The following is a 111,661-nucleotide window of genomic DNA, read 5'->3' on the forward strand; positions in this document are numbered from 1 at the left end:
ACATCTTCTAGTGCTCACTCTTAACTATCTTTCTGCCAAAGGATTTGTCAAAATACTAAATCTAACTATGACTTTTTTGAAGCGCACGTCAGACACTATGTTATGTTTTTCAGAAAAAATCAGGATCTATTTTTCGTGCGTGAAGGATTTGATCCCCTTAATCTTATCCAATTTTGAAAAGTTTAGTAGTTTGGAAACTAGATTTAGAGTACTACAATATTTTTTCTTTGATTATCTTCATATCTTGAGTGGATGACTTTCAAATTTTTCCTCCAAGTTTAGGTTCAACTGATTTCAGAAAAGAAAAGAAAAGAAAAAAAAAAAATTGTCCACTTATACCCCCCTTTTTGACATGCCATCTTTGTGCACTTACCCCAAAGATTGAGGCAGATAAGGCACATGACAAATTAGCTGAGGCATAGGTTGGTGGACCAAGTGGTGACACTAGTCCACAGGAGACACCCATAAAGGATAGAAGTCATGCATGATAGGAGACCGAGAAAAAGGAAGAGGAAAAAAAGGAGGAACAGATCAAAGGGAAAGCTAAAGTAATAGAAACTCCAATCCTCATGGCAATTGACACTTCAAAAATACAAAGCCAAGGGAAATTTCCTCAATTTAACATCAGTTTTGACAAGCCTTTCAATTAAATGTCTTTGGCTGAAAGGATGATTGTTGCTACTACTCTCCAAGCTCAAGCTAGTCAAGAGTTAGCACAATTTGAGTCAAAAGAAAAGAAGCTTATTGTGAAATCTGTTAAAGTTTTAGAACATGTGGTACTAGAATTGCAACTTGATGCTAATGTAAGTTCATCTTGTAAGCTCCAAACATTGATTGATCACATATCTTCTCAATTTGATTCTTTGACCAAGGCATCAGCTAGGTAGGCTTTGGAAAAAATCAAAGATGCAAGAATACAAACATTTTTGCAAATGATTGATAGGGATAACACCTAGCTAGAAAAGGAATTGAAATTAATTAATGAGGCCTTACTAGAAGGTGGTAAGATTTATAAGTCTTGTCTAATTTTGATAATTTTTTCTACTGAAATAGACAAGCAGATAGATAATTGCAAAGGTCAGTTAGCTCAGATTTCCCAAGCTTATGAGTCTACGGTTAACTTGACTAGAAATATTGAAGGTCAAATTTTGACTCTTATGGGACAGATTGGTGATCTAGAGAGAGAGAGAGAGAGATCTAGAAGGACAAGATGCAGAGAAGGGCAGTTGAACTCCAGAACCTAAATGGTCCCCAGTTAGACACCTTGGTATGCCATAAGATGGAATGTCTTCAAAATATGTGTTAGGAGACTCCAACTAAGTTGTATGCAATAGAATTCTATGCTTATGTTTTGAACAATTTTGTTTCAATTTTAGAGAAATTGTGGGCAGGGTGGAACACCTATTTCGGGTTCCTTAAGGTTGCATATGCAGATGTACTTAAGTATGTATAGATCTAATCATTTGGTATGTGTATATGTGTACAAAATATTTTTCTTCACAACCTATCTTTGGCATTGTTGTCAAAGGGGGAGAGATAAGGTGAAAAATGTAGAGATTGGTTTCATATGGAGTGTATAGTTCAATGATGCAGATTTTTGGATGTTGATCTAAGGGGGAGACTTACAATTCTTTCATTCTTGATCCGATGTATGTCTTAGGTTTCAACACTTAGCCATTTTTCACAAGTGTTTCCATAAATGCTAAAGGGGGAGATTGTTGGCAATTGACACTCATCTAGTGACCTCTAATGCTTGATTCATGGTTTAGGATTGTTATTGATGGCAAATCTTCTTCCAGATTTGATTGGGTGGTCATAATTCCTCTTATCTGGAAGCAGGATTTAACCGGTAGCAAGTCAACCAGTAAATCAAGGCTATCTTAGTGATGCTTTGGTCCGAAAATATTTCTGGTGATTGCGGTGATTTTGGTGATTGATTTTGAGATCTCGGTGAATAGGAAGATCCTTAGGAAGCATGTGAATATACTCTTTTGATCTGGTGCTATGTTTTGTTAGAGATTGAAGCTGACATATGACTACATGCTACACTTCTTGAAGCCAACTTCCAGAGAAGGTTACTTTTGTTATGATCGGATATATAAGATTGATTTGGCGATTGGTTTTCGGTGTGATATAGTTGTGGTGATCCATTTTGGTGCGATTGACCACAGTTTCACATCTGCATTAAGGGAGAGAGAGAGAGAGAGAGGGGGGGGGGAATCCCACAACACACAAAACATACATTTATCATAGGAAAATATAAATATTATTTTATTGAAATAAATAAAAATTATATTATAGATATGAAAATATAAAATAGAGCATTGTTACTTATAAAAAATTTAAACTTTGAAAAGTCGCTTCTCTCTGCTTTTCCTTTAGGCTCTTAATCACGAACTTTTCTAATTCCTTAACTTTTGTCGCGGAGTTCTCAACTTTTAGAACTACCCAATCGGTTGACCAGCTTAGGGAAGTTCGTATAATGCCACCATCTTTAGGAGGTCACACTTGTGGATACTTTTGAAAGGAGGTTGATAATTGTGAAGTTACTCGATCTCCCGATGCTCTGACACTCCTCGTGTTGTGGTGGATGTCTAGCTCTAAAAAAATTTAAGAAAACTGTTGGTTCCAAGAAAGGACATTTGGTGAAATTAAGACTAGTGATTTCGGTACCTTGGATGGCAACACGAGTAATAGTATAGATAGGTTTCACTTGAGCATCGACAGAATTGAATGGGGCTGTCAGGATGATAAGAATAATTGCTTCTTGTCGTCCCTCCTCCCACCTCGTCGATTGCCACGTCATTCATCATTTTCAGGAAATAAATCAAGGCAAGGTTTGTGAAGTACCATCATTAATGGTCTTTAAGCAACCCAAATACGAAAAAAGGTGGCGGCATGCGTTACTTCATTTGACGATGTCATTCTTGCAGAAAACATTAAAGGTAGCCAAAAGGGAAAATTTTAGTTATAATTACATGCATCAGAATGGTCTTGCCTCATGATGATGAACTACCTTTCATAATCCAGATTTGAACTGGTTGGAGATAGAGTAGGAAGATATAGTTTGGCAGTTATAGTCTTTTGCATGGAAATCACAAATCAATTTCAGTGAATATAGGAAGACCATCACCCTCTTAGATAATATTTTAGAAAAATATGAGAATCATGAACAATGTCTGCGAGATGAGCTAATAGCAAGAAGAAACCCAAATAATTGACTTCAGCAAAATGGTACTCCCAGTTGGAAGAGGTCCCGTATTGCAACTTGATACCAAAATAGTACAGTGGCACATTCTTTTGAGCATGTTTGACTTTTTCTAAGCTACTATTTTTTATTGGGAAGAATTCGAAGATATCTTGCTTACGTTAGTCAAAGAAGAAGAAAAAGCAGATGAGATCGACAGGCGGATTGCAGAGCTGAACCCGGTACCTGACAATGGAGCCTGAAGGTCTTGTAGACTTACCTATTGTGAGATGGTATATATTTTGTGTTTATCTTTAGGATTTTGTTTTGCAATGGTCATGATCAAGACCATTAGCTTTAGTAACCATTTCTCGGGAACAGAAAAGATAGGAAGGTTATAGCTATAAATAGGTAGATTAATTAATAAATGAGGGGATCTTTTGGGCAAACTTTGTTTTTCTCATTAGATCATAAAGACTTCTATGCATATGGTTATCTTCTATTTTTAATATAAAACTATTGGTGGTTTTCATATATTCATAAGCTGTGAATTATGGTGTATGGATGCTTTTATGTTCTTTGAAATGGATGTCAGTTAGTGAGTTTATATTGAAATGGTAGATGATTTGATATTTCAGTTGCTATGGAATATTAGCTGTGAATGGTGTTTTGCAGTACAACTTTATTTTAAAATCTGAAAAACTCTAAAAATAGTAGTTAGTATTGTGAATGCCTTTATAAAGCTTTCTGGTTAAAAGCTCTTTCCTTATTTTCTTTCGGGTTAAAAGCATATGAATTGTTTGTCTATTCATTGAAAATCATTAGAAGGTATCTACCACCTTGTAAAATAAGCAGAGAATCAGTCAGTTCATATTTTGTTAGGCTAGTTCAACTGTGGTTACATTTGTCATCTCCGTGGGCATGAGAATATAGAGTTAGGTGACAAATCTGTTAACCAACAAGCATGAATTGTCATAGGCTACAACACATTATAGTTTCTTTTTGCTAGTTTTTGGAAACTTAATCTATTTTATATCTGTAAGTCTACCTTCAAATTGTATGATACCACTTGATGGAGTAATGAATCACACAAAACACAAATTTTTCAAAGGAAAATATGAATATTATTTCATTGAGATGAACAAAATAATTTTATAGAAATGACAAGATAAAACTAAGATGATTCCTCGTAGGTTGCAACACATTACAACTTATTTCTACTATTTTCCAAATTATTCTAGATCTTCTCTCTCAAATTTGCCTTCAAATTATACTTTCCCTCCTTTTTCATGACTTACTACCTTCCCCTCCTTTACTACTAAAAAAATGTTGATGAAAATTTCATAAATATCTCCTTGGCACCCTCAAGAAAAAATTCAAATTTTGTAACCTGTCCAAAAATAGTTCATCTTTTGAGAACCATAACTTTTGATCGAGGCACCGAGTTGAACCAATTTTTTTTTTTTTAATAAAGATATTAGAGTTTTCTATATTAAAAAATAAATTTATTCATTTTTGTTATTTTTGAAGCCTCAAAAGCTGATTTAATTTTATTTGAGAAATGTTTAAACTTAAATCTTTTATATCTTCCCACCTAGACTTGATCTTGACTTTAAACTCACACAAAATATACAATATTCAATTTTGAATATTTGGGTGAATTTTCAAGTCCCTAATTCTCATGGCAAACTTATTAAAAATAGAGGTCTTACTAAATTTAGCTCTTTTAGGAAATTTGAAAGTTCTAAACCACTTTTCTCAACTTTTTTTATAAAAATAATCGTGATGGGTGTTCACCAAACCTCAAATAATCAAAATAAAATATCTTACTTGGAAGAAATAAAAAATGAATTTGAAATGTAAAGCTTGGATAGATAATGTTGATCATAACTCTTTTCTTGACAAATTGTCAATATAAGGCAACTCATGAGTAATGGTTAAGTAGTAAATACCATTATACATGGATTTGAAATTTTATATGTATGCCTACAATACAAAAGAATAGATTCCATAAATGAACAAGCACCCATTTTTTATTTATTATTGTTATATATTTTATTTATGAATAACTGATGGAATATTACATTCCTGAAATAGATAACATTTTACAAGAGTCTACATTTGCACATTTCTACTACTCTCTACTTTTTATAAGGAACATCTTAATTTTTTTAATTTAGCTCAAAACAATTTAAAATTCCATGCATCAATTTTATTATATTTTATAAATGACTTGTTAATTTCCTTTCACTCCAAACATTTGATACCATGCTTAATTTTTGTAAACATAAATCTTGTCAATATTTGATTGGATATAGAACATGCATTGTATTAAATGCCATACTATTTTATAGTAATTCTGAATATTGACTATTAGGAGGCTACAAGAAGTTGTCATTTTTGTGTCGGCATCATGCTGTTTTCAATTTAGTTTTTCTATGCTGCATAATTATAAGTTTATTTTTTTCAATGCACTGGTCATTGAAACTTCCAGATATTAGTTGTCAACTGTTTGTGAACTTATATTACATGAATAGTAACTATGCCAAATTTTAAGTAAGAGAAAAATTACATATTTATCATGTTTCTGTATAATGTAATTGGGATGTAATTATACTATTCAATTATATTTAGCATAGCAATTGTTTTATATTCTTGTTTTGTTTTCTGTTTATATATAATTGAGATCATCACATTCTATGTAACATCAAATTTATTCAACCATTACAATCTTTTAACTTACTTGTTTGCTTTATATTTCTGTAAATCTAGTGCATGCTTTCATCACTCAGGATTAAAAAAAAACTATCACAAATCTAAAGAGGCAACAACTCTTTTATTATTCTTAGAAAAAAACAATAACTAACTAGTTTTTAAGCAAATACAGGGACTACAGCTGTATCACAGCTCTTGTTATCAGACTGCTGCACAACTAAAAATGCAGTGTTTATTTTGAAGCCGTGAATCGGCATCTTCTGCCGCACAAGGGACAAATGCATATTTTGAAGATTTACAGTCCAAGGCATATTTTGAAGACTTCAGTCAAACTAAGCAAGCATCTTCATCAATGCTTGGTTTAGATTTAAGTTCTTTTCTGGTTGAAATGCTTAGGTGTCTCCTGATTCAACTCGCGTGCGTTCCATGGAGAAAATACAACACAGGCATGTTGATGTCAAAGGACTCAAATTACATGTTGCTGAAATCGGCTCAGGTATTTCTTAACGTCCAATTTTTCCTTGTCGAAATGGGCTTTTAGGTTTTTATTACAACAATGTATGAACTTGCTTTAACAAGGGGAATCGATGAAATTTGGGTACAGGTCCAGATGTGCTGCTGTTGCATGGATTTCCTGAAATCTGGTATTCTTGGCGTTATCAGATGCTTGCGTTGGCAGATGCAGGGTTTCATGCAATAGCTCCTGATTTCAGAGGCTATGGACTCTCTGATCAGCCTTCTGAAATTGAGAAGGCCGGCTTTGTAGATCTTGTGGAAGACCTGATTGGTATTCTTGATGCCTTCAGTATTCAAAAAGTAAGTACCCATAATTATATTCCATGAATTTATTGGCAACTTGTATTTGGATTCCCTAATTCACAACCCTGATGCCTCTTTTCCCTGAATTTACAGGTATTTGTTGTGGGTAAGGACTTTGGAGCAATGGTTGCATATTATCTGGACCTTCTACACCCTCATCGATTGAGAGGAATGGTAATGATGGGTGTACCTTATACGAGACCAGGTCCACAATCCTTTGCGATGGACAAGTTTCCTCGAGGCTTTTATATCAGACAATGGCAGGTTTCTCATTCTTTTGCTCTTGCTGTAAACCTACTAGAAGACCTATACTGACTTATTTGCTAATGGAAATCTTTTCATTATTTTTTTATGGATGTAGGAGCCTGGAAGGGGTTTGGCAGATTTTGGGCGTTTTGATTTAAAAACTGTGGTAAGGAATATATACACACTTTTCTCAAGAAGTGAACTGCCAGTGGCAGAGGAGGGCAAAGAGATCATGGACCTTTACGACCCTGCAACTCCCTTGCCTGCTTGGTTTACTGAAGATGACCTCAAAATGTACTCAAGCCTGTATGAGAAATCAGGATTTGCTTTCCCTTTGCAAGTTCCTTACATGGCTATGAAAAGGTAAAGCTAGAAACCGCTTTTTAATCACCCAACAAGTGTTTTCTATTATAGAATTTTTATGGTCTGCACATTGGATATTGATTTACAGGAACTGGGGGAAATTGGGGGAAATAACAGATTATACTATTCAAGCTCCCACCCTTCTGATCATGGGTAATAAGGATATTGTTCTAAAACTTGAAGGTGTGGAGTCTTATATTAATCAGGGAATGCTCAAGGATGATGTGCCCAATCTGGAGATCAAATTCTTTCCTGAAGGAAGCCATTTTGTTCAGGAGCAGTTCCCTGAGGAGGTGAATAAGATTACCATTGATTTTCTTAAGAAGCAACTGCTATCATAAATTCTGTATTGTCTTATAAATTTTATCGTGGACTGATCATGGTGTTAGTTGGGAAGATGCTAGTTATAATTTAAATAATCAAATATCAGAGCTTGAGTATGCCTGATTTATGTTTACTCCATGGTAGAAGTAATAGGGCAAGGGGTTATGTTGTACTTATTGAATAATAACTCTATGTAAGGTGTCTTTAAACACCACTTCAACATCAAGGGGAGTAGAGTGTTCAAGAATTTTCTCTTTTGTCTCCTGATTTTCCATTGAAGAATTGCAGCCTTTAAAAAACATCAAGTGTTACAAATAAATTTTTTTTCTTATAGCCTTGGAAATGTTGCATCAGTGCAACATAAAGTATTGAGCATTTACTTTCTTTAAATGTTATACAACGAAATAAATGGCACCCAACTGCTTACTAACAGTTAGGACACTCCATATCGAAAACAATGTTTGTTTAACTACTGATCAGTCACTTAGCCATACTACTCCCTAACCGGAGATTCCAAGCTCCTTAGGTTATAATTATTCAGAACATTTCTCGATTGAATGTCATTGGTAATCTGGGATTCAACTCTCGAATAAAGCATTTTATTGTGGCAATTAACCCGCTGAAAACACACAACATTGCTATAAGAGTCCCATTACAGTCATCCAATAATTAAAAATAATAAATAATAATAATAATACAAAATACAAAAGTGAATTGCCGTTAAAACACACTGCTGACAATGAAAATAAATACAACAAGGCTCAATTATATATACATTTTAAAAACTTTCTATTATGCAAATCATCTTTATAGTAGCACTATAATGGATTCATTTTTATGTAATATTCATATAAAATTAAGAAATGTTTGTTTAATATAAGTAAAAGTTGAAAAAGGTTAACCAAGTTATTCAAGAATTAAGTACAATTAATACAATTGAATGAGCCATTTCAATTTATGTACCAATTCTACTACAGTACTTTAATATCAAAATATTGCTTCATTCCAACCCATTTCAAAAAAAATAATGCATTTGATGTTTTCATAAGCATGTGTAGAGGCAAGGATATAACCAATTATCTTCATTTTTCTTATTATTAACATAACTTGTATTTTGCTTTTATTTTTGAATGAAGGCATCAGATTTCCACAATCTGTAATGATTAGTGCATGTTATTTCTAGATTCAACAATGTAACAATTGTTTTGCATCAAAGTTTCCAATCACATTTTGTGATCCATCAACAAGATGATCACACTTTGTTTCTATGAATGTCAAACTTGCCCTCTCTACATCACCAATAATTGTTATGCCCCTTCTAACTAATAACTTTGCTATTTGTATATGATTAAAATCCGAAACACTCATTTGTGAGCATTCATAGGTACATGTGTGTAGACTTTCTTTATGGATATGCTATTAACAAATTTATGGATATACTATTAACAAATCCATTGCTACACTCTTAATGACTCTGCTATTGAGTGATTCTTTCCACTTACTCAAGGGTGCATACAATCATTTAATAATTTGAAAAGAATGTTCCTAAAATAATTCAACATCAATATGGGCCCTAGAGTAACTCTTTCCAATTAATCTAAATGTGCTCAAGCATCAAATGAACACATAAATGATTATATAATATGATATGAAGCTCTATTTTGTAAAATTATCACCCCCTTACATGATCACCCCTACATTTCTTAAATGAGATTTTTGATAATTTTCATCATTAGTTTCAATATGAGAATCAAAATAGATCTCATTCTCATTTGTTTGGGTCATGCTAAGGTTTATACAAAAACTAATTCAAAAGAAGAATAGAACCAAAGTAACTCATGGCATCCAAAAAGGATGGGAAAAATAAATTCCAAATGTACACTTTCATATTGAAAAATAAAAAATATACTAATATTGTATCTAATATAAAAAGGAGGCCTTAATGTGGTTGCCAAGGATGGGTAGGGTAAGTAAAAGAGGTTTCAAAATCAAGATGATGGTAAAATGTAAAAAATATAAAATCAATGAAGAAAAAGGTGTGTAAAGAGTTTTGAATATAAAATTAAAATTTTAATATCATAAAAGTATAGATCCAATAAACCCTAGTATGAATAACAAGCCCAAGAAGAAGACTAGGTTGTATATAATTGATTAAGTTCCTTAAATGCAAATAAAAACAAAACTTCCTTTCGGGCTATTACAAGCTAATTTAATGAAACATACACAAATAGGAAACTAACCTAGATATTAATGATTTGGGATAATAATGTGGGCTACTATCTTTAGATATTAAATATTAGGGTATGACAAATAAATAAGTAAACAAATTACATAGTTTAATGATTGAAGAATGTTTCACTGAAAAAGATTCTATAATAACATTTATTTTTTCTAAAGTGTGATCTTCCTATTAGTTGAATTTATTATATTTTGTGTGTGTGTGTGTGTGTGTGTGTGTGTGTGTGTGTGTGTGTGTGTGTGTGTGTGTGTGTGTGAGAGAGAGAGAGAGAGAGAGAGAGAGCTTGATAAATGGATAGAGGGGGAAAGGAAATAGAGAGAGGCGAGAGGATAAGTAGAGAGATATAGAGAGGAGAGAGAAGTTAGAGATATGTAGAAAGAGAGAGTGATATGAAGAGAGGGTGATATGTGGATAGGAAGAGGGAGAGATGTCTCTAGAGATAGATATAACTTGGGAAAGATAATGGGGAATGAGAAAGGGAGAGAGAAGGAGATAGAGAGAGAAGGGGGGAGATAGCTAAATAGATAGAGAAGGAGAGATAGAGAGTTACAAAGAAAGGGAGAGGAAGGGATATGTATGTAAGGAAATATACAGAGGGAAGAGAAAGGGAGATACATAGGTAAGTAGATAGAGGTGGAGAGAAAGACTTATATACGTAGGGAAACATAGAGGGGGGGAGAGAGAGTGGGGTAAATAGAGAGGAGAGAGGAGAAATAAAGAGATATCTAGATATAGATGTAGCTTTGGAAAGATAGATGGGGAAGAGAAAGTGGGAGAAATATGTAGAGAGTGGGGGAGAGATGTTAAGGGAAAAGAAGAGATAGGTAGAGAGGTAGAGGGGGAGAGGGGGAGAGAGGGATGGGGGGATAGAGAGATAGAGAGAGAGGGAGAAGGTGATAGAGGGGTGAATCTCGCAACACATAAAACATAGTTTTATCAAAAGAAAATATGAATATTATTTCATTGAAATAAACAAAAATTACATTATAAATATGAAAATATAAAATAGAGTATGAATCTTCATAAGCTACAACACATTAAATACTTTTTTTTTGCTAGTTTTTTAAGCCTTATGTATTTTATATCTTCAAGTCTACCTTCAAATTCTACGATACCACTTGATGGAGCTATGAATCACACAACACACAAAACTCAAATTTCTCAAACTAAAATATGAATATTATTTCATTGAAATGAACACAAATTGCGTTATAGAAATGATGTTTAAGATAAAACAAAGATGAATCCTCAAAGCCTACAACACATTACAACTTATTTCCACTATTTTGGGGATTCTTCTATCTCTCAAATTTACCTTCAAGTTATAGTTTCCCTCCTTTCTCATGACTTACTACTTTCCCCTCCTCTACTACTAAAAAATGGTAAAAAAAAATCATAAATATCGCCTCAACACCCTCAAGAAAAAATTTAAGTTTTGTAACTCCGACCCAAAAATAGTCCAACTTTTGAGAGCCATAACTTATGATCCAAGCACCCAATTGAACCTATACTTTTAAAACTAAAGATCTTAGAGTTCTCTATGTGATAAAAAATGAATATATCTTTGGGGACCCAAAACATCATCCGAAACCTTAGAACCTAATTTTAATTTTTTTTTAAGAAATGTTTAAAATTAGATCTTTAATGTCTTCCCACATAGACTTGATCTTGACTTTAAACCCACCCAAAATATACAATATTCAATTTTAAACCTTTAGGTGAATTTTCAAGTCCCTACATTCTCATATGCAAACTTACTAAAAAAAGATCTTGGGAAGCTTGAAAGTTCTAAACACCATGTCTTTGATCCCATCTATTGTTAACTTCATTTTATGTATGTGGCATTGATCTTAGCCATGTGGAACTAATACTATTGAGGTGCTTACCAACTTGATAAGTGAAGTATTGCTTTGAAGGTACATTAGTTGGAGGAAATCAATGATGATGAAAAATGAAGGCAACATTTATAGACATTCGTATAGTGTATATGATAGTGTAGATTTTATTTATTTCATGCCCTTGAATTTAAAATTTCAATGCTCTATCAATTATTTGATTCCCTTTTGTTCTTCTTCTCTATGTTTTTTATTAAAATAAGTGGAGAAAGGCCCCAACCCATTACAGATCTAACACAAACCATAAAAAATGAGAACTGGAACAAAATCAGTCACAAAAACAATAAAACAAGGCAACCAACAAAGTAATAGTAGAGCTAGAGCCAAAAATGTTACATCTTATTTTGAATCAAATCTTTGGGGCTACTTATCTAACATCCTAACCTAAGAAGTGTTAATTATGGGTAGCTTGGACAATTGTTCGTCCTGACCCAGAAATAGCAACATTAGGTATGGGTAGTTTGGACAGCTATTCGTCCTAACCCAGAAATTAGAAAATGGTTGTTTTTGTCAGATCCTATTGTTAGGATAAAAACAATTGTTATTTAATAGTGGATCTTTTTAGGTTACACCTCATAGCCAAAAATAGTTATTGGTTATTGAGTTGTCTTAATCTCAGTCGTTGGTTTGAATTAATCTCAGTCGTTGGTTTTCCAACATAGTAGTATAAAAAGGGGTCATGGGTCATTTGGAAAACATGAAGTTTGTGAATTATTTGTAGAGTTAGCAAATAGTCTTGCGGTGTTAGCAAGGGGCGCAATGATAGCGTTGGGGATAGCAGTGCAGGAATATCACCGGGAGAAATTGGGAGATTGTCAAAGTTTTGCCAGTGAGAGGCAAGGAATTTTGTATCTCTTAATTTGTTGAAGTTAATATATTTCTGATCTGCAGTACTGGTTTTCCCTTTGGGGTTTTTCCAGGGACAATTGTCCGGAAATATCGTGTCATTGTGTTACATATTTCTTTCCGCCTATTTTTTATTTGTGAAGTTGTAGTTGTGTTATTTTCCAATATTTGTTGATCAAATAATCTATTATAGATAGGAGGTTAATAATCAATAATTGTAATAGAATTTTCACATGGTATCAGAGCTAAGTTGAGGGTAGAAAAGGTTTACCCTAGGCAAGGAAAGAAATTGAAGGGTTATACAATCTAGATTGACTTCTTTAGAATTATTATTTCTTTTATCCCTTGAGATGACCTCAACAAGTTTAAGAGATTAGGACAGATTAGATGGAGCCTCAAATTTTGGTGTCTGGAAAGCCAGAATTTCTTTATTTCTAGAAGAGAATGGTATTAAGGAATATGTTACCACTGTTGTGACTATACCTACAGATGCAACACTTCTTGTAGCATATAAGAAGGATGATACCAAAGCGAGGAGGATAATCCTTGACGGTGTTAAGGATCACATAGTTCCTCATATCTCAGATTTGGATAAAGGGAAAGCAATGTCGGAAGCCATCCTAAATCTGTACTAGAATGCAACCACCAACCGGAAGCTGATTCTCAGAGAAAAGTTGAGGAATACTCGGATGAACAAGGGAGAATATGTTACATGTTGCCTCACCAGGCTTAAACTTGTCAATGATGAGTTAGCAGCTAATGGAGATAAACTAGATGATGACAAGCTAGTAAGAATAGCCCTAAATGGGTTTTCTAAGTAGTGGGATGTCTTTGTTCAAGTTATTAATGGACGAGACACCTTACCAAGTTGGGATCGACTTTGGAGTGATTTCACTCAGGAGGAGCTTAGACTAAGCCTTGTCAATGGAGCCAACAATAAGAGTCAAAAAAGTGAGATGGAACAAGAAAACGTTGCCCTAGCAGGTAAAGGGAAAGCAAAGAAGGGATCTAGTAAGGATCAAATCCACAAGGTGAGAAGAAGAAGAAGGATCTGTCTAAGATCAAATGCTTTGGATGTCACGAGTTAGGCCACTATGTCAGTGATTGCCCACAAAGGAAGAAAGATAAGAAGGGCAAGAACCAAGTGGCAGCTTCAGCAAGTGCAGAGGAGCTCTCTAGTAGATTGGAGGATGAGTTTGCACTCATAGCTTGTATGATTAGCTCAACCTCACAGAGTGTCTGGTATATAGACAGTGGGGCATCATTTCATATGACAGGAGTTAGAGAGTACTTCTCCAACTACAAGGAGGAGAACACCATAATCCAGATCTCTATGGGGAACTTGTCCAAACTCAACCCAGTTGGGAAAGGGACTATTCAGTTTCAGAGGGAGAATGGCAAGATGATTTCCATTCATGATTTATTACATGTTCCAAGCTTAGGTATGAATCTGATTTTCGTATCTGTCCTTCGGGATAAAGGTTACAATGTACTCTTTAGAGGGGCTCATGTGTTGATCAAGCATAAGGATTGGAAATCACCCATAGCAATTGGAGTTAAGAGTGGTCGACTTTATAGGTTGCAGTTTGATACTCCTAAGGCACTCCTGAGTAGTAGTAATCCTAGAGATCTTGGAGAGCTATGGCATAGGAGAATGGGCCATATACATGATGGAGCACTTAAATTGCTTCGTGAGACTGTGATAGGTGTTCTAAAGGTGAGCACAGAGCATGATGATATATGTAAGGGATGTGTGCTGGGGAAGTTTGTGAAAGCATCTTTTCCAAGAAGTGACACAAGATCTGAGGGTGTTCTTGATCTAGTACATTCAGATGTATGTGGACCTATGTTGACAAAGTCTCTCAGAGGGTATGAGTACTTTGTTACTTTTATTGATGATTTCTCCAGGAAGACCTGGATATACTTCTTGAAGACCAAGGATGAGGTTTTTAGTCGCTTCTAGGAGTTCAAAGCTCTTGTGGAGAATTCGACAGGAAAGAAGATAAAGGTTCTTTGGTCAAACAATGGAGGCGAGTACAAAGGAAATGAGTTCCAGGTGTTCTGCACCAAGGAAGGAATCAAGAGAGAGTGGACTGTTCCTTACAATCCGCAACAAAATGGAGTTCTCAGAGGAAGAATCGGTCTATAGCGGAGGCAGCAAGAGCTATGTTGCATGACCAGGATATGCCTCGTTATCTGTGGGCATAGGCATGCAGCACAGCAATATACATACAAAATAGAGTTCCACATAAGGTACTAGAGAAGATGACACCAGAGGAAGCATTCACTGGGAATAGAGTTCCACATAAGGTACTAGAGAAGATGACACCAAAGGAAGCATTCACTGGGAAGAAGCCAGATGTCAGTCACTTCAGGATCTTTGGGAGTTTGGCATATTGCCACATTCCTAAGGATACACGTACCAAGTTAGATTAGACTGCAGAAAAGGGGTACTTTGTGAGGTACAGTGAAACCTCAAAGGCATATCAGATATTTATTCCAGGGACCAGGAGGATTATAGTCAGGCGTGATGTCGAGTTCATGGAGGACAAGGCATTTAGAAGGTCCCAAGATTTGCCACCAGATGATCAGAGTGAGCAACCGATAGAAGCTCCAAGGATAGCTCAATCGAGTCAAGGGCAGCAAAGCTCAAGTACAGTTACCAGTACAAGCATAGGCTTAGGTAGTGAGAGTTCGCAGAGTATGGAGCAACTGGTGCAGCAGGAGATGCATAAAGAAGACATGGAGATTGATGTTTCATCCTCTACAGTTGGCAGTAGGAATCATGAGGTTCAGTCGACACAAAAGAATACTCAGGAGTCAGTGGGTACTCCTAGGAGGAGTAGTAGACAACGGAAAAAACCAGCCAGGTATGATGACTATGTAGCATTAGTTGGTTAGTTGGTAGATAGTGAACCTTCTAGCTATCAGGAGGCTGCACAACATCAGGTGTGGCAAGATGCAATGGTTGAGGAGTATGCATCAATAATGCAGAACGATGTGTGGGAAGTAGTTCCTAGACCAACAGATAGGGTTGTGGCAAGATCACGTTGGATCTATAAGATCAAGCACGATGCAGATGGTAGCATCAAGAAATAGAAGGCAAGGTTCGTGGCAAAGGGGTTCTCTCAGAAGGAGGGAATAGACTATGAGGAGACATTTGCTCTAGTGGCCAAGTATACTTCTATACGAGCTGTAATATCAATTTCAGCACAGATGGGATGGCAGATCCATCAAATGGATGTCAAGACAGCATTCCTAAATGGCGAGTTGAAAGAGGAGGTATACATAGAACAACCAGAGGGCTTTGTAGCACATAGTAAAGAGACCCACGTGTGTAGATTAAAGAAAGCTTTGTACGGACTCAAGCAGGCTCCTAGAGCGTGGTATGAACGCATTGATAGTTACTTGCAGGAAATGGGCTTTGTGAAGAGTGAGGCGAATGCTAACCTCTACTACTTGGTGGTTGTGGGTGAGATTCTCATTCTTGTCCTATATGTGGATGACTTGTTTCTAACTGGTTCACTAGGGCTCATAGAGGAGTGCAAGAGGGACCTTGTAGCGGAGTTCAAGATGAAAGATTTGGGACTTATGCACTACTTTCTAGGCATGGAGGTATGACAGACAAATGGAGATAGTTTCCTTGGGCAAGGGAAATATTGCATCGAAATCTTGAAGAGGTTCAAGATGGAAGATTGCAAAGCCATGTCTACACCTATGATCACAAATTGGAGGAAGGTAGACACATCCAGAGAGAAGGATGTAGATCCCACCTTATACAGACAGTTGATTGGTTCTCTCATGTATTTGGTCAATACCAGGCCAGATATAGCATTTGTAGTTAACTCTCTTAGTCAGTTCATGGTTGAGCCAAAGGGAGTGCATTGGACAGCGACAAAGCATGTGTTGCGTTATTTGCGAGGTACAATCGAGTACGAGATTAGATATGCTCGAGGTGAAGGAATCAGGTTGATGAGCTATATTGATGCAGATTGGGTAGGCAGTACAATAGACAAGAGAAACACTTCAGGGTGTTGTTTCAGTTTGGGATCAGGAGTTGTCTCTTGGTTCAGCAGGAAGCAGAAGTCTGTGGCTCTGAGTTCAGTAGAGTCAGAATACATAGTAGCTAGCATGGCGACATGTGAAGCTATATGGCTTCGGAAGTTGCTAGTAGCCTTGTTTGGTCAGAAGGTTGAGACTACGGTGATACACTACGACAATCAGAGTTGCATCAAGTTGACTGAGAATCCAGTGTTTCACGATAGATCGAAACATATAGACATCAGGTATCACTTCATTAGGGATTGTGTACAGAGGGGGATTGTTTAGCTACAGTACATACCTACAGAGGAGCAAGTAGCAGACATTCTAACAAAGGCATTGGGGAAGGTGAAATACATCTTCTTCAAAGATAAGTTGGGTGTCGTGCAGAACAGCTTCCTCGCTAAGAGGGAGTGTTAATTATGGGTAGCTTGGACAACTGTTTGTCCTGACCCAGAAATAGCAGCATTAGGTATGGGTAGTTTGGACAGCTATTCGTCCTGACCCAGAAATTAGAAAATGGTTGTTTTTGTAAGATCCTATTGTTAGGATAAAAATAATTGTTATTTAATAGTGGCTCTTTTTAGGTGACACCTCATAGCCAAAATTAGTTATTGGTTATTGAGTTGTCTTAATCTCAGCCGTTGGTTTGAATTAATCTCGGTCATTGGTTTTCCAACAGAGTAGTATAAAAAGGGGTCATGGGTCATTTGGAAAACATGAAGTTTGTGAATTATTTGCAGATTTAGCAAATAGTCTTGCGGTGTTAGCAAGGGGCGCAGTGATAGCATTGGGGATAGTAGTGCAGGAATATCAATGGGAGAAATTGGGAGATTGACAGAGTTCTGCCAGTGAGAGGCAAGGAATTTTGTATCTCTTAATTTGTTGAAGTTAATATATTTCTCATCTGCAGTATTGGTTTTCCCTTCGGGGTTTTTCTAGGGACAACTGTTCGGAAATATCGTGTCATTGTGTTACATATTTCTTTCCGCCTATTTTTATTTGTGAAGTTGTAGTTGTGTTATTTTCCAATATTTGTTGATCAAATAATCTATTATAGATAGGAGGTTAATAATCAGTAACTGCAATAGAATTTTCACAAGAAGGTGAAGACTTATTAGTGAGATTTCCTCTTACATTGAAGAACTATCCAGGTAGATCCATTATTACAATCAGAACAATGTTGACCCACAAAAAAAGGTGGGTTAGTAAAAATACAATTAGAAAGAGCAACCTCATTAGGGACAACAACAATACTAGCAAAAACAATAGAAGAATCCTTGGCACCACTATGAACCTCAAAAACTTTTTCGAAAGCAAAATCAGTCTAGTAAACATCAATAGGAGAAATAGTATAAGAAACCAAAAATCTAGCATCAATCATTTTATTATCAAAAGTAGAATTCCTCTTTATGTTTTAGTGCACAATGATTATCTTGTAATATAGCTCAACATTATACGTTCCGTGAAACATGATGAGGCTAGCTACAAATGGCTAGTAAAAGAGGGCAAGAAAATTTATTTTCAAATATGAATCTTTGAAATTTAGGGATCATTTACATGCTCCTTAAAATTAACCTAGATTAGTCCCAAATCATGGAAATGATCTGCAAGATAAGGTGATGATCTAGAGGCAAGGAATGAAAGTATGGAAATTGATGTCGATGGGAGTGAAGTAGGGATGAATGAGTAATGAATGTTTGAGGATTAATACAAACAAGAATGAAAATGAAGATGTATAAGCATTGGGTGACAAGACAAGCCTAACACAAAAATATCTCTTTTGTCGATATATTATTAAATTAAGACATTCCCATCAAGATGTATACTTGACTAAAAGAAAATGACACGTATATACTATTATAATAATCTCCATATCAATAAAAATCTCACATTACTCAAGATTTTGCATTCAATCTAACCATTTCATGTTCAACCATGCTATTTTAATACCAATCAATCCTTGTTCCTGTATTCCATACCTAATACATTTGACTAACTTGCCTTGCCACAAGATTCTACATTCAATCTGACATTCGTCAAAGTTTACCTAAAATGCACTTACTGTTTCTTGTTTTTAAGTCACGAATAAGCACTATCGGACGTTCAAAGGACAAAGACACATTGACGCACATTTTATCATTTTAGACTGTCAAAGAAAGTGAACAGCCTCCCCAGTCGCCATATGTAGTTTAGATTTAATGTCATTTTGGTAAAGTTGCTTAGATGTTCTCTTGATTCAATTTGTATGCAATCGATGGAGAAGATACAACACAGGCATGTTGATATCCAAGGACTCAAATTACATGTTGCTGAGATTGGTTCAGGTATTTCTTTATCATCCAATTATGCTTTCTTACAATGGGCTTTCATTATTTTATAACAATAATGCATGGACTTGCTTCAACAAGGGTAACTGATGAAATTTGTGTACAGGTCCAGATGTTCTGCTATTGCATGGGTTTCCTGAAATCTGGTATACATGGCGTCATCAGATGATTGCGTTGGCGGATGCAGGATTTCATGCAATTGCTCCAGACTTCAGAGGCTATGGACTCTCTGACCAACCTTCTGAAATTGAAAAGGCCGGCTTTGTAGATCTTGTGGAAGACCTGATTGGTCTTCTTGATGCCTTTAGTATTCAGAAAGTAAGTACCCACAGTTCTCTTCCTTGAATTCATATACTCTGTACTTGGATCTCCCAATTCAGATCCCAAACGCCCATTCTCTGAATTTATATGCATTTTGTATTTGGATCTCCCAATTCACAACCCAAAAGGCTATTCCCTGAATTTACAGGTATTTGTTGTGAGTAAGGACTTTGGAGCCATGGTCGCATATTTTCTCGATCTTCTGCACCCTGATCGAGTGAGAGGAATGGTAGTAATGGGTATGCCTTATAGAAGACCGGGTCCAGAATACTTTGCAATGGACAAGCTTCCACGAGGGTTTTATATCAGACATTGGCAGGTTTCTGTTTCGCTTCTTCCTGCTGTTAACCTACTACTAAACCTATATTGGCTTGTTTACTAATGGAAATATCTTGATAAGTTTTTTATGCACGCAGGAGCCTGGAAGGGGTTTGGCAGATTTTGGGCGTTTTGATGTAGAAACTGTAGTAAGGAATATATACACACTTTTCTCAAGAAGTGAACTGCCAGTGGCAGAGGAGGGTAAAGAGATCATGGACCTGTATGACCCTGCAACTCCATTGCCTGCTTGGTTTACTGAAGATGACCTCAAAATGTACTCAAGCCTGTATGAGAAATCAGGATTTGCTTTCCCTTTGCAAGTTCCTTACATGGCTATGAAAAGGTAAAGCTAGAAACCGCTTTTTCATTACCCAATAAGTGTTTTCTACTATGGAAGGTTTACGGTCTGTATCTTGGTTTTTGATTTACAGAAACTGGGGAAAATTGGGGGAAATCACAGATTATACCATTCGAGCTCCCACCCTTCTGATCTTGGGCACCGAGGATTATTCTCTAAAATTTCCAGGGAGAGAAGCTTATCTTAGCGGGCAGGTGGTCAACGCTGATGTGCCCAACGTGGATATCAAATTGATTCCAGAAGGAGGCCATTTTGTTCAAGAGCAGTTCCCTGAGGAGATTAATAAGATTACCATTGGCTTTCTCAATGAGCATCTGCAATCTTGAATTCTGCATTGCTTTTTTAAAGTTATCATGGAGTTTTCTTGGTGATAGTTGTGAACAAGCTAATCGTAATTTAAATAATCAAATATTACAGCTGGAGTATGCCTGGTTTATGTTTACTGCATATTAGAGTTAACATGGAAGGTGATTAGATAGTACACCTTGAAAAATAATTCTATTTGGAATACTTGCATATGGAAGTTCCTTATACACCAAATTGATGTTTGGCTTGGGATGGATGACATAAAAATTTAGATTTATCCTCTTCTTTTCACAAATAATGGACTTACGCTTATTAAATGGGATGCACTCGGTAAAGAACTTGTTGTAACTACTTATTAAAAACCCTCACAGACATGATAAAGTGCAAAAACTATATCTAAGTAATAAAGAGGAAGACACCTAATTTAAGGTATGCATGCAGCATCAGACAACATAATAAAGCAGACTAGAGACATAATCAGCAGAACATCAAAGTAAACCTTGGCATCTAGTCTGCAATCCAATATCCATCATTTTTGGTGCTGGTATATGAACTTGTATTTCTAAGTAGAAAAGCTCTCTCTATATATGAGAATTGAGAAACAGTTCTTCTCAGAACCTCTTAAACTCTTACATGAAAAATTCAGCAAGGATTTGCAGATCAAGGCAGAGTCAGGCTTGGCAAATCTGTCACACTTGAAAATAGAGGAAAAGTATTGATTTATTTTCGCCTCACTTTATCTCTTTGCAGAATGGTCACCTATTAAAAATTAAGTGGAGCAAACTGTGAATAATTTTGTTGTTTTCTCCTCGTTTTGTTTTAAAATAGATTCTAGATAGGTTGCATCATTGCGACATACTCTGTTGAGCATTTACTTTTTTCAAATGTTTTACAATAAAATAAATGGTGTTTGTCTTAGTTTATGTAACTCTTTAGTTTGGTTTCAGTATATAAAAAAAAAGAAATGGCACTTGAAAGTTCATGTTAAAAAGGAAATAAGGATCACAGGTGAGAGAACGCCACATCATACGATGTATTTTAAGCTTTAATATTTATTGTAGGTACTTCTGTTTTCCTTATTTGAGAAAAAAAATAAAAAATTCAAATGTCTTTTAATTTAAGCATTTTAACAATTGATGTTGCTGTTAATAGTTTGAAAATGGATATGAATGGTTCCTCTTTAAAATTGATCTTAGAAGTTTGTGTTGTAGGTGTTTCATAAGGCATGTTTTCTAAATCTCGTCTATTATGGTAGGGTTTATTTTTTAATTTGATAGTGCATGTGAATGGCTAGAAAATTCTATTTCAATTGATTATTTTGTTGAGAGGATTCCCTCTAGGTGTACTTTGGGAATGGTTTAACAAAGTTCAAGTCCCTCATGAGGTTTGATTTGAAGCTATCCAAAATCTCAAGAAGAGGATTTTCCTTTATAGATTTGCAAAAGTAAGTTATGCTAAAGCTATTCTCAAACATAGTCCATGATATGACATAGTTCTTTGTTAATGTTTACCCCCTAGACCTGATACTTTGTTGTCTTTGAGGAGTGGACTCTTCTAGATCATATTTGAGTTAAATTCCTTCATTTTACCTTGTCTTGTCATGCTTTCTTGGATTGCTTCCTCCTTAGGTAATGTTGTTTGTGTGAAGCCCAACAAGTTCTTTTCCACTTGTTTGCAAAAGCATGCTCATGTTAAGATAAATCTTTCAAAAGATTTGATGGAGCTAGTTGACATTCAAATTGGCCAAATGCATCACATCAAAATAGTCATTTATTTGAACTTCTCAAGCACTCACTATAGGTGCCAATCCTTTGGTCACAACATCAAAAGTGTCTCTTTGTTTCAACTAGACCCAAGTCTAGTCCCAAACCTACAAGTGATACTCCTCCACACTATAGTGTCATAAATTGCAACCCTTTTCAATTTCACTCTCTTTTTTGGGCCCTTGCTTTAGTGTGCCCTCTCATAGCTCATTTAAGCCTATTTTTGGCCTTGTCACTAACAAATTATCATCATATGCTTATTTGGTGACTCGATCCTATGTGTTGGGCCTATGCACTCTACAATCACCCTTAGTTTGCCTTTTTATGGGTGGACTATGTTGTTATGTGCCATAGTCCCTCCAAAAAAAGCTCAAAATCAAATGTGTGAAAGTGTCGCTTCCTTCCATTTGTGATCCGATCTTGATATTTATATAAAGACATAATTTCTAATTCATTTCCATTTGGGCACATCTTACATCAAGCATTATTGAACAAGTATCTTCAAAGTTCAAAATTATGTAGTAGCAAGCTACAACAATCTATATGCATATGTGTTTTCATGATTGATCCTTTTATGTCTTGTAATGTCATGTTGTTGCATCAACCCTTGAAGGTCTTATCTAAAGAGCATTACATCACCATTATCATCAAAAGGTAACATCTTTTCAATTCCACATTTCCTTTCAAATTTAGCCTCTACCCTACTAGGCATAAGCTTTCTTTCTTATCCATCATAGTTATAGTGGACATTAATTCCTACTCGAGGTCTAACTTAGACACACTCCTATACAACACAATGTTTTCCCTTTTTTTATGTGTATGTTATAGATTCAATAGCAGAAGGTGATAGAATTGTGCAAAGCAAACTGAGACATGTCGGACTTTAAACAAGCCAAAACCTTGAAAGACTAATTTGGTTAGCTCCATAGTTTGATGCTTTTTGACTAATTTTTAGAGGAAGTGATCTACAAAACATCCTAATTCAAGATCCCAAGCCTCGGTTTATAGGACACTTGTCTCGACTAAGGTGCCTTGCTCCATGGTTCTACTGTTTTTGGCCCAAATTTAAGATATTGGTTCCTTTTTGTATTCCATTTCTAGATGTATGATTTTGATTTGATTTCCACTTCTGTATCAATTTATTTATGTTAATTATAGTTTATTCTGCATCTTTTCTTATCTTAATCATATCCACTCACAATCAAACTAGAAGAGAACATAATTAAACATAGTATCCAACTCTCCTTTAGGATTGAAGTTAGATCTTGTTGATTATTCTCCTCCAATGAACATTTGGACATAGTGATTGACTAAGTTCTTGGTTTTCATTCTACGCTAAGACTCCTTCCACCATTTCTCTCTCACACACAAAAAAGATAGACAATGGTGGTGAATTGCATAAATAACAAAACTAATGGGCTAAAAATAATACATATTTATAGTGGAGTTCCACAAGATAATCTTGAAATTTTAGTTTCAAAACCTCCAAACAAGGAGAAGGATGCAAATATCTCTTCACACCATGGGGAGTTGTCTAAAGAGGTGAGTAAACTTGGATTTATTTGAATGCCACTTTTATTTAGTGTTATCTTTTTTTTGTTTAGACTTCCTTTCCCTATCTTCTCAAGTAGTTTTAAGGCACTCTCATGGTATTATTTAGAGCATAGAGGAAATAGAATATGTTTTCAAACAAGGTTCAAGATTTCAGATTAGTTATTCAATTGAAAGTTTCAATCCATGAAGGGAAAATTTGTTATTGTATAATAGTTATGCAAATCTTAATGAACTTGATAGCAACAATATGATTTTAGATATCTTTCATCAATATTTTTTATTTCATTAAAAATACTTTCTATTATGAGAATTGTAGAGTCACAACTTCATATTTCTTTAATTATAGATAAGTTTAATTCAAACACTAATAGCATGTCAAATAATTTTGAACTTATTAATGCAAAAGAAGAGTTCCATTGATCAATTTGAATCCCCAATGTACAAGGGTTGGGGTCCTTTTAAAAAAGCCCTCACCTATAATTTTAAAAAAATAGAAAAATGGACCCAAATTTAGTAAATAAATATATCAAAATTGTTTTTAAGACTAATTTTTTTATAGCAAGCTGATTTTCTATTTTTATCATGGTTAAATCCAACATCCACCAATATCAAACTAGGTTAAACTTGTGAGTGAAGGCTTAATTTAGAATAATATTTATGAATCTTCACCAAATATCAACACTATGTAGAGGAAAAGCCTTGTGATGCCTGCCGCTGCCCTAAGGCCGTCTGCTGCAGTCGTTGCGAAGCCTGCCGCCCTACGGCCTTCTGCTGTAGCCACCCAGCTTCGATCGGCTACGGATGTCGTCCCACCTCCTCTCCTGAATGCTGCACCCCCTGGCGTGGCTGCTGCTATTGGGGCCTTGGCGAAGGTTTATGCCCGTGCCTTGGCGGGGGGTCCGGGAGCTTCTACGCCTCTTGCCTCGGTTGCTGATGGTAATATGGTGGATGGCGATCTGGTGCATCCGACGCCCTCAGATATTGATCGGGTTGCCCATGGCTTGGGGCCTGTGGTTGTTACCGTGTGCAAACCCTTGGTTTTCAGGATGTCTATTGATACTAAAAAGGAGGTTATCCACAACTCCTCTGTGTTTGAATCTCATGGTCTGATTTGTAGGTTTCGGGGCTTTTGGCCTAGCCTCCCTTAGCTGCACACTTGGATTTCCCAAAACTGGGAACCGCTCTTAAAAGGTTTAGTTAACATTTTTCCTTCAGCCAAGGGTTTTTCATTGCTAAATTTGAATATGCTGAGGATAGATCGAAAATTTTAAGTATTAATCCTTTCAACTGGGAGGACAAATTTGTTTTGATGGTTAAACCCTAGTTCTTGGGTTTTAACCCATCTACTAATTCATTTAATGAGATTCCTATTTGGGTTAGGCTCCCTAACCTTCCCCTTCATCTATGGACGGACTCTCTACTAGAAGAAGTGGGGGAGGCTTTAGGCGAATTCCTAATGATTGATAAGGATTCTTTCCAAATTTATCATTCTACTTATGCTCGGATATTGGTTAACATGGATGTTTCTAAAGGGCTTCCAGCTAAGATAGAGATTGAATCTTCCTTGGGATCTTGGGTCCAACTACTCAACTTCGAGGGTATCCCCTTTAGATGTCGAAAGTGCTTCCAGACTAGACATGTTGTTGCACGGTGTGAAACTGATAAAAAGAAAAAGAATTTTTCTTAAAAAGAAAAAGAATTTTTCTTCTTGGTGGAAGGGTGCCTCCTCTGAACACTATTGTGTTAAAAAGAAAAGTTTTTCCCAAGTGGTTGTGCAGGTTCCTCAGACCAATGCTATTGTGCCTCTGGTTGCTACCTCTGTTTCTGGTGTAACTTTGCCTCGAGAGTGTGTGGATGCTTGTGGTGGCATCCTGACTAATCATTTGAAAAATGTTGGATCTTCTTCTTCGGTGGATGGACTTCCTGCTTCCCAGACTGTTGTTGGACCTTTGTCTGATTCTCCGACTTTTGTTGTCCCTGCATCTCTGGATGTTGGCTATGTTCCTCCTGGTGATGGGAGGTCCTCTATTCTAGACCCATCCTCTTGGCAAAATGTTGCTGCTAGGGTTGAGGAGGGATGGATTACTGTTAAAAGCAAAAAATCTAAATTGTCCCAATCCTCTTTTGATACGACTCTTCGATCCCACAAGGGCAAAATCTAAATAGAGTTCCACATAAGGTACTAGAGAAGATGACACCAAAGGAAGCATTCACTGGGAAGAAGCCAGATGTCAGTCACTTCAGGATCTTTGGGAGTTTGGCATATTGCCACATTCCTAAGGATACACGTACCAAGTTAGATTAGACTGCAGAAAAGGGGTACTTTGTGAGGTACAGTGAAACCTCAAAGGCATATCAGATATTTATTCCAGGGACCAGGAGGATTATAGTCAGGCGTGATGTCGAGTTCATGGAGGACAAGGCATTTAGAAGGTCCCAAGATTTGCCAACAGATGATCAGAGTGAGCAACCGATAGAAGCTCCAAGGATAGCTCAATCGAGTCAAGGGCAGCAAAGCTCAAGTACAGTTACCAGTACAAGCATAGGCTTAGGTAGTGAGAGTTCGCAGAGTATGGAGCAACTGGTGCAGCAGGAGATGCATAAAGAAGACATGGAGATTGATGTTTCATCCTCTACAGTTGGCAGTAGGAATCATGAGGTTCAGTCGACACAAAAGAATACTCAGGAGTCAGTGGGTACTCCTAGGAGGAGTAGTAGACAACGGAAAAAACCAGCCAGGTATGATGACTATGTAGCATTAGTTGGTTAGTTGGTAGATAGTGAACCTTCTAGCTATCAGGAGGCTGCACAACATCAGGTGTGGCAAGATGCAATGGTTGAGGAGTATGCATCAATAATGCAGAACGATGTGTGGGAAGTAGTTCCTAGACCAACAGATAGGGTTGTGGCAAGATCACGTTGGATCTATAAGATCAAGCACGATGCAGATGGTAGCATCAAGAAATAGAAGGCAAGGTTCGTGGCAAAGGGGTTCTCTCAGAAGGAGGGAATAGACTATGAGGAGACATTTGCTCTAGTGGCCAAGTATACTTCTATACGAGCTGTAATATCAATTTCAGCACAGATGGGATGGCAGATCCATCAAATGGATGTCAAGACAGCATTCCTAAATGGCGAGTTGAAAGAGGAGGTATACATAGAACAACCAGAGGGCTTTGTAGCACATAGTAAAGAGACCCACGTGTGTAGATTAAAGAAAGCTTTGTACGGACTCAAGCAGGCTCCTAGAGCGTGGTATGAACGCATTGATAGTTACTTGCAGGAAATGGGCTTTGTGAAGAGTGAGGCGAATGCTAACCTCTACTACTTGGTGGTTGTGGGTGAGATTCTCATTCTTGTCCTATATGTGGATGACTTGTTTCTAACTGGTTCACTAGGGCTCATAGAGGAGTGCAAGAGGGACCTTGTAGCGGAGTTCAAGATGAAAGATTTGGGACTTATGCACTACTTTCTAGGCATGGAGGTATGACAGACAAATGGAGATAGTTTCCTTGGGCAAGGGAAATATTGCATCGAAATCTTGAAGAGGTTCAAGATGGAAGATTGCAAAGCCATGTCTACACCTATGATCACAAATTGGAGGAAGGTAGACACATCCAGAGAGAAGGATGTAGATCCCACCTTATACAGACAGTTGATTGGTTCTCTCATGTATTTGGTCAATACCAGGCCAGATATAGCATTTGTAGTTAACTCTCTTAGTCAGTTCATGGTTGAGCCAAAGGGAGTGCATTGGACAGCGACAAAGCATGTGTTGCGTTATTTGCGAGGTACAATCGAGTACGAGATTAGATATGCTCGAGGTGAAGGAATCAGGTTGATGAGCTATATTGATGCAGATTGGGTAGGCAGTACAATAGACAAGAGAAACACTTCAGGGTGTTGTTTCAGTTTGGGATCAGGAGTTGTCTCTTGGTTCAGCAGGAAGCAGAAGTCTGTGGCTCTGAGTTCAGTAGAGTCAGAATACATAGTAGCTAGCATGGCGACATGTGAAGCTATATGGCTTCGGAAGTTGCTAGTAGCCTTGTTTGGTCAGAAGGTTGAGACTACGGTGATACACTACGACAATCAGAGTTGCATCAAGTTGACTGAGAATCCAGTGTTTCACGATAGATCGAAACATATAGACATCAGGTATCACTTCATTAGGGATTGTGTACAGAGGGGGATTGTTTAGCTACAGTACATACCTACAGAGGAGCAAGTAGCAGACATTCTAACAAAGGCATTGGGGAAGGTGAAATTCATCTTCTTCAAAGATAAGTTGGGTGTCGTGCAGAACAGCTTCCTCGCTAAGAGGGAGTGTTAATTATGGGTAGCTTGGACAACTGTTTGTCCTGACCCAGAAATAGCAGCATTAGGTATGGGTAGTTTGGACAGCTATTCGTCCTGACCCAGAAATTAGAAAATGGTTGTTTTTGTAAGATCCTATTGTTAGGATAAAAATAATTGTTATTTAATAGTGGCTCTTTTTAGGTGACACCTCATAGCCAAAATTAGTTATTGGTTATTGAGTTGTCTTAATCTCAGCCGTTGGTTTGAATTAATCTCGGTCATTGGTTTTCCAACAGAGTAGTATAAAAAGGGGTCATGGGTCATTTGGAAAACATGAAGTTTGTGAATTATTTGCAGATTTAGCAAATAGTCTTGCGGTGTTAGCAAGGGGCGCAGTGATAGCATTGGGGATAGTAGTGCAGGAATATCAATGGGAGAAATTGGGAGATTGACAGAGTTCTGCCAGTGAGAGGCAAGGAATTTTGTATCTCTTAATTTGTTGAAGTTAATATATTTCTCATCTGCAGTATTGGTTTTCCCTTCGGGGTTTTTCTAGGGACAACTGTTCGGAAATATCGTGTCATTGTGTTACATATTTCTTTCCGCCTATTTTTATTTGTGAAGTTGTAGTTGTGTTATTTTCCAATATTTGTTGATCAAATAATCTATTATAGATAGGTGGTTAATAATCAGTAACTGCAATAGAATTTTCACAAGAAGGTGAAGACTTATTAGTGAGATTTCCTCTTACATTGAAGAACTATCCAGGTAGATCCATTATTACAATCAGAACAATGTTGACCCACAAAAAAAGGTGGGTTAGTAAAAATACAATTAGAAAGAGCAACCTCATTAGGGACAACAACAATACTAGCAAAAACAATAGAAGAATCCTTGGCACCACTATGAACCTCAAAAACTTTTTCGAAAGCAAAATCAGTCTAGTAAACATCAATAGGAGAAATAGTATAAGAAACCAAAAATCTAGCATCAATCATTTTATTATCAAAAGTAGAATTCCTCTTTATGTTTTAGTGCACAATGATTATCTTGTAATATAGCTCAACATTATACGTTCCGTGAAACATGATGAGGCTAGCTACAAATGGCTAGTAAAAGAGGGCAAGAAAATTTATTTTCAAATATGAATCTTTGAAATTTAGGGATCATTTACATGCTCCTTAAAATTAACCTAGATTAGTCCCAAATCATGGAAATGATCTGCAAGATAAGGTGATGATCTAGAGGCAAGGAATGAAAGTATGGAAATTGATGTCGATGGGAGTGAAGTAGGGATGAATGAGTAATGAATGTTTGAGGATTAATACAAACAAGAATGAAAATGAAGATGTATAAGCATTGGGTGACAAGACAAGCCTAACACAAAAATATCTCTTTTGTCGATATATTATTAAATTAAGACATTCCCATCAAGATGTATACTTGACTAAAAGAAAATGACACGTATATACTATTATAATAATCTCCATATCAATAAAAATCTCACATTACTCAAGATTTTGCATTCAATCTAACCATTTCATGTTCAACCATGCTATTTTAATACCAATCAATCCTTGTTCCTGTATTCCATACCTAATACATTTGACTAACTTGCCTTGCCACAAGATTCTACATTCAATCTGACATTCGTCAAAGTTTACCTAAAATGCACTTACTGTTTCTTGTTTTTAAGTCACAAATAAGCACCATCGGCCGTTCAAAGGACAAAGACACATTGACGCACATTTTATCATTTTAGACTGTCAAAAAAGTGAACAGCCTCCCCAGTCGCCATATGTAGTTTAGATTTAATGTCATTTTGGTAAAGTTGCTTAGATGTTCTCTTGATTCAATTTGTATGCAATCGATGGAGAAGATACAACACAGGCATGTTGATATCCAAGGACTCAAATTACATGTTGCTGAGATTGGTTCAGGTATTTCTTTATCATCCAATTATGCTTTCTTACAATGGGCTTTCATTATTTTATAACAATAATGCATGGACTTGCTTCAACAAGGGTAACTGATGAAATTTGTGTACAGGTCCAGATGTTCTGCTATTGCATGGGTTTCCTGAAATCTGGTATACATGGCGTCATCAGATGATTGCGTTGGCGGATGCAGGATTTCATGCAATTGCTCCAGACTTCAGAGGCTATGGACTCTCTGACCAACCTTCTGAAATTGAAAAGGCCGGCTTTGTAGATCTTGTGGAAGACCTGATTGGTCTTCTTGATGCCTTTAGTATTCAGAAAGTAAGTACCCACAATTCTCTTCCTTGAATTCATATACTCTGTACTTGGATCTCCCAATTCAGATCCCAAACGCCTATTCTCTGAATTTATATGCATTTTGTATTTGGATCTCCCAATTCACAACCCAAAAGGCTATTCCCTGAATTTACAGGTATTTGTTGTGAGTAAGGACTTTGGAGCCATGGTCGCATATTTTCTCGATCTTCTGCACCCTGATCGAGTGAGAGGAATGGTAGTAATGGGTATGCCTTATAGAAGACCGGGTCCAGAATACTTTGCAATGGACAAGCTTCCACGAGGGTTTTATATCAGACATTGGCAGGTTTCTGTTTCGCTTCTTCCTGCTGTTAACCTACTACTAAACCTATATTGGCTTGTTTACTAATGGAAATATTTTGATAAGTTTTTTATGCACGCAGGAGCCTGGAAGGGGTTTGGCAGATTTTGGGCGTTTTGATGTAGAAACTGTAGTAAGGAATATATACACACTTTTCTCAAGAAGTGAACTGCCAGTGGCAGAGGAGGGTAAAGAGATCATGGACCTGTATGACCCTGCAACTCCATTGCCTGCTTGGTTTACTGAAGATGACCTCAAAATGTACTCAAGCTTATATGAGAAATCAGGATTTACTTTCCCTTTACAAGTTCCTTACATGGCTATGAAAAGGTAAAGCTAGAAACCGCTTTTTCATTACCCAATAAGTGTTTTCTACTATGGAAGGTTTACGGTCTGTATCTTGGTTTTTGATTTACAGAAACTGGGGAAAATTGGGGGAAATCACAGATTATACCATTCGAGCTCCCACCCTTCTGATCTTGGGCACCGAGGATTATTCTCTAAAATTTCCAGGGACAGAAACTTATCTTAGCGGGCAGGTGGTCAACGCTGATGTGCCCAACGTGGATATCAAATTGATTCCAGAAGGAGGCCATTTTGTTCAAGAGCAGTTCCCTGAGGAGATTAATAAGATTACCATTGGCTTTCTCAATGAGCATCTGCAATCTTGAATTCTGCATTGCTTTTTTAAAGTTATCATGGAGTTTTCTTGGTGATAGTTGTGAACAAGCTAATCGTAATTTAAATAATCAAATATTACAGCTGGAGTATGCCTGGTTTATGTTTACTGCATATTAGAGTTAACATGGAAGGTGATTAGATAGTACACCTTGAAAAATAATTCTATTTGGAATACTTGCATATGGAAGTTCCTTATACACCAAATTGATGTTTGGCTTGGGATGGATGACATAAAAATTTAGATTTATCCTCTTTTTTTCACAAATAATGGACTTACGCTTATTAAATGGGATGCACTCGGTAAAGAACTTGTTGTAACTACTTATTAAAAACCCTCACAGACATGATAAAGTGCAAAAACTATATCTAAGTAATAAAGAGGAAGACACCTAATTTAAGGTATGCATGCAGCATCAGACAACATAATAAAGCAGACTAGAGACATAATCAGCAAAACATCAAAGTAAACCTTGGCATCTAGTCTGCAATCCAATATCCATCATTTTTGGTGCTGGTATATGAACTTGTATTTCTAAGTAGAAAAGCTCTCTCTATATATGAGAATTGAGAAGCAGTTCTTCTCAGAACCTCTTAAACTCTTACATGAAAAATTCAGCAAGGATTTGCAGATTAAGGCAGAGTCAGGCCTGGCAAATCTGTCACACTTGAAAATAGAGGAAAAGTATTGATTTATTTTCGCCTCACTTTATCTCTTTGCAGAATGGTCACCTATTAAAAATTAAGTGGAGCAAACTGTGAATAATTTTGTTGTTTTCTCCTCGTTTTGTTTTAAAATAGATTCTAGATAGGTTGCATCATTGCGACATACTCTGTTGAGCATTTATTTTTTTCAAATGTTTTACAATAAAATAAATGGTGTTCGTCTTATTTTATGTAACTCTTTAGTTTGGTTTCAATATATTAAAAAAAAGAAATGGCACTTGAAAGTTCGTGTTAAAAGGGAAATAAGGATCACAGGTGAGAGAACGCCACATCATACGATGTATTTTAAGCTTTAATATTTATTGTAGGTACTTCTGTTTTCCTTATTTGAGAAAAAAATAAATAAATTCAAATGTCTTTTAATTTAAGCATTTTAACAATTGATGTTGCTGTTAATAGTTTGAAAATGGATATGAATGGTTCCGCTTTAAAATTGATCTTAGAAGTTTGTGTTGTATCGTTCCAAGCCTTTTGAAAATGATGATCATCATATACTACCACTTCCATGAATACAACAAACTTTAATTTCTTTAGGTGGTAGGCATTGTGTAACAACATGGGAACTCTCGCATACCCACCACTATCATTCTCCAGAACATCATCTGTGTTACTCTCCCTCTTTCTCTTCCTACCGGTTGTTTCCTTCTGGAAAACATATTGCAGGTACTCTGACTCATCATGTTGCTTTGTTGACACTATATTCCACATCTACTCAGCTCATTAAAAACACATTTGAGAAGAATATTTCTGCAGGTTTCCTTGTTTGTCACGGTAATGCACCCATGGTTCAATTTCAAACCCTATTCCTCCTATTCAATATACACACAAAAATCCATCAGTCAATTTTCTTAGGAGAGCATACATGATAAAAATCAAAGAAGAATTTGCAGACAAGAAATAAATTCACTTACTTCTATAGAAGTACAGACACAGTTGCAGTGGGGTATGGAGGGAGGGAGGGAGAGAAGAAGAGAAAGAGGGATGAGGTATGGAGGAAGGGAGAAGGGGAGAGAGGGAGAGAGAGAGGTATGGGGTATGGAGGAAGGAGAGAGAGAGAGAGAGAGAGAGAGAGAGAGAGAGAGAGAGGAGGGGGGAGGGAGAGGAAGAGAGATTGAATCCAGGACACAATATGACCCTAACAATATCTAAGGGGTCATAGGGTGTCTTAAGGGGTCATATGACACTATATTATCCCTTAGCACATCATAGGACCTATAAAGACACCAAATAGTGTCCTAAGGGGTCATAGAACACCATATGACCCTTTAGAACACCATATGGTGTTGTTATGGGTCATTGGTGTCTCGAGGGGTCATATGGCATCTTATGACCCCTTAGGACACCATATGGTGTTGGTATGGGTCGTATGGTGTCTTAAGGGGTCATATGGTGTCCTAAGGGGTCACAGGACACCATATGACCTCTTAGGAAACAATATGACCTCTAATAACACCTAAGGGGTTATATGGTGGGCTAATAAAATGATATATTAAATTTAAAGTTATGAATAGAACATCATACAATATAACATCAGTAGTTTAGTTTTGATATAGCTAAGTTAGACTATTGTCAACATAAGAGAGACTCCAAGCGAACAAACAATGAGGCTTTGCTAAAAAGCAAGTGTAAGAGCTTGACCTAACCCTAAGAGTACTGCCTAAGTTCTAAAACATATGATGCTTTTAAATTTGCAGTGTTATAGGACTGATCTCGATTGTGACTATAGGAATTACACACTTGATTTCTTTCATGGGTATGTACCGTTCCAAGCCTTTTGACAAGTGATGATCATCATATACTACCACTACCATGCATACAACAAACTTTAATTTCTTTAGGTGATAGGCATTGTGTAACAACATGGGAACTCTCGCATACCCACCTCTATCATTCTCTAGGACATCATCTATGTTACTCTCCCTCTTTCTCTTCCTATCGGTTGTTTCCTTCTAAAAAATATATTGCAGGTACTTTGACTCATCATGTTGCTTTTTTGACACTATTTTCCATATTTGCTCTACTCATTAAAAACACATTCAAGAAGAATATTGCTGCAGGTTTCGTTGTTTGTCACGATAATGCACCTGTGGTTCAATTTCATACCCTATTCCTCCTATTCAACATACACACACAAATCCATTAGTCAATTTTCTTAGGAGAGCATACATGATAAAAATCAAAGAGGAAGTTGCAGACAAGAAATAAATTCACTTACTTCTATAGAAGTGCAGACACAGTTGCACTGAGGTATGGAGGGAGGGGGGGAGAGAAGAAGAGAAATAGGGATGGGGTATGGAGGAAGGGAGAAGGGGAGAGGGGGAGAGAGAGGGATGGTGTATGGAGGAAGGGATAAGGGGAGAGAGGGAGGGATGGGGTATGGAGGAAGGGAGAAGGGGAGAGAGGGAGGGAGAGAGAGAGAGAGAGAGAGGGATGGGGTATGGAGGAAGGGAGAAGGGGAGAGAGGTAGAGAGAGAGAGAGAGAGAGAGAGAGAGAGAGAGAGAGAGAGACATTGTATGTGCTTAAGAGAGGGAGACAATACACTTATATGTGTATATATATACTTAATATACTATATATATATATATATATATATTATGTATTATATGTATATACACATATTATATATACAATATCATATTATACACACACCCAAAATTTAAACAAACTTAATGAGTATGCGCTATTTATAGTAAAAATAGCGCGTACGCACTGTTTATAGTAAAAAGAGCGCGTACGCGCTTCTTACACCATAAGTACCCCATAGGCGCTTTTTATACCATAAGTACCCTGTACGCGCTTTTGATTGTTTAGGCTTGGAAATAGGCCTGGATGACAAAACTACGGTTTGGAAGTTTGATTTCCCTCCATTTCTCTCATTTTTGACGTGTTTTATTTTATCAACTTGGTTTATCGATTTTGTCATCATCAGGTTTACACTGAACATCAAGTGGGTATTTCTATAATTGCCACCATATTTTCACCCATCTTCTGATCTTTCTAACCATATAATTTTTTAAAAATTTGAACAACAATAACATATTATTATTGAATTTATTTTACCAGTGTCTCCATAGTTCTCACAGACATAGGTGCAGCATTTTTTTAATAACTTTTGATATACTTATCCAAATTGTAAAAAATTATATATTATTGTAGTGCACTTGATTCTTTACAATTTAAAAAAAAAATTGTATTTTTTGATTTGTTTAGTGCAACTTATGCTTCGCACATGAACAGGTACCTAATTTTCAGGATGTGCTTGATTGGAAAAATTTAAAAAAAAATACTCAACAAAAAATTACAAAAAAATACACATCTTCTAATGCTCACTCTTAACTATCTTTCTGCCAAAGGATTTGTCAAAATACTAAATCTAACTATGACTTTTTTGAAGCACACGTCAGACACTATGTTATGTTTTTCAGAAAAAATCAAGGTCTATTTTTTATGCGTGAAGGATTTGATCCCCTTAATCTTATCCAATTTTGAAAAGTTTAGTAGTTTGGAAACTAGATTTAGAGTACTACAATATTTTTTCTTTGATTATCTTCATATCTTGAGTGGATGATTTTCAAATTTTTCCTCCAAGTTTAGGTTCACCTGATTTCAAAAAAGAAAAGAAAAGAAAAAAAATAAGTGTCCACTTATACCCCCTTTTTTGACATGCCATCTTTGTGCACTTACCCCAAAGATTGGGGCAGATAAGGCACATGACAAATTAGCTGAGGCATAGGTTGGTGGACCAAGTGGTGACATTGGTCCACAGGAGGCACCCATAAAGGACAGAAGTCATGCATGATAGGAGACCGAGAAAAAGGAAGAGGAAAAAAAGGAGGAACAGATCAAAGGGAAAGCTAAAGTAATAGAAACTCCAATCCTCATGGCAATTGACACTTCAAAAATACAAAGCCAAGGGAAATTTCCTCAATTTAACATCAGTTTTGACAAGCCTTTCAATTAAATGTCTCTGGCTGAAAGGATGATTGTTGCTACTACTCTCCAAGCTCAAGCTAGTCAGGAGTTAGCATAGTTTGAGTCAAAAGAAAAGAAGCTTATTGTGAAATCTGTTAAAGTTTTAGAACATGTGGTACCAGAATTGCAACTTGATGCTAATGTAAGTTCATCTTGTAAGCTCCAAACATTGATTGATCACATATCTTCTCAATTTGATTCTTTGACCAAGGCATCAGCTAGGTAGGCTTTGGAAAAAATCAAAGATGCAAGAATACAAACATTTTTGCAAATGATTGATAGGGATAACACCTAGCTAGAAAAGGAATTGAATTTAATTAATGAGGCCTTACTGGAAGGTGGTAAGATTTATAAGTCTTGTCAAATTTTGATAAATTTTTCTACTGAAATAGACAAGCAGATAGATAATTGCAAAGGTCAGTTAGCTTAGATTTGCCAAGCTTATGTGTCTATGGTTAACTTGACTAGAAATATTGAAGGTCAAATTTTGACTCTTATGGGACAGATTGGTGATCTGGAGAGAGAGAGAGAGAGAGAGAGAGAGAGAGAGAGAGAGAGAGAGAGAGAGAGAGAGAGAGAGAGAGAGAGAGAGAGAAGGACAAGATGCAAAGAAGGGCAGTTGAACTCCAGAACCTAAATGGTCCCCGGTTAGACACCTTGGTATGCCATAAGATGGAATGTCTTCAAAATATGTGTTAGGAGACTCCAACTGAGTTGTATGCAATAGAATTCTATGCTTATGTTTTGAACAATTTTGTTTCAATTTTGGAGAAATTGCGGGCAGGGTGGAACACCTATTTTGGGTTCCTTAAGGTTGCATATGCAGATGTACTTAAGTATGTATAGATCTAATCATTTGGTATGTGTATATGTGTACAAAATATTTTTCTTCACAGCCTATCTTTGGCATTGTTGTCAAAGGGGGAGAGATAAGGTGAAAAATGTAGAGATTGGTTGCATATGGAGTGTATAGTTCAATGATGCGGATTTTTGGATGTTGATCTAAGGGGGAGACTTACAATTCTTTCATTCTTGATCTGATGTATGTCTTAGGTTTCAACACTTAGCCATTTTTCACAAGTGTTTCCATAAATGCTAAAGGGGGAGATTGTTGGCAATTGACACTCATTCGATGACCTCTAATGCTTGATTCATGGTTTAGGATTGTTATTGATGGCAAATCTTCTTCCAGATTTGATCGGGTGGTCATAATTCCTCTTATCTGGAAGCAGGATTTAACCGATAGCAAGTCAACCAGTAAATCAGGGCTATCTTAGTGATGCTTTGTTCCAAAAATATTTCTAGTGATTGCGGTGATTTTGGTGATTGATTTTGAGATCTCGGTGAATGGGAAGATCCTTAGGAAGCATGTGAATATACTCTTTTGATCTGGTGCTATGTTTTGTTAGAGATTGAAGCTGACATATGACTACATGCTACACTTCTTGAAGCCAACTTCCAGAGAAGGTTACTTTTGTTATGATCGGATATATAAGATTGATTTGGCGATTGGTTTTCGGTGTGATATAGTTGTGGTGATCCATTTTGGTGTGATTGAGCACAGTTTCATGTCTGCATTTGATTCCTAGGTGATCTAATAGATTATTGAGACAGAAATAGAGCATATTGCAAAGTGAGTATAGTCAGAGATCTTGTGCTTAACCATAAGTCATTTTTGCATTATCAGATGCTATTTCAGAGTTCTTTAACTGTATTTCCTCATTGTAATTGAATTGTAAGTCAGTGTGACTTCTCTAAGGGTTGTAGCCTTCCAGGTCATTGTAATTGAGCAGTGAGCTCTAGGCAGTGAGCCTGAATGCAAGTGCATTCCCCATCTATGTAATATTTATGTACTCCTAGCCATAGTATATGAATATTGTGGGTTCCAGCCCCACCATGGTTTTTCTCTTTTTGGGTTTCCATGTAAAAATTTTGGTGTTGTGGATCTGTCGTTTCTTTATTGCTTGTTTATGTTCTTTACTATTATGCATTGCCAATCGATGGATAAAGATTAAGTTTGTGATTTTGAATTCCAGTAAAAAATTGATTCACCCCCCTCTCAATGTTCCTTGACTCTAACATGTCCAAGAGGACACGTGTCCATTTTGGGCAAAGCCACCCAAAAATGGAGGGAGGGGACACATGTCTATTTTGGGGAACACCACCCAAAATAGGATATTTTCCTCAAAATGGGGAAAATTGTTTAGAATGTGTACACATGTGTGGGAGGGGAGGAGGTTACAATTGGTAGGATAAGGTTAGTTGGAGGGTTGAGTAGGCTAGGGAAGTGGGTCGGAAGGATAGGGTTGGTTAGGATAGGATTGGGGTGAGGCTTGTAAGAAAGTGATTAAAATGTGCTCAAATAAGATTTGATTCTAATTAATTAATTAAATTAATTAATCCATGGGATTTTTGGGAAAAGGGACATTTAATTAATTAAAGACAATTAATCAAATGGGATTGAAAAAAGGGAATTATTTAACTAGGCTAATTAATTAGGAGGAAACGGGTTGGGGAATTAATTAATTAGGAGGAATGGGATGGTGAATTAGTTAATTAGATTAATTAATTAGAAGAAAAGATTTAAATTTGATTAAATTAATTAACCAAATTTAGGTGTCTATAGTATACATACAAGGAAAGATATTTAGGGAACAAAATGGGAGAGAAATTGGTAAATAAATACAAAGGGGGAGATACCTAAAGACATATATGCCAAGGGAAACATGGAGGGGTACAAAAGGGGAGAGAGAGACAAAGAGAGGGGGAAGGATATATAGATAGACATATAGAGAGAGAGGGGTATGGATATATAGATAAACACATAGAGAGAGAGGTAAATGTATATAAAGGGGGATATATGTGTGTGTATACATACATACATGTGTGTGTGCGTGCGTGTGTGTGTGTGTGTGCATATATATATATATATATATATATATATATATATATATATATATATATATATATATATATATATATATATATATATATATATATATATATATATATATATGTATGTATGTATGTATGTATGTATATTTATATGTGTGTGTGTGTATGTGTGTGCATGCATGTATGTGGAGTGAGTGTGAGTGAGAGAGAAAGATAGAGATATAAAAAAATTAGTAGATGAAGAGGGGTGAATATAAATAGAGAGGAGAGATGAGAAATAGAGAGATATAAAACAAAGGGAGTGATAGGGAAAGAGGTAAAGAGGTAAAGATATCTAGAGATAGATATAATTTTGGAAAGATAGATGGGGAAGAGAAAGTGGGAGAGATAGGTAGAGAGTGGGAGAGAGAGATTAAGGGAGAGAGAGAGAGAGAGAGAGGGGGGGGGGAATCCCACAACACACAAAACATACATTTATCATAGGAAAATATAAATATTATTTTATTGAAATAAATAAAAATTATATTATAGATATGAAAATATAAAATAGAGCATTGTTACTTATAAAAAATTTAAACTTTGAAAAGTCGCTTCCCTCTGCTTTTCCTTTAGGCTCTTAATCACGAACTTTTCTAATTCCTTAACTTTTGTCGCGGAGTTCTCAACTTTTAGAACTACCCAATCGGTTGACCAGCTTAGGGAAGTTCGTATAATGCCACCATCTTTAGGAGGTCACACTCCTGGATACTTTTGAAAGGAGGTTGATAATTGTGAAGTTACCCGATCTCCCGATGCTCTGACACTCCTCGTGTTGTGGTGGATGTCTAGCTCTAAAAAAATTTAAGAAAACTGTTGGTTCCAAGAAAGGACATTTGGTGAAATTAAGACTAGTGGTTTCGGTACCTTGGATGGCAACACGAGTAATAGTACAAATAGGTTTCACTTGGGCGTCAATAGAATTGAATGGGGTTGTCAGGATGATAAGAATAACTGCTTCTTGTCGTCCCTCCTCCCACCTCGTCGATTGCCACGTCATCCATTATTTTCAAGAAATAAATCAAGGCAAGGTTTGTGAAGTACCATCATTAATGGTCTTTAAGCAACCCAAATACGAAAAAAGGTGGCGACATGCGTTACTTCATTTGATGTTGTCATTCTTGCAGAAAACATTAAAGGTAGCCAAAAGGGAAAATTTTAGTTATAATTACATGCATCAGCATGGTCTTGCCTCATGATGATGAACTACCTTTCATAATCCAAATTTGAACTGGTTGGAGATAGAGTAGGAAGATATAGTTTGGCAGTTATAGTCTTTTGCATGGAAAGCACAAATCAATTTCAGTGATTATAGGAAGACCATCACCCTATTAGATAATATTTTAGAAAAAGATGAGAATCATGAACAACATCTGCGAGATGAGCTAACGGCGGGAAGAAACCCGAATAATTGACTTCAGCAAAATGGTACTCCCAGTTCGAAGAGGTCCTGTATTGCAACTTGATACCAAAATAGTACAGTGGCACATTCTTTTGAGCATGTTTGACTTTTTCTGAGCTACTATTTTTTATTGGGAAGAATTCGAAGATATCTTGCTTACGTTAGTCAAAGAAGAAGAAAAAGCAGATGAGATCGATAGGTGGATTGCAAAGCTGAACCCGGTACCTAACGATGGAGCCTGAAGGTCTTGTAGCCTTACCTGTTGTGAGATGGTATATATTTTGTGTTTATCTTTAGGATTTTGTTTTGCAAGGTCATGATCAAGACCATTAGCTTTAGTAACCGTTTCTCGGGGACAGAAAAGATAGGAAGGTTATAGCTATAAATAGGTAGATTAATTAATTTGAGGGGATCTTTTGTGCAAACTTTGTTTTTCTCATTAGACCATAAAGACTTCTATGCATATGGTTATCTTCTATTTTTAATATAAAACTATTGGTGGTTTTCATATATTCATAAGCTGTGAATTATGGTGTATGGATCCTTTTATGTTCTTTGAAATGGATGTCAGTTAGTGAGTTTATATTGAAATGGTAGATGATTTGATATTTCAGTTGCTATGGAATATTAGCTGTGAATGGTGTTTTGCAGTACAACTTTATTTTAAAATCTGAAAAACTCTAAAAATAGTAGTTAGTATTGTGAATGCCTTTATAAAGCTTTCTGGTTAAAAGCTCTTTCCTTATTTTCTTTCGGGTTAAAAGCATATGAATTGTTTGTCTATTCATTGAAAATTATTAGAAGGTATCTACCACCTTGTAAAATAAGCAGAGAATCAGTCAGTTCATATTTTGTTAGGCTAGTTCAACTGTGGTTACATTTGTCATCTCCGTGGGCGTGAGAATATAGAGTTAGGTGACAAATCTGTTAACCAACAAGCATGAATTGTCATAGGCTACAACACATTATAGTTTCTTTTTGCTAGTTTTTGAAAATTTAATCTATTTTATATCTGTAAGTCTACCTTCAAATTGTATGATACCACTTGATGGAGTAATTAATCACACAAAACACAAATTTTTCAAAGGAAATATGAATATTATTTCATTGAGATGAACAAAATAATTTTATAGAAATGACAAGATAAAACTAAGATGATTCCTCGTAGGTTGCAACACATTACAACTTATTTCTACTATTTTCCAAATTATTCTAGATCTTCTCTCTCAAATTTGCCTTCAAATTATACTTTCCCTCCTTTTTCATGACTTACTACCTTCCCCTCCTCTACTACTAAAAAAATGTTCATGAAAATTTCATAAATATCTCCTTGGCACCCTCAAGAAAAAATTCAAATTTTGTAACCTATCCAAAAATAGTTCATCTTTTGAGAACCATAACTTTTGATCGAGGCACTAAGTTGAACCAATTTTTTTTTTTTTTAATAAAGATATTAGAGTTTTCTATGTTAAAAAATAAATTTATTCATTTTTGTTATTTTTGAAGCCTCAAAAGCTGATTTAATTTTATTTGAGAAATGTTTAAACTTAAATCTTTTATATCTTCCCACCTAGACTTGATCTTGACTTTAAACTCACACAAAATATACAATATTCAATTTTGAATATTTGGGTGAATTTTCAAGTCCCTAATTCTCATGGCAAACTTATTAAAAATAGAGGTCTTACTAAATTTAGCTCTTTTAGGAAATTTGAAAGTTCTAAACCACTTTTCTCAACTTTTTTTTATAAAAATAATCGTGATGGGTGTTCACCAAACCTCAAATAATCAAAATACAATATCTTACTTGGAAGAAACAAAAAATGAATTTGAAATGTAAAGCTTGGATAGATAATGTTGATCATAACTCTTTTCTTGACAAATTGTCAATATAAGGCAACTCATGAGTAATAGTTAAGTAGTAAATGCCATTATACATGGATTTGAAATTTTATATGTATGCCTACAATACAAAAGAATAGATTCCATAAATGAACAAGCGCCCATTTTTTATTTATTATTGTTATATATTTTATTTATGAATAACTGATGGAATATTACGTTCCTGAAGTAGATAACATTTTACAAGAGTCTACATTTGCACATTTCTACTACTCTCTACTTTTTATAAGGAACATCTTAATTTTTTTAATTTTATAGGTTTCCATATCAAAGCTCAAAACAATTTAAAATTCCATGCATCAATTTTATTATATTTTATAAATGACTTGTTAATTTCCTTTCACTCCAAACATTTGATACCATGCTTAATTTTTGTAAACATAAATCTTGTCAATATTTGATTGGATATAGAACATGCATTGTATTAAATGCCATACTATTTTATAGTAATTCTGAATATTGACTATTAGGAGGCTACAAGAAGTTGTCATTTTTGTGTCGGCATCATGCTGTTTTCAATTTAGTTTTTCTATGCTGCATAATTATAAGTTTATTTTTTTCAATGCACTGGTCATTGAAACTTCCAGATATTAGTTGTCAACTGTTTGTGAACTTATATTACATGAATAGTAACTATGCCAAATTTTAAGTAAGAGAAAAATTACATATTTATCATGTTTCTGTATAATGTAATTGGGATGTAATTATACTATTCAATTATATTTAGCATAGCAATTGTTTTATATTCTTGTTTTGTTTTCTGTTTATATATAATTGAGATCATCACATTCTATGTAACATCAAATTTATTCAACCATTACAATCTTTTAACTTACTTGTTTCTGTAAATCTAGTGCATGCTTTCATCACTCAGGATTAAAAAAAAACTATCACAAATCTAAAGAGGCAACAACTCTTTTATTATTCTTAGAAAAAAACAATAACTAACTAGTTTTTAAGCAAATACAGGGACTACAGCTGTATCACAGCTGTTGTTATCAGACTGCTGCACAACTAAAAATGCAGTGTTTATTTTGAAGCCGTGAATCGGCATCTTCTGCCGCACAAGGGACAAATGCATATTTTGAAGATTTACAGTCCAAGGCATATTTTGAAGACTTCAGTCAAACTAAGCAAGCATCTTCATCAATGCTTGGTTTAGATTTAAGTTCTTTTCTGGTTGAAATGCTTAGGTGTCTCCTGATTCAACTCGCGTGCGTTCCATGGAGAAAATACAACACAGGCATGTTGATGTCAAAGGACTCAAATTACATGTTGCTGAAATCGGCTCAGGTATTTCTTAACGTCCAATTTTTCCTTGTCGAAATGGGCTTTTAGGTTTTTATTACAACAATGTATGAACTTGCTTTAACAAGGGGAATCGATGAAATTTGGGTACAGGTCCAGATGTGCTGCTGTTGCGTGGATTTCCTGAAATCTGGTATTCTTGGCGTTATCAGATGCTTGCGTTGGCAGATTCAGGGTTTCATGCAATAGCTCCTGATTTCAGAGGCTATGGACTCTCTGATCAGCCTTCTGAAATTGAGAAGGCCGGCTTTGTAGATCTTGTGGAAGACCTGATTGGTATTCTTGATGCCTTCAGTATTCAAAAAGTAAGTACCCCTAATTATATTCCATGAATTTATAGGCAACTTGTATTTGGATTCCCTAATTCACAACCCTGATGCCTCTTTTCCCTGAATTTACAGGTATTTGTTGTGGGTAAGGACTTTGGAGCAATGGTTGCATATTATCTGGACCTTCTACACCCTCATCGATTGAGAGGAATGGTAATGATGGGTGTACCTTATACGAGACCAGGTCCACAATCCTTTGCGATGGACAAGTTTCCTCGAGGCTTTTATATCAGACAATGGCAGGTTTCTCATTCTTTTGCTCTTGCTGTAAACCTACTAGAAGACCTATACTGACTTATTTGCTAATGGAAATCTTTTCATTATTTTTTTATGGATGTAGGAGCCTGGAAGGGGTTTGGCAGATTTTGGGCATTTTGATTTAAAAACTGTGGTAAGGAATATATACACACTTTTCTCAAGAAGTGAACTGCCAGTGGCAGAGGAGGGCAAAGAGATCATGGACCTTTACGACCCTGCAACTCCCTTGCCTGCTTGGTTTACTGAAGATGACCTCAAAATGTACTCAAGCCTGTATGAGAAATCAGGATTTGCTTTCCCTTTGCAAGTTCCTTACATGGCTATGAAAAGGTAAAGCTAGAAACCGCTTTTTAATCACCCAACAAGTGTTTTCTATTATAGAATTTTTATGGTCTGCACATTGGATATTGATTTACAGGAACTGGGGGAAATTGGGGGAAATAACAGATTATACTATTCAAGCTCCCACCCTTCTGATCATGGGTAATAAGGATATTGTTCTAAAACTTGAAGGTGTGGAGTCTTATATTAATCAGGGAATGCTCAAGGATGATGTGCCCAATCTGGAGATCAAATTCTTTCCTGAAGGAAGCCATTTTGTTCAGGAGCAGTTCCCTGAGGAGGTGAATAAGATTACCATTGATTTTCTTAAGAAGCAACTGCTATCATAAATTCTGTATCGTCTTATAAATTTTATCGTGGACTGATCATGGTGTTAGTTGGGAAGATGCTAGTTATAATTTAAATAATCAAATATCAGAGCTTGAGTATGCCTGATTTATGTTTACTCCATGGTAGAAGTAATAGGGCAAGGGGTTATGTTGTACTTATTGAATAATAACTCTATGTAAGGTGTCTTTAAACACCACTTCAACATCAAGGGGAGTAGAGTGTTCAAGAATTTTCTCTTGTCTCCTGATTTTCCATTGAAGAATTGCAGCCTTTAAAAAACATCAAGTGTTACAAATAATTTTTTTTTTCTTATAGCCTTGGAAATGTTGCATCAGTGCAACATAAAGTATTGAGCATTTACTTTCTTTAAATGTTATACAACGAAATAAATGGCACCCAACTGCTTACTAACAGTTAGGACACTCCATATCGAAAACAATGTTTGTTTAACTACTGATCAGTCACTTAGACATACTACTCCCTAACCGGAGATTCCAAGCTCCTTAGGTTATAATTATTCAGAACATTTCTCGATTGAATGTCATTGGTAATCTGGGATTCAACTCTCAAATAAAGCATTTTATTGTGGCAATTAACCCACTGAAAACACACAACATTGCTATAAGAGTCCCATTACAGTCATCCAATAATTAAAAATAATAAATAATAATAATAATACAAAATACAAAAGTGAATTGCCGTTAAAACACACTGCTGACAATGAAAATAAATACAATAAGGCTCAATTATATATACATTTTAAAAACTTTCTATTATGCAAATCATCTTTATAGTAGCACTATAATGGATTCATTTTTATGTAATATTCATATAAAATTAAGAAATGTTTGTTTAATATAAGTAAAAGCTGAAAAAGGTTAACCAAGTTATTCAAGAATTAAGTACAATTAATACAATTGAATGAGCCATTTCAATTTATGTACCAATTCTACTACAGTACTTTAATATCAAAATATTGCTTCATTCCAACCCATTTCAAAAAAAATAATGCATTTGATGTTTTCATAAGCATGTGTAGAGGCAAGGATATAACCAATTATCTTCATTTTTCTTATTATTAACATAACTTGTATTTTGCTTTTATTTGTGAATGAAGGCATCAGATTTCCACAATCTGTAATGATTAGTGCATGTTATTTCTAGATTCAACAATGTAACAATTGTTTTGCATCAAAGTTTCCAATCACATTTTGTGATCCATCAACAAGATGATCACACTTTGTTTCTATGAATGTCAAACTTGCCCTCTCTACATCACCAATAATTGTTATGCCCCTTCTAACTAATAACTTTGCGATTTGTATATGATTAAAATCCGAAACACTCATTTGTGAGCATTCATAGGTACATTTGTGTAGACTTTCTTTATGGATATGCTATTAACAAATTTATGGATATACTATTAACAAATCCATTGCTACACTTTTAATGACTCTGCTATTGAATGATTCTTTCCACTTACTCAAGGGTGCATACAATCATTTAATAATTTGAAAAGAATGTTCCTAAAATAATTCAACATCAATATGGGCCCTAGAGTAACTCTTTCCAATCTATTTAAATGTGCTCAAGCATCAAATGAACACATAAATGATTATATAATATGATATGAAGCTCTATTTTGTAAAATTATCACCCCCTTACATGATCACCCCTACATTTCTTAAATGAGATTTTTGATAATTTTCATCATTAGTTTCATTATGAGAATCAAAATAGATCTCATTCTCATTTGTTTGGGTCATGCTAAGGTTTATACAAAAACTAATTCAAAAGAAGAATAGAACCAAAGCAACTCATGGCATCCAAAAAGGATGGGAAAAATAAATTCCAAATGTACACTTTCATATTGAAAAATAAAAAATATACTAATATTGTATCTAATATAAAAAGGAGGCCTTAATGTGGTTGCCAAGGATGGGTAGGGTAAGTAAAAGAGGTTTCAAAATCAAGATGATGCTAAAATGTAAAAAATATAAAATCAATGAAGAAAAAGGCGTGTAAAGAGTTTTGAATATAAAATTAAAATTTTAATATCATAAAAGTATAGATCCAATAAACCCTTGTATGAATAACAAGCCCAAGAGGAAGACTAGGTTGTATATAATTGATTAAGTTCCTTAAAAGCAAATAAAAACAAAACTTCCTTTCGGGCTATTACAAGCTAATTTAATGAAACATACACAAATAGGAAACTAACCTAGATATTAATGATTTGGGATAATAATGTGGGCTACTATCTTTAGATATTAAATATTAGGGTATGACAAATAAATAAGTAAACAAATTACATAGTTTAATGATCGAAGAATGTTTCACTGAAAAAGATTCTATAACATCATTTATTTTTTCTAAAGTGTGATCTTCCTATTAGTTGAATTTATTATATTTTGAGAGAGAGAGAGAGAGAGAGAGAGAGAGAGAGAGAGAGAGAGAGAGAGAGAGAGGCGAGAGGATAAGTAGAGAGATATAGAGAGGAGAGAGAAGTTAGAGATATGTAGAAAGAGAGAGTGATATGAAGAGAGGGTGATATGTGGATAGGAAGAGGGAGAGATGTCTCTAGAGATAGATATAACTTGGGAAAGATAATGGGGAATGAGAAAGGGAGAGAGAAGGAGATAGAGAGAGAAGGGGGGAGATAGCTAAATAGATAGAGAAGGAGAGATAGAGAGTTACAAAGAAAGGGAGAGGAAGGGATATGTATGTAAGGAAATATACAGAGGGAAGAGAAAGGGAGAGACATAGGTAAGTAGATAGAGGTGGAGAGAAAGACTTATATACGTAGGGAAACATAGAGGGGGGGAGAGAGAGTGGGGTAAATAGAGAGGAGAGAGGAGAAATAAAGAGATATCTAGTTATAGATGTAGCTTTGGAAAGATAGATGGGGAAGAGAAAGTGGGAGAAATATGTAGAGAGTGGGGGAGAGATGTTAAGGGAAAAGAAGAGATAGGTAGAGAGGTAGAGGGGGAGAGAGGGATGGGGGGATAGAGAGATAGAGAGAGAGGGAGAAGGTGATAGAGGGGTGAATCTCGCAACACATAAAACATAGTTTTATCAAAAGAAAATATGAATATTATTTCATTGAAATAAACAAAAATTACATTATAAATATGAAAATATAAAATAGAGTATGAATCTTCATAAGCTACAACACATTAAATACTTTTTTTTTGCTAGTTTTTTAAGCCTTATGTATTTTATATCTTCAAGTCTACCTTCAAATTCTATGATACCACTTGATGGAGCTATGAATCACACAACACACAAAACACAAATTTCTCAAACTAAAATATGAATATTATTTCATTGAAATGAACAAAAATTGTGTTATAGAAATGATGTTTAAGATAAAACAAAGATGAATCCTCAGAGCCTACAACACATTACAACTTATTTCCACTATTTTGGGGATTCTTCTATCTCTCAAATTTACCTTCAAGTTATACTTTTCCTCCTTTCTCATGACTTACTACTTTCCCCTCCTCTACTACTAAAAAATGGTAAAAAAAAATCATAAATATCGCCTCAACACCCTCAAGAAAAAATTTAAGTTTTGTAACTCCGACCCAAAAATAGTCCAACTTTTGAGAGCCATAACTTATGATCCAAGCACCCAATTGAACCTATACTTTAAAACTAAAGATCTTAGAGTTCTCTATGTGATAAAAAATGAATATATCTTTGGGGACCCAAAACATCATCCGAAACCTTAAAACCTAATTTTAATTTTTTTTTTAAGAAATGTTTAAAATTAGATCTTTAATGTCTTCCCACATAGACTTGATCTTGACTTTAAACTCACCCAAAATATACAATATTCAATTTTAAACCTTTGGGTGAATTTTCAAGTCCCTACATTCTCATATGCAAACTTACTAAAAAAAGATCTTGGGAAACTTGAAAGTTCTAAACACCATGTCTCTGATCCCATCTATTGTTAACTTCATTTTATGTATGTGGCATTGATCTTAGCCATGTGGAACTAATACTATTGAGGTGCTTACCAACTTGGTAAGTGAAATATTGCTTTGAAGGTACATTAGTTGGAGGAAATCAATGATGATGAAAAATGAAGGCAACATTTATAGACATTCGTATAGTGTATATGATAGTGTAGATTTAATTTATTTCATGCCCTTGAATTTAAAATTTCAATGCTCTATCAATTATTTGATTCCCTTTTGTTCTTCTTCTCTATGTTTTTTATTAAAATAAGTGGAGAAAGGCCCCAACCCATTACAGATCTAACACAAACCATAAAAAATGAGAACTAGAACAAAATCGGTCACAAAAACAATAAAACAAGGCAACCAACAAAGTAATAGTAGAGCTAGAGCCAAAAATGTTACATCTTATTTTGAATCAAATCTTTGGGGCTACTTATCTAACATCCTAACCTAAGAAGTGTTAATTATGGGTAGCTTGGACAATTGTTCGTCTTGACCCAGAAATAGCAACATTAGGTATGGGTAGTTTGGACAGTTGTTTGTCCTGACCCAGAAATTAGAAAATGGTTGTTTTTGTCAGATCCTATTGTTAGGATAAAAACAATTGTTATTTAATAGTGGCTCTTTTTAGGTGACACCTCATAGCCAAAAATAGTTATTGGTTATTGAGTTGTCTTAATCTCAGTCGTTGGTTTGAATTAATCTCGGTCGTTGGTTTTCCAATAGAGTAGTATAAAAAGGGGTCATGGGTCATTTGGAAAACATGAAGTTTGTGAATTATTTGTAGAGTTAGCAAATAGTCTTGTGGTGTTAGCAAGGGGCGCAGTGATAGCGTTGGGGATAGCAGTGCAGGAATATCAGCGAGAGAAATTGGGAGATTGTCGAAGTTCTACTAGTGAGAGGCAAGGAATTTTGTATCTCTTAATTTGTTGAAGTTAATATATTTCTGATCTGCAATACTGGTTTTCCCTTCGGGGTTTTTCCAGGGACAATTGTCCGGAAATATTATGTCATTGTGTTACATATTTCTTTCCGCCTATTTTTTATTTGTGAAGTTGTAGTTGTGTTATTTTCCAATATTTGTTGATCAAATAATCTATTATAGATAGGAGGTTAATAATCAATAATTGCAATAGAATTTTCACATGGTATCAGAGCTAAGTTGAGGGTAGAAAAGGTTTACCCTAGGCAAGGAAAGAAATTGAAGGGTTATACAATCTAGATTGACTTCTTTAGAATTATTATTTCTTTTATCCCTTGAGATGACCTCAACAGGTTTAAGAGATCAGGACAAATTAGATGGAGCCTCAAATTTTGGTGTCTGGAAAGCCAAAATTTCTTTATTGCTAGAAGAGAATGGTATCAAGGAATATGTTACTACTGTTGTGACTGTACCTACAGATGCAACACTTCTTGTAGCATATAAGAAGGATGATGTCAAAGCGAGGAGGATAATCCTTGACGGTGTTAAGGATCACATAGTTCCTCATATCTCAGATTTGGATAAAGGGAAAGCAATGTGGGAAGCCATCCCGAATCTGTACCAGAATGCAACCACCAACTGGAAGCTGATTCTCAGAGAAAAGTTGAGGAATACTCGGATGAACAAGGGAGAATACATTACATGTTGCCTCACCAGGCTTAGACTTGTCAAGGATGAGTTAGCAGCTATTGGAGATAAACCAAATGATGACGAGCTAGTAAGAATAGCCCTAAATGGGTTTTCTAAGTAGTGGGATGTCTTTGTTCAAGTTATTAATGGATGAGACACCTTACCAAGTTGGGATCGACTTTGGAGTGATTTCACTCAGGAGGAGCTTAGACTAAGCCTTGTCAATGGAGCCAACAATAAGAGTCAGAAAAGTGAGGTGGAACAGGAAAACGTTGCCCTAGCGGGTAAAGGGAAAGCAAAGAAGGGATCTAGTAAAGGATCAAATCCACAAGGTGAGAAGAAGAAGAAGGATCTGTCTAAGATCAAATGCTTTGGATGTCACGAGTTAAGCCACTATGTCAGTGATTGCCCACAAAGGAAGAAAGATAAGAAGGGCAAGAACCAAGTGGCAGCTTCAGCAAGTGCAGAGGAGCTCTCTAGTAGAGTGGAGGATGAGTTTGCACTCATAGCTTGTATGATTAGCTCAACCTCACAAAGTGTCTGGTATATAGATAGTGGGGCATCATTTCATATGACAGGAGTTAGAGAGTACTTCTCCAACTACAAGGAGGAGAACACTAGAATCCAGATCTCTATGGGGAACTTGTCCAACCAGTTGGGAAAGGGACTATTTAGTTTCAGAGGGAGAATGGCAAGATGATTTCCATTCATTATTTATTACATGTTCCAAGCTTAGGTATGAATCTGATTTTCATATCTGTCCTTCAGGATAAAGGTTACAATGTACTCTTTAGAGGGGCTCATGTGTTGATCAAGCACAAGGATTGGAAATCACCCATAGCAATTGGAGTTAAGAGTGGTCGACTTTATAGGTTGCAGTTTGATACTCCTAAGGCACTCCTAAGCAGCAGTAATCCTAGAGATCTTGGAGAGCTATGGCATAGGAGAATGGGCCATATACATGATGGAGCACTTAAATTGCTTCGTGAGACTGTGACAGGTGTTCCAGAGGTGAGCACAAAGCATGATGATATATGTAAGGGATGTGTGTTGGGGAAGTTTGTGAAAGCATCTTTTCCAAGAAGTGACACAAGATCTGAGGGTGTTCTTGATCTAGTACATTCAAATGTATGTGGACTTATGTCGACAAAGTCTCTCAGAGGGTATGAGTACTTTGTTACTTTTATTGATGATTTCTCCAGGAAGACCTGGATATACTTCTTGAAGACCAAGGATGAGGTTTTCAGTCGCTTCCAAGAGTTCAAAGCTCTTGTGGAGAATTCGACAGGAAAGAAGATAAAGGTTCTTCGGTCAAACAATGGAGGCGAGTACAAAGGAAATGAGTTCCAGGTGTTCTGCACCAAGGAAGGAATCAAGAGAGAGTGGATTGTTCCTTACAATCCGCAACAGAATGGAGTTCTTAGAGGAAGCATCGGTCTATATCGGAGGCAACAAGAGCTATGTTGCATGACCAGGATATGCCTCATTATCTATGGGCAGAGGCATGCAGTACAACAGTATACATACAAAATAGAGTTCCACATAAGGTACTAGAGAAGATGACACCAAAGGAAGCATTCACTGGGAAGAAGCCAGATGTCAGTCACTTCAGGATCTTTGGGAGTTTGGCATATTGCCACATTCCTAAGGATACACGTACCAAGTTAGATTAGACTGCAGAAAAGGGGTACTTTGTGAGGTACAGTGAAACCTCAAAGGCATATCAGATATTTATTCCAGGGACCAGGAGGATTATAGTCAGGCGTGATGTCGAGTTCATGGAGGACAAGGCATTTAGAAGGTCCCAAGATTTGCCAACAGATGATCAGAGTGAGCAACCGATAGAAGCTCCAAGGATAGCTCAATCGAGTCAAGGGCAGCAAAGCTCAAGTACAGTTACTAGTACAAGCATAGGCTTAGGTAGTGAGAGTTCGCAGAGTATGGAGCAACTGGTGCAGCAGGAGATGCATAAAGAAGACATGGAGATTGATGTTTCATCCTCTACAGTTGGCAGTAGGAATCATGAGGTTCAGCCGACACAAAAGAATACTCAGGAGTCAGTGGGTACTCCTAGGAGGAGTAGTAGACAACGGAAAAAACCAGCCAGGTATGATGACTATGTAGCATTAGCTGGTTAGTTGGTAGATAGTGAACCTTCTAGCTATCAGGAGGCTGCACAACATCAGGTGTGGCAAGATGCAATGGTTGAGGAGTATGCATCAATAATGCAGAACGATGTGTGGGAAGTAGTTCCTAGACCAACAGATAGGGTTGTGGCAAGATCACGTTGGATCTATAAGATCAAGCACGATGCAGATGGTAGCATCAAGAAATAGAAGGCAAGGTTCGTGGCAAAGGGGTTCTCTCAGAAGGAGGGAATAGACTATGAGGAGACATTTGCTCTAGTGGCCAAGTATACTTCTATACGAGCTGTAATATCAATTTCAGCACAGATGGGATGGCAGATCCATCAAATGGATGTCAAGACAGCATTCCTAAATGGCGAGTTGAAAGAGGAGGTATACATAGAACAACCAGAGGGCTTTGTAGCACATAGTAAAGAGACCCACGTGTGTAGATTAAAGAAAGCTTTGTACGGACTCAAGCAGGCTCCTAGAGCGTGGTATGAACGCATTGATAGTTACTTGCAGGAAATGGGCTTTGTGAAGAGTGAGGCGAATGCTAACCTCTACTACTTGGTGGTTGTGGGTGAGATTCTCATTCTTGTCCTATATGTGGATGACTTGTTTCTAACTGGTTCACTAGGGCTCATAGAGGAGTGCAAGAGGGACCTTGTAGCGGAGTTCAAGATGAAAGATTTGGGACTTATGCACTACTTTCTAGGCATGGAGGTATGACAGACAAATGGAGATAGTTTCCTTGGGCAAGGGAAATATTGCATCGAAATCTTGAAGAGGTTCAAGATGGAAGATTGCAAAGCCATGTCTACACCTATGATCACAAATTGGAGGAAGGTAGACACATCCAGAGAGAAGGATGTAGATCCCACCTTATACAGACAGTTGATTGGTTCTCTCATGTATTTGGTCAATACCAGGCCAGATATAGCATTTGTAGTTAACTCTCTTAGTCAGTTCATGGTTGAGCCAAAGGGAGTGCATTGGACAGCGACAAAGCATGTGTTGCGTTATTTGCGAGGTACAATCGAGTACGAGATTAGATATGCTCGAGGTGAAGGAATCAGGTTGATGAGCTATATTGATGCAGATTGGGTAGGCAGTACAATAGACAAGAGAAACACTTCAGGGTGTTGTTTCAGTTTGGGATCAGGAGTTGTCTCTTGGTTCAGCAGGAAGCAGAAGTCTGTGGCTCTGAGTTCAGTAGAGTCAGAATACATAGTAGCTAGCATGGCGACATGTGAAGCTATATGGCTTCGGAAGTTGCTAGTAGCCTTGTTTGGTCAGAAGGTTGAGACTACGGTGATACACTACGACAATCAGAGTTGCATCAAGTTGACTGAGAATCCAGTGTTTCACGATAGATCGAAACATATAGACATCAGGTATCACTTCATTAGGGATTGTGTACAGAGGGGGATTGTTTAGCTACAGTACATACCTACAGAGGAGCAAGTAGCAGACATTCTAACAAAGGCATTGGGGAAGGTGAAATACATCTTCTTCAAAGATAAGTTGGGTGTCGTGCAGAACAGCTTCCTCGCTAAGAGGGAGTGTTAATTATGGGTAGCTTGGACAACTGTTTGTCCTGACCCAGAAATAGCAGCATTAGGTATGGGTAGTTTGGACAGCTATTCGTCCTGACCCAGAAATTAGAAAATGGTTGTTTTTGTAAGATCCTATTGTTAGGATAAAAATAATTGTTATTTAATAGTGGCTCTTTTTAGGTGACACCTCATAGCCAAAATTAGTTATTGGTTATTGAGTTGTCTTAATCTCAGCCATTGGTTTGAATTAATCTCGGTCATTGGTTTTCCAACAGAGTAGTATAAAAAGGGGTCATGGGTCATTTGGAAAACATGAAGTTTGTGAATTATTTGCAGATTTAGCAAATAGTCTTGCGGTGTTAGCAAGGGGCGCAGTGATAGCATTGGGGATAGTAGTGCAGGAATATCAATGGGAGAAATTGGGAGATTGACAGAGTTCTGCCAGTGAGAGGCAAGGAATTTTGTATCTCTTAATTTGTTGAAGTTAATATATTTCTCATCTGCAGTATTGGTTTTCCCTTCGGGGTTTTTCTAGGGACAACTGTTCGGAAATATCGTGTCATTGTGTTACATATTTCTTTCCGCCTATTTTTATTTGTGAAGTTGTAGTTGTGTTATTTTCCAATATTTGTTGATCAAATAATCTATTATAGATAGGAGGTTAATAATCAGTAACTGCAATAGAATTTTCACAAGAAGGTGAAGACTTATTAGTGAGATTTCCTCTTACATTGAAGAACTATCCAGGTAGATCCATTATTACAATCAGAACAATGTTGACCCACAAAAAAAGGTGGGTTAGTAAAAATACAATTAGAAAGAGCAACCTCATTAGGGACAACAACAATACTAGCAAAAACAATAGAAGAATCCTTGGCACCACTATGAACCTCAAAAACTTTTTCGAAAGCAAAATCAGTCTAGTAAACATCAATAGGAGAAATAGTATAAGAAACCAAAAATCTAGCATCAATCATTTTATTATCAAAAGTAGAATTCCTCTTTATGTTTTAGTGCACAATGATTATCTTGTAATATAGCTCAACATTATACGTTCCGTGAAACATGATGAGGCTAGCTACAAATGGCTAGTAAAAGAGGGCAAGAAAATTTATTTTCAAATATGAATCTTTGAAATTTAGGGATCATTTACATGCTCCTTAAAATTAACCTAGATTAGTCCCAAATCATGGAAATGATCTACAAGATAAGGTGATGATCTAGAGGCAAGGAATGAAAGTATGGAAATTGATGTCGATGGGAGTGAAGTAGGGATGAATGAGTAATGAATGTTTGAGGATTAATACAAACAAGAATGAAAATGAAGATGTATAAGCATTGGGTGACAAGACAAGCCTAACACAAAAATATCTCTTTTGTCGATATATTATTAAATTAAGACATTCCCATCAAGATGTATACTTGACTAAAAGAAAATGACACGTATATACTATTATAATAATCTCCATATCAATAAAAATCTCACATTACTCAAGATTTTGCATTCAATCTAACCAATTCATGTTCAACCATGCTATTTTAATACCAATCAATCCTTGTTCCTGTATTCCATACCTAATACATTTGACTAACTTGCCTTGCCACAAGATTCTACATTCAATCTGACATTCGTCAAAGTTTACCTAAAATGCACTTACTGTTTCTTGTTTTTAAGTCACAAATAAGCACCATCGGCCGTTCAAAGGACAAAGACACATTGACGCACATTTTATCATTTTAGACTGTCAAAAAAGTGAACAGCCTCCCCAGTCGCCATATGTAGTTTAGATTTAATGTCATTTTGGTAAAGTTGCTTAGATGTTCTCTTGATTCAATTTGTATGCAATCGATGGAGAAGATACAACACAGGCATGTTGATATCCAAGGACTCAAATTACATGTTGCTGAGATTGGTTCAGGTATTTCTTTATCATCCAATTATGCTTTCTTACAATGGGCTTTCATTATTTTATAACAATAATGCATGGACTTGCTTCAACAAGGGTAACTGATGAAATTTGTGTACAGGTCCAGATGTTCTGCTATTGCATGGGTTTCCTGAAATCTGGTATACATGGCGTCATCAGATGATTGCGTTGGCGGATGCAGGATTTCATGCAATTGCTCCAGACTTCAGAGGCTATGGACTCTCTGACCAACCTTCTGAAATTGAAAAGGCCGGCTTTGTAGATCTTGTGGAAGACCTGATTGGTCTTCTTGATGCCTTTAGTATTCAGAAAGTAAGTACCCACAATTCTCTTCCTTGAATTCATATACTCTGTACTTGGATCTCCCAATTCAGATCCCAAACGCCCATTCTCTGAATTTATATGCATTTTGTATTTGGATCTCCCAATTCACAACCCAAAAGGCTATTCCCTGAATTTACAGGTATTTGTTGTGAGTAAGGACTTTGGAGCCATGGTCGCATATTTTCTCGATCTTCTGCACCCTGATCGAGTGAGAGGAATGGTAGTAATGGGTATGCCTTATAGAAGACCGGGTCCAGAATACTTTGCAATGGACAAGCTTCCACGAGGGTTTTATATCAGACATTGGCAGGTTTCTGTTTCGCTTCTTCCTGCTGTTAACCTACTACTAAACCTATATTGGCTTGTTTACTAATGGAAATATTTTGATAAGTTTTTTATGCACGCAGGAGCCTGGAAGGGGTTTGGCAGATTTTGGGCGTTTTGATGTAGAAACTGTAGTAAGGAATATATACACACTTTTCTCAAGAAGTGAACTGCCAGTGGCAGAGGAGGGTAAAGAGATCATGGACCTGTATGACCCTGCAACTCCATTGCCTGCTTGGTTTACTGAAGATGACCTCAAAATGTACTCAAGCTTATATGAGAAATCAGGATTTACTTTCCCTTTACAAGTTCCTTACATGGCTATGAAAAGGTAAAGCTAGAAACCGCTTTTTCATTACCCAATAAGTGTTTTCTACTATGGAAGGTTTACGGTCTGTATCTTGGTTTTTGATTTACAGAAACTGGGGAAAATTGGGGGAAATCACAGATTATACCATTCGAGCTCCCACCCTTCTGATCTTGGGCACCGAGGATTATTCTCTAAAATTTCCAGGGACAGAAGCTTATCTTAGCGGGCAGGTGGTCAACGCTGATGTGCCCAACGTGGATATCAAATTGATTCCAGAAGGAGGCCATTTTGTTCAAGAGCAGTTCCCTGAGGAGATTAATAAGATTACCATTGGCTTTCTCAATGAGCATCTGCAATCTTGAATTCTGCATTGCTTTTTTAAAGTTATCATGGAGTTTTCTTGGTGATAGTTGTGAACAAGCTAATCATAATTTAAATAATCAAATATTACAGCTGGAGTATGCCTGGTTTATGTTTACTGCATATTAGAGTTAACATGGAAGGTGATTAGATAGTACACCTTGAAAAATAATTCTATTTGGAATACTTGCATATGGAAGTTCCTTATACACCAAATTGATGTTTGGCTTGGGATGGATGACATAAAAATTTAGATTTATCCTCTTTTTTTCACAAATAATGGACTTACGCTTATTAAATGGGATGCACTCGGTAAAGAACTTGTTGTAACTACTTATTAAAAACCCTCACAGACATGATAAAGTGCAAAAACTATATCTAAGTAATAAAGAGGAAGACACCTAATTTAAGGTATGCATGCAGCATCAGACAACATAATAAAGCAGACTAGAGACATAATCAGCAGAACATCAAAGTAAACCTTGGCATCTAGTCTGCAATCCAATATCCATCATTTTTGGTGCTGGTATATGAACTTGTATTTCTAAGTAGAAAAGCTCTCTCTATATATGAGAATTGAGAAACAGTTCTTCTCAGAACCTCTTAAACTCTTACATGAAAAATTCAGCAAGGATTTGCAGATCAAGGCAGAGTCAGGCTTGGCAAATCTGTCACACTTGAAAATAGAGGAAAAGTATTGATTTATTTTCGCCTCACTTTATCTCTTTGCAGAATGGTCACCTATTAAAAATTAAGTGGAGCAAACTGTGAATAATTTTGTTGTTTTCTCCTCGTTTTGTTTTAAAATAGATTCTAGATAGGTTGCATCATTGCGACATACTCTGTTGAGCATTTACTTTTTTCAAATGTTTTACAATAAAATAAATGGTGTTTGTCTTAGTTTATGTAACTCTTTAGTTTGGTTTCAGTATATAAAAAAAAAGAAATGGCACTTGAAAGTTCATGTTAAAAAGGAAATAAGGATCACAGGTGAGAGAACGCCACATCATACGATGTATTTTAAGCTTTAATATTTATTGTAGGTACTTCTGTTTTCCTTATTTGAGAAAAAAAATAAAAAATTCAAATGTCTTTTAATTTAAGCATTTTAACAATTGATGTTGCTGTTAATAGTTTGAAAATGGATATGAATGGTTCCTCTTTAAAATTGATCTTAGAAGTTTGTGTTGTAGGTGTTTCATAAGGCATGTTTTCTAAATCTCGTCTATTATGGTAGGGTTTATTTTTTAATTTGATAGTGCATGTGAATGGCTAGAAAATTCTATTTCAATTGATTATTTTGTTGAGAGGATTCCCTCTAGGTGTACTTTGGGAATGGTTTAACAAAGTTCAAGTCCCTCATGAGGTTTGATTTGAAGCTATCCAAAATCTCAAGAAGAGGATTTTCCTTTATAGATTTGCAAAAGTAAGTTATGCTAAAGCTATTCTCAAACATAGTCCATGATATGACATAGTTCTTTGTTAATGTTTACCCCCTAGACCTGATACTTTGTTGTCTTTGAGGAGTGGACTCTTCTAGATCATATTTGAGTTAAATTCCTTCATTTTACCTTGTCTTGTCATGCTTTCTTGGATTGCTTCCTCCTTAGGTAATGTTGTTTGTGTGAAGCCCAACAAGTTCTTTTCCACTTGTTTGCAAAAGCATGCTCATGTTAAGATAAATCTTTCAAAAGATTTGATGGAGCTAGTTGACATTCAAATTGGCCAAATGCATCACATCAAAATAGTCATTTATTTGAACTTCTCAAGCACTCACTATAGGTGCCAATCCTTTGGTCACAACATCAAAAGTGTCTCTTTGTTTCAACTAGACCCAAGTCTAGTCCCAAACCTACAAGTGATACTCCTCCACACTATAGTGTCATAAATTGCAACCCTTTTCAATTTCACTCTCTTTTTTGGGCCCTTGCTTTAGTGTGCCCTCTCATAGCTCATTTAAGCCTATTTTTGGCCTTGTCACTAACAAATTATCATCATATGCTTATTTGGTGACTCGATCCTATGTGTTGGGCCTATGCACTCTACAATCACCCTTAGTTTGCCTTTTTATGGGTGGACTATGTTGTTATGTGCCATAGTCCCTCCAAAAAAAGCTCAAAATCAAATGTGTGAAAGTGTCGCTTCCTTCCATTTGTGATCCGATCTTGATATTTATATAAAGACATAATTTCTAATTCATTTCCATTTGGGCACATCTTACATCAAGCATTATTGAACAAGTATCTTCAAAGTTCAAAATTATGTAGTAGCAAGCTACAACAATCTATATGCATATGTGTTTTCATGATTGATCCTTTTATGTCTTGTAATGTCATGTTGTTGCATCAACCCTTGAAGGTCTTATCTAAAGAGCATTACATCACCATTATCATCAAAAGGTAACATCTTTTCAATTCCACATTTCCTTTCAAATTTAGCCTCTACCCTACTAGGCATAAGCTTTCTTTCTTATCCATCATAGTTATAGTGGACATTAATTCCTACTCGAGGTCTAACTTAGACACACTCCTATACAACACAATGTTTTCCCTTTTTTTATGTGTATGTTATAGATTCAATAGCAGAAGGTGATAGAATTGTGCAAAGCAAACTGAGACATGTCGGACTTTAAACAAGCCAAAACCTTGAAAGACTAATTTGGTTAGCTCCATAGTTTGATGCTTTTTGACAAATTTTTAGAGGAAGTGATCTACAAAACATCCTAATTCAAGATCCCAAGCCTCGGTTTATAGGACACTTGTCTCGACTAAGGTGCCTTGCTCCATGGTTCTACTGTTTTTGGCCCAAATTTAAAATATTGGTTCCTTTTTGTATTCCATTTCTAGATGTATGATTTTGATTTGATTTCCACTTCTGTATCAATTTATTTATGTTAATTATAGTTTATTCTGCATCTTTTCTTATCTTAATCATATCCACTCACAATCAAACTAGAAGAGAACATAATTAAACATAGTATCCAACTCTCCTTTAGGATTGAAGTTAGATCTTGTTGATTATTCTCCTCCAATGAACATTTGGACATAGTGATTGACTAAGTTCTTGGTTTTCATTCTACGCTAAGACTCCTTCCACCATTTCTCTCTCACACACAAAAAAGATAGACAATGGTGGTGAATTGCATAAATAACAAAACTAATGGGCTAAAAATAATACATATTTATAGTGGAGTTCCACAAGATAATCTTGAAATTTTAGTTTCAAAACCTCCAAACAAGGAGAAGGATGCAAATATCTCTTCACACCATGGGGAGTTGTCTAAAGAGGTGAGTAAACTTGGATTTATTTGAATGCCACATTTATTTAGTGTTATCTTTTTTTTGTTTAGACTTCCTTTCCCTATCTTCTCAAGTAGTTTTAAGGCACTCTCATGGTATTATTTAGAGCATAGAGGAAATAGAATATGTTTTCAAACAAGGTTCAAGATTTCAGATTAGTTATTCAATTGAAAGTTTCAATCCATGAAGGGAAAATTTGTTATTGTATAATAGTTATGCAAATCTTAATGAACTTGATAGCAACAATATGATTTTAGATATCTTTCATCAATATTTTTTATTTCATTAAAAATACTTTCTATTATGAGAATTGTAGAGTCACAACTTCATATTTCTTTAATTATAGATAAGTTTAATTCAAACACTAATAGCATGTCAAATAATTTTGAACTTATTAATGCAAAAGAAGAGTTCCATTGATCAATTTGAATCCCCAATGTACAAGGGTTGGGGTCCTTTTAAAAAAGCCCTCACCTATAATTTTAAAAAAATAGAAAAATGGACCCAAATTTAGTAAATAAATATATCAAAATTGTTTTTAAGACTAATTTTTTTATAGCAAGCTGATTTTCTATTTTTATCATGGTTAAATCCAACATCCACCAATATCAAACTAGGTTAAACTTGTGAGTGAAGGCTTAATTTAGAATAATATTTATGAATCTTCACCAAATATCAACACTATGTAGAGGAAAAGCCTTGTGATGCCTGCCGCTGCCCTAAGGCCGTCTGCTGCAGTCGTTGCGAAGCCTGCCGCCCTACGGCCTTCTGCTGTAGCCACCCAGCTTCGATCGGCTACGGATGTCGTCCCGCCTCCTCTCCCGAATGCTGCACCCCCTGGCGTGGCTGCTGCTATTGGGGCCTTGGCGAAGGTTTATGCCCGTGCCTTGGCGGGGGGTCCGGGAGCTTCTACGCCTCTTGCCTCGGTTGCTGATGGTAATATGGTGGATGGCGATCTGGTGCATCCGACGCCCTCAGATATTGATCAGGTTGCCCATGGCTTGGGGCTTGTGGTTGTTACCGTGTGCAAACCCTTGGTTTTCAGGATGTCTATTGATACTAAAAAGGAGATTATCCACAACTCCTCTGTGTTTGAATCTCATGGTCTGATTTGTAGGTTTCGGGGCTTTTGGCCTAGCCTCCCTTAGCTGCACACTTGGATTTCCCAAAACTGGGAACCGCTCTTAAAAGGTTTAGTTAACATTTTTCCTTCAGCCAAGGGTTTTTTCATTGCTAAATTTGAATATGCTGAGGATAGATCGAAAATTTTAAGTATTAATCCTTTCAACTGGGAGGACAAATTTGTTTTGATGGTTAAACCCTAGTTCTTGGGTTTTAACCCATCTACTAATTCATTTAATGAGATTCCTATTTGGGTTAGGCTCCCTAACCTTCCCCTTCATCTATGGACGGACTCTCTACTAGAAGAAGTGGGGGAGGCTTTAGGCGAATTCCTAATGATTGATAAGGATTCTTTCCAAATTTATCATTCTACTTATGCTCGGATATTGGTTAACATGGATGTTTCTAAAGGGCTTCCAGCTAAGATAGAGATTGAATCTTCCTTGGGATCTTGGGTCCAACTACTCAACTTCGAGGGTATCCCCTTTAGATGTCGAAAGTGCTTCCAGACTAGACATGTTGTTGCACGGTGTGAAACTGATAAAAAGAAAAAGAATTTTTCTTAAAAAGAAAAAGAATTTTTCTTCTTGGTGGAAGGGTGCCTCCTCTGAACACTATTGTGTTAAAAAGAAAAGTTTTTCCCAAGTGGTTGCGCAGGTTCCTCAGACCAATGCTATTGTGCCTCTGGTTGCTACCTCTGTTTCTGGTGTAACTTTGCCTCGAGAGTGTGTGGATGCTTGTGGTGGCATCCTGACTAATCATTTGAAAAATGTTGGATCTTCTTCTTCGGTGGATGGACTTCCTGCTTCCCAGACTGTTGTTGGACCTTTGTCTGATTCTCCGACTTTTGTTGTCCCTGCATCTCTGGATGTTGGCTATGTTCCTCCTGGTGATGGGAGGTCCTCTATTCTAGACCCATCCTCTTGGCAAAATGTTGCTGCTAGGGTTGAGGAGGGATGGATTACTGTTAAAAGCAAAAAATCTAAATTGTCCCAATCCTCTTTTGATACGACTCTTCGATCCCACAAGGGCAGATCAAATTCTTGATCCGTTCTGATTGGGTTGGCACTGTTGTCTTTTGCAGCCCGATGGGTTTTGTTGGGGGTCCCTTTGTGTTGTTCCGCCTTTTGTGTTCGGTTTTGCCATGTCTCTTTTGTGTTTTGTTTCTTTGAGTGGACTTTCAAGTTTATCTTTCGGTTCGGGTTGCAAGTCCTTCTAAAACCTGTCTTGTATAGGGTTTCTGGTCCCTTAAAAACTGGTTTTCCTTAATCAAAAACGCTATGTAGAGGTCAAAGGAAATTGTGAGGACAACAATAACTCTTCATAAATGAAATTTTTTTTCACTCAGAAATTCAAGTTGATAATTCAACACCCAACAAAAATAAAAACTAACACTTGTAATCGAAGGAGGTGCAATGGTTACATTAATTGTAACTTATATAGAATGTCCTATAAATCTGAAAGTAGTATTGGGTCAATATAGAAGTCAAGTATTTTATAAAAGATCTTAAAATAAGTTTATTAACTTGCTATTTTGAGATAAAGTGGTATTTTGTTGGTAATGAAATCCATGAATAATAGTAATAATAGTAGTTAGCTTGCATTCTCCCTCTACCCCACTCAACAATAGATGTTAGGGTTCACGCCTCATAAGTCCCTTACACAATCAACTTCTAGTAACTTTTGCAATTTGCACACTCCTTCTCAAATGCCTTGTTCAACTATCACATATCATAGCCAAGAACAAATTTGAAGGGGACTATTTTTACTACCATACCCTTTAGGTTTGTCTCATAGATCTCTCTGTATTATGGAGATCCTCAATAGATCCTCAATAGATCCCAAACAAAAGATAAGGAAAGCATAGTAGCCAAGATAAAATGCCACCAAGAAACCTAGTGCACTTCATAGAAATACCATTTTGCTCAATATACCTTAGTGTAAGAATAAACTTAGGGTAAGCATCCATATAACTTCCAAGGAAATAAAATGCATTAAAACATACCCAAATAGCCAAACAGTAATGAATAGGACTATAGTACTCGTCTGTGAAGCATATCTCAATGCCAGTGGAGTCATGTAGCCCGTTGATGTCCCAAAGACCTTCAGACCATTACTTGAACAAAATCTTGTCCTCGATAAATAGAACCCTTCAAGATCTTGAACCAGAAAAAATGAAATGGCTTTTCAACTCTGGAATTTGTTTGGATTTTATTATTTGTCATTATTTATACATTCCTGTGTGCATAATAGGCTACCATAGCCTGCACATTTATAATTATCTTTTCAGTTGGAAGGAAACCATGGCATATAGACTACCATAGCTCGCATATTTATAATACTAGAATATTATGAAATAACTGATTTATATATGTACATTACAGGAAAGGCTGAAAATTCCAGCTGTATGCTCCCTATTATCTGATGAAACATTTGAGCTGTTAAATAAATTTATCTTCAAGTACCTTTTTAATTAATCAAAACAGAGTAAAACTTAGACATTAGAGAAGGCAACAAAACTATTTGCAAGAGGTATGTTCAAAATTAAAATAGAAAAGCAATATTGCATTGAAACAGTTGTTGATAAACAAGCCACAGTAGTATCACCTAATTCTGATCTTCAAGAACAGGCTCAGATCTCATATAATTCTGTGAACCTAACTGCTGCTTTATGCATTGTGTGGATGTCTTCTACAGTTGTTCCAATCTTCAACATTATGGATGGGACAATTTCTTCCTTTCAAGTCTGCAAATAATTAAAATATTTAAATTAAACACAAATGCAAAGCCTTCTATATATGAAACCTTATGGGGGCTCTTCTTCCAAAATTTCCAGTGTGCTGATGCATTTGGAAGGCTTGAGCATGCACACCATCTTCATCTCTCATTTGAAGCTCCGAAGGCTGAACTCCACAAAAATACTGGTATGATGTGAGCTTCAATTTTGAGGAACAGCTTGAGCTCTTTCTATGCACCAAAAGGACTGAGCATAGTTAGCGGAAAAAATAACAACATGCATAGATGCTGAGTGAATAGCTTTTTCTATTGATCGATGTATGTTGTCCCCAACTTTAATTGAATTCTTGTCAAGAAAGTCTTTAAATCCCTTGTTCTGAAGATTATGAATGATAAGGTTGGCTACATTTTCCTACACATTTCTCACACGATGGTTAAGATTACATCATATTTTTTGAACCAATAAAGCATGCATACTTTTATTTTCCGGCCAAGAAGGGCAGACAGAGGAGAGCAGTACACAGTTGGGATTGGGATTCTTGTAAGCATAAACAGACCAGATTCTTTTGAATGGCAGCAAGACAGAGACAGAGACGAGCAGAGCACATTTGGAATTTTCAAGAAAATAGATGGGGTTGAAAGAAAGGCAGAAAAAGGGGCAATACACCTTTGAGATTTTTGTAGCAATGCCCAGAAGACTGATTATTTCCATGGTTGTTGGGCTAGTCAGAGATAGGCAGTAAACCAAGCAGATAATGGAGTTGCAGGGTCGTAGAGGTCCATGGTCTCTTTACCCTTCTTTACCCTTCTACATCAAAAGGCCCAGATCTGCCAAACCCCTTCCAGGCTCCTACATAAATAAAAATATTCCCATTAGCAAACAAATCAAAATAGTATAGTAGTCCGTTAGCAGCAGGAGGAAAAGAATTAGAAACCTGCCAATGTCTGATATATAAGCCTCGATGAAGCCTGTCCATCGAATGGACAATAGATCCGGATTCATATAAGGTACACCCATAATTACCATTCCTCTTAGTCGATCAGGGTGCAGAATGTCGAGATAGTGCAACCATTGCTCCAAAACCCTTACCCACAACAAATGCCTGTAAATTCAGAGAATTGGGTAATTTACAGGCTTTTGGGTTCGGAATTGGGGGATCCAAATTCAAAGTGCTTGTAAATTCATGGAAGATAATGGTGGGTACTTACTTTCTGTATACTAAAGGTATCAAGAAGACCGATCAGCCGCCGGCCTTTTCAATTTCACAAGGCCGAACAGAAAGTCCATAGCCTCCGAAGTCAGAAGCAATTGCATGAAATCCTGCATCTGCCGGAATGCAATCACCTGATAGCGCCATGAATACCAGATTTCAGGAAACCCTTGCAACAGCAGCACATCTGGATCTGTCACAAACTTCATCAACTATCCTTGATAAAGCAAAGGCATGCACTGTTAAAAAACTAAAATACGAGGTGAAAAAGGTACACGATAATAAGAAATACCTGAAACAGTCTCAGCAACCCTTCTATCCTTCAAATAGCATCTCCTCTGATCAGAATATGGGGTCTTTCAGATGGTTGCATCCCTTCTGCCAGATTTAGGGTTTCGACATGGGTTAACCACCATTCTCCAAAAGCTCCTGCAGGCAAATGCTCAGCGGCTAGGACTTCAACGGAGGAGATCTTAACCTCAGCTTAGAAACTCCCCTGTTTTCCTGTGACGGTAGACACAACCAACCCTTCTAGGATCCTTGATCCTCTGCACCACAAACAGAAACCTTCAGTCCATCGTGTCGATCATCACTCGTCCAAACAACCATTAGATCCAGATATTTCTCCAGACTCTGGTCTGATTTGAACTCGTTCGTTGCCCCAACAATACTCAGTCCTCTGTGCGTTGTTGCAATAATCTCAAACGTGTATTGCCCCTTTCTCTGTCTTTCTCGCTGCTACTTCCTCTGCCTTTCCCTCTGCTCCATCTATTCTTATAATAATCTCTAATGTGCTGTCTTTCTCTATCTCTCTTGCTACCATTCAAAAGAATCAGGCCTGTGTACGCTTACAACAATCACAACTGTGTTCTGCTCCCACAAGTATGTGTATTCTTTGGTGGTTCCAAGATACAGTGCATTTCTTCGGACAGACGTGAAGGAAAGTGTAGCCAGCCTCATCTTTCATAATCTTGAGAACATGGGATTTAAGGTCTTTCTCGACAAGAATTCAATTCAAGTTGGGGACAACATACCTCAATCAATAGAGGAAGCTATTCACTCAGCATCTGTGCATGTTGATATTTTTTCTGCTAATTACCCACAATCCATGTGATGGTTAAAAAAGCTCCAGCTGATCTTCATGGAGTTCAACCTTCAGAGCTTAGAAAGTTCACGCCTTCCAAATGCATCAGCCCACTTAACCCAACTATTTGAGGAATGGAAAAAAACCCTCGCTAGGGTTTCACATATAAAAGGCATTATTTATATAGGATTAAAAACAATTTCTGTATGGGTGTGTTTGTTTTGGTCATATAACTATTCGAAGTGCTAGGTATTGCTTATCTTTTTATTACGATAAAATATATTTAATGAAAATCGATTTTAAATTATATAATTTTTTTTAATATTTTTTTTTTTAGATAATAGGCTATTGACCGAATAATTTTATTAATTTTAAAGAAATTTACAAAATTTACAAGTCGATTCAGTGTGGGCACCAGTAGGAAAGAATCAGATGAAGAAAACCTCTGGTTTTGAACAAGAAATATTATTCCTGGAATTATGCTGATCAGTTACATTAAGTGGCAATTTGCCATTACGTAGCTATACATTTGATATTTCCTTTCAATTACATCAATCTTGTTTAGAACAGGGTGTTTACAACCTCACCGAGTAAGTCATTGCCATGTGCCTTCTAAAGACTGATTTAATCCAACTTCCTGCAAAAGGCATATCTGCTTTCCAACCTACTATCCTCATCACACAGTTAGCACATAACTCCATATTACATTAATTAACCGTTTGAGTCCAAATTTAAGAGGAACTAAAGAACAAGTTAGAAATATAAATCCCATAGCGATCAAGTGGGGATGCCTATAGAGGATTAAACCAAGCCCTACCAATCATCTTAGCAAGACTTATAATTTCCTATCTAACTTAGAAATGAAAACAGTCCATGACAGCTCCTTGACATCTTCAACAAAGTCAATTTCTACAAAGATCAGAAGGTGTTAGAAGAATACGCACAGATTTCAGTGTATACAAACCTAAAAATTTCCCTAGATCTACTAAAGGCGATATAGTAAACACAGAGGGACTGGAGAAGAGAGGAAGGGAGACAGGCAAAAAGATATAAAATGCTTTTATTAATCTCGGAGTATGAATCACTAAGTTAAATACGAGCCAGAGACCAAAATGAATGCCTCAAACAAAACATGAACGAAGATATGTAACAAAGAAAGGTATCCATAATGAATGGTTGAACTGCCTCTTAGCCAGACCAGGAAGCTTCATTTTTATGTCTTCGCTTACCTACTTCAAAGATTATCACATTTTCTGCAGGAGACGAAGGCAATTTAGAATAACTATACCATCCATTAAAACATGCAAGAGTAACATATCTTGGCCTAATTACAAAAGATTAAACGCTATAATGACTATATGCTTCTGAAGTCCAACTGCCTCCAGCCTATTAAGAATAGGTCTATACTTCAGACTTAACATCATTTAAAAGCACCAAAAATCAAAGAAAACTCGGGGTAAGTGCACAAAGATGGTGGTCAAAAAGGGAGGTATAAGTGGACACTTTTTTTTAAAAATCAGGTGAACCTGAACTTGGAGGCAAAATTTGAAAGTCATCCACTCAAGATATGAAGATAATCAAACAACAAATATTGTAGTACTCTGAATCTAGTTTCCAAACTACTAAAAATTTTCAAAATTGGATAAGATTAAGGGGGTCAAATCCTTCGTGCACGAAAAACGGACCCTGATTTTTTCTGAAAAACATAACATAGTGTCTGATGTACGCATCAAAAAAGTCATGGTTAGATTTAGTATTTTGACAAATCCTTTGGCAGAAAGATAGTTAAGAGTGAGCACTAGAAGATGTGTATTTTTTTGTAATTTTTTGTTGAGTATTTTTTTTTATGATTTTTCCAATTGAGCACATCCTGAAAATTAGGTACATGTTCGTGCGCAAATCATAAGTTGCACTAAACAAATAAAAAATACAATTTTTTTTTTAAAATTGTAAAAAATCAAGTGCACTACAATAATATATAATTTTTTTAAAATTTGGATAAGTATATCAAAAGTTATTAAAAAAATGGTGCACCTATGTCTGTGAGAACTATGGAGACATTGATAAAAGAAATTCAATAATAATATGTTATTGTTGTTCAAATTTTAAAAAAATTATATGGTTAGAAAGCTCAGAAGATGGGTGAAAATATGGTGGCAATTTTAGAAATACCCACTTGATGAAGTGTAAACCTGATGATGACAAAGTCGATAAACCAAATTGATAAAATAAAACACGTCAAAAATGAGAGAAATGGAGGGAAATCAAACTTCCAAACCGTAGCTTTGTCATCTAGGCCTATTTCCAAGCCTAAACAATCAAAAGCACATACAGGGTTCTTATGATATAAAAAGAGCATACGGAGTACTTATGGTGTAAGAAGCACGTACGTGCTATTGTATATATAATATGTGTATATACATATAATATATAATATATATATGTATATAATAATATATAATATATTAAGTATATATACACATATAAGTGTATTGTCTCCCCCTCTCAAACGCATACAAGTTCTCTCTCTCTCTCTCTCTCTCTCTCTCTCTCTCTCTCTCTCTCCATATCCCATCCCTCTCTCTCCCCCTCCCTCTCTCCCCTTCTCCCTTCCTCCATACCCCATCCCTCTCTCTCTCTCTCGCTCTCTCCCCTTCTCCCTTCCTCCATACCCCATCCCTCTCTCTCACTCTCTCCCCTTCTCCCTTCCTACATACCCCATCCCTCTTTCTCTTCTTCTCTCCCTCCCTCCCTCCATACCCCACTGCAACAGTGTCTGCACTTCTATAGAAGTAAGTGAATTTATTTCTTGTCTGCAACTTCCTCTTTGATTTTTATCATGTATACTCTTCTAAGAAAATTGACTGATGGATTTGCGTGTGTATATTGAATAGGAGGAATAGGGTTTGATATTGAACCACAAGTGCATTACCGTGACAAACAGGGAAACTTGCAGCAATATTCTTCTCGAATGTGTTTTTAATGAGCAGAGCATATGTGGAAAATAGTGTCAACAAAGCAACATGATGAGTCAGAGTACCTGCAATATGTTTTTCAGAAGGAAACAACTGGTAAGAAGAGAAAGAGGGAGAGTAACACAGATGATGTCCTGGAGAATAATAGTTGTGGGTATGCGAGAATTCCCATGTTGTTACACAATGCCTGTCACCTAAAGAAATTAAAGTTTGTTGTATGCATGGTAGTGGTAGTATATGATGATCATCGCTTGTCAAACGGCTTGGAACAGTACATACCCATGAAAGAAATCAAGTGTGTAACTCCTATAGTCACAATCGAGATAAGTCTTATAACCTTGGAAATTTAATAGCATCATATGTTTTAGAACTTAGGCAATACTCTTAGGGTTAAGTCAAGCTCTTATACTTGCTTTTTAGCGAAGCCTCATTGTTTGTTCACTTGGAGTCTCTCTTATGCTGACAATGGTTTAACTTAGCTATATCAAAACTAAACTACTGATGTTCTATTCATAACTTTAAATTTAATATATCATTTTATTAGCGCACCATATGACCCCTCAGGTGTCATTAGAGGTTGTATTGTTTTCTAAGAGGTCATATGGTGTCATGTGACCCCTTAGGACACCATATGACCCCTTAAGACACCATACAACCCATAACAACACCATATGGTGTCCTAAGGGGTAATAGGATGCCATATGACCCCTCGGGACACCAATGACCCATAACAACACCATATGGTGTTCTAAAGGGTCATATGGTGTTCTATGACCCCTTAGGACACTATTTGGTGTCGTTATAGGTCTTATGGTATGCTAAGGGATAATATATTTTCATATGATCCCTTAGGATACCCTATGATCCCTTAGATGTTCTTAGGGGTCATATTGTGTTTTAAGGGTCATATTGTATCCTGGATTTGATCTCTCTCTCTCTCTCTCTCTCTCTCTCTCTCTCTCTCTCTCTCTCTCTCTCTCTCTCTCTCTCTCTCTCTCTCTCTCTTCCCTTCTTTCTTCCTCCATACTCCATCCCTCTTTCTCTTCTTCTCTTTCTCCCTCTTTCTTTTCTTCTATAATTCCTATAGTCACAATCGAGATCAGTCCTATAACCTTGCAAATTTAATAGCATCATATGTTTTAGAACTTAGGCAGTACTCTTAGGGTTAGGTCAAGCTCTTACACTTTCTTTTTAGCGAAGCCTCGTTGTTTGTTCACTTGGACTCACTCTTATGCTGATAATGGTCTAACTTAGCTATATCAAAACTAAACTATTGATGTTCTATTCATAACTTTAAATTTAATATATCATTTTATTAGTGCACCATATGACCCCTCAAGTGTCATTAGAGGTTGTATTGTTTTCTAAGAGGTCATATGGTGTCATGTGACCCCTTAGGACACCATATGACCCCTTAAGACACCATACAACCCATAACAACACCATATGGTGTCCTAAGGGGTAATAGGATGCCATATGACCCCTCGGGACACCAATGACCCATAACAACACCATATGGTGTTCTAAAGGGTCATATGGTGTTCTATGATCCCTTAGGACACTATTTGGTGTCGTTATAGGTCTTATGGTATGCTAAGGGATAATATATTTTCATATGATCCCTTAGGATACCCTATGATCCCTTAGATGTTCTTAGGGGCCATATTGTGTTTTAAGGGTCATATTGTATCCTGGATTTGATCTCTCTCTCTCTCTCTCTCTCTCTCTCTCTCTCTCTCTCTCTCTCTCTCTCTCTCTCTCTCTCTCTCTCTCTCTCTCTCTCTCCCCATCCCTCTCTCTCTCGCTCTCTTCCCTTCTTTCTTCCTCCATACTCCATCCCTCTTTCTCTTCTTCTCTTTCTCCCTCTTTCTTTTCTTCTATAATTCCTATAGTCACAATCGAGATCAATCCTATAACCTTGCAAATTTAATAACATCATATGTTTTAGAACTTAGGCAGTACTCTTAGGGTTAGGTCAAGCTCTTACACTTTCTTTTTAGCGAAGCCTCATTGTTTGTTCACTTGGACTCACTCTTATGCTGATAATGGTCTAACTTAGCTATATCAAAACTAAACTATTGATGTTCTATTCATAACTTTAAATTTAATATATCATTTTATTAGCCCACCATATGACCCCTTAGGTGTCATTAGAGGTCATATTGTTTCCTAAGAGGTCATATGGTGTCCTATGACCCCTTAGGACACCATATGACCCCTTAAGACACCATACGACCCATAACAACACCATATGGTGGCCTAAGGGGTCATAGGATGCCATATGACCCCTCAGGACACCAATGACCCATAACAACACCATATGGTGTTCTAAAGGGTCATATGGTGTTTTATGACCCCTTAGGGCACTATTTGGTGTTGTTATAGGTCCTATGATGTGCTAAGGGATAATATAGTGTCATATGACCCCTTAGATGTTGTTAGGGGTCATATTGTGTCCTGGATTCAATCTCTCTCTCTCTCTCTCTCTCTCTCTCTCTCTCTCTCTCTCTCTCTCTCTCTCCATACCCCTTCTTCTCTCCTTCCCTCCCCCCTCTTCTCTCCCTCTCTCTACCTTCCCTCACCCCTCTCTCTCTCCCTCTCTCTTCCTCCTTCTCCCTCCTTCCCCCCCTCTCTCTCTCTCTCTCTTCCTCTCCCTCCTCCCCTCCTCTCTCTCTCTCTCTCTCTCTCTCTCTCTCTCTCTCTCTCTCTCTCTCTCTCTCTCTCTCCCTCCCTCCCTTCTCACACATTTTTTCTACTACCAATAGCGCATATGGGGTACTGAACCTATTAGTTCACTGCCCTGCCATAACTTTTTTTATGTGTAGGAGCGGGTACACGATACTTATTACTTGCAAGCGCGTACGGGGTATTGAGCCCATTATTCGCTACCTTGCGATAACATTTTTTAGGCTTAGGACTGCGTACGCGCTACTTATTAGTACAGAATGGGAAAAAACATTCCGTTGGGTTTGCCAACATTTTATGGACTAACAACGCGTACACAGTTATTAATGTAGCGCATACGTGGTACATAGACATAATTTTAGTTTCCCAAGAGCCTCAACGGCCTCAAAATAAGTTTTTGAGGTCGTTGAAGGCTCCACTGGAACTGTGTCTGCACTTCTATCACTGTTTTATACATAGAAGTAAGTGAATTTTTTGTTTTTGCATGGTTTCAAATAATTGAATTGTTGTTCTTATTAGTTTTGTCAATAGTATTATGATTGTTTAATAGTTTGATTCCAAAAAATAGTGATAAGATGCATATTTATGGTTATTTGTTTGTTTATGAACTTTTGTTTACATATATATGTAATATGATTCTATTTAGGACAACCGATATCAACCATGGGAAAGAAAAAGTGAGGAACGATGGAACAACGAGAGGTTGAAAAGGAAAGACAAGGCAACATATGAAGAAATTACGTGACATAAGAACAATGGGAGAAGAAGGTATGTCATCCTCAACATCTCAATTTGATTTACCAAACGAACATAATGCACCTAATGTAATTGAAGAAGAGACATTTGATTTACCGTATTAACCTAATGCAGTTGAAGAAGATACTGTATTGAATAATCAATTAAATGATGAACATACACCACCTCTATTTGATGAATTGAATGTACATAATGCACCAATGTTAACACCTCCTAGAATCATTCATAGGAAACCAAAGTATCTAATTGACATTGATGAGAATATATTGAAGCCAATGCCCAATAAAATGAATGAACAAACTTGTAGGAGAATGGTTAAAAGAATATGGCAAAACTATTTTGAAAACTTAAATCAAACCGCAAGATGTCAATTAATTGTTCAAATGATTAAAAATTTGAATTTTAGATAGACAATGAAAATTCTAGGCCTAAGATCATCTGAAAGTAATAGTAAAAGAACTATTGTGAGAAATCTATTTGATGCATATCAAGCTATTGGTTCAAAATCAAGTACTAAAGATTCTAATGCTACTTGACGTGTCATTACATCAACCATAATGAGCAAGAAAATAAAAAATATATCATTTGATAAGAAAAACAAGTAAGTCATTAAACTTTAGTAGAACAACATTAAGTAAAGCATTAAAGAGGTAGGAAAAAATAGGGGAACCTAACAATAACTCTCTTTGGGCATTCTTGGGTAGACTACCACACAAAGACAAGGTTGTTATTGATGCACTAAGAACATTAATTGAAATTTTTTGGCATGACAACACAAGAGTTTTGCCCAACCAAAGAGATGTTGTTAGAAGGTGAATCGGGTCTACAAATCGTGAGCCACATGCCAAACACTATTTGGATATGAATCAAACTAAATTTTATGAAAGATTCCTTCAAAAGTTTCCTCAAATAAGAATTTCTCTAAGATTTTTTGAAATGACAAAACATTTTTATATTAAGATTAATCATGTATGCACCACGTGTTGTTGTAGGATGCATATTGAATTTTCCATGCACTATGATATTTTTTGTCATATTTGTTCTACTTTGCACACTACCGATGTTTTGCAGGAATGCAATATACAAGCACCTCCTAAGTCGGTAAGAGAATTTATTTCAAGTGTGCTATGTAATAGACATGATGGTTGCATTTATTATAAGATACCTTGCTTGGAAGGTTCTTGTGCTATATGTGGTGGTTTGCAACATTTACCAAGATGCGTACATTTGGAGAGCACACATGAAATTGGTACGAAACTAGTTTCTTTTGGAAAATACAAGACAGTCACATATGGAGTTAAAGATGGAAAAGATTTGAAGAGATGTAAGCTAGTGAAAAATGATATATGTGTAGGTGAATTTATGAAAATGTTTCAAGAGAAACTAGTTTATGAGTACATAATGCATACACATAGAGCTCGATGGTTAGATGAGCAATTCAAGTTATGTCAGATAATTGCACCGCACAATTCAAGAATGCAAGGATGTTTTATTGGTTGACAAGGATGCATATGACAAGCGGTGTACAATATTTTGGGAATTTCACTGAGGTTGGACATGGTAAGGGAGAGCACGATGGTGCAGGAGCATGTGTGAAAAGAGCCCTAGCTAGAGAAGAATTGAAGTACGAAGGTGGTGCTGAGTTGATAGATGCAGAAACAATTGTGCGATGGTGTAAGTCTATGATGGGTCCAGGTAATCCAGGTGTAGATGGAGGAAATGGGAAACTAAATCATGGATTTAGCTTCTTCCAACATCCAACAATGAAGTACCTTCAAAACACATGCATGCAAATTGAAATATAAACTAGAAACACACATGCATGCAACAAAATTCACTCCATTGCACTCCTATTCCTCAAGATTTCACATTTGATATATTTGCTCTCAGAAGCACTTATGCAAAAAGCTAAGAGGAAATGGAGATTTGAGAATGCAAAGATAGTAGATAAGATGATAATGGACTGCAAACTGGCATAAGTTTGACGCATAAAGATGAGATATCATCAAATAAGAGAGGGGGCTTTGTTTAAATAGAATTTCTCCTTGTGAGTTCATGTTGTGGGATGAATGTGGGATGAATGTGGGATAATGCAAGATGAGTGGTATAGGGAAGATGAGTGGTAAATGGGAAAAGGTAAGTGGGAAATGGTAAGTGGTAGGAGGGGATATTTAAGGGTTTTATTAAATAAATAGATAAATGTATATAAGGTGAATGCATGAATATGATATAATGTTTTATTTAATAAATTTAATGGATAAATGGTATGATATTAATAATGATATAATGAAAGATGGGAATTATGAATAATGAATTATTGAGAAATAATAATGTAATAATAAGTACTCGCCCAATGTTCGAAGAAATTTAAAATTAAATGCAGACAAATTAATGGAAATTTTTATGTGTCTACACCAGGTACGTCAATGGTTCATAGATATTTTTGGTTGATCACTTAATCTAACATTGAAAACTATCTAGATTGTTGTATAGTTGCAAGATCGAGTGACATGCACTCATTTATGAGTTCAAATTCAAGTTCACTTGTAATTTATACGAGACAGATGGTATGTTTTTTCTCTTCATGCATGTATTGTTTGTGGGAAGAATGTGAATCACAAGAGTGGGTTGACAAATGGTCTTTTAGACCGTTGGTTCCCATTGATTCATATCAAATTCCCAAAGCACTACAATTGAGCCAGATGGAGACATCAGTGGATTTTGACCATGTATCCGACCTAGTGGATTCAAGTGATTTTTTGAGTTAATTTTTTTGCAAGTATTCTTTTTGGTTATTTTTTTGTACATCATACTTTATTTTTGGTATTGATTAACACTTTATAAAATGCAGGTCGTGTGTATGCAGTTGTTGCAGAAGAGAACAATGAAGAAGGAACAAATTACTATTTGTGTCGTTGTGTTGAGCCAAAAAGAAAATTGACAACCACAATCATTGACAGAGAGGATATTGAGTACCCAATAGGGTCTGCTGTCGTGACATGAACATGGCTTCAAAGATACCCTATCAAGAATTCTGATGTTTGGTTGTTCGAGGACTTTGAAACACACAGACATATTTTTCATTTCTCTAACCTTGTTGTTGCAACAAATATTCATTTGATGAAGTATCGTGGTATACCTCATAACAAGATTTTATGGAAAGTTTGTGAATCTGACCACGAGGCAATACTTGACACAATATGGGTTAGAGCTGATCCTAAAGGCTCACTTGATTGATTCTACAGTTCAGAGTAGAATGATTTTGAGAATTTTGTATAAATCGACGAATTGTTCTATATTTGTTTTTTGTATATATAAATGCCCATGAGCTTATTTTTACATGTTTAGGGGCATAATTTTGTATATTTAAATGACAATGAGTTGATTTGTACATATGTACATGCCAAATTTTGTATATTAAAATGGCGATGAGCTGAATCGCACATATTGTAATGCTAAATTTTGTTTATTAAAATGACAATGAGCTAAATCACACATATTGTAATGCCAAATTTTATATAAAAGCCCATGAGATGATTTGTAAGTGTAAAGCGGAAAATCGCGAGCGAACCCCAAGTGTTCCCCCCACCACTCCGAGGAGAGGGGAAGGAGGTCACTAGGGTTGACGATTTTCACTTAGGGGAGACTTTACATTCAAAAGAGGGGTTGAAACCCACAAGATCCAATCCCACACAATGCAAGATTGGATTCTAAATGAGTTTCAAGGGTTAAGACAGCAAGGCTACCCTCTTTTGTAAAGAATGTAGATAGAAGGATTGAACTAGGAATGCATGTAAAGTGAGAAAGATTCGCCTATAAACAGAGATAGGAATATAGGATGAAGCTGCAGACTTGGAATTAGCAGTAAAATGTCGAGACGGCGCTATCCTACAAATTTGAGCAAAAGTTGATGGGACAATGGCGCTCGGCGTGCACACGGTCCTCCGAAAAATCCGCGAAACGAAGGGGGATCTGTTCGTCTCTGCACAAGGATTCTAGATCTTCAATTACAACCGCGTACCTGCAACCTACACACAGAAAAGCAAGGATGATTGGGGGGTTAGGGATTAGGGGTTTGCCCTTAGGTCAAACCCCGGTTTTGGAATTAACCAAGAAATGAGAATGCTGTAAATGTAAATGATTGTAATGTAATAAAGTACCAATACCTTGTTGTAAGAATGTTTGTATTCTTACATGCGAAGGTGTAAATGTTGTTGTATGTTGTATGTTGTAAGTGGTATGTGATCTCCTCTTCAATGGTTGAATCCTTGTCTTGAATGCAACACTTAGCCTTGAATGGAGACTTAGAATGATCAATTGCTTGAAGGAATGCTTGAATGCTTGAATGCTTGAATGTTTGAATGTTTGAATATTGCTTCTGCCTCTTTTTACACATCTGTCCTTCTCCCTCCAAATGGGAGAGGAAATGTAGTTTATATACTTGCCAATTAGGGTTAAAGGACTGATTTTTCCGACCTTAGGCCGACCTGGGAAGATTATTTTCCAATTTGCAAACATAAAGACCCGAGACCCAAAAGAGACCGGGCCCAAAAATAGGGCCAGGGACCAGGGCGCTGGGCGCCATGGTCCTGGGGGACCAGGGCACTAGGCGCCCTAGTCCTGAAGGACCAGGGCGCTGGGCGCCATGGTCCCACCTCCAGGGACAACAGGGTGCAAGGAGGATCAGGCCAGGGTGCTGAAAAATGCAGTTTTTGATGTCATGAACAAGTTTCGGGGTCTCCATTCAGGTTCAGTGTTACGTCGCCATCGTGAAGACCCAAATGCGGTCGAAATTGCAAGTTTCACAATTTTAGGACGCTACATTTAGCCCCCACTTTAGCGGGAGTATAAGCGTACGCTCATACTTCTGGTAAAGTACAAGGAAACAACATTGAAAGACTTTCACCACGTCAAGGAGGCAAGACACACCAAGCCCCCAGTGGACTAAGGATCTTACGACTTCGATTGACAAAGCAAAAGGGAAGATCACGAGGGAGAACCATGACTATCAGTAGTAAGGTTCCCTCACTATGAGTCATGCAAGAAAGATATCAAAAATTTTCAAGGCAAAGCTAAATTTGCCAAGAAAATTTCAAGTATCCTGAAGGGATAGACGGGGTGTATGCCCCCCTACGTTAAAGTAATCGCACATGCCTCAACGGGGGTGATTGCTTTAAGGTAGTGATACACATAAGAAATGAGAAGGGAAAGGAGCACATTATCACAAAGATTTAGCCCCCAAGTGTGAGATAAACCCAAGGATAATAGACACAAAACACAAAGCACAAGGTGACTTCGCTTTCCTCGGGGTCAGTATGCTGTATGATAATTCATGTATATCATATGTATGTATGCATAATTGTTCTTCATTCCCCAATCAAGGAAGGTCACCTAGAAGAAGGGAACACATGTGTCTTTTGAGTCAACATGAGAGAGACCAAAAGAGATCTTAATGCTTTGCATCGTCCTCAAGTAGACAACACTAAGGACAACAAATAGAAGAATGAGAATAACACATAGAAGAAGTAACAAAAGAGAGGAGGAGAGAGTCTGCTATGCTAATGAAACTAGTTTAGCACGTCATCTACCCCCCGATCTTGCTGATCAATGTTTTGGGAAGGTAGGGAACACGCTAGAGGAGGAACATTCAACACAGCAGATGGAGCTATCACAAGATCCAAACAAGGGCTATGTTCATGTTCCAAGCCATGTTGTTCTTGTCTAGGAGCTAGGATAAGTGCTTTAGAAAATTCGTTAGATAAATGGTTATCAACATCAACATATTCATATTCACTATCAGAAGCAAGAGAAGTAACATTTTCATCATGAATAACATTTTCATCTATATCATCATCAAGATTTATAAAAATAGGATCTTTAACTCGCACAGGATCAAGACCATCATGCATCTTATGTTTAGGAGATTTTGGAGAAAATGGAATAATGCTTGTTGAAGGTGTTTTTGGAGATTGTAAAGTTTGAGAAGCAGCTGCTTGAGCTCTAAGACGACGCTTTCGTCGGCGTTCACGCGCAGAACGATTTCGTCTAGTCTTAGTAGGAAGTTGAGAAGATTGAGGAGGAGGAATGTTCTCATCCTTATCACTGGGTGTTTAGGTTGTATTCTCTTAGGCTGGATAATAGGAGAAGAAGAAGGTCTCTTCTCTCCATAAGAGGAAGGAGGAGGAACTGCTCCATATAAAGGAGGAATATTTGGTTTAGGAAGGAGACCAAGTACATCATGACGAGGAGGTATAGGTCTGCTTTTAGAAAGTTTATTAGACATAGACATAGTCACATCCATAGGAATGGGTTGGGAATCTTCTTGAGGAAAGACATTAGTTTTATCTTTCAAAGGAAGAACTTCCTTCTCAAGAACGATAGGAATGTCAAGTTTGGGTGTTCTAGGTTCACTTAGAGATAGGATCATATCTGTTTTCCACTTTTGATAAGATTTGAAAAGATGATCACTTCACGGAGGAAGAGATTGGAATTGTTTAGGCCAAAAATAATCAATAGGAACGCTAGAAGTTCTTTCAGCTGGTTTAAAGAGACTATGATTGACAGTAACAACTTCACCATTATGGAGAAATTTCAAACACTTATGAATAGGAGAAGCAATAGCTTTCATGGAAGATAGCCAAGGATAGCCAAGCTTCACAGGAAATTGTTCGGATGAAGGAATAATAGCAAAGTTCACATCAAGGGATTTGTTATGAACTTCAATAGGTAATGTAATAGAACCAATTGCAAGAGAAGAAAATGCATCAAATAATTTCACAACCACATCTGTTTTGTCATAGATCACTTGATTCAGTTGCAAAGTAAAAAGAATTCTTCAGTAATGATATTAACCATGCACGAAGGATCAATAAGCACTCCACGGCAAGGTGTATTCTTGACTTTTGCAACTATGTATAAAGGACCATCAGGTGCCCTGATAGTTTCACTAGAATCAAATGTGATGGAAGGTTCTTTAGGGTTTTCTTGCTTCTCTACAAAGTTAATCACATTCGGAGTCATAGACACAAGACCATCAGATGAGAAAGAGGAATCATTAGTCTCAATCGCATTAGAGGTATGAGAAGGTAATGGATCAGTAAAAATCTTAAGATTTTGGTTAGGAGGAGCTACAGATGTATTGCCTTTATCATTCACTCCTGAAACAGAGATAGTATTATTATCAATCAAATCTTGAATTTTACCCTTTAAAGCAAAACATTTTTCAATATCATGCCTAGGTTGACGATGAAATTGACAAAAAGATTTGTTATCAAAATAGGGTGAATTAATCTTTGTAGGATCTATTTGCTTTAAAGGAGGGAGAGTAAGCACATTTTGTTCCAATAACTTATTCATAATACTATGCAATGATTCATTCAAAGGAGTAAACTTTCTTTCTTTCTTGAAAAACTTAGAAATAGGAGGCACACCTGATGTTGCATTCACATTGTTGTTGATGATGTTTTCATTGGATTTAACGGACTCTGTGTTCGGTTTAAACTTCCCAAATGGTTGTTGACTACTATCACCCTTATCACTCGGAGCCATAGGATTTGCTTGTTCCATTTGACTCACAGTCAGTTGATAATTGTGAAGAGTTGCACACAACTATTGGAAAGAAGTAAACTTAGAAAACAGAAGTTTATCTCGAATATATTTTTGTAAATTAGAAATAAAGATTCTTTGAATATCATTGTCAGGTACTGGAAAAGAAATTTGAGCATACAAATGCTTATATCTACCAATGAAATTAGTCACTTTTTCTTTAACACCTTGTCTACAATGCATTAAATCAATCAAAGTAACTTTAGGACTTATATTGTTTTGAAATTGTTGAATAAAAGCATTTGCAAGTTGTTCGAAAGAAGTAATAGAATAAGAAGGCAACGAGCAATACCATTGTAGGGCTTTATCTCTTAATGTCCTAGTAAACAATTTTGCAAGCAACCTTTGGTCATAAGCAAAATCGGTACATATTGTTTGAAAAGTCTTAACATGTGTTAGAGGATCACCTTTACCATTGTAAAGTTCCAAATGCGGGATTTCAACATGTTTAGGAGGGATAGCTCGAACAATGTCAAGAGAAAGTGGGCTCGCAACATCAAATGTGGGCACACTAAACTTAGATTGATTCATAGAGGCAATTTGTTGCTGTAAAGAAGAGACAGTTTGTGCAAGATTATTAATGGTCGCTTCAGTCGAAGAATTCATATTAGACGTGTTAGATTGTGATGGAGGTATTATGTTATTGAAAGAAGGTATTGATTGAGAGTAAGGTGGCGGGACACTATGATAGTTAGTCATAGGAGATGATTGGAAAAGAGGAGCACTACAAGGAGGAATGGAATGGTTAAATGAATTGCCCCCTTGCACCAGGTTCATTTGTGGAGATGTAATAGGAACACTCATTGAAGGAATGAATGAAGAAGTCGGATTACATGAAGGCAGAGGGTTGATTGAAAAGGAAGGATTGCCCCCATGATTTGTGATCATAGGCGGAATGTCTTCTATAGAAGTAGTCATTATGTTTGATGTAAAGGTAGGTATGCTAGCAATAGAAGTTGTCAACGGAATAGAATGATTGACTTGAGTGGGAGGTTGTGTATAACCCAAAGTTTCAGCACAACTCTTCATAGGCATCACATTCGAATCCACAATGTGTGCAATACCACGCAAAATATCAATTCCATTCTTATCATTTTGAACCATACATTTTAGACCCTCAATTAATGAAAGAGCTTGACTATCGGGATACTCTTGAGACATCCATTGCTGAAAATCACCAAATTGGTTATCCAATTTCGAAAGTTGTTTTTCAGAAACCTCATGGAGAGATTCTTCATCATTAAGAGGATTAGAGGAATTACCCGTTTCCTCGTTAAAAAGGCTATTCAAATTAGGTTCCATCTCCTCGGTAATTAAACCTTGGAAAGACTTAATTCTACGGCTTCGTCTAATGGGAATAGTGTAAGTAGGGCTTATTGTTGTAAAACTCATGCACTAGAGAGGGAGAGAAAATTTTGAATTTTAGAGGTAGCAAATTTCAATAAAATCAGCTAATCTCCTAGATTTAAGCTGTTAAATGCAATCACGACAATCTCCCAAAATTTCAGAAAAAATGTCAGGGACCGTGGCGCTCGGGGTGCACATGGTCCTCGCAACTTTTTTTGAAATTTTCAGGGATGAAAGTTATGATGATTTTAAAGCTAATCTGAAAAAATTGAGTGATTTTACGATCTGTAGATAGGCCAAATTAAAGTTGCAATCTCAAAATTGAACCCTACCAAGATTGTTGAAAAATGCAAAATTTGAATTTTGAAAAAGAGAGGGAAACCGAAATTTTGAATTTTATGATTTTAGAGGGAATACCAAAAGCAATGCAAGTTTTGAATTTTAAAAGTTGACTCAATTTCACGCAAAATTCAATTTTGAAAGCAGAAATCAAAGTTGTTATAATTAAACATTTAATTTCAAAAGTCACAAATTGCAAAAATTTGAATGAAGCACTGAAATTTCGAATGAATGCCAACACACTTTTTAGATTTAGGATAGTAAGAAACACAATTTTGACATGTATTTCAATTTCAATAATTTTTGAATGATTAGAAGCCTTAGTCCAAGCAATCCCTAGACCAACTTTGACCTTAATTTTGAAAGTGTTGTAATTGATAAAATCAGCCAAAATTCTGGATTTTAGCAGAAAAATACAGTAAGATCTAACTCCCGAAATTTTGGAAAAAATGTCGGGGACGATGGCGCTCGGGGTGCACGCGGTCCTCGCAACTTTTTTCCAAATTTTCAGGGATGAAAGATATTATGATTTTGTTGCGGAATCCAAAGTTACAGCTGATTTGGAGATGTTTTGATCAGTGAAATTGTCGATCAAAGGTTGAATCAAGAGGGTTTTAAAAATTAGGGTTTTGACACTTAACCACATAATTTTCAAAATTAAAGCACAGATATGATTTGATAATTTGCAGTAGAAGGGTAGATCTGAAACAAGCATTAACAATTAAACATTTCACAAGTTCAATTACTAAAAAGAAAATTTAGGGTTTTTATGCCATTAACCTCTAAAATTTGCAAAAGATCAAACATGGAAATGTAATCAAGGCATCCAATTTTCATATCTAACCATGAATAATCAGAAAGGATGTTCACGTCGGGTTCACCAAAATGTAAAGCAGAAAATCGCGAGCGAACCCCAAGTGTTCCCCCCACCACTCCGAGGAGAGGGGAAGGAGGTCACTAGGGTTGATGGTTTTCACTTAGGGGAGACTTTACATTCAAAAGAGGGGTTGAAACCCACAAGATCCAATCCCACACAATGCAAGATTGAATTCTAAATGAGTTTCAAGGGTTAAGACAGCAAGGCTACCCTCTTTTGTAAAGAATTTAGATAGAAGGATTGAACTAGGAATGCATGTAAAGTGAGAAAGATTCGCCTATAAACAGAGATAGGAATATAGGATGAAGCTGCGGACCCAGAATTAGCAGTAAAATGTCGAGACAACGTTGTCCTGCAAATTTGAGCAAAAGTTGATGGGACAATGGCACCCGCGCGTGCACATGGTCCTCCAAAAAATCCGCGAAACGAAGGGGGATCTGTTCGTCTCTGCACAAGGATTCTAGATCTTCAATTACAGCCGTGTACCTGTAACCTACACACAGAAAAGCGAGGACGATTGGGGGGTTAGGGATTAGGGGTTTGCCCTTAGGTCAAACCCCGGTTTTGGAATTAACCAAGAAATGAGAATGCTGTAAATGTAAATGATTGTAATGTAATAAAGTACCAATACCTTGTTGTAAGAATGTTTGTATTCTTACATGCGAAGGTGTAAATGTTGTTGTATGTTGTATGTTGTAAGTGGTATGTGATCTCCTCTTCAATGGTTGAATCCTTGTCTTGAATGCAACACTTAGCCTTGAATGGAGACTTAGAATGATCAATTGCTTGAAGGAATGCTTGAATGCTTGAATGCTTGAATGTTTGAATGTTTGAATATCGCTTCCGCCTCTTTTTACACATCTGTCCTTCTCCCTCCAAATGGGAGAGGAAATGTAGTTTATATACTTGCTAATTAGGGTTAAAGGATTGATTTTTTCGACCTTAGGCCGACCTGAGAAGATTATTTTCCAATTTGCAAACATAAAGACCCGAGACCCAAAAGAGACCGGGCCCAAAAATAGGGCCAGGGACCAGGGTGCTGGGTGCCATGGTCCTGGGGGACCAGGGCACTGGGCGCCCTAGTCCTAAAGGACCAGGGCGCTGGGCGCCATGGTCCCACCTCCAGGGACAATAGGGTGCAAGGAGGATTAGGCCAGGGTGCTGAAAAATGCAGTTTTTGATGTCATGAACAAGTTTCGAGGTCTCCATTCAAGTTTAGTGTTGCGTCGCCATTGTGAAGACCCAAATGCGATCGAAATTGCAAGTGTCACAATTTTAGGACGCTACAGTAAGACATTTTTTTGTATAATCAAAAGCCAAGAGCTGATTTGACCATATTTAGAGGTAAATTTTTGAATAATATGTGACAATGTTTTGTGACTATTTTGTGTGTCAATGTTTTGTGACTATGTTTTGAGTATATGTGATGTGTCCCTGGTCAATCATGAACATTCTTAATTCTTGTATAATCATGGAGAATTATTTGAGTCATTATCAGGTCATAGGGGTCATAGATTGAGACTAGATACAATTTGAGTAAAAATTGTCATTGTTGTCAAAAAAGTTGTCAAGCAACTTCTACATTGCATCAGTAGGGTATGACTCTCGACGTTCCAACACTTTGGGATGCACGAAAGGGGCATGCCTAGTATAAAACTACCCACCCGGATGCACTCGTGACGTCGGTTTGTGCACATGATGAACCAAATCAATTCTAGCCAATCCTGCAACTTTGCATTGCATGCAACTGACGATTTTTGCAGCAGGCAAAAAATGCTACCAATTGAAAATGGCTCCGAGTCATCAAAAACCGAGATAGACCATTGTAGAGGAGCCTCACGTGACCCCTTAGGTTCAAATGGATCGACCATATGTTTCCTGGATTTGAAGAAACAGTCCGTCAAATTTTGACAATTTTTTGGACTCAGGGCACTTGAGAGATCGCCCCTGTATGGTATGACTCTTGACGTTCTGATGCTTTGGGATGCACAAGAGGAGAATGAATAGTGTAAAATTTCCCACTTAGATGCGCTTGTGACGTCGGATTATGTACACAATGAACCAAATCAATTCTAGCCAATCCTGCAACTTTGCATTGCATGCAACTGATGGTTTTTGCAGCAGGTGAAAAAATACTACCAATTGAAAATGGCTCTGAGTCATCAAAAACCAAGATAGGCCATTTTAGAGGGGCCTCATGTGACCCCATAGATTCAAACGAATCGACCATATGTGTCCTGGATTGGAAGAAACAATCCGTCAAATTTTGACAATTTTTTGGACTCATGGTACTTGAGAGATCGCCCCGGTATGGTATGACTCTCGACGTTCCGGTGCTTTAGGATGCATGATAGGGGTATTCCTAGCGTAAAAATGCCCACCCGGATGTGCTCGTGACGTTGGTTTGTGCACATGACGAACTGAATCAATTCTAGCCAATCTTGCAAGCTTGCAACTTTGCATTGCATGCAACTGACGATTTTTGCAGCAGGCGAAAAAATGCTACCAATTGAAAATAGCTCTGAGTCATCAAAAACCAAGATAGGTCATTGTAGAGGAGTCTCATGCGGCCCCATAGGTTCAAACGGATCGACCATATGTGTCATGGATTGGAAGACACAATCCATCAAATTTTAATAATTTTTTGGACTTAGGGCACTTGAGAAATCACACTGGTATGGTATGACTCTCGACATTCTAGCACTTTGGATGCATGAAAAGGGAATCCCTAGCGTAAACATGTCCACATAGATGCACTCGCGATGTCAATTTGTGCACATGAAAAGCTGAATCAGTTATAGCCAATCCTGCAACTTTGCATTGCATGTGACTGACGGTTTTTGTAGTAGGCGAAAAAATGCTACCAATTGAAAATGGCTCCGAGTCGTCAAAAACCAAGATAGGCCATTGTAGAGAAGCCTCACGTGACCCCATGAGTTCAAACGGATCGACCATATGTGTCCTAGATTTGAAGAAACAGTTCGTCAAATTTTGACAATTTTTTGGACTCAGGGCATTTGAGAGATCGCACCGGTATGGTATGACTCTCAACATTTTGGCGCTTTGGGATGCATGACAAGGGCAAGACTAGTGTAAACCTTCCCACCCGGACACGCTCGTGACATTGGTTTGGGATGTATGACTATTGCGAGCGTGAGGGTGCTCTCACACCAGACACATATTGTTGTTTATATTCATATTGTCGATTTTTGTTGTTTATATTCATATTGTTGATTACATATGCAAATATTCATTTAAATTTATAAAAGGGCAGCCACCAAATACAGTGAATACAAAATAATGAACTGAATACAAGGAGTTTTGTAGGGTTAATTCAACATTTTAGAAATTTAGACTTGTGGTGGATCATCAAAATCAAGCCTCTTTGATGTAGTACACGACTTTGTAGATGGCTGCAAAACCACAATTCAAAAGCCAAGTTAGAATTATTTTGTAGAAAATAGTTCATAATTAACAACATAACTATGCATTTAACTATAATTCCTTTGCAATTGCAATGTAGATTACCTTATCAGCTGATCTAGGAGATAATGTCTTCGCTCTCCTCTCCTTGTCACTCTTAGGAGTTTTCTTGAAGACATACTTAAATGGATCCACATTATGGCCATACCGCGAAGGGGTCTATTGTAGATTAAATGTACAATTAATACAATGTACTAACATAAATATATCAAAAACACTTAAAAGCTATAATATAGAGAACAATGACGTACTTGTGCCTGAGTTGCTTCTCCAATGGACAGAGGATGGCTCACCATCGATGGAGAAACTGTCGCTATTACCTATACAAAAAAATGTTCAAAGATTAAATACAATTAATATAATGATAAGTATTGTAGGTTAAAAACAATTAATTTTACATATCAAACAAAAGTGTACCGGATCCTGAGATGCTTCTCCAGTGCACGGAGGAGGGTTTTCCATTGATGAAATAGGTATGGATATTTCCTATATGAAAAAATTATAAGATTATAATATATCACAAGTTCACATGTATGCGTGCATATAATCATGAAATAAATAAAATAAAGTAGAGATACCTCCGCCCTCTCTTGATCCACGGGCGAATTAAGTGCATTCAACAAATCCACATAGCTCAATGACCGTTGTACATGTAAAATAGACAAAAAAACACTAATCAATCTACAAACCCCAACTAATACTTGATTTCAAAATTTTCAAACAATTGTACAACTAAAAATGTGTTCAATTACCTTCTTCCCAAGTTTTGGCATCTTTGAGGAATTCTTTTTCTTAGGGCCAACCCTAGATGTGAAGGGGGTACCTTAAAAGAATAAAATTAACATGAGATATTAGTACAAATAATAAATAAAACATAATTTTGAAAATCTAAAATGAAATGACTTGCATATTCCATCAAAACAATACATAAAAAGGGTTGTACAAAATATGATACCGTATAGCCTTGTAGGCCAAAATCAATCGCTGAGAGCGTGATGTCATCAATCTGGGACATTTGGTCCCCTGTCAACACCTACAAACCAAAAATTGGACCAAGCATTAAAGATAGTTAGTATATCTTGTATTTTTTGAATTCAAAGTGTACTATTCTATTTTAACATGTTACAAAATTTATACCTCAGGCATCGAAGTTGCAACTATAGTAACTGGGGGAGGAGTATGGGATACCGTTGCTGCATCCTGAAATGCATATTATTTATCTCAATTTAAATCGATGTATAAATGAAAATTCATTTATGTAATTAGAAATTTAAAGTGACTGATAAATAAAATGCTATGAATTCAAATCAACACACCCGTGTCTGTTGCTCATGGGCAAACACCATGTCCATCAACTCATCTGTCAGTGCGAAATCCTCAGTCGTGCAGGTTTGACATCTACTTCCACAAATCGTGCACAGATGAGATGTGGATCCATTTGCACCGACTGCATCATCTATCCCCAAGCATATCCTCGAGCAACTGACGCACATATGTTGGATGGGCTCTCCATCACCACCTGGAGCAACTAATGGCTCATCATCTAATACAATAAGGTGTGCTAACGACGTCCCATGCTGGATGATGGCACCAGTCAACGTTGTGGCCGCCTAAAGAGTCTATAGCTCCATTGACTCTTTCATCTCTACTAGGACAAACTGATGCACCTTGGGGTTGGGTGCTAGGGGGCAGTGACTCTCCATGGGTAATCGCCTACGGGCTCTAGGTCTATCTTGGGTCGAGCCACCACCTCTACCATGGAACTCTCTCATGTCAAAATAGTTTGGGTGCACATTGAGCATAAACTCACAATATACTTTTCTCAAAAAATATAATGGCACCTCATAATTATTACAAGGTGGATCATCAAAGACCATCCACCACCTCTACCAAAAAAGATTCTTCATCTGCATATTGGTACACCAATGTATGGGAAACCTCTTTGCATTAAGAGGTAATGACTGACCAGTTTTGGGATCAACGAAAAGGACACATATTTGTTGTTTACTAATCTTTTTGTTTTTTACTCCCTCGTATGATAGCCCATCAGTATAGAATTGACGATACCTATCCCCAAAGCTTCCACATTTGGTAATTTGTGTGGAAATAGGTATGGCACTACTAGCTAATGTTTCTAGGCTAGTGGTGAGGGATTGATGATGCTCAAGTTCGGATGTTTTCAATTTAACAATCAGTCTATTGATTTTAGATGTATTTTGTCCTAACTAATTAATTAATTATTCCTGTGTTTCAGGTGTGCAGTTAAAAGGAGGAATTGGGGGTGTATCTTGTGGGTTTTCAAGAGGTGCATTTGGTTGTTCTTGTTGTGGATTAGAAGAATTTGGTTTTTGAAATGAAAAATGAAAAAACCTAATCAAAATTAATGAAATTAAATTCAAAATGTAAAACAAATTGAACAAACGGGAAAGAAAGACAAAAATAAACAAAAACTAACCTTGATCCATAGCGTTGGAGGAGAAATCTAGCACCTCGTTCGCGGTTTAGGAAAGAAAATGAAGAAAAAACAAACTAAAAACGTGCTATTCACGGGAAAATAAGACCCAGTTTTTTTTAAGAATGTTTTTTGACAGGCATTGTGTACGTGGTTCTTTTGGGATTATTAGTGCACACACACTCATTTTCCTATAAGTAGCACATATGTGCTCATTTTCCTAGAGGTAGCACCTACGTGCTACTTTCCCTAAAAGCAGCGCGTACGCGCTACCTTCTCTAGGCTCGGGAATAACAAACCTAAGCGCGTACGCGGTCATTTCAAATTTTAGAACCACGTACATGCTGCTTGTTTTTCCATTTTTTTTGGGTGGTGTCCACTTTTCTGACCACCATCTGTGTGCACATGCCCCTCGGTCCATCAGTTCATATTTAGCTTCCTAATTATAGTAAACCTACAAATCTAGCCACTAATCAAAAGGAAACCAAAAGATCTAACGCATGCCCTAGAAATTTGAAGAAGAGGGCTTCCCCTTCTTCTGAACCTTGACCTCCTCTGTCTTTTCCTTGTCAGAGGGTTCACCTTGGCTTAGCACAGAGGCATTTGGAATCTCCTCTTCCCTTGGCTCAACTTCAATTCCCTCCTCCTTCAAGTAAATGGGAAACCAATTCTTGCAACTCAACCGCTTAATTTGTAGAAGCCACATCAAAAAATTGAAGTTGCATTGCATAACCGGTCTCCTTGCTGCAAATTCACCTTCATCTTCAATCTCTAAGATTGGAAACCTTAGCACTGTTTGTTTTTCCATTTAAACCTATCATAATGCCATAGTTTTTGCACAACAAGATCTTCTGCCACATTAACTACCACCATGTCCAGTTCTCTGAAAAGATCCTTCTTAAACATATTACAACATAATGTTTTCACCATCTCCTTGTCATGGTCGAAATGCAAAGCAACTGTTAGAAACATGACTTCTATATATGAGTTAGCCCTTGTCCTATCTTCGTTATTGATATATGCAGATTCCCCCAAAACCCTCCTAACTACCCTAATAACTAGGTCACGAGGAAAGACAAGAATGCCTTTCAGCCTTTAATCCTTAATTTCTCCTGAAAATGCCATTTGTCTTTTCAAACCTCTCAACCTTAGTGGAGTATCCATACTACAATTTCACTATGGTAGACTCCTAATCAATATTTAGAACAAGCCCAAAAGTTCACATACAACTAGAAAATTTGCGTTTCTCGCTCCTAAATAGAGCAACTGAGAAAAATTCACCGCGTCTACACTCATGTGAACTAAATTCGCTATCGAGAATGCTAACACTTCACAATAAAAGTCTGTGGAGTAAGCGTCCTTCCCCATACAATTTAATGTGAAGTGTTAGTGGAAAAGATGTGCAATATAGATTTTCTTAGGTTGGAAGTGATATTTCCCTCCTCCAAAATCATTCCTAGTTAATCGACGGTAGAAATCGTCCCCAAGCTTAGCTCTACTTACTAGAGTACTCAAAGGCAATCATTGAAGGAGCTCCTAATTAAGGTACATGAATAACAATAAACGAAAAGAATAATAAGTTAATGAATTTTATTATTATATATATACATCCATCCATCCATCCATCCATCTATCTATCTATCTATCTACTATAAGAGAAACACTGGAACAAAAAGAGAAAAACTAAAAGATATATATATATCTCAAAAGTTATAATTAAATAAATGCAAATATATATATATACATATACATATATACATATATACACATTGGAAGAGAAAGAGAAAAAATAATATATATATATATATACATACATATATATATATATATACATACATATATATATATATGTATATATATATAGATGTATATATATATATATAGATATATGTATATGTATATGTATATGTATATGTATGTGTATATATGTGTATACATATATACACATATATACATGTATATGTATATGTATATGTATATGTATATATGTGTATACATATACATATACATATACATATACACATACATATATATGTATACATATACACATACATATATGTGTATATGTATATATATGCATGTGTATATATATATATATACATATATATGTATATATATATATGCATATATATATGCATATATATATATACATATATATGTATATATATATATATATACACATGCATATATATACATATACACATATATGTATGTGTATATGTATACATATATATGTATGTGTATATGTATATGTATATGTATATACATATCTATATATATATATATATGTATATGTGTATGTATGTGTGTATGTGTATATATATATGTATACATATATATATACATATATGTATACATATATGTATATATATACATATATGTATACATATATATATATATATATATGTATATATGTGTATATACATATACATATACATATACATATACACATGTATATACACATATATACATATATATATGTGTGTGTGTGTGTGTGTGTGTGTGTGTGTGTGTGTGTGTGTGTGCATGTACATATATATATACATACATATATATACATACATACATATATATGTACATATATATATATATATATATATATATGTGTATATAATTATATAGTAATTATATACATATATAAATATAAATATACATATCTCAAAAGTTATTAAATAAATACATATATATATAAGAAAGAAAAATAGGGAAAACCTACAATAGAGAAAGGTATTTTGTTAGCTAAACTGTAGATAAATATAAATATATATACATATACATATAAATGTATATGTGTGTACATATGTATATACATATGTATATATGTATACATACACACACACACACATATATATGTATGTATATATATATATATATATATATATATATATATATATATATACATATCTATATATAGATATGTATACATACATATACATATATATATATGTATACATATATATGTATGTATATACATATATATGTATGTATATGTATGTATATATATGTATACATACATATATATACATATATGTATGTATATATGTATGCATATGTATATATATGTATGTATATACATACATACATACATATATATATGTATATATATGTATGTATATACATACATACATATATATATGTATATATATGTATGTGTATATATATATATATATGCACATATATATGCATATATACATGTATATACACACACACACACACACACATATATAGATATATATTCACACGAAACCATAACCTAAACCACATTAAGATTAAAGTGGTACATGGCTTATAAATATATATTTCAATATATAGAGATATATTAATCTATATATTTAAATATTTATATTCATAGGCGATAATACAAATATGAGAAAATTAATATTTTCTAGACCTATTAACAATCATTGCTAATGTTAGAGAGGAAAACTTGGAGCCTACTCGAGGAAGGTGACAACAAATAAGTTTATAGCTATATATATGTTTACCGAGCTAAATACAAATGTATGCCTACAAATATGAATCTAAAGACTAGAGAAGGGACAACAAGTGTCTGTGATGGTAGACAAGTGCCTTCGAGTAAGGAATAGGATAGACAAGTGCCTTCGAGTAAGGAATAGGATAGACAAGTGCCTTCGAGTAAGGAATAGGATTATAAGCTAGTCGCTAAAAGAACTATATTCTAACCAAGACTACCCAGTCCTGGTTGGGGAATTACCCTAAGCCTACTCTTTCTTCCCAAATACCATCAACACCCTGATTGGCTAGGGAGTCTGCTAATCGATTACCTTCTCTATAGATGTGATTAATTGTAGTGTATTTAAAATGTTTTAGAAGTTCTAAGGCTCTTGAAACCATATTATTAAGCCTCCAGTTTGGGGTTTTACTTGACCTTAAGGCATTAATTGTTAGTGTTGAATCTCCTTCTATTTACAATTTCTTAATTCCAAAGTCTTTACAAAGTAAAATTCCTTCTGTAAGTGATTGGATGAAGTCCCAATATGTTTTGAAAACCTAGCAACAATCATCCCATCCCATAGATGGATGACTCCCCCAATCCCCACTATTCCAGGATTTCCTCTTGAAGCCCCATCAAAACTAAGCTTGAACCACCCTTTAGCTGGAGGAGACCACTTATAGGCTTTCCTCAAGTCTATTGCATTGATTCCTCCCGCACCTAGAAAGGGGGGGATGATTAGGCCTTGCCAATTTTTCCTTATTTTCTTATCTCTTAATATGAATTTGAGATTGTTGAAGTTTTCGATCCTCAATTTACAAATAGCGACTTCAGTTATAGAGGCCTCTATTTTGTTCCATAGCTACTCTAGTGGCATTTACATATCCTTAAATATTCTCATATTCCTTTCCTTCCATATTTCCCATAGAAAGATCGATGGGGCAATAATCCATAATAATCCAAAAAATATAGTTTTAAGGTGAGTAGGCCAACAAAACCTCTAGCAAAAGATTAGGCAATGCTATTTGCTAGTTAAGTTTTTTTATCAACCAAACCCATCCATGATAGGTGTAATAGCAATTGAGAAATAAGTGATTTACTATCTCTTCTACCTTGAGGCAGAGAGGGCATCTACTAGGACTAGCATATCCTAATTTCTTGAACCAATCTGAGGTCAACACTCTCTTTTGCATTGCTGCCCATAAGAAGAGTCTTGCTTTTGGGAGGAATAGCTTGTCCTAGCATAAAGAAATTGGTAACTCTGATTTGTTGGGGTAAAGTCTATTGCAAATGAGATTATGTCCTTCCTTGACCTTGTATTCTCTTGATGGGGTCTTGGACCAAATTAGAGCATCAGATTTTTTGTTGAGCATGATCTTTCTTTGGTCTAAGATTTCCTTAAATTTATTATATTCCTCTTTTTATAATCCTAAATTAGCTAAAGATTTCCACTTCCAGCCTAGAGTAGGGTCCTCAGGATTATTAACAATGTAGTCAACCATAAATCTACCAACCTTTGTTTCTAATGTATCCTTCAATATCTGGTCATTCAAAACCTTATGTAATGGTGGACAGCCACCCCACGAATCATCGCAAAATAAGGCCTGGTCACCTTTCCCAACATTCCATGAAAGATCTTGGGTGAAAACCTCCCTACAGCTGACTAAGAAGTTCCAAATTCTTGAACCTTTAGGCGGGTTATAAGTTTTGAAAATGCTAGTGGGATTCCTAGAATCTAGATATTTGCTTGACAAAATTCTCACCCATTTTTTGTGGGTTTCCTTGTATATTTCCTATATTAATTTGGCCCCTAAGGCCTTGTTTTGGAAAGCCTGATTTTTGATCCCTAAACCCCCTTTCTCCTTAGGTTGACATAACTTATCCAATGCCATTAAAGGAAATTTCTTCTTGTCTATCAACCCCTGCCAAAAAAAGGTTCTGAGTTTTTTTAATCTGAATTTTATTTAACACCTACTGGTAAAGGGAAACAAGTCATCTGATATTGGGGAAGGGCACATAGAACAAATCGTAACATGATAACTATGCCTTCCTCTAATAACCATTTACCTTTCCAGCTTTGGAGTTTTTAATCTAGCTTAGATAAGATGTGTTCCAAAAGGTTGGAAGCTCTACCCCTTATCCACTGGGAGGCTTGCATATTTGCAAGGTAAAGATCCTAACTGAAATCTTAACACTTTGGCGATGACTTTCTCTTTTCTAGCATCTGTGTTAAAAAAGAGCAAGTTTGATTTCTCCTTGTTGATCACTTTCCTAGATGCTCTAGAGTACCAATCTAGAATGAGCTTGAAGTTCCTGGATTCTACCAAGCTACTATCCCCAAACAAAAGGGTGTCATCAACAAATTGTTGATGGGTGATGACAAGTAGATTGTTGGTGACTTTAATCCTCGAGATGTTGCCGGGTATATGCACCAAGTTGTGGTACCAAAAAGGGGTCTTAAGATGCCACTTTTATTTATTTATTTCTGAAATCAACGAAGTCTGAACTTCAACGACAAATTGAACATAATTACACTCTGAAGATGCAACAAGAACAAGAGTCAGAGTGCTTCGAGTCTACTTTCTAAACTACTAATTTATTTTGAAAATGGTGGGTTGATTAAGGGCTTCCAAAAGGGGGGCCATAAAAAGTGATCCTATTTTAATGCAAAAGACATAACATAGCATCTGTTGTGGACCCCTAAAATGTTAACTTTTTTTTGAATTTTAAAAATCGCTTCGATGAGAAATTAGCTAACACCTTTTAGTTTATGCCGGATTTTTCAGCTAATTTTTTAATGAGTATATGATTTTTTACTAATTTTTGAAGTGGAGACATCCTGAAAAACAAAAATTTGAGCGTGCTCCCCCCTAAAATCTTTGAAAATTAATAAAAAATTAATTAATTTTTTAAAAATTGTGTAGAATGGAGTCTAGTTTCTAAAAATGTAAGTTTTTTCAAAATCTGATGAACGTGTAAAAATCTATACCCAAAATAGTGCATGTTGGTTTTTGACAAAAAACAGACACATTGACAAAAGAAATTATAGATGAAAGACAGCGAAATCAAAATTTGAAATAAATTACATTGTTGGATAGCTAAGAGGGAGCTCAAGTTTACCACGCTATTTTTTTTGAACTTCATTGAAACACGTGCAAACCTGACAGAGAGCACGACCAAAAATATGTCAAATTTTTTAATGTTCTGATAAAAACACGTCTCTAGCCTAAAATGGTCGTCCAAACCTTTGGGTTGGATTCCCAAGGCAAATCCAACCCATAGGTTTGGTGTTTCCCAAAGTGGGCCATTTGGTGTGCGCCAAATATGGTGCTCTCCTTAGTTGGCGTGTGCCAAATGTGATCAATGGGTTTTCCCATTTGGCATGCGCCAAATGTGGTCCATATTCGACATTTGGCGCGCATCAAATAGGGAGAGTGCCAAATGTGTACATATAAATAATATTTAGTTGAAACAATGTGTACATAGAAACAATGTCCCATTAGCTATCTCTCTCCTTTTATATCTATCTGTACCTATTGTGTCTCTTATTTGTCCCTCCTTAGGCTCTCAGTAATCAACTCTATTTCCCTTATGTATATTTCTCTCTCCCTCTCTAATTCTCACCCTACAGGTACTTGCCCCTCTTTCTTGCTTTGTGAACTCTCCCCCTCACCTATATCTACCTTTACCATCTCTATTTATCTCAAAAAATCACCATCTACCCCTCCTTCTCTCTTTCTCTTTGTTCCTTTGTCTCTCATTTTATATCTCACTCCCCTCTCTCAATTATGGCCTCTCTCTCCTCTCTCTCCACCTATTGAGATATCCATCTCTATCCATCTCACATTGAGCTCTCAAGGTATCCATATTCATCCATGTCCCATTACCCTCCTCTATGAGCTAGATATCCCATTACCCACCTTTATCCCCCTTCACTCGTAGCTCCATATCTCTCTATGAACCAAATCTCTTATTCTCTCTCCCCTTAGCTCTTATCTCCCTTCATTCTTATATACCTACTCTTCTTTGTCCCTCCCCTCTCTATTTATCACAATTCCCTTATTCCACTATCCCTCTATATCTCCCTCTCCATTCTAACACCCATCTCATTCCCTCTCTCACCTCTTTTCCTTAGTCTCTCCCCCAATTTTTCATGTTTACCTCTCTATTGCCCCCACCCTCCTTAAACCCCCATCTCACCTCTCTCTCCCCTTTGAGCTTCTCACCTCCCTTCCCTTCTATGTTCTTTATACCTAAGTATCTTATTCCATTCATGTTTACCTCTCTATCACCCCCACCCTCCTTAAACCCCCATCTCTCCTCTCCCTCCCCTCTAGGCCTCCAACCTCTCTTCCCCTCTATTTCCTTTATCCCCAAGTCACCCACCTCTCTCTCTTGTCTAGCCTCTCACCTCCCTTCCCCTCTATGTCCTTTATCCCCAAGTATCTTATTCCCTTCATATTTACCTCTATATCCCCCTCATCCTCCTTGACCTCTCATCTATGCCTCTCACCTCTCTTATTGTCTATGTTCTTCATCCACAAATATGTCTTTTCCTTCATGTTTACATCTCTATCCCCCCACCCTCCTCAAACCCCCATCTCACCTCTCTCTCCCCTCTAGGCCCTTGACCTCCCTTCCCCTCTATGTTCTTTATACCCAAGTCTCTCGTTCCCTTCATATTTACCTCTCTATCCCCTCCACCCTCCTTAAACCTCAGTACCTATCTCTCCCGTCTATACCTCTCAACTCTCTTCCCTTCTATGCCCTTTATCACCAAGTCTCTTAGTCCCTTTGAATGTTTACCTCTATATCCCCCCACCATCCTTAAACCCCCATATCACCCCTCTCTCCCCTCTAGGTTTCTCACCTCTCAAAATCTCTCACTAGTTAAATCTCCCTAGATTAGCCCATCTTTATCTCCCTCCCCTCGTAGTTCCATCTCTCTCTATGAACTAGATCTCATATTCTCTCTCTCCCCTTACCTCTTCTCTCTCTTCATTCTTATAGATCCGTACTCTTCTTTGTCCCTCCCCTCTCTAGCTCTCACAATTCCCTTATTTCCCTATCCCTCTCTATCTCCCTCTCCATCCTTACACCCATCTAATTCCCTCTCTCACCTCTTTCCCTCAATTTCTTCCTCACTCCCTCCTCTCTCTAGGTCTCTCCCACACTTTCTTCATGCTTACCTCTCTATCCTCCCCAACCTTCCTTAAACCCCCATCTCACATCTCTCTCCACTTTGTGCCTCTCACCTCCCTTCCCCTCTACATGTCCTTTATCCCACCTCTCTCTCTCTCTCTCTCTCTCTCTCTCTCTCTCTCTCTCTCTCTCTCTCTCTCTCTCTCTCTCTCTCTTTCTCTCTCTCTCTCTCCTCTAAGCCTCTCAAGTCTCCCTTCCCTTGTATGCCCTTTATCCCCAAGTATCTCATTCCCTTCATGTTTACCTTTGTATCCCCCTCATCCTCCTTATGTCCTTTTACCTCCATTCCCCTCTATGTCCTTTATACCCAAATCTATCGACCTCACTTTATTACTCACACCCTTCCCTCTCTAGGTTTGTCCCTCACTTTCTTCCTCACTCTCTCCTCTCTCTAGCTATATCCCTCACTTTCTTACTCATTCCTCCCCCTCTCTAGGTATCTCCGTTCCCACCTTACCCCTATCTCTAACTCTCCCGCAATCCCCCATTCATTCTCTGTGTGTTTGTGTATCCCTCCTCTTCTTTCTCCCTCCTTCTATAAGTGTTGTACCCCCTTTATCCCCCCCCTCCTTCCATATGTCACCCTCCATCCTTACCTCATATGGTTTAGCATATCGGGTTATAGGGTCCATGGTTATTGTATAGTGTCGAGGATTTATCATATTGGGTCATACGATCTAGGGTATTTGTTATAGGTTTTAAATGGTTTAATTTTTATTGTTGTGGCTATCAAACTATAGGGTATAGAGTATAGATTATAGGGTTAAGGGTATTGATTACATGGTTTATAATATTTGACGTATACTTGACTTGTTGGAGTATTTGTATAGAGTTTGGAGTTTTGATTGAGGCCAAAAGTCTTATGGGTGAGGGTCATGTGTCTGTGTGTGTCTCTCACTTTTCACCTCCCTTCTCTCTTTTTGTTTTCCTCTTATCACTCTCCAAAAAAATTCCAAATTTATCAAAGGTTAAAAAATTTCAATGGAAGTCATTTGGCTAGCGCCATATTCGACGCTAGCTAAATGAGTTGCACTAAAAAATGGTTATACGGGACCCTTGACCCATGATCCAAGCCCACATTCTCTCATTTTGTCTGCTTTTTGTGCATGATCAGACAAAAAAATTCTTTTTGCATGGTGTTGACATTTTATGCAAAGTTATTTTATACATTCCATTAGCTCTCCACCACCTTTTTTTCATTTGGCAACGTCGAAGAGGAAGGACATAGTTTTTTTAATTAAATTTGAATAATTGAGGTATTATTTTCTTGTTTTTAGAATTCAAATACTTATTAAGTGTTATTTTGTTTAAATATTAGAATAAAAGTGTGTTGTCAAAATTGATTATAATCCTATTAGATTTACATTAGATTTAACAATGCATTTGTAGGAAGTTGCATAAGAAAATTATTTGTTTAGTGGTTTAAAACAAAATTTGCAATTTCATACATCCTTTTTAAGATCTTATGAAATAATTTAAAAAAGGATTACATGAAATATTTCAATTTCATATATCCATTTAACATATGCATAATTAGGATATTCATAGATGCATTAGGACTGTCCTAACATAATTAGGACAGACATAGATGCATTAGGACTGCCCCTTACGCCTCTTGAAATCTATTTATGAATTAACTTTATTCTCTTTTATGTGCATGTACAGGTAGAAATCATCATCATGCCGAGGAAACAACCAAAAAATGTAACACTGGAAGAGCGTGAAGCTAAGAATGCAAAAAAAAGAGAAGGAATGAAGCAACTTCATGAAGTAAGGAAATTGAATACCATTGGTGCAGGAGCACCTAAGGGTTGAAATGCCCTTAACCAATTTTGGCTTGTGAGACCTTCCAGTGGTCACGTAAATACATAAGGACTGGCTCTAGTCCATTTGTATAGTTGTTTAATTGTAGTTTTTGAAATTTTCTGATCAGTAAGACCTACCTTGATCGACAAGTCTTTCCTCGATGAGGTCGCCAAAGTATGGAGTGGTTGTATTGGGTATCGGCAGGAGTGGTTCACACTTACCCTGATGACTCGATAAGTCATCAGTGCTCGGAGTATTGTTATCGGCTCATATTGGGGGGAGTAGTTTCAAGTTACCTCGACGACTCGATGAGAAAGCATAGGCATGGAGTGGAGCCATCGGGTATCGGGAGGAGCTATTTCATGTTACCCCGATGACCCAATGAGAAAGCATAGGTGTGGAGTGGAGCCATTGAGTATCGGGAGGAGCTATTTCATGTTACCCGATGCCTGATAAGAAGTGCGGAGTGCTGAAAGTTGTCATCGACCATCGGAAGTCAGGATTTGTTGTTGCAAATGGAAATTGTTGGTAATGAGATCTATCTCGTCCAATAGGAGGAGTTCACAACAAAGGATGAAATGTATAAAAAGACGCAATGAGTATCTATAAGAGGTGGATCATTGATCGTTGATTGTTGATTGCCTTGGAGAACACATTTGTTTTTCTGAATAGGAATAGAGAAGTCCATTTTCTAGTTTCCAATCAGAGTCTAATTTCTGTTTGTGAATTGCAATAATGTGTTAAAATATCTAAGTTCATGTATGTTGTTAATGTAAATGCTTCTTTTCTCTATTGTGTGAGTTACTTGATTTGAACCCGTGAATAAGCTCGAGATCTATAAATAAAGCTTTCCATTTCAGTTTTTGTTCCCTGTTTGCAATAATCATATGTCTCTGACTTGAAACTCCACATGATCATTGGAGATTGTCAAGAAGAGCCAAATATGTACAGTAGGTTTTTATTTGCAAGAGACCGGGAGATGGCATTAGCTATTCTTGCAAACTGGCCCTAGGCGAGATTGGCGATAGTCTAACTAGGTGTCAGTAACTTGAAGGAGATAACTTGCAGAGGGAGGAATCTGCTGAGAACTGGAAGAAGATCCAAAAGGCTACAAGCCTGAAACTGAGACATTGTGTATCCAAAAGGAGAGAGCTTGCTAAACCAAACAAGATGGGTGGTTTTGCAAAGAGAGAATGAATGTGTGTGTCCTACACCCCTGCAAGGATATAGTGAGTAAGCTTACTTTGTGAGCTTGAGGAAGGTGACATAAGCTAACAAATGGTAGGGGAGTACATAGGAAAGACTATGGGCCCTAAGAGAGAATAAGATTATACCACCAAAGAATTCCAGTTGGTGGTAAATTAGGACTCTCCCTATCAACCATAGAAGAAGAGGTGCCAATTGAAGAGGAACATGAAATATCCATCCAATCTAAGAGAGACAGAATTGGCCACGCAAAGGCAATAGATTCAAAACCTTTGTGCAAAGAGACAATTGAATCCCGAGGTTGAGAGCATGTCATCTACCACAATTCAAGTTGAAGGCACCCCATCTCTTGCATCTCAAGTTGAAGGCACACCATCTCTTATTGGCACACCATTGGCATCTACAACATCTGATATTGAATGCACTCCCTCTATGACATTTGACATTGCAAGTACTTCACGATTGGCATCAAGTATTGGAGCTACACCATCTTGTACACCTCAATTTCAAGGTATGTCATCATTTTCATCTCTGTTTGAAGGTATGTCACCTATCCCTAATGTTGTTGACATTCCTAATCTTTAGGTAACTCAAAGTTTGAGAACAATTCCTAGAGTTTTGCATAGAAAGCCTAAGTATTTGATTGATATTGATGCTAATGTTTTGAAATCAATGGTTGACAAGATTCCGAAGCATACTTGTCAAAGACATGCTAAACGGATATGGAAAATATTTTTTGAGCCTTTAAATGAGACAAGAAGATGTCAACTATTTGTTGAAATGATGAGAAATCTGAAATTTAGGCCCATAATGAAGATTCTTGGGCTAAGAACATCGATTGAATCAAGCGAAAAATCTATTGTGAAGAATCTGATGAATGCATATGATACTATTGGTTCTAACTCACTCACAAAAGATAGTAATGCCACACGACGTGTCATTACATCAACAATTGTAAGCACTCAAACTAAGAAAGCTCATCTCATTAGAAAGACAAGTATAGAATTGAAGATAAGTATACAAACTCTAATGAGAGCTATGGGAAGGTGTCAAAGAGCGGAGGATCCATCTAACAATGAGTTATGGGCATTTTCTGGTAGATTACCATGGAAAGATAAAGCAATTGTTGAAGCCTTGAGATCCCCAATTGAATATTTTTGGAAGAATAACACAATTGTCTCTCCAAATCAAAGAGATGTTGTAAGAAGGAGGATTGGTAGTAAAATCCGTGATCCACATCCGAAACATTTTTTGGATATGACTCAAACGCAATTTTTTGCCAAGTTTCAACGTATGTATCATCAAATTAAAATTAGTCAAAGATTATTTGAAATGGTAAAGCCTTTTTATGTCAAAATAAATCATACACACACAACTTCTTGTTGTAGAGTACATATCGAATTTTCTAACCATTATGATGTTTATCAACACATATGTATAGTTTTTCATGCTAACAATGTTTTGCAGGAATGCAACATAAATGGTCCACTGACATCTTCAAGGGAATTCATATCTAGCATCTTATGTGAAAGAGTAGTTGGTCAACTATATTACAATAAGTGTTGCTTGGATGGCACATGCGTTCATTGTGGTGGATTGCGACATTTACAAATTTGTCAACATATGGATATTGGACAAGAAATTGGTAATGAATTAGTGGAATTTGGAAAATTTAAGACAGTGGCCTACATGCTAAAAATGGAAAAGAAGCAAAAGGGTGTGAATTGGTTAGTGAGAATATTCCAGTGTATCAGTTTATGGGCATCTTTCATGAGAATATAGTGTATGAGTATGCAAGGTATAACCATAAAGCCTCACAATTTAAGTTATGCAAGGACACATTTCCACTTCATACAATCATTCAAATTGGTGACTTTGCAGAGAACTACACACTACAACCGCAGAATGAGGTGCAATCACAATATTACAACTCCACACAAGTTGCTATATTTGTGCATATAGGATTCATTCATGCACATGATAGTATGGAAGAGGATAGGAAGATATTGAGGGAGTATCATTTTTACATCAGTGATGATCGCTCACACTCTACAAAGTTTGTGCAAGGTTGTTTTCAGATATTCTACGATGATTTGGCTACCCGAGGCATATCATTCCGTCATCATATCATATGGTCAGATAATTGTACATCACAATTTAAGAACTCTCAAATGTTTTATTGGTTGAGTAGGATGCATAAGTTGACTGCTATTCAGCATATGTGGAATTTCTCTGAGGCTGGGCATGGAAAAGGGGAGCATGATGGCACAAGAGCATGTATTAAAGAGGTTTAGCATGAGAAGAGTTAAAGTAAAAAGAGAATGCAAACTTGAAAGATGCAAAATCAAATGTTTAGTGGTGCAATGGTACAAATGGTCCAGGTAATCAAGGTAAGTCTTCAGTTCACAATTTTTTTTGGTTGGTAGATGATACTAACATTGCAAAATTTAAAGATTGTTGTACATTGACAGGTTCAAGTGAGCTACACTCCTTTAAAAGCTCTAATGAAGGTTCATGGACTATCCATACATGATGGATGGCATGTTATTATTCTTCATGTAGAGATGGTGCCTATAATGAGTGTGAGTCAAAGGAGTGGGTGGACGAATGGTGTATGAGGCCTCTAATCCCACTTGAGACATATCGACCTCTGAGTGCACTACAACTCACACAGATGGAAGCATCAGTTGACTTTGACCGTGTGTCAGATTTAGTCCAACCAGGTAAATTATCCACATGCAAATTTTTGTACTTTAATATTTTACCTATGTTGTTTGCTAAATTCTTCTCACTTTATCATTGCAGGGCATGTTTATGTAGTTATTGTAGCCAAAGACAATGAAGAAGGAACAAATTATTACCTGTGTCATTGTGTGGATGCAAAAAAGAAATTAGATGTCCTTGTGGTAGAAGGAGAAAATATTGAGTAACCACAGGATCAGTAGTTGTTACTGGTACATGGCTTAGAAGGTACCTAGTGAAGAAGTCTAACTTGTGGCTGTTCGAGGACTTCACTGAACAATGCCCCATCTTTCAATCCATTTGTCATGGCACCAAAACATCAACTTGTACACATTGGGGTGACCATGTTTGTACTAGGAATGCCTTTTTTTTCTCTCCAATTCATCCGATCGATGCATGCCACACCCTAGCAATGAAATCGTTTAAGTGCTCAAGTTGCTTAAAGTTGTCAATATTTGACATCATGTTTCTTGGCATCCGTTAATCATAAGAATGAGCCATCTAATCCTATGGGGTCATGTTATGGCACTCTAAAAAAGCCTCTCTCGATTTAGGTAGACTTGGATCCAATTTCTCGTGGCGACACTTTCTCAGTTGCGACAAAAAGCGTGAGATGAGTTCAATGAAAAGTTGCACAATGCTCCATATTTCATTCCACTCGTTGTGGCACCAAACCGTCAGCTCGTACACATCAGGGTGGTCAGGTTTATGCTAGGAATTCCTTTTTTTTTCTCTCCAACTCATCCGATCGATGCGGACCACACCCTAGCAGCGAAATTGCTTAAGTGCTCAAGTTGTTCAAAGTTGTCAATATTTGGCATCGTGTTTTTCAGTGCCCGTTAATCATAAGAGCAAGCTGTCTGATCCTACGGTGTTGTGTTATGTCACTCTAAAAAAGCCTCTCTCGGTTTAGGTAGACTCAGATCCAATTGCTCATGGTGACACTTTCTCGGTTGCGACAAAAAGCGTTAGATGAGTTCAATGAAAAGTTGCACAATGCCCCATCTTTCAATACGCTCATCACGACATCGAACCGTCACCTCATACGAGTCAGTTTGGCTAGGTTTATGCTAGGAATTCCTTCGTTTTTCTCTCCAACTCGTCCGATTGTTGTGGGCCACACCCTAGCAGTGAAATCGCTTAAGTGCTCAAAGTTGCTCAAAGTTGTTAATATTCGACATCGCGTTTTTTGACACCCGTTAATCCTAAGAATGAGACATCTGATCCTACGGGGTCATGTTGTGGAACTCTAAAAAATCCTCTCTCGGTTTAGGTAGACTCACATCCAATTGCTCATCGCGACACTTTCTCGGTTGCGACAAAAAGCGTCAGATGAGTTCAATGAAAAGTTGCACAATTCCCCATCTTTCAATCTGCTCGTCGCCGCACCGAACCGTTAGCTCATATGTGTAAGGGTGGCCAGGTTTACACTAGGAATTCCTTCATTTTTCTCTCCAACTTGTCCGATTGATGCAGGCCACACCTTAGCAACGAAATCGCTTAAGTGCTCAAGTTGCTCAAAGTTGTCAATATTGACTATTGCGTTTCTTGACGCCTGTTAATCATAAGAATGATTCGTCTAATCTTATGGGGTCATGTTATGGCACTCTAAATAAGCCTCTCTTGGTTTAGGTAGACTCAGATCCAATTTCTCGTGGTGACACTTTCTCGGTTGCGGCAAAAAGCATCAGATGAGTTCAATGAAAAGTTGCACGATGCTTCATCTTTCAATCCGCTCATTGCGGAACTGAACCGTCAACTCGTATGCATCGGGGTGGCTAATTTTATGCTAGGAATGCCTTCGTTTTTCTCTCCAATTCATCCGATCGATGCGGGCCACACCCTAACAGTGAAAGCGCTTAAGTGCTCAAGTTGCTCAAAGTTGTCAATATTCGGCATTGCATTTCTCGGTGTCTGTTAATCATAAGAATGAGCGATCTGATCCTACAAGGTCATGTTACGACATTCTACACAAGACTCTCTCAATTTTGGAAGACTCGAATCCAATTTCTCGTGGTGACACTTTCTCAGTTGCGAGAAAAAACGTTAGATGAGTTCAATCAAAAGTTGCACAATGCCCTAACTTTCAATCTGCTCATTGTGGCACCGAACCGTCAGCTCACACGCATCCAAGTGGCTGGGTTTACGCTAGGAATGCCTTCGTTTTTCTCTCCAATTCGTTTGATCAATGTGGGCCACACCCTACCGGCCATCCCATTTAAGTTCTCAAAGTGCAAAAAGTTGTCAAACTTCGGTGACACATTTCTTGATGCCCATGAGACATATGAATGAGTCATCTGATCCTACGGGTTCATGCTATGACACTCTATTAGGCTATGCATTAGATTAATAGACCTAAATACTCTTAAGTATTATTAATTGTTGGGATTCATTTAAAGTAGCTCTATTAGGGTATGCATTAGGTGAATAGAAGTGTATGGGTTATGCAATTTTTTTAGAATGGGTATTGGTACAATGGTGTCTTACATTGTCTAATTTTGGTTCTTTCCATGTTTCCCTTATATAGTCTTATTTCGACTATAACTATTGAATTTGTGTTGATCCCTATAAGCTTGTGTCTTGGATTACAAACACACATTTAGGTTCAAAGCTTAATTAACAATAAACTTTGTGCAATTATTCATTTAATCATTTGTACTACAATTATGGATAACCATGATAAATGATTTGCATTAACCAAAAAGATACAAATCCATACAACATTGTATACCGTTAAAAGTATCAAATATATCCAATAAAGACAAATAGGCTTGCCAAAAGCCATATAGACATAGAATGTCACGTATTCATAAAACAAAACATATGTTCAAAATTTCTATAAAGGCATACAACATGATATCCAATAAAGTCAAATAGGAGCTTGCCAAAAGCCATATGGACATAGAATGTCACATATTTGTAATACAAAACATATGTTCAAAATTTCCTATAGACATACAACATGGTATCCAATAAAGTCAAATAGGAGCTTGCCAAAAGCCATATGGACATAGAATTTCACTTATTCGTAATAAAAAACATGTGTTCAAAATTGCCATATAGTTATACAACATGGTATCCAATAAAGTCAAATAGGAGCTTGCCAAAAGCCATATGGACACAGAATGTCACATATTCGTAATACAAAACATATGTTCAAAATTGCCATATAGGCATACAACATAGGACCCTATTCTATTCATTTCCCTCTAGAGGAAGAAAACAAATCATGAGATATCTTTGCCTGTCGAGGGGATGGAGATGTATATGATGCAGGTGTCTTTCGAGTACGCCCACTCGACCTCCTCTCCAGACTTTTTTGTAACTCCACCTGATACAATGAAAAGAATGATGTTAGTATATACAAAAATTGAATTTTAGAATGACATATAATAGAAAAGTCACTTACCGCATACAAATAATCATGATGTTCATCCAAAACAGGTGCATGTTCATGATTTGGAGTGACAAGCCCCTCTTGTAAGCATCACAATATAAATTAAACTAAATACAATTGTCGTTAAAATTTTTAATAACATATTATTAAGATAATAAATGTAATGCTAAATTTGCTAAATTTACAAATATGTCTCATACTTTTGTCAAAGCAGTTGAACTTGCTACTGCTGCAACAACACCACACTCCATTGACGCATGAACAACAGGAGGAGTCTTTGATGTCAACATCTGAAAATTAAACAAAGTATATTGATCAATCGCCAAAACTATCTATATTATTTAATAACAACATTAAAGATAAATTTCTTACCTGGGTGAAAGATTGTCGATGAAATACATTGTGAGGTGTTGATGTTGAAGCTCTAGCATCAAACTATTGGACATCCAAAATGAGTAATTAGAAAATCATTCACATAAGGTTCAACTATCTACATATCATAAATATATTTCTTCACTCGTTGCATACTCGTGGAGTCGACAAAGTCGTGAAAAAGGGTGCTGCAAGAATGTTGCTAGTATTGCGAACACTTTGACCCTGATTTTTTATCATAATAATTTAATAATTTAGATATATTCTTAAATTTTCATATAAGATTTAATAAAAAGAATGAAATGAACTTGTAATGAAATTCACCTGGGTATCAATGCCAAATGTTTCGTTCAACAAGGATTCTATCATGACAATGTTCTCTGTAGCAAAGTTCGCTCATGCATGTGCATTCTCAGTACTATAAGGATCATAAGTGCAAAGAGAACCACAAGATCAACAAAAATGAGTTGGAACTCGATGCCTAGAAGAATCACCATCATCACTCGCATCACCCTCTACTAGAGGCCTAGCATATTGTATAAGGGTCTAAGTGAGTGAGCTAATGGAGTCTAGAGTTTCAACCTCAACACTCTCCTTCACAATGGAAGGAATAATAACATGCTCCACCATAGGTCTAGCCAAGGGTCTTGGTGGGAGATTTGGGTGTGGCTATGCACCCTCTCTATCATGTGAGGAACCCCCACCTCTACCTTGGAAATCTAGAAAATCAAAATAGTTTGGGATCTCATTAAGGACAAACTCATAGTATAGTTTTCTCAAAAAGTACTCGGGTACCTCATGATTATTGCATGGGGGCTGATCAAATACCATCCACCACCTATCCCAAAAATTGTTCTTAATCCTTGCATGATGACACCAATGAATAGCTAATCTCCTACATCTAGGGTGTAAAGGTTGATTTGTTCGGGGGTCCGTAAAAAGAGCACACAAGTCAAATTTATTAATTTTCTTTTTCTTCATTGCCGCATATGATAATTTGTCAGTATAAAATTGCTTTTGTTCTTCCTTCTTACTAGACCAAAAATTTATTTGCCCACTCACAAATTGCATGTGAGATACAAGAGATTGCAAAGAACTGGCAAGGTTTGTCCTATGGGAGTTTCTTCTAGTGGGATCTTTTAGCCTTGTGATTAAACCTTCAAGATCTTTTTGGCTATTTTCTATTTGATCTAATAGGTTTTCTTGTGTACCTATGGGATGTCTAGGGATTGTAGGAGGTTCTTGATGTGCTTCTTCTTCAATATGGTCTTCATGAGGAGGTGATTGAGTGTTTTCAACATTTTCTTGTCTAATCTCATTTCTTGATAATGAAAAGGGTAAGTGCACAAAGTTGTGTCCACTTAGTGTGGAAGTTTTACACTTAGAAAAAAATGGAAAATCTCATGGAGCGCATTAGAAACGAAACAGGATCCCATTTCACATCAGGATCCCGAGCCAAAATTTGAAATGAGATCCCGTTTAGCTTCGGGATCCCAAGTCTAGATCTAAGAAACGAGATCTCGTTTCCTTTTTTAAAATTTTTTTATAAAAAATACAAGCTATATATACATGAAATATAAAATTTATATATAAGTCACATTTCTCTTTGTCTTTTTTTCCCTTTCTGTCTCACTTTTTCCCCTCTCTCCCAAAATCTAAAAGTATGTCTCTACCTATCTCTCACGTCCTTAACTCTTTACTCTTTATCTTCGCTATCTCTATACACCTCCCCTTACTCCCTACCTACCTATATTTCTCTATATATACATCTCTACCTCTCTCTTAACGTACCATCTCTCTCTCCCAACCAACTTATCTTTCTCTACATATGTCATAATAGGTCCTACTAAGGTGTCTTATGTCATAATAGGTTCTAGTAAGATGTATAATGTCTTAATAGATCCTCTTAAGGGGTCTTATGACATAATAGGACCTATTCTATCATAATAGGTCATATTATGTCATAATAGGACCTATTATGTCACAATGGGACCTATTATGACATAATAGGTCGCATTATGACATTATAGGTCCTATTATGTCACAATAGGTCCTATTATGACATAATACCCCTTAACAAGTCCTAGTAAGGTGTATAAAGTAATAATAGGTCTTCTTAAGGGGTTTTATGACATAATATGTCCTATGATGTCATAATAGGACCTATGATGATATAATAGGACCTATTACATCATCATAGATCTTATTATGTCATTATTAGTCCTATTACAACATAGTACCCTTTAACAGGTCCTACTAAGGGGTATAATGTCATAATAGGTCCTCTTAAGGGGTCTTATGACATAATAGGACACTATTATGACATAATAGGTCGTATTATGTCACAATAGGACCTATTATGTCACAATAGGTCCTATTATGTCACAATGTGACCTATTATGACATAATAGGTCGTATTATGACATTATAGGTCCTATTATGTCACAATGTGACCTATTATGACATAATAGGTCGTATTATGACATTATAGGTCCCATTATGTCACAATAGGTCATGTTATGACATAATACCCCTTAACTCTCTCCAAAATTACCATCTCTCTCTCTCAACCAACTTATCTTTTTCTACATATGTCATAACAGGTCCTACTAAGGGGTCTTATGTCATAATAGGTCCTAGTAAGAGGTATAATGTCATAATAGGTCCTCTTAAGGGGTCTTATGACATAATAGGTCATATTATGTCATAATAGGGCCTATTATGTCACAATGGGACCTATTATGACATAGTAGGTCATATTATGACATTATAGGTCCTATTATGTCACAATAGGTCCTATTATGACACAATACCCCTTAACAAGTCCTAGTAAGGGGTATAAAGTCATAACAAGTCCTCTTAAGGGGTTTTATGACATAATATGACCTATGATGTCATAATAGGACCTATGATGACATAATATGACCTATTACATCATCATAGATCCTATTATGTCATTATTGGGCCTATTGTGTCATAATACCCTTTAACAGGTCCTAGTAAGGGGTATAATGTCATAATAGGTCCTCTTAAGGGGTCTTATGACATAATAGGACCTATTATGACATGACAGGGCCTCTTAAGGGGTCTTATGACATCATAGGACCTATTATGACATAATAGGTCCTATTTTGTGATAATCAACCCTATTATGTCATAATAAGTCCTACTAAGGTCCGTCTTATGTCATAATAGGTCCTACTAAAAGGTATAATGTCATAATAGGTCCTCTTAAGGGGTCTTATGACATAATAGGACCTATTATGACATAATAGGTCCTATTATGTGATAATCGATCATATTATGTCATAATAGGTCCTACTAAGGGGTCTTATGTCATAATAGGTCCTAGTAAGAGGTATAATGTCATAATAGGTCTTCTTAAGGGGTCTTATGACATAATAGGTCGTATTATGTCACAATAGGACCTATTATAGCATAACAAGACATATTATGTCACAATATGACCTATTATGATATAATAGGTTATATTATGACATTATAGGTCCTATTATGTCACAATAGGTCCTGTTATGACAAAATACCCCTCAACTCTCTCTAAACATACCATCTCTCTCTTCCAACCAACTTATCTTTCTCTACATATGTCATAATAGGTCCTATTAAGGGGTCTTATGTCATAATAGGTCCTATTAAGGGGTCTTATGTCATAATAGGTCCTCTTATGACATAATAGGTCATATTATGACATAATAAGTCGTATTATGTCATAATAGGACCTATTATGTCACAGTGGGACCTATTATGAGATAACAGGTCGTATTATGACATTATAGGTCCTATTATGTCGCAATAGGTCCTATTATGACATAATACCCCTTAACATGTCCTAGTAAGGGGTATAAAGTCATAATAGGTCCTCTTAATGGGTTTTATGACATAATATGACCTATGATGTCATAATAGGACCTACAGTGACATAATAGGACCTATTACATCATCATAGATCCTATTATGTCATAATTGGTCCTTTTATGACATAATACCCTTTAACAAGTCCTACTAAGGGGCATAATGTTATACTAGGTCCTCTTAAGGGGTCTTATAACATTATAGGACCAATTATGACATGACAGGTTCTCTTAAGGGGTCTTATGACATTATAGGACCTATATGACATAATAGGTCCTATTATATGATAATCGATCCTATTATGTCATAATAGGTCCTACTAAGGGGTCTTATGTCATAATAGGTCCTAGTAAGAGGTATAATGTCATAATAGGTCCTCTTAAAGGGTATTATGACACAAAAGGACCTATTATGTCACAATGAGAC

At 36.5% G+C, this 111,661-nt stretch overlaps 5 protein-coding genes and 1 long non-coding RNA gene across 8 annotated transcripts; 5 read left to right on the forward strand and 1 right to left on the reverse strand.

The window, feature by feature from the left end:
• Positions 1-6,058: 6,058 nt before the first annotated feature.
• LOC131857299 (uncharacterized) lies at positions 6,059-7,901 on the forward strand. Its single transcript, XM_059209577.1, has 5 exons — positions 6,059-6,398; positions 6,507-6,718; positions 6,815-6,985; positions 7,083-7,330; positions 7,419-7,901. Exons 1-5 carry the CDS (start codon positions 6,329-6,331, stop codon positions 7,669-7,671), a joined length of 954 nt encoding a protein of 317 aa, XP_059065560.1. The 5' UTR covers positions 6,059-6,328; the 3' UTR covers positions 7,672-7,901.
• A 10,888-nt stretch (positions 7,902-18,789) lies between these two features.
• LOC131029924 (uncharacterized) lies at positions 18,790-20,424 on the forward strand. Its single transcript, XM_057960607.2, has 5 exons — positions 18,790-19,002; positions 19,112-19,323; positions 19,475-19,645; positions 19,743-19,990; positions 20,079-20,424. The coding sequence occupies exons 1-5, from the start codon at positions 18,924-18,926 to the stop codon at positions 20,329-20,331; spliced, it is 963 nt and encodes a 320-aa protein (XP_057816590.2). The 5' UTR covers positions 18,790-18,923; the 3' UTR covers positions 20,332-20,424.
• A 9,211-nt stretch (positions 20,425-29,635) lies between these two features.
• LOC131857342 (uncharacterized) lies at positions 29,636-31,400 on the forward strand. The gene is made up of 5 exons (XM_059209765.1): positions 29,636-29,864; positions 29,974-30,185; positions 30,337-30,507; positions 30,605-30,852; positions 30,941-31,400. The coding sequence occupies exons 1-5, from the start codon at positions 29,786-29,788 to the stop codon at positions 31,191-31,193; spliced, it is 963 nt and encodes a 320-aa protein (XP_059065748.1). The 5' UTR covers positions 29,636-29,785; the 3' UTR covers positions 31,194-31,400.
• An 11,621-nt stretch (positions 31,401-43,021) lies between these two features.
• Positions 43,022-44,962, forward strand: LOC131029925 (uncharacterized). Its single transcript, XM_059209766.1, has 5 exons — positions 43,022-43,427; positions 43,536-43,747; positions 43,844-44,014; positions 44,112-44,359; positions 44,448-44,962. The coding sequence occupies exons 1-5, from the start codon at positions 43,358-43,360 to the stop codon at positions 44,698-44,700; spliced, it is 954 nt and encodes a 317-aa protein (XP_059065749.1). The 5' UTR covers positions 43,022-43,357; the 3' UTR covers positions 44,701-44,962.
• A 10,698-nt stretch (positions 44,963-55,660) lies between these two features.
• On the forward strand, positions 55,661-57,330 carry LOC131857343 (uncharacterized). Its single transcript, XM_059209767.1, has 5 exons — positions 55,661-55,885; positions 55,995-56,206; positions 56,358-56,528; positions 56,626-56,873; positions 56,962-57,330. Exons 1-5 carry the CDS (start codon positions 55,807-55,809, stop codon positions 57,212-57,214), a joined length of 963 nt encoding a protein of 320 aa, XP_059065750.1. The 5' UTR covers positions 55,661-55,806; the 3' UTR covers positions 57,215-57,330.
• Positions 57,331-63,808: 6,478 nt separating this feature from the next.
• LOC131029923 (uncharacterized) lies at positions 63,809-66,821 on the reverse strand. 3 transcript variants are annotated; one of them, XR_009102854.2, is made up of 5 exons: positions 65,873-66,819; positions 65,579-65,773; positions 65,305-65,472; positions 64,241-65,219; positions 63,809-64,054 (listed from the first exon to the last, which is right to left on the reverse strand). It is a non-coding gene; the product is annotated as an uncharacterized LOC131029923 (long non-coding RNA). The 3 variants fall into 3 exon arrangements; XR_009102853.2 differs by lacking the exon at positions 63,809-64,054 and having other exon boundaries at positions 64,171-65,219; positions 65,579-65,767; positions 65,873-66,821; XR_009102852.2 differs by lacking the exon at positions 63,809-64,054 and having other exon boundaries at positions 64,171-65,219; positions 65,873-66,820.
• Between the last annotated feature and the right edge of the window lie 44,840 nt (positions 66,822-111,661).

This window comes from Cryptomeria japonica, chromosome 8, assembly GCF_030272615.1.
Source record: "Cryptomeria japonica chromosome 8, Sugi_1.0, whole genome shotgun sequence".
Classification (NCBI taxonomy): Eukaryota; Viridiplantae; Streptophyta; class Pinopsida; order Cupressales; family Cupressaceae; genus Cryptomeria; species Cryptomeria japonica.

Excerpts from the sequence above, each read along its gene's own strand:
- LOC131857342 (XM_059209765.1), top strand. The coding sequence starts at position 29,786 with ATGCAATCGATGGAGAAGATACAACACAGGCATGTTGATATCCAAGGA. Across the intron at positions 29,865-29,973 it reads TGTTGCTGAGATTGGTTCAG|GTCCAGATGTTCTGCTATTG; the intron begins GTATTTCTTTAT and ends ATTTGTGTACAG. Across the intron at positions 30,508-30,604 it reads TTTATATCAGACATTGGCAG|GAGCCTGGAAGGGGTTTGGC; the intron begins GTTTCTGTTTCG and ends TTATGCACGCAG.
- LOC131029924 (XM_057960607.2), top strand. The coding sequence starts at position 18,924 with ATGCAATCGATGGAGAAGATACAACACAGGCATGTTGATATCCAAGGA. Across the intron at positions 19,003-19,111 it reads TGTTGCTGAGATTGGTTCAG|GTCCAGATGTTCTGCTATTG; the intron begins GTATTTCTTTAT and ends ATTTGTGTACAG. Across the intron at positions 19,991-20,078 it reads CCTTACATGGCTATGAAAAG|AAACTGGGGAAAATTGGGGG; the intron begins GTAAAGCTAGAA and ends TTTGATTTACAG.
- LOC131857299 (XM_059209577.1), top strand. The coding sequence starts at position 6,329 with ATGGAGAAAATACAACACAGGCATGTTGATGTCAAAGGACTCAAATTA. Across the intron at positions 6,719-6,814 it reads ATGCCTTCAGTATTCAAAAA|GTATTTGTTGTGGGTAAGGA; the intron begins GTAAGTACCCAT and ends CTGAATTTACAG. Across the intron at positions 6,986-7,082 it reads TTTATATCAGACAATGGCAG|GAGCCTGGAAGGGGTTTGGC; the intron begins GTTTCTCATTCT and ends TTATGGATGTAG.
- LOC131029925 (XM_059209766.1), top strand. The coding sequence starts at position 43,358 with ATGGAGAAAATACAACACAGGCATGTTGATGTCAAAGGACTCAAATTA. Across the intron at positions 43,748-43,843 it reads ATGCCTTCAGTATTCAAAAA|GTATTTGTTGTGGGTAAGGA; the intron begins GTAAGTACCCCT and ends CTGAATTTACAG. Across the intron at positions 44,015-44,111 it reads TTTATATCAGACAATGGCAG|GAGCCTGGAAGGGGTTTGGC; the intron begins GTTTCTCATTCT and ends TTATGGATGTAG.
- LOC131857343 (XM_059209767.1), top strand. The coding sequence starts at position 55,807 with ATGCAATCGATGGAGAAGATACAACACAGGCATGTTGATATCCAAGGA. Across the intron at positions 56,207-56,357 it reads ATGCCTTTAGTATTCAGAAA|GTATTTGTTGTGAGTAAGGA; the intron begins GTAAGTACCCAC and ends CTGAATTTACAG. Across the intron at positions 56,529-56,625 it reads TTTATATCAGACATTGGCAG|GAGCCTGGAAGGGGTTTGGC; the intron begins GTTTCTGTTTCG and ends TTATGCACGCAG.